This window comes from Tamandua tetradactyla, chromosome 5 (genome assembly GCF_023851605.1).
Source record: "Tamandua tetradactyla isolate mTamTet1 chromosome 5, mTamTet1.pri, whole genome shotgun sequence".
NCBI lineage: Eukaryota > Metazoa > Chordata > Mammalia > Pilosa > Myrmecophagidae > Tamandua > Tamandua tetradactyla.
Window position 1 is genome coordinate 56,525,270 of NC_135331.1, and position 144,179 is coordinate 56,669,448.

The 144,179-nt window shown below is 40.8% G+C and overlaps 2 protein-coding genes, 1 long non-coding RNA gene and 1 other non-coding gene across 4 annotated transcripts; 2 read left to right on the top strand and 2 right to left on the bottom strand.

The window, feature by feature from the left end:
- The first annotated feature begins 43,414 nt into the window (after positions 1 to 43,414).
- IL12A (interleukin 12A) lies at positions 43,415 to 57,574 on the top strand. The gene is given in 9 exon segments (XM_077159146.1): positions 43,415 to 43,500; positions 50,901 to 51,169; positions 51,171 to 51,210; positions 51,846 to 51,991; positions 54,732 to 54,845; positions 55,077 to 55,118; positions 55,190 to 55,231; positions 55,324 to 55,467; positions 57,008 to 57,574. Coding segments are annotated over 8 exon segments (843 nt in total). The 5' UTR covers positions 43,415 to 43,500; positions 50,901 to 51,010; the 3' UTR covers positions 57,164 to 57,574.
- A 4,229-nt stretch (positions 57,575 to 61,803) lies between these two features.
- LOC143684193 (NACHT, LRR and PYD domains-containing protein 1b allele 5-like) lies at positions 61,804 to 113,083 on the bottom strand. The gene is made up of 16 exons (XM_077160908.1): positions 112,952 to 113,083; positions 100,906 to 100,937; positions 97,621 to 97,665; positions 93,171 to 93,212; positions 92,817 to 92,846; positions 89,471 to 89,515; positions 88,332 to 88,378; positions 88,183 to 88,232; positions 87,668 to 87,885; positions 87,314 to 87,564; positions 83,612 to 83,746; positions 72,314 to 72,452; positions 69,540 to 69,593; positions 69,180 to 69,260; positions 66,493 to 66,765; positions 61,804 to 65,073 (listed from the first exon to the last, which is right to left on the bottom strand). Exons 1-16 carry the CDS (start codon positions 112,981 to 112,983, stop codon positions 65,054 to 65,056), a joined length of 1,494 nt encoding a protein of 497 aa, XP_077017023.1. The 5' UTR covers positions 112,984 to 113,083; the 3' UTR covers positions 61,804 to 65,053.
- Positions 88,636 to 99,324, top strand: LOC143684194 (uncharacterized). The gene is made up of 3 exons (XR_013175902.1): positions 88,636 to 88,767; positions 97,972 to 98,164; positions 99,172 to 99,324. It is a non-coding gene; the product is annotated as an uncharacterized LOC143684194 (long non-coding RNA).
- A 1,695-nt stretch (positions 113,084 to 114,778) lies between the features above and the next one.
- Positions 114,779 to 114,882, bottom strand: LOC143685306 (U6 spliceosomal RNA). The gene has a single exon (XR_013176553.1). It is a non-coding gene; the product is annotated as a U6 spliceosomal RNA (small nuclear RNA).
- Positions 114,883 to 144,179: the final 29,297 nt, after the last annotated feature.

Consider the following 144,179-nt stretch of genomic DNA (forward strand, 5'->3'; position numbering starts at 1 on the left):
ATTGCATATGTAGAATGGTATGATCTCTAAATGTTGGGTTAATTTCTTTTTTTCCATTAATTAAAAAAAAAAAAGAGAACGGGTAATTGGAGCTGAAGGGATACAGACTGTATAACGGGACTGGATATAAAAACTCAGAAATGGTCAGCACAATACTACCCAATTGTAATGCAATTATGTTAAAACACTGAATGAAGCTGCATGTGAGGTATAAGTTTTTTGTTTTTATTTTTGTTTTTTTTGTTTTTTTCTTTCTATTATTGTTTTAATTCTTATTCTGTTGTCTTTTTATTTCTTTTTCTAAATCGATGCAAATGTACTAAGAAATGATGAATATGCAACTATGTGATGTTATTAAGAATTACTGATTGTACATGTAGGTTGGAATGATTTCTAATTGTTTTGTTAATTCTTTTTTTAATTAATAAAAAATAATAATAATAATAATAAATAAATAAATAAATAAATAAATAAATAAAAGAATTCTACTACTGAATTACCCTTGCCTTTTTATACAGGGCAATGTGAACAGCAGGTGCATGATAAATGTTTATATTAAATGCTCTCCAGACTGTAGCTATTCATGCAACCTGTCTCTCCTCATTGGCCTTTTCCCCCAAATCACGCATCGCTATTGTCACATTTCAATCCCAAACCAGGCAGATCCAAGGGTCTTCTCTTGCTTAGGAGCATGTTCTTCTGGGTGGAGGACATCCCCAAGAAACTCTGAGTGAAGATATTTATGGGAAGTTTGGAGCCTAGCACCTTTGCTTACATGTCTTTGGAATAGCTGTGGAGAGTTTCTCTTCCTTGTTAGAGTAGTCCTCTCCTCTCATTCAACTGAGCAGGAGCTAAAAGGAAGTCCCAGCATGTCAAGTATCAACGGTCAGCAAAACTGAGTCTCCCAGAGCCTTAGGTAGAGACTGCTGCCCTGAGCAAGGCAGGAGAGGCCACACGTTTGGAGCAGTGCAAGATGGGAACAATGAGCCCCAGTGACCACAGCGCCCCTGTGGCCAGCCGGGCACTCAGTGAGGTCCTCTCCAGTCACACCACCATCCAATCCTCCCAACACTCCCGTGAAAGTAGGACTGTTACTACCTCCATTAAACAGATGAGGAACAGGTTCCTCCTGTTCAATGACAGGCCTGACTTCGAAGCACAAACACCAACCACCAACTCCAACTCCAGGCACTACACTGAACAAGGGAATTTTCTAACTGCTGAAGCTGAAGTCCAAGAAATGAAAATGTGCTGACCATGAGCTGAGTATCCCATATGATCATGAATTGATTCTGGAATTGATATTGGTAAAATGATTTCAAATACAATCAAAGTAATTGCCCAGTGTCTAGGTTCATCATTTTCAAGAAAACCCTAAGGATTATAGAATAAAGTTGTTACATGACAGCAAGACCGATGGCGTGCTCTGGCTAATCTTCAGGCTTAATTAACCACAAGGAGAAAAGTACATTTGCCTAAATATTAAGGTGGTACCTTAGGTGAACCCTGCTGGTTGCACTAACTGTCCTGCAGTAGCCTCTGTGCTCTACCTGCCTTTACTGTAGATGGGATGTGAAGGGCTGAGGATGTGAAGGTAACATGATTATGAGTCACCCAGATGGTGGGGGGAGGGGCTGGTTTGTAAGTTAAGATTGAGGTTCAGTGGTCTAGGACTGTATATTTTTTAACTAATTAATTATTCTTAAATCAACTTAGTGAGTCTTAACCAGCACTGAAAAAGTAAGAAAGGGAAATAGAGAGAGAAAGAAGGAAGGGAGAAGGGAAGGAGGAAAGGAGGGAAGGAATTGAGGGAGAGCGGAAAAATAGAGTAAATTTCACACAGTATTAGTAATTATTCTGTGAAACAATTTTCAGTTGAAAATAGTTTTTTAATATATATGTTTACTGGAACATGACATAAAAATGAAATTTTTACTGTAGTCATAATCTAAAAATGTGTGAGAAACACTGGCTTTGATTTTTGAAGTGAGAAGTTTCTTTAAAATATAGACTATTGAATTTCCACAATTACTAGGCGAAATGGGAAAAATTTCCAAAGTTTTCCTTTCTACCAACCTGGCTTAATTCACTTGGCGAAGTTCTAGAATAACCTTTGCTTATTGTGTCTCGAAGACTCCCTCCTGATGCTCAGAGGCAGAACATTAGTGCCCATTTACTGGGCCTTTTGCCTAATCACCCAAGAAGGTTTCAAACTGTCTTCAATTTCTGATCATTTCTTGGGCTGTGCATCTGGTTTTGGGTGCAGGCTTTCTGTGCACTCATAGGGAATGAGCAATCCCACTTTGGGTTCCCTTCGCAGCAGCCTGCCCTCCATAAGCACTGTCTATGCATTTTGTCACAACCTTTCCATTTGTCTTTCTAACTAAACTGCAAGTTTTTTACGCCTGGGACTACATTTTCCTTCTGCACCACCATTGCTCAGTGCCTTGTGTGCAGTGGGCACTTAGTAAATTTTGGTGAAAAGAATGAATGAATCTACTACCATTTAACTTCAGCTAGGTAAAGGACCGCATTTAAATTTGTTAAGGCCTGTTCATTAGTCAGGAGGCTAATGAGATTTGCTTGCAAAGTAAATGTCTAGTTTGAACTCAATTAAAATTCATCTTCTTCTGATTACAAAGGTTTAGTGAAGGTCTCAAATTACAGTAAAGAGTCAAGGAGATGCAGCAAGAATGCCAGAGGCCAATTATTTGCACAGGAAGAAAAAAGAATACCAAAGAGAGAAGCAAGGATCCTGAGTTTGGGATGGATTCAACCTGAACAAAATTGGGAGAGGACTAAGGCACGCCTCATCTCCCAGGGAGAGCCCCAGTGGAGCCCCAGTGGACTAGGAACTCATACAGAGGCCAGAGAACATGCCAGGGTGCCATATTGGAAACCAAGTAGGGGTTGTTGAGAGACATTTTGGGTGGCCAACTGCACAATGCTTCTTAGTGATCCCCCATTTTTGATCCAAGGGAATTTAGTGCCAGTCCTTGACAGAGTGGGCTGTCAAAAAGCTGGACTGCCCAGCACCCATTCTGTGCTCATTCAGGAGATGTTACACTTGAGGGGAGCAGTTGTCCCCCAACTTGGTCCACACAGTGTGAACCACTCCAATAGCAAAGCAAAGTCATCACAGAGCCCCTCCAAAGTAGAGGAGACTCTGGCAGTAGCAGCACCAGCTCTGTCCTGCCAACATGAGACAAGAGGATGGAGTCTACAAGAGCCACAGAAATATCTTAAATGACACCAAGGAGAATTATTGAGTCTCTCAGAGATTTCCAGGAAAAAAGAATCCTCAGGGATGTTCTAGTCCAGATTATAGGGTAGCAGCACAGAGCTAAAGTTAGCTTTTGCTTCCATCTCTTCTATTGGCCAACCATTTGTTTGACCTTTCTAACCCAATGTGGCCTGGCAGAAAATAGGGGTACCCCACATTGTGGAAAATCCTTCAGCATAGATCAGCCTTTTTCCAGAGAATTCAGAATCTGCCAGCCCGACCCTGGGGAACTCATTCATGTCCAGGAAATGTTTTAGTGAGTCAGGCCCTGTGAACATAATTTCATTATTAAAATGAGGTTCCCATCCTATGAGGAACTATAGATCTAGACTCTGACCCTCAGCTTATTCTAATTTAAGCACACTTCTCTGTGAAGCCACAGAAATCCCTCCTGAAATTACAGCTGGTTAATTCTCTTTTGTTTCTATTTCATTATCACATCAATTCACTGAAAACATATATCAAAACATCTAGGAAAATTTTCAAGCTTTTACAGCTGTTGAAAGAAACTTACACAAAACAATACTGCCATCGACTCATGATTTCCAATAGGAGGAGAAAAAAAAAGATGTATTTCTTAAGAATAATCTACTCATTGAACAGTCATCCATTTGTATTAAATACCTTAGATGTCATGGGATGTATAAGCTCTTAAAGGGTGGACAGAGGGTGACCTCATGTTAAAGAGAGAGAAAATATTAAGGCCCTCATATTTTTAAGATCTTAATTTCCTTTCTGTGTGTTAGAATGGAAAATTACCAAAAAGAGCTATAATAATAATAATAGCTGCCATTAATTCTGTGTTTACCATGTTGCTGAGGCATTAGATGCCACAGTTAATTTAATCCTCAAAGAATCCTGTAAGGAAAACTGTTATTCAGTCAATATGCAACAAAAGGGTGTTAAATGACTGAAGTGCTTCAATGTTTCATTCCCTTCTCCTGAGACCATTGAATGACACACACACACACACACACACACACACACACACACACACACACTCCATCCTATCCACCCACTCCTCTCCCCTGGGGACCTCCAGGACTGTTTTATCATTCAGGACTACGGTGTTAATGCTAGTGAAAGCTGAGTTGGTCAGTCTCCATGCTGTATCCACAGTTAAATGTAAATACATGGTTGGTTATCCTCATTTGTGGAAGAGGAACTAAAAGCTTTAAACAGTACATCAGACTGTGTTTTCCAAAATTGGCTGCAACAGTATTTCCAGTCCTACATACTCATCAAGAACCATGTCACTTCCCCATCAAGAGTGTGTCTGCTCTGCCCTTGAAGCTGGGTGGACCTTTGTGACTGTCTCGATGAACAGAATGTGGTGAAAGAAATGCTGTGTGACTTCTGGGGTTAGATCAGTAAAGGCAATACAGCTTCCACTTAGCTCTCTCTTGGGACACTCACCATTGGAATTCTGTGGAGGAAACCCAAGCCACATGAAGAAGCCATGTGTAGGTGCTCTTCCTGACAATCTCAGCTGAAATCCCGGCAGATCAGCCAGTATCTACAGCCAGATATGTGAGTGAATGAGCCTTCAGATAATTCCAGCTGTCAAGTCACCCCTTGACTTGAGTCCTCTAGCTAAGGCCCTAGACATCATTGCACAAAGACAAGTTGTCCCTATGGTGCCATGTGTGAATTTCTGACCCGAAAAATTTATGAGCATACAGTATGGGGGGAACTTATTACACAGCAATAGATAATCATAACAGAGGGATTAAGCAATTTGCCTAAGGTCATAGAGCTATTAAGTGGTGGAACCAGGATTTCAAACTAAAACCACCTGAAAGCTAGCATTCTTAGCCACCAGATGACACTACTACTGTAGCCACAGCACTAAGAAGCAATGTGATAAGTTGAAGATACCAGCCGGGCAATCTTTCAGTTGGATGAATGGGATGGATGGGGGTGAGGCAGGACTGTCACTGCTCTTCAAGTTTTTAACCCAGACTCCTTTTATCTTGTAGTTCTCCTGTGTGTGGTTTCTATTCCCAAGGTCACCTTATGGCTCAAAATGGCTGCTTCAATTCTAGCCATCACATCTGCATTCCAATCACTAGAAAGAAGAAAAAAAGATGAGCTCATGCACCTCTTCTTTTAAGGGAACTTCCTGGAAGTTGCAGATACTATTTCTGCTTATATACCACTGTCTAACTTAGTCACATGTTGCACCTAGCTGTGAGACTGGGTGAGGATGTAAACAGCTGAAAACTAGACATATGTTACTCCAAAAGAAGAAATCTGATATTAGGACAACTGGCAATCTCTCCCATAGAAAAGAAAGGGGATTGGGCACGAAATGAGTGATTTCAATTTGGAACCATGCTGATCCCTCACTTCCTGTGTTGCCCCAATTAATTATTAATTATCATCTATTATTAAATATCTTCTATAGGATTAAAATTGATTTTACTCCAAGAGTTTTGCATACTTTTAGACAGCAAGAATCTCCTTGCTGTATTGCAAGGGAAGATTCGCCCTGAAGATAACCTCAGCTAAATCTACAAGGTGGGTCATACTCCAGAACAGTGGAAATGATAGGCAGACCAAGATTTTTCCTAAAATGGTGTCACATTCAGGAGTCACACTATGGAAAGGCACATAGGACAGAGAAAACCTAGTTGATAAATAAAGGTTACAATGAACTTTTCAGGGACCCTTTTCCAGCGAGCAAAGTTTATTTTCTGCTCTCATAAGTGAACATCTAGAGAGCATTTCAGATGAATGCCTGCTCCAAGATGACTACACTGCTGAAACTGCTTTCACTGATTACTCCCTGAAAGGTGAATGTCTGCTCTCTTTCACATTTCCAATAACCTTTCCAACATGGCAGACATCTGGGTGGATAGGGGTGGAAATCGCGGCATCCCTTGAAATAAATATTTCATTTGAACTTCTTATCACAAGCCTCCAAGGTGTACATTTTTTACAGTCACAGAGAGTGCTTTAAAGAAAGGACATGAAATGCAATAACCAATAGCATCGAGTGTAGAAGAAGGAAAATCATAGCATTCCCAACATGCAAATCCAGCTTTACATCATTTTGATGTGCAAGCTGAAAATTTAGCACCGTGTAAGTAAATAAATCAGAAAATCATGTATGGCTTAGTATATAAAATGCTCCATTGGCACAAAAATGCAGAATCTGCTGAGTTGGGATCTATTTGCCCTTAATTAGAAATATCTTCACCTTGTTTCCACAAGAAACAGCATTATAGCCTTCATGGACTGTTTGACCCAGGCCTCCCAGGGTTATCTCTGGAAAGATTTCCAACCAGAAGGCCTGACCCACTGAATTTCTCTCTGGAATCCAAAAGCCATATACTGAAAGAAAACTGGGTTAGAGCCCTGATATCTGAACTTCATGAGAAAGGTGGGTTCTGCCCACAGGATAAGAAGGAGTACTTGTTGGAGGAAGAATTTTGCTATGGATGTTTCCCTTAACCACACATGTAACTAACCTGAATATAAAAGAAGCTAAAGTTTCCATGGCATTTTATGATATGCAAGTAGGTTTTCAAAAACATCACCTGAAAACACTGAATGAAGCTGCATGTGAGGTATAGGTTTTTTGTTTTTGTTTTTTTTGGTTTTTTTTCTTTCTATTATTGTTTTAATTCTTAAAAAAAAAAAAAAAAAAAAAATCACCTGTAGTCCTCTATAAGACTCTGAGAATGGCAGGGAAAGCATTATTGTCCATAACATTCTGATAAAAGAAACTAAGGTTCAGAGAAGTTGTGATTTGCTAGGGGCCATAGGGAGGCCAAGCCAGCATTCAAGCCAGGTCTTGTGATGCCTGATAAATTATTACTACTCCACATTTTTTTCTCTCTCCACTTAGCAAGGATCCACACTGCATAAATATATTCAGGGTACGTGGTTCTAAAATACTGTGGTTTAAAAATAAATCTGCAATTTCTTCAATACATTCCCCTAAAAAGGTGGAGATTTTTTTGTAGTCAATCCCTGACTCCTATCTGCTAGACTCTTGACAACCACTGGTCTCCTCCCTAGAATTTTATATAAATGAAATCTTACAGTAAGGAAAAATAGTGGTGGGGAATTTTTGCTCAAGAACTGAACTCAGCAGCAGGCGAACTCACTGCCCTTCCCCCTAATGGGACATGGACTTAGGGGTGTAAACTTCCCTGGCAATGTGGGACAGGACTCCCAAGATGAGCCGGGACCTGGCACCATGAGATCGAGAAAGCCTTCTTGACCAAAGGGAGGAAGAGAGAAATGAGACAAAATGAAGTTTCAGTGGCTGAGAGAATCCAAACAGAGTTGAGAGGTTATCCTGAAGGTTATTCTTATGCCTTATACATATACCCCTTTTTAGTTTATGTGTATTGGAGTGGCTAGAGGGAAGTACCTGAAACTGTTGAGCTGTGTTCCAGTAGCCTCGATTCTTGAAGACGATTGTATAAAGATATAACTTTTACAGTATGATTGTGTGATTGTGAAAACATTGTGTCTGATGCTCCTCTTGTCCGGGGCATGGACAGATGAGTAAAAAAACATGGATAAAAAATAAATAAATAACAGGGGAAATAAAGGATAAAATAAACTGTGTAGCTGGAAATACTAGTGGTCAATGAGAGGGAGGGGTAAGAGGTATGGGATATATGAGCTTATTATTTTTATTTTTGTTTCTTTTCCTGAAGTGATGCTAATGTTCTAAAAATGATCATGGTGATGAGAACATAACTATGTGATGATATTGTGAGCCATTGATTGTACACCATGTATGGACTGTATGTGTATGAAGATTTGTCAATAAAAATATATCTTATAAAAAGAACTGGATTTAGGGCCATGCTTCTAACAAAGATAATATAATAGAACTGATGGTGTATTGATTAGGTCGTAAAAGGTTTTGTGGCCTTTAGTACTGAACTGATAGCTCTGTCTCCCCTCCTTTCAATTTATGCTCTCCTATTGAAATGATAATGATAACCCTTGTCTCCTTTTTTGCTTTGAATTTACTATCTGAAATGACCTCATCTCCCCTTGTTAATATTCTTAAAAACCTTGAAACCCCTAGACTCCAGGAGACAAATCTTGGGCCCTTAGGCTGTCTGTTCTTCTGCTAAATGTGTAGTAATAAACTCTTTCTCTCTTTGAAAAAAAGGCTTGGTGGCCTCCTCCTTGCCCTCTCTTGGATCACTCATTCTCAGGGAAGCCAGCTGCCATCTGGGAGGTCACTCAAGCAGCACTGCAAAGAGATTTACATGGCAGGGAACTAAGACCTCCTTGCAACAGCCAGCAAGGAACTGAGGCCTACTACCAGCAGTCAAGTGGGTGAGCTGGCCAGGAAGGGGATTATCCACCTCCAGTTATGCATTCTGATGACTGCAGCCTTGGCTAACATCTTGACTGCAACTTCTTGAGAGACTCTGAGCCAGAACTACCCAGATAAACTGCCCCCAAATCCTTGACACATAGAAATGCTGAGAAAATAAGCATTTCTTGTTTTAAACCACTAAGTTTAGGGTAACTGGCTACGCAGTGATGACCCCTCATTCTTATCCTAGGCTCCCAAAAGTGGATCCTTTCCACTAAACCACGTTTTTCTGTCGTTCTGGGAGTACAGATTGTGTAAGTACCTAAGAATCCAAGGAACCTCTCATTATATTCCTTGGCTCCCAGAAACTCTACCTGTTGGGCATATTCCCCCAGAATCATGTTCTCTTTTACCTATTCTGTTATACATCTGATTTGAGTCAACATGTTAATGTTTAACAATTTCTAATGCTGTCCCTTCAAGATACTCTGTTTGTAGTTTAACAGAGAATTTCAACATCTTAAGCTAAAGGGCAGTCTCAACATATAGCAGAGTGGGAACGGGATTTGGGGCCCTTGGAGATCCCTAAAGTAAACTCATAGTATTCCCTGGTCTTTATCTCAGCACGGACATCCTACAGGCTCTGCAACTGTGTGATTATCCAAAATATCCAAAGACTCAAACCCCAGATTTGAAAATAGTCCAGCAAAGGAGATAGCTGAATGACAGAAATTAGGAGATTAGTCTAGGTTCATAAACTGTATGGCAGACAGAAAGACAGCAGTGGAGAAGACCGCAGTTTTTAAGGAGTACCTTAATCTAATACTAGGCCACTCGGTGTCCATGCAATGAAGAACTAAAATGGGGCAACTTATCAACAGCAATCTGTTTCTGAGCTGTCTGTTATGTGCCCAGCCTTGGACTAGATCCCGGGGACACAGAAGTTGTAGATGCCGTCAGGGGTCCATAATTACTTACAGAAACAATATAACACATGAAAAGGGGAATGAGCCTTTTCATGTGTTCTGTACAATGTAGGCTGGTATAGATTGCTAAACTTGGTGGTGTGATTGCTGTGGACTGGCTAATAAGACGGGATCATGAGACTGAATGGAGGTTAAAAGATGCAATTTCAGGTGCAGAATTGGATGGCTGAAGTAAGGCATGGGAAGAGTGGCTATGCTGGTGGAGCTTCAAGGGAAGAACAATTAGAGATGCTGATTTCTGAGTGACAGTTTGTAGGGTGTGATAGAACACAGATTTTCAGAGAAGGAACTGGACTCAATGGATTATGCAATGTAACTCCCTAAAGGCTCAGAAAATGGAGAGAACCTCCAGATGATGAAAATGGGACATTAATGTGCTTTCTATGCCTATCTATGGAGATCTGTCTGGTGTAAGTATCTGCTTTAACAAGAGAATCTGATGTTTCTACCCAACCATAGTCTCCACTTCCAGACGCAGGTACCTGTGGAACCATCACTTGACCCCAGGCAGGGATTTCAGAGACTAGCTGGGTGCTGGGGTGAGGCAGGGCTGCTTTAGGGGCTGTGAGTAAAGAGCTTGGGGTGCTCAGACAAACAGAGGTCAGATTCAACATCCAGACATACAGCGGAAATGAGGGGGCCAAAACAAAAAGGCAAATCAGAGGCAGAATCAGGAGGATGGAGTTGCTCTGAGATGGGAAACCCAAAACCTAAGACCTTGGTACAAAATGTCACGCTCAGACAGGGAGAAGGCTGCTAGCCTGTGGTCCTTGAACTGTGCCTCTGTGTTTATAGCTGTTATCTCTAAAATGGAGTTGATAACGGTACTTGTCTCAGAGGATTGGGGAGTAGGTGAATTCATATATTTATAAACACATAGAAATGTGCTTAGCTCATAGTAAGTACCTAATAAAGATGAGAGGTGATTATTGTTTTTGTTGCTGTTATTGTTTCATGATTATTACTATACCTGATCAGAAGCAGCTACAGCTCAGAAGGAAAGTTGCTGTAAGAACCCATGTACCACTAGAGTAACTTTCTAGAAACCTACAACCTCCAGATGGGTCCCTGGTCCAGATAAGTCCTAAAACCTAGTCCAGCCTCTCCAGAACATCAGATAGTTCCATCTCCCTACCCCATATTAGTGACAGACCCTTCCAATATCAAAACTTTAGAATTGCCATTGCCCAAACAACCCAAAAGAGAGGTTTGGAAAGATCAAAAATGATAGTGGAATTATACATAGAAGATAGGAATTAACAAATGAATATGAATGCTGAATCATTAAATTGCTGTCTCTTTTAGTCTCCAGTATTTTAGAACAGCTAGAAGTAAAAACCTGAAATTGTGAAATTGTAACCCATGTCAAACTCTGAAATATGTTCTACAACTAATTGTGGTGCTGTGCTTTGAAATTTATAGCTTTTTTGTGTATATTTATTGTTCACACAAAAAAAGAGAAAGTCGACTGTGATGATAAAAAAGTATTTAAGCCCTCTAGCCTCCTATATTCTGGAGCAGCTAGAAGGAAAAATATGAGCGGATCGTATGGTAACCCATGACAAACTCGGGGATCTGTTCTGTAACCACTCGTGGAAGAGTGCTTTGAAAACAATTGCTTTTTTATCTCTTTGCTTTGTATATATATGTTATACTATACTATAAAAAACTTATTAAAAAAAAAAAAGAACCCATGCACCACTTGGTGACAAATATGCAACTCGACAGCATATTAGAAACTCTTAAAAAGCATTCTGCTGATTTTAATGCCCTCTGCTTTAGGGAATGCCGCATTCTGGCCAAGGCCTTGGCATCCTGCAAGCTGTGGTTTGTTCACTCTCTGGAAAGCCAGGGATCTGCCCAGGATTGGGACCTGCTGTTCTGTCACAGCATGTCCTGTGGGACACATCCCTAGACAGACAACAGACCACTGTCCTCAGCCCTCAGCATGTGGTCAGCAAGAAAATGCTGCTTTCTTTTTGCTGAGGGAGATGCGAACTGGGAAAATCAAGTCACCATCATCTCAGGCACAGATGACCCTGAGGCCTGCATCAATTGCCTCAGTTTATTGAAGGAACAGTTCCCATGATTATCTTTAGAATTCACACCCCAAATGCTTTAGCAAGGAGAGAATTTTGCTGATTAGTAATGAGATGAAATGGCTTCACTCATGTCACTGCAGTCACAGAAGGAGAGACCTTGGCTTGTCAGTGGATGGAAAAAATATGTGTTTAAAAAAATGCAGATGGCATGGCCTGAGGACTTTCACTTCTTCCCCCCAGAAGCAGCTCTCCCCTTCACCGTCTGTGTTTTGTCAAAGAGACAGAAGTCTTGGAATCCTCTTACCTTTCATTATGGAGATTCCTCCACCCATAATTACTCATGGACCAGACTTATGTTCTGTTCTCTTATTCCCTTAAAGCCCTGCTCCTCTGGCTTCTAGACTTTGACATATCTGATAATGTTTGTCATTCATTCAGAAATATTTACTGAGGACCTGCCATGTACAAGGTACTGTGCTGGGCGCCCTGGGGGTGAAAAGATGAATAAGCTCAATTATCTGCTTTCTAGGGTACCTGCCTACCTGATGGGGTCAGAGGCACAAGGATAGGCCATGTGGTGAGTTCTACTATTATAGGACCCTTATCTTATTACAGGACTCCATGAAGTACACATGGGTGTCTACACCTGTAACCCACCACTGATGACCATCTTGGAGTTGACCCTTGTCTGGGAGAGTTGTGTCTTAATACAAGTACTGAGAGGCAGAAAAGCTTTCAAAAGTAAAAGGATTTCCCTAAAGAACACCTAGGGCAATATATAAGATTCCACAAGGGTTCCAGGCACTAGAGTAACTTTCTAGAAACCTACAACCTCCAGATGGGTCCCTGGTCCAGATAAGTCCTGAAACCTAGCCCAGCCTCTCCAGAACATCAGATAGTTCCATCTCCCTACCCCATATCAGTGACAGACCCTTCCAATATCAGAAATCTAGAATTGCCATAGCCCAAACAACCTTAAAGAGAGGCATGGAAAGATCAAAGGTGATGGTGAAATTATACATAGAAGATAGGACTTAACAAATGAATATGATTGCTGAATCATTAAATTGGTATCTCTTTTAATCTCCAGTATTTTAGAGCAGCTAGAAGTAAAAACCTGAAATTGTGAGATTATAACCCATGTCAAAGTTACATGTTTATGAAATATGTTCTACAACTAATTATGGTGCTGTATTTTGAAATTTACAGTTTTTTTGTATGTCTGTTATTGTTCACAAAAAAATAAGGAAAAAAAGGTTGATTGTGATGATAAAAAAGCATCTAAGCCCTCTAGCCTCCTATATTCTGGAGCAGCTAGAAGGAAAAATCTGAGAGGATCATATGGTAGCCCATGACAAACTCTGGGATCTGTCCTGTGACCACTTTTTTGAAGAGTGCTTTGAAAACTATTGCTTTTTTATTTCTTTGTTTTAGTATGTTATACTATACAATAAAAAAAGTTAAAAAAAAAAAAAAGCAAACAAAAGAAGTAAAGGATTTCATCTGTGGATAGAAACTCCTTACCACCAAAAGACACTTAGAGGAAAGGATTTTCCTTGTACTTTTCAATCCTCCAAATCCACCCTCCTTAGAAGACAGCTCCAGAACTATGATTGTCACTCAGATGCCTGAACTTTCATCCCAAGTGACATACAAAAGGTTCACCCCATAGTAAAATGTTTCTTCATGAAGAGAGGAAGGTTTATCTCCAATGAGAAAAGTAAGATTTTCACCATATCTTTACACTAAGGATAGATGCTATTGCTTCCTTAATGTTGAAGCCCCCTTTCAGAGGAAGAGTCTCTGCTAGTGCATCATCAGTTTTACTGGGAAAGGGATGGTAAGCTGGTTTCCCAGCCATGGAGGGGGTATAATCATGGGTGTATCCATCAGCATCAGCTAAAAGTAGGAGTTATCTTAGCTGGCAGGATCTCCCTCTTTTATGGAAAGCTATCGTGGGAGATAAAAGGATCTAGTTCTTACCTTTTTACAATCAGTTTCTGGATAAAAATGACCTCACTGGATGATCTCAACTGCAGAAAAGGGGGAAGCACCCTACATTTTGGGCACCTTGGAAAGAGCCCCTACATTTTGGGCATCTTGGAAAGAGCCCCTACATTTTGGGCATCTTGGAAAGAGCCCTAGCTGTAAATTCTTCCCTGCCACTGCCTCTGGCCACAGCCAAAGCCAAGGCCAGTCCCTCCTGGGCCCTGCAGGGAACAGAACATTATTTTTAAAATAAATGAAACTTTGAAGTGAAAGATAGATACTGGCATTGGCTCTCCTGTTCAAGAGAATAGCCATAGAGTAAATGCTGTGTGAAAGAGTCCAAGCTAGAAGCCTGGGAGACATAAAGAGGCACAGTTCCCCATGTACCCCTAGAAAGTTAACAATCTACCTACAAATTCACAGACACAGAGCAGAGTCTATCTACTAGCCACCTCCACCCAAGGTTTGATGAGTAACTGGAAAATTAAGTGTTGTGAAAGGGAGGAAGAGTTGGAAAAGAGCAATTCTGTGGGCCAGGTGGTCAAAGAAAGTTTCACAGAGAACATCAGATTTGCAGTGGGTCCATGGAGCACAGACAAAGCTAAGGCAAGGCCATCACAGGACCAATGATTGTAACTCAAAGGACATTTTCATGTGTCTTAGGAATTTCAACTGAACATAAGAGAAGTATGGCTTGACTTACAATATTAATTTTTATTGACCTATGAATTGATCTTAAGTGGGGAAGATTTGTTTTTATAAAGTGACTGAATTAATGCAAATGTAAATAAACCAACATATTTTTCTAAGGTGATCAATCGAAATTAAAATAAAATTCATTCATTCACTCATTCAACCTAAACACTTAGGAGCCAGTCAATGTTCTTGGCACTAGAGAAACAATAGAGAATGAGACCCAGAAGTTTCCTGCCTTTTGGAGTTTATAGTTTGATGGGGGAAAGATGGACAACACAATAGATTAAATAAAAAAGAAGTGATAAAATGAAAATAAACCAAGTTAAGTTCTACGGTCACCAATTTAGATTGGGTAGTCACAGAAGAATAAGAAATATGAATGACAAGAAGGAGCTGGAAAGGCATTCCAAACCAAAGGAACAATAAGTGCAAGGGGCCCGATGTAGATACAAGGTTAATTTATTCAAGGAAAAAAAAGGAAGGCTGGGCTGGAGAGCGGTGGTGCATAGAGGGGAGAGTAGTACACAATTTAAAAAGTTAAAGCAGGGCCATGTCGTGGAAGACCTCTAGCCCACATTAAAGCTCTTGGATTTCATTCTAAGTATGATGAGAAGCCAGAGGTAAGATTTAAGCTGCTGTGTGGAAAATGTGCTCTCAGGAGTCAGCAGGGAGGTGGGGAGAGTGGAGGGTGGAGCAGAGAGACAAATCAGAGGCCATTACAATAGCCTGTGAGAAAGGGCAATGACCTGAACCAGGCATCTAAACCATCTCACCCAAATATCCAATTTTTCAATTTCCACCATGGGAAACCATTACCAAACCATTCTTGATTTTCATGTGGTTGGGAAAAAAAAATTGTTCTTAATAAGGTTCCACCAAATCATTTAGAATCATCTTTTCCAATAGGTCATGGTAGAGTTTAGTTAGAGTCTAAGAAAAAGGGACAGAACGGACATCCTCTGTAAGAGCACCTTGAATCTTTAATAGCCTGAATATTTGACAAGAAGATGGGTTTGTACTAGTTGAACTGGGTCTTGGGCAACTGTGATTGAAAGGAAGGTTGGCTGTCCTTAGGAAGAGCAGTGGACACCTCTGCAAAGCCATCTCCCTAAATTGACAATAGTCTGTCCCTCTGGTGTTTACACATTCCCTAGAAACTCAGGTTTTTTCTTGAAGACATCCATTGAGTGTAAGTTTGGAGTCAGGAGATGGAATGTGAGTATGGTTCTTTTCTGATTCCCTCTGAGCTCTTCAGCAAATTATTCACCAGTCTAAAACTGTCCTTCTTGGCTGATTGGGAGAAAAAGTGATTGGATTTCATCCATTACTGTGTGCACAGATTGTTATATAATGTTCTGAAGGTACACAGAAATTTTAAAAGGCACATTATTATTATTAGCCAGATGCCAATTGTGTTTATAAAACTTTATTTTCTTGGTTAGCCATTTCTGTTTTGTAAATTAGTCCAAACCAATAAATCAAACTTCATTTCGTGCTATGAGAGGGCAGCAGACTAGACAAGCAAGCCCTGTGTGGGGCTATCTATAAAAGAATAAGAGAGTCAAGACTGTATTTTTAATGCCCATTTTATATGCATGACTTGAGTTGAGTCCCTTATGCATAATTCATATGGTCATTTACAGGCTTTTACATGACTCCTCCTTTAAGAGTTAACTAACAAAGAGGACATCATTAGCCATGGCAACCAGTATATTATGCAAATCTTTTTGTCTCTGAGCCAACAGAAAAGAGTAGGGAGTTGAATAATTTAAAAAGATAGAAGAGTTAGGGGGTGTCTACCCCCCTTGATGTCAATCATCATTTATTAATATATTTAACTGAAAAGAAACTTGAAGGGTAAATATGTGTTTGTATGTTACCTCTGGGTGTGAGAACACTTGCTTACTCCTGTGGGCAACCATTTATTCAGAATAAATGGAATTTTTTTTTAATTTCATTCATGTTGTTTCCCTTCCTTCCAAGGAACAGCATCATGAGGACAGCAACAGGGTCTTGGTCTTGGAGTCAGGTGGCAGCAGGTTCTTGTCCCTTTTTCCCATTTTACTAACCAAGTTACTTAACTTCTTGAAATTTCTGTTTCTTTTTTATGTATAATGTAAATAAAAATAGTTATCTCCATTTACCATAGTAGAGTGAGGGAGGAGGAAAAACAGCTATGGATACCAGGAGGCAGGGATCACTGGGCACCCTCTTGGAGGCCACTACAGATACTGTTGGCTGAGCCACCTGCTATCAGCCCTGGACTCGTTATCCAGATTTTTGCTTGAGAAAGAAATACATATCTATCACGTTTATGCTACTGTATTTGGGACCTTTTTTTCCCAGCTGCCTAATCTGTCTCATTCACTGCCACACAAAGTTATAAAAGTCAGCTGGTATCAGCCCCTGCTTTGGAGCCCTTTGGGGTCACCAGAAATAGGCTCATAACTGGCAATATTACTGATTTTGCATTTGGTAACAATTATTACAGGGAAGTAGTGAATTCTTATGGGGAGAAAGAGAACAGAGCTCTTGGAGCAGATAAGAGACCAAGAGAGGAGCTTTCCCAGAGTCATTGGGATGATACAGAATCAGGTCAAAGCAAAGATCTAGCAAAGACTTTCTGCAACAACTAACTCCTGGCATAAGTGCTGTTCACTGAATCGCTGGAGGGAACCAAAGTGAAACCCACAAACTTGCTAGTTTCATTTCCAAAAGCTGAACCAAAAGAAGAGATAGGATCAAACCTATGAATAGTTATAATATTTATCCTTTCCCTGAAGAACAGATCTTTCCATCAAGTGAGGCTATAAAAGAAGACTGAGTCAAGGAATGAATCTATCTATCTATCTATCTATCTATCTATCTATCTATCTATCTATCTATCTATCTATCTATCTATCTATCTATCTATCTATCTATCTGTCTATCTATCCATCCATCCATTCATCTATAGTTCCTTTCCAAGAGAACCTTTCAGAGGGAGTAAATGAAGACACCAAAGGTCTTTTTAGGTTTTTGGTTTAATGTGTGACTATTCCTAGACTAACAGAATCCCTGTGACAGAATAACAGCCACATTTTCCTGTTAGCTGATGGCTTTTGAACTTATTCCCTATACTTGAGATCTGAAGATACCTTCTTCTATATTCCTCATACTTACTCTTTAATATATTCTATTCCTAAATTAGAGTGTCATTGCATTCTAATTCCTCAGTACAGAGGTTTTATGTATTGTCTCTGATTCAGAGAGAGTAAACAAAACACCTTTATTATTTTTTGATTATACAAATAACATACGCTTATTGTATATATTTTAGAAAATAGAGAAAAGTCTGAATATATAATTCCTTCCAAAATTTGATGCTTTCATGGAGCTTTTTTTCTGTAAATATGTGAATATACATGCAATTATAGCATTCAGAAATATGTTCTATTTTCCCACAGGAGAAATGTTATAATTGGGATTGCCTTCCAATCAGGATTTCACCATTTTATATATCACAGGGGTCACAAATATATGTCAGGAAACACAGCTACAGCTGCAAAACTCCTTTTACCATTTAAAAATATAAAACCAACAGTTGGTCCTTTAAAGTGGGTAATGTTCGTAATCCCTAATATGGTTTCCAGAAATACAATGTGGAGACAGGCTTCCAAGCCACTGAGGGTCATTGTTAATTTCTACAAGAGGTGAACAAGAGGGAACTAAAGCGTTCCCTCACCAACTTTCCATAGAGACATCTCTCCAGGGTCACCAGAACAATGCCTTCCCAACGCATTTATTGTATTCACAGCAAAAATGGTGCCCAGAGTACAGTTCCCTGATTTTTCTGGGGTCTTTGCCTTTGCTTCCTGGAAGCTAAAGTCCAATTAATCCCATAATTCTTCATATCCTTAAACCACTGTACAAAAGGTTAGCCTCTCTGGGGTTCTAGTATCTCACATAGTTTTAATTCTATATTCCTTAGGGCTTCTTTGTCTCCTTCCATTATGATCCTTTTTCCTAAAAACACACCATACCATTCCCTCTGGAGTCCTCATTACATGTAAAGAAACTTCCAAACTACCTATTTCAGTTAAAATTATAGGTTATTTGAAACAACTTCCTGCTGCAAAAAAAAAAGAGCAGAATTCTTTCTTAAGTCTTAAAAGCATCAAAAAGTTGAGAAAGCAGCAAGTAATTACTAAAATGGAAGAGAACGTGGGAATCTGCTGAGATAAACAAGCAGAAAAGCTACTTTTCAAAATTTTGAACTTCAGTGTTTATAGCCCATTTTTTTTAATTTGGACTTTAATGATGAGGGAAACATTAACCAAACCCCAGTACTGCAAAAGATAGAGAGCATAACAGAAAAATCACAGTCATGTTCCACTGTAAACTATGACCTCAAAGGACTACAGTTTCAGAGTGGGGCTAGGTGGCTCATCCCAGGAATCTCAATTCTTAAGTTGGTCCTAGACTATTAGTGATACCAAACCCTAAGCAGAAGCAAAGGAAACTTTCTCTGGAAGAATGTACATTAATCTTAGGCCTTGAATTCTTATTAAAAATATATTTTTTCAAATACAATGACCAGCAAAAAATCATAGCTAACAACTCCAGAGTAATAAGCATCAGAATAAACAAAAACTCATGTGCAATACTTCATATATTGAAATTATCAAATACAGACTATAAAACCATTGTGTTATTGACATTTAAAGAAATAAAAGACAAGCTTAAAAATATATGCAGGGGACATAAACCATGTAAAAAAGTATAGCATACTTGGAAAACAACAAAATAGAACTTCTGGGAAGAGAAATATAGTAACAATTTAAAACTCACTGGAAGGGTTTAGACACAGCTGAAGAGAGAATTAATAAACAAAAATATGGGTCAGAAAAAATTATCCACAATGCTGCAAAGAGACACACAAAAAAAATAGGAAACACAGAAGAAAAAGTAAAAAAAAATAGAGGAAAAATTAGGTCTACTATACATTAATTGGTATCAGAAGAAAATAGAAAGAATGGAGCAGAGATAATATTTGAAGAGAGAATGGTTGAGAATATTCCAGAATTGATGAAGAGTACTAAGTTACAGTTTCAAGAACTACTATAATTTTCAAGCAATATAACTTAAAATGTTACATGCATTATATTCAGGGTACAGAAACTAAAGACAAAGAAAAAATCTTAAGAGTTTCCAGATATAAAAAGACAGACTAACTTTAAAGGAACATCAGTTAAACTGACAGACCATTGCTCAACAGTAATAATGAAAACCAGAATAAAATGAAATGGTGATTCCAATGTGCTGAAAGATTACCCAACAAAATATCCTATAAGAAATAAAGTAAAATAAAGACATTTTCAGACTGACTAAAACTGGGACATCAGAACCACATGTACAGAAATTCTAAAGAGTATACTCTGCATGCTAGGAGAATAACTACACATAGAAAATCCAAGCACTAAGAAGGAAAAATGGGCAAAGAAAGTAGAAAACACATATGTGAAGCTAAAATAAAATATATTTTGGTATACCATTTATACTATTGGTATAAAACAACAATAGTAATGTTTGGGGACTTTAAAAATACATAGGATTAAAATACCAGTTAACAATAGCATACAGCTCAGGAGAATAGTAAATGGAATTAAATCATTCTACATTTTTTTATTGTCTTTGAGCGAGATAGCACCAGACTTTGATATATCAACAAGCACATGTGTCATATCTAAAGTAATATATAATTTCCAAAGAAGTAGAAAGGACAAGTGGAATGAGAAAAATATTCAATAATTATAAGGAAAAGGGAGAAAGTAACTGCCCTAGGAGTCAGGACAGTGGTTAACTTTAATGGTGAAAGAGGTGGGTATGATAAGGAGGAGACAGACAGAATGCTTCTGGAAGGCTGGCAATAATCTATTTCCATTATTTGGAAGGTTACTTCCAAATTGGAAGGTTGGAGGTTACTTGGCTATTGACTTAATAATTATTATATTCCACATTTAAGTTTTGCTGTACTTTTATTTTCATGACCTAATTAAAAAAGAAATTTCTGTATACTTTTAACCTCCTCACAAAATATTCACTCAATCTCCTTGTCTTGATGGAGCTCTGGTGCTCACATTTCCCCTTCCCCTGTCAGTGACCTGTTGCTGCTGCAAAAGCATGGCTCTTTTATTTGCCACTGAAGTCCATGCTATTTGTCACCCACTCTCTTGATTTCATCTATAGCCCCTACAGCCCTGCTCATTTGTTGAAGACATTGGCACCTGACACATAGCTTTCTCTCTGACCCATCTCCCACCATCACCATGAGTGATTTCAAAACATATGGCCAAAACAGCCAACAACACGGTCTTAAATTTTTTATTCCCCACCCCAGTTTCAACACTTCACTCTCATTCAACAAGCTATTCCCATAGCCATATCCTGAAATCCTTTTAAAAATATTTTCATATTTTTAAAACACAAACAACACAGACCCACTGCAGGAGAAGCAATATAAATAACCAATTTTTTTTAAAGAAAAAGAAAATTAATTTTATGATCCCACTGTCTTGAAATAATAGGACATGGATGTTCATATCTGCCTTTTGGGTGTCTGAGTGCAGAGAACGATTGTGTCCCTCACAGGATGGGTGTGTCCTCTCAACTAAATCATATGCTTGTCTGTATCCTGGAAGAATGTCAACTTCTCACCTGTTGTAAATGAGTCATCCACAGGGTATTTTACTAGAGAAGGCACCACAGGGTACTGGTGGGTCCCAGGAGACCTGAGCTCTGCTCTGCATACTGACCATCACTTTGACCTTATCAAGTTGTCTCCTATCTCTGGGCTGTACTCCGGCCTCTGGAAAATGACAGGTTGGACTTCATTCTCTCTAAGGTCCCTTCCAACATGGAGACTGCCACAAAAGCAACATTTTAGAGAACAACCAGCCTCAAAAAAACATCTCCTATCAACATAGCCTCCACATCTGGGCTGTTTGTGCCATCAGAGCAAAAAGCCCAATCTGACAAATGCTTTTATCATCCAGAAGATGCACTACATAAATTCACGGTCCTGGCCATATTATTGTGCATTTTTAATTAGCAGCTATTATAGTAAACAGTATTTCCCCATTTCTATTTTCTATGCTCCCTTGATACCTTCATTTCCATTTCCAAAGGATATGGAAATAGCTTGCTTCACTTCAGATGTCAGTGTTTATTAACACCAGGACAGAAGAGATGTGCATCTGAACTGGAAGAGATTAAATAATTGAAATGGACATAAATGCTTTTTATATGTTGATGTACTTACATATTACTTATTGACAAGCCAGTCCTGTTTAAAGCTTTCCAATCCCATTTCAAAGGTTCATTCAAAGACATGCTGGCACATTGTCCTCATGCCATTTTTATTGATTCCTTGACAAGCAAACACAATCTCTTTTTGGAGTGGCAGGACCACAATGGCTTAAACAGGAGAATTCAGGCTGTGAATTCCCTGTGTCCACAAGGAGGGCCTGTGTTCCTCTATGTGTTTGGTTCAAACAGCTCCCAGCCTCTATGCCTCTTGCCCTTACTGAGTCTCTCTTACTCATCATTTTTCTTATTCAGAGGCTGCCTGGGTGACTGGCAAAGCTCAGGTCTGTGACTGAACTCTGCAACAAGCATGCAAGACAGACAGGCTCCCTGGTCTCAGGGAGCAGCAATTACAACCATACACCATGACAAGGGGAAGATGTAGAGACAATACAAAAATCCCAAGCAACATGAAAGCAGCATTTACATAGAACATCTAGTCCTAGAGTCAACTGCATCTATGCATAAAGGGGGAATACAGAGCTGTGAAAAATACGAGGTGGTGGGGCCTCAGCAATATGTGCCCCTACAATCAGAGAACAGTTTGTCCACATCAACACACCCACAGTGAAATATTTAATAAAGAAATCTATTCAAAATGGCCTAGTCATCATTCTTATGAATACAGGAGTTCTTAAGACCTCAAATATTTCCTGTGGGGCTTGGACATGGGGCCAGCCACCCTCTCTGCTCTCCAGGGAATAATTGCCTCGTGGCTACTAGGGTGCTGTCTTAGCTTCCTAAGGTGGCCACAAGAAAGCATCATAACCTGGGTGACTTAAAACAACAGAAATGTATTGTCTCACAGTTCTGGAAGCCAGAAACCAAAATCAAGGCATCCACAGCAACATGCTTCCTCTGAAACCTGCCAGTGAGAGACCTAGCTTGCCTCTTCCTGCTGCGGTTTTGCTGGCAATCCTTGGCATGCCTGGCTTCCAATACCTGCTTCTATCTTCGCGTGGGTCACATGGTCTTCTCCCCATCATCTGTCTCTTCCCCTCCTCTTATAAGACAGCAGATATTGAATTAAGGTCCTGCCCTACTCCCCTCTGACTTCATCTTAGTTTAACTAATTCTATCGGCAATGACTCTATTTCTAAAAAGTGTTACATTCTGAGGCGCTGGAGGTTAGGACTTCAAAATAACTTTGGAGGGGGGGACACAATTCAACTTCAACATCAAGTTTAAAGACAAAGAAGAGTCACAAACAGTAACTAGTAAGCTACTGTGAACTTCTAAGGGTGGTTATAATGCGGCATAACAGGAATATATTTTTAAAATTTTTTTTCCAAAATAATTTCATATTTAAAAGAAAAAATACTACAACAAAAAAACATTACCCCTTATCCAGATTCACAATTGCTTTCTATTCTATGTTCTCTCTCTCTCTCTCTTTCTCTCTGTGCATGTCAAAAATGCTCAGCAATCGAGAAGTGAAAGGCAAAGCGGTAACTTGCTAGGGGTGGGGACGAAACAGCTGCAATTTTAGGGCTTTGATTTTTTTTTTTTTTTCATTTTAGCAAATTAACTCATCCAGTCCTGTTTGTTTTTTGTATACTTTATGACGGGATCACATTTCATTCTTTTTCCATGTCATATTCAGTATCCCATTATTGCAGTACCATTTGTTCAGTTTGGGTGGGGTGGTGGGGGGTGGTGGTGGTGAAGTGCATAGGCTGGGCATCGAACCCGGGTCTCCCACATGGCAGGCAAGATTTCTGCCACTGAACTACCCTTGCAGCAGCCTCAGTCCTGTTTTCTTATTTTCATTTTTCAAGTTTGGGGTGAATGGGTGGTTACAGATGGGAAGGAGGTTGGTGGAGGCCTGGGAGGAAGTTCAGGCAGCTGTTCCTGGAAGCCAATAGGGCCTCAGGTCCTTCTGGAATCTCAGGTGGAAACCCCAGTCGGAGCAAGAGCTTTGCTGTCCACAAAGCACATCCTTGGACACTGTTTTCTGGGCCCACCAACCAGAAGAGCGTAGGAGTCAGCAAGGGTGGGTTCCTGGGGCCTGAGCAGGCCTCGTGGAATGGATTGTCCTATTGCCAGATGACACCAGTCCAGACGATTCCACTAGGCCTGTCTGAGTGTGAATGATGAATTGCAGTACAGTCATTCCCGTGGGCACTGTGGAGCTCAGCCTTCGATTCCAGGCTTTCCCATTCATTCCTTCTTTCCTTCTCACATCTACCCCTGAGCTGGAATTGCAGACCCTCAGCTCACAGGTGAGGACACTGAGCACCTTGGAAGGGGACAACCCCCATAGGGCTTTATTTCAAGGATAAATTCTTGAAAATGAACAGTAGTTGACTTAACTCTAGAAGCACAAACTGTAACAATTTATTGTTAATTTTTGCTTATGTGGAGAATTGCTGGCAAAATAAAGAATATTGTCACTTCTTGATCTAGAAATAGAAAATTTAACATGTCTAATCAGCCTAGAGGGACAAGATGTGAAGTAGTCAGTGAAGGGTCACCTCAGGCTTTAAGAGAAGTCAGTCACCTAGTTTTTCATTTTGTTAAATTTTGATCTTAAAAAGATGTTATATACACCCATAATTTTAAGAGCCAAATAGCTCTTTTGAGTTAGTTAAGCAAAACAATGAACTGATCTTGGCTAGCTGCTATTTGGGGATCTTTATTTAATACCCCCTGGATGCTTTCTTGCCCTGTGTTTCTTTCCCCTTTTTTCACTCAGTTTATGTGGCACTCACCCTCCAAATAGCCTTCCTAAGAAGAATGAATTGGAGATAAATTTACAAGATCTTAGAAATGTCTTTATTCTACCCTCATTTGATTGACAGCTTCATGTGTATAAAATTACATGTCGTTTCACTTCAGATACTTCTGAAGACATGCCTCCTTGAGCTTCCACTGAAAAACCCAGAGCCATTCTCATTCATGTACCTTTTTGACATGAGTGATTTTCCTTATCTTTGTCCCCCATATTATGAAATTTCATGAGGATATGCATAGGTGAATCTATTTCCATCTATGTTTGATGGCCATTCAGTGAGTTCTTTTAACCACTTGCAATTCTCAAATATTTTTGTTAAACAATTTCGTTGAAGATTTCACTTCCATTTTTTCGATTCCACATTATAAATCTTTTTCTAAAAATTGCCATTCTAACGAGAAAACTAAGTAAATTACAAAATGTTCAGGTTTCATTTCTTAGGTTATTAGTGACATTCAGCAACTTTTCACACATTTGCCATTTTTAGTTCTTTTGTTGTTTGTATCCTTTTCCCATTCCCTTCCAATAGCCAACTGAGGAAAAGCTAGCCTGTTTTTAAAGAAAGGACTTTCCATCCATTATAAAAGTAAAACAATCAGAAACAAAGGAAGAGAAAGGACCCTGTCATCTACCTCCCAATGACAACCTGAGCAGTCATTTTGGTGTTTCCTTCCATCCTCCTTTTTACCCCCTGTGATACGCTTATGGATGGTGGTATCAATTCAATAGAGATGTGAGCATCCTATTTGTACAATGACATGTCTTACAATTCTCTCTTTATTTTTAAACCTCTAAAAGAAGCACCTCTGGATGTCTGAGTCACTCAATTCTTTTTAAAAATTTTTATCGAAGAGTTCTCACCTACAAAAATCCTAATTCTCAGCCCACATAACACTTGCTCTGAAATCAAGGCAGGGGAAGGGCTACACTTCTAAAAACATGTGTAATTGGAAACTTTAAAAATAGTTCTGTGAGGGAAAGGAAGGAGTTTAAATTAAGAGCAGTGAATCTTGAAGATTCCAAGCTCAGGAATTTCCCACCGTGGTGACAGCTGATTTCCCTGTCTCTCTTTCCCTCAGGAGCTATACCCCAACCTCCTTACTGTCTCCACCTAAGACCTTGTCCTTGCCTCATCTTCCTTTCCTCATTGCTCATTCTAGAACGTGATGGTCCAGATGCCCTCATCACCTGACCTCCTTCCCACAGATATCTATGTGGCTCACTCACTCACCCCCTGCAAATCTTGGGTGCCCACCGTCCTCATCCCTGTCCACCCTTCCAATCCCCTATACCTGCATCAGAACAGTTTCTTTTGTTCCTAAGCACACACATGTATTTTTTAATTATTTTTTATCTGTCTCCACCCCACCTCCTATGAGTTTCAGTCTCAGCTATATTCACCGATGTATCCCAAGAATGACTACGGCACTGCCTGGCATACAGTTTGTGTTAATACCTCTTCAATTAACAAATTGTTATTCAAGCAAGTACACAGATGCCTTCACTGCCCCGGCCTTCTCCCATCTGCATTGTATCAGTCTCCAACCATGAATTTGCCCAACATCTTCTCTCAGCTTCCGTGGATGCAACTACTGCTATTTTCAGATTGGTGAGTGTTGGAGGAAATCACAGACGTCTGCCAAGTGGATCCACCACAAAATCACATTGCCAAACTTCATGTGAACCTTCACTTGTGCCTGGCAATCCTTTTATTTATCTCATGTTGTGTCCCCAACAACTTCTACACTGGGATGTTCTAAAACACCTTTGTTTTTGCATTTGCATAAAGTCGTATTTATGGCCCTTTCATGGTAAGTGTTCAGACTCCAGAAACAGTTTTCATTTTTACAACAGGTCCTTTCCAGCTCTTATTTTGTCCCTGTTCTTGTTGTTTCATCTTTTCCTCTGTTACCAGAAAAAGGCCATGGATTCTTTTGCCCAACACACTCAATAACCAATTCTGGGGACACGGGGGTTTCAAAGAGAGAAAGACTTTATTACTAGGCACGTAGTAGGAGAGCAGATGGCCTAGTGGCCCAAAATCTGTCTCCCTGAACTGCACTAATTCTGATAGTTTTATTAGAGAAAAAGATGGGCAGGTTTAGGATAATGAGCACAGTGGCCCCAGATGATGAAATTAGAGGTAATCTAATTATTGAGTATGTGCAGATTGATTCCATGCTTATTCACAGAACCTATGCAAGAAAATGGTGGAATGAGGTGTAGGTTAAAGTCTAAACTACTGTGCATGTCAGGGGCCCACGTTGATTAGACCCAGTTGTCAAGATGACTTTGGACTTGGGATGGGTTAGTTCTGGGCTGACCCAGACCCTTCATTAATAAGCCTTAGGGGCTGTCTTTAGTGATCACAAGACTAAAGTTGTAAAACTGGACAACTAGGTACAAATGAAAGTTAGTCACAAGGTTTTCACAATCACAGGGGCAGAAGATAAAGGCTATACAATCAGTATCAGAGATCAAGGCAGCTGGATTACAATTTAGAGATTTCAGGTATTTTCCTATGTCTTCTTCAACATACCAGAAGGCAAAAAGAAATGTCTATATAACGATCCCTAAATCCTAATTTCTTGGTTACACCTCACTTCTAATTTAGGCAATCTTGCTGAATTTTAAATCTATTCACAAGCTGCCCTAAATCTTTTTTCTTTCTTTCTTTTTTTTTGTACAGAGAACTATACTTCTTAGGAAGTTTAATATTCTTAGTTTAATATTCTTAGGAATATTAAGGAATAGTTTAATATTCTTAGGAAACTTTAAAAAGCTCTTTGTAAACAATAATATTGTAAACATAATAATATTGTAAACAGTATTATGTAATGGCTAGATAATATTCCATTATGCAATAATGTACTTAACCTTTACTCCTGTTGGATGTTTATTTTTCTATTTATTGGGTAATTATAAAAATCTTGGGACATAACTATTTTACATTTCTGCAAATTCCTTAGGGTAGATTCCTGGATTTACTGAAGTCAAAGGTATAAGCATTTTAAAAGTCTTGATAAATTTTCTCAAATTTCCTTCCAGAAAAGTTGTGCTGATTTATGTTCCTACCAGCTGTCATAAGACCATTAATTACACCTTCATCACAGCTGGCTATTCTCATTTCATAAGTTTTCCAACTAGAAAAGAATGGTATTTCTTTTTAATGGTCTCTCTTTGATCATTAGTGTGTATGACATTTTTCACATACTTATTAGCTATTTGTGACTTTGTTTTTGTGAATTGCCTATTTATGCTCTTTACCCATCCATCTTTTGGGGTGTTCTTTTTCTTCATCATTTTGTCTGTATTATATATGACATTTACTGGAAATAGTTTTCCAGTTTGATAATTGCCTTTTCACTCTGTGTTTACTTTTTACATGAACATGGTATTTTAAAATATGTTTAGGTCTATGCATCTTTGTCATTGAGATCATATTTTCTTTTAATCGTAGAGTCTTCTCTGATCCAAAAATTTGATTTTTTTCCAGTTTTCGTTTTAATAGTTCAACACTCATAAAAATTATTCTTCGTATATGACATTTGTTGTGATATAAAATTTCCCCCAACTAGCCAACCAATTGCTCCAGTTTAGGGGTTACAGTTGGGCCAACAAATAACATTCCTTTGCCCTCATGAGTTAGAAACCTATTACGAAATAAATCCACCATGTAGGCAAATGTTTCTTCCTTTCTTTACTTCTGATAAAGCTATATAGCCAAAATAGTCTGCTCCTACACCTCACCCCTGGATTAAGCTGCTTCTCCCACCCAATCCCAAGCTATGCTGGACACCCCAAGGTCAAGGACGGGGCAACCTCACGAAGTGACCACAGAGCCGAGGTCAGACCAGCACCCAATCTCTCTGCTGGAAAATCTAAAAGTGAGAGGTAGGGGCTGGCCATAGGAGCTCTGGTTCTTCTAAAGTCATTCTCCTAAACCCTTATCACCCTGGAGAAGAGAGAGTGAAAGCTTGGGAGAGAAGACAGAGGTATGCCTCTGGTTGAAGACTCTGTACATAGAAGCACAGACTCAGAAAAACAGTTTCTCCTCATTCCCCCCTCCACCTTCACCCCAACTCCGCCAATATCTAGCACCATTAATTGAAGAATCTCTCCCCTTCTTCCTGCTTTGTAATGCCTTCTTTATAATCATCATATTATATGTCCTATGGGCTATTTCTGACCTATCTATTATGTTCTACTAGTCTAGTCTAGTAGTACAAATAAAATCAATAGCATTACTGTTATTTTCTGTTGTGTTTTACTCTCTGGAAAAGTTAATACCTCAACCCCACCCATTTTCCCCTCAAAATGTATTAGTCATTATTGCCTGTTTGTCCTCAGATGCACTTTAGAATGATTTTGTCATATTCCAAAAATAACCCTATTGGAATTTTCATTGGAGTTATATTATAACTATAAATTAATTTGGTAGGAATTGATATCTTTATAATATTCAGTTCCTCCATCCAGGAACATGGATGGCTCTATTTATTGAAGTCTTCTTTTATATATTGTAGTAATTTGTTCATTTGTTCATAAAAATCTTTCATATTTCTTGTTAAGATATTCTTAGGTATTTCATTTCTTTTGTTGCTATTGGGAATGTAATTTTTTCTTCAGTAATGTTTTCTCACTGGTGATAATCAGTATATAGAAAATCCAGTAATTTATAGATATTTATCCTTATGTGTGTGTGTGTGTATTTTTCATATACTGTCATTTTTTTCTCTCTTTTATTACTGCCAATACTTTCTCACATGATCCCCATGGATTTCTAGACCGGAGTTTTCTAAGGGCTGTGCTGGGGTCACAGGTCTGCTCTGACCAGGTATTCCAGATACTCTGAATGATACTGTCGGCCTCAGTGGTCAAAGGAGGTCTTGTGTGGCTATTTGCACCTGGTCACCTGCACTCATGAGGTTCCCTGGAAGCTCTGCCTCAGCTAAGTAGTTCTCACTATGTGGTTACCATTCGCAAGGAGCACAATTCACCATTAGTGATGTGTACAACCAGCCACATCCAGCACTCTCAGCTCCAAGGCAACACATTAACCAATGGCTAAAGCGGCATCTACAGCCAGAACAGCTCCTTTAGTGCCAGCCACAGGCTACATCTCTATGCACTGTGGTCATTTGGTACATGGAGCTGCTGGAGTATTTGGGGCTCCAGAGGCCCATGGTTTCTAGCTCACAACCAAGGTGCGATCGGTTAGCACTTGGGGAAGGCACATGATCAAGTGGCAGTTTTGGTCCTGACACTTATCAGTTATTGCCACTTATTTGTGGCTGATGGATTATTTTAATGTCATTCAAGCTACCTTCCAGGTAACTGCTCCAAAAATACATGCCCTTTCTTCACATTACAGCTTCATCTCTATTTTGAAGTACATGATATGAAAAAGTTTTATTGCTTGCAAAAATCTATTTGCATTATCACAACAAATTTTAATATTTACATTTGTCTAAGAAAGAATGCTAGAGCTGTTAGATTCTCTTGTCAATTGTAAAGATTGTATATTTTAAAGATTAAAAAAGTTAAATATTTTCACAACAAGCAAACTCACTGCCCTCTCCCTGTCTGCATGGGACATGACTCCCAGGGGTGTAGACCTTCCTGGCAACGTGGGACAGAAATCCTAGAATGAGCTGAGACTCAGCATCAAGGAATTGAGAAAACCTTCTCAGTCAAAAGGGGGAAGAGTGAAATGAGGCAAAATAAAGTGTCAATGGCTGAGAGATTTCAAACAGAGTAAAGAGATTATCCTGGAGGTTATTATTACACACTAAATAGATATCACTTTGTTAGTCAAGATGTAATGGAGAGGCTGGAGGGAAGTGCCTGAAAATGTAGAGCTGTGTTCCAGCAGCCATGTTTCTTGAAGATGATTGTATAATGATATAGCTTTCACAATGTGACTGTGTGATTGTGAAAACCTTGTGTCTGATGTTCTTTTTATCTACCTTATCAACAGACAAGTAAAACATATGGATTAAAAATAAATAATAAATTTATATTAACAAATGTTAAAATAAATTTAGATTGAAATGCTAGTGATCAATGAAAGGGAGGGGTAAGCGGTATGGTATGTATGATTTTTTTTCCGTTGTCTTTTTATTTCTTTTACTGAATTGATGCAAATGTTCTAAGAAATGATCATTATGATGAATATGCAATATTGTGAATTACTGATTATATATGTAGAACAGAATGATCATTAAAAAGGGGGGAAAATGATCATGGTGATGAATACACAACTATGTGATGATATTGTGAGCCATTAATTGTATACCATGTATGGAATGTTTGTATGCTAAGAATGCTTTTGTGTTCATATGTTGCTGTATTAATAAAAATATAAAAAAGAAAATAATATTTTTTAAAAAGTTAAATATTTTAGATCACTAGTTTATATGCACAAAGTTTCTCATTCATGTTGACTAGCAAGAGATGGTCATTAAAGAATCGATATCAAGAATGCCCTATTGCTCTTTCAGACTTAAGATTTTATAATACAGTTATGTCCACATAAGCTCAAATTTCTAGTTAAATAAATTGAGAATATTTTACTTGAACGTTCTACACAACTTGAATATATAAATCTTAAATAATACTTAGCTTTAATTTTCTTTATCACAATTTTTATAATATAAAAACAAGGAATTTTTCCACTCAGCCAAAGAAAATTGATTACAAATCTCCCATGGTTTACTCCAATATGCTTTATAAATATTACCATTTTCTTCACATGCCATAAAATGAAAAAGCTTGGGAACCCACTGCTCTAGAAAAGCAATCATAGTATATGCAAATCAGCATAATCTTATGTACTTTTTTATAATAGACTTTTATTCTGTTTTAAGCCACTGCATTAACAAGAACTTCCCTCACACACACCCACACCCACACACACCAAAAAAAATCCCTGTGTGTATGATCCAATCCCTCTAGTACTCTCCAAGTCATGTGCCCTCAGCTATCCCATTTCTCTCCTGCATCAATCTTTTCCTCTCCACTGGCTCTTACCCTTCCACTTATAAAACAGGTCAAATTCTCCATTTTATAAAAGAAAAGGGTATTCCATCAGCCTTGCCAACTCAAGTAAGTATTTTATCTCTTATCTTCCTTTCACCAACAATCTCTGTCAAAAAAAAAAATGTTTACACTGGCTTCCTTCCCTTTTTGTGCTCTCATTTACTCCTCAATTCAATAGAGTCTGGCTCCTTTTCTGACCATGCTACCAAAATGATCTCGGATGATCATGTCTACCTTGCCAAATTCTGTGCTCTCCTTTCATCCTCATCAACCTCTGACATCTTTCTGATTACCTTTCTTCCCTTTTTAAAAATTATTTATTGAGAACTTACTGTATTTTAGGAATTTTGCTGAGTCCCTTAGAGTAAGTATCTCATTCAATTCTCATGATAGCCTTATTTTCAGTAGGTACTTTCCAGAAGCTCAGAATTTTCCAAACCATCAGTGTCTAGTTTCTGTGTGGCCAGGAGTCCAGTTCTCAGCTTATCCCTTTCCTCTCATATTTTGCTATAATCTTCACGGAGTAAGCAGGTTGCACTTTCCACATTTAGCTTGAAATTCTGCTCAGCTACATATCCAAGCACATCACTTTCAAATTCTCCCTCCGTCTGACATCAGAACACAATTTTGCCAAGTTCACTGCCATTTTAAAACTAGAATTGACTTTCTTCCAGTTTCCAATGACACATTCATGATTTCTGTCCAAGGCCTCTGATTTCCTTGCCCCCAGTTCTATCTTCTATACCACTCTTCTTACTGCTCCATATTTAGCTTCTAAAAGCACAGATCAGCTGGTCATCAAACTCCCTGTTGCCAACAAAATGAAACCCTTCGCATTATAACCAAGGCGTCCCAACATCAATCCCCTGCCTTTTCAGAATTATCTACGGTTCATACCCATTGAGCCACAAAAGGCCACCCACCCCTCTCCTCACCAGCCACATTTGACCAAAAGTCAGTCCTTGAACACATGCTCCATTTTCTGCCTTTTGTTCCAACTCTGTCCTCTTAAAAGACGCTTATATTCCCTAAGCCTGATTCAAGATCTAGTTAACCATGCCATGTTCTCCCTGAATATTCTGAGATCTCACCACATTAGAATTCATCTCCTTATGCCCCCAGTTTTTGTGACATCTCTATTGCAGCTCTTCATCACAAATTCCCTGAATTATACTGTTGTGTTGTTATCTCCCTCACTAGAGAATAAGCTACTTAACATGAAGGACCATCTCTTAGTCTTTTTGCAGCCCCTGCAATGTCTAGACCAATATCTCATCAGTGTCATGCAAGATGTAATAATTAAATTGGATTCAAATAGGTTTTGAAAATATGACCTCCAGTATAACATTCTTGGGATCAGTGCAACCCAGAAAAATGTCTCCTAATCAGCTTCTATGGGGATCTTATTCAGAAAAGAATCTAATAAAAGTAGTTATTCTCTCTCCTCAGCATACTGTGAATGCAACTCTATTCTGCCCTAGCTCGCTGCACTCCTTATTTCATATCATCAATCATTTCGGTAGTTATTTGGTCAGTGTCTGTTTGCCATCCCACCCCCAGCCCCCCTAGCTATCATTCCATGAAGGCAGGGACTGATCTGTTTTCTTTCCCACTACAGGTCTGATATCTAGCATAGTTTCAGGACTGCAGAAAGCACTCACAAATATTTATTAAACGAATGAAGTTCTTTAATTAAGATCTACTTAAAAGAGATGAACAGAGATTTAAATTAGTCATATAGCATTGCAAATGACAGTAATGAGAATCAATTCTAGAATCAACTGAAGAACAGAAAATGAGCAAAGGGTATAACATTCAAATACAGTTTATCTTTATCAAGGCAATTTTTTACATCTCCGTCTCCCATTCTCTTTCTCCTTTTTTCTTAATTACCTAAATTCTTTTATTCTCCTTTCTTTTCCCTTCTTGTTTATGTATGAGGATGGGGTTTACATTGTCCCTTCCTTTCCATTCTCTTCTTCTTTCATAGTGATCTTAGCTCATCACATGGCCACCCAAGTAAAGTTTCTATATCTCAGCCCACTTTTGCAGCATGGCAGAACCATGTGACTATGCACTGGCCAGTGGGATATAACTAGAATGATGTGTGCAACTTTGGGGTTATACCCTTGAGGGAAAGGAGTATGCCCTCTCCTACTCTCTAAACCCTTCTCAAGGGCTGAAATGCAGATGTGATGGCTGGAGCTGAAGCAGTCATCTTGGACCACAAGGTGGAAGCCATATGGATGATGGAGCAACAAGATGATAAAAGCTTGGATCCCTTCATGGTGATGAAAATACTACTATGTGATGATATTTTGAGCCAATGATTGTACATCATGTGCAGAATGTTTGCATGTTAAGAATGTTCATGTTTGTATGTTGTTTTGGTGTGATAATAAAAATTAAATTTAAAAAAATCTCAGATCCTTAATGAAATTCACCCTGGGCTGCTTCCACTCACAGTATTATAAAAGTGAGCAAGAGAAATAAATGCCTATCTTGTTTAATTACTATCACCTTAGTCTTTAAAATAGCAGCAGCATTCATGTCCTTAGTACTATAATACATGATCATCTTTTGGGTCATTTTCTTCAATTGAAAAAGAAGAATGATGTACCTTTTGAAAAATCCTGCATCTGCAGGTCAAAATTCTTGACCATTTGCTGGAACCTACTTACCAGAGGACCAGGGGCTATGAGTACAAGATGTTCCATTCCCAGAGGATAATTTATATGCTACCACAAAGGAAAGAATTCAAGCACAAGACAGTCTGCAAAATTTCTATGACTTGTTCTCTGTCTTAAGAACTCATGGGAAGAAAAAAAAGAAATTGTGGGAAAAAATAAATTTTGGATGCTTGCTACTTTATATTATTTCTACTAAAAAACAGAATAATGTGACATTTTGGTATCTAAATGAGGAAGGAAAAGTTGCAACTGGATGCCTACTGATAGTCATGTTGGTTATAAAAAGGGGTTAGAGATTGTCCCCATTTGACCTGTTGAAACAAAAAGAAAAAATCGGCAATAACATGACATATTATTACTTAATGTTAACTTGAGTAAATAGCAAAAGGGATTCTACTGAAAAAAACTTTCGAATTACATTTGTCTCTTAGATAACTGAATCTTTCGCTTGTTCCTCAAGAAAAAGAATCAGATACTTAACTTATGGCCTGCACAGTAGGGGAATTATTGGCCAAGAATGTCCTGAAAGAAATAGGTCGAGTGCTGAGATAGTGTATATTTCATTGGTTCCCCTTGTGAGAACTCTGATTACTTACATAATATTTTATGTAACTTTTCAAAGGTTACCTATTGATAATGATATCACATTTTGTATTGTAAAGCAAAATGGTAGACTTTTGGCATTCTTTAGATTTAGCCTCCTAGTTTCTAATATCTGTGAATAACTTGAGAAGTGCATGATATGACACAATATTAAATATTACTGCACTTCATGGAGGAAATTATATCCTAGAAAGATATGCATTCAACAGGTTCACAAAGGTCTGGGGATGTTAATGATCTTCCTTCTTACTTCTTGGTATTATGATTTATTCTCTCTCTTCAGCAGACAGCATGCCTAGTTCAAGAGACTTTGTTCATGTTAAGAAACCAGTAAGACTAGAATGATCATTATTAAAAAAATGGAAAATGGCAAGGGCTGGAGAGGATGTGGAAAAACAGACACACTTACCCATTGTTGGCAAGAATGTAAAATGGTACAACTGCTCTGGAAGGCAGTTTGGCACTCCTCAGGAAACTAAATATAGACTTGCCATATGATCCAGCAATCCCATTGCCTGGTATCTATTCAGAGGACATGAAGGCAAGGACACAAGTGGACATTTGCACACCTATTTTTGTAGCAGCATTATTTACAATTGCCCAGAGATGGAAACAGCCCAAATGTCCATCAACGGACAAGTGGCTAAACAAACTGTGGTATATACATTCGATGGAATATTATGCAAGTGTGACAGAATAAAGTCATGAAGCCTGTGACAGTGTGGATGAACCTTGAGGACCTTATGTTGAGTGAAATTAGCCAAACACAAAAGGATAAATGCTATATGGTCTCACTAATATGAACTAACATTAATGAGAGACCTTTGAGAGTTGAAGTTAAGAACACAGGTTATCAGGACATAAAAATAAGGTAAGGATTTAGGCATTTAGTGCTGAAGGAATACAGATTGTGCAACGGGGCTGATTATAGAAATTCAGAAATGGATAGCACACTATTACCTGATGGTAGCACAATAATATAAGTACACTGAATGAAGCTGGATGTGAGTATGGTTGAGGAAGAAGGGCTGGGGACACGTATGAAACCAAAGGAAAGATAGAGGATAGACTGAGATGGTATAACTTAGGACTCCCTAGAGTGGGCAATGATGGTGATTAAATGTACAAACAAAAAAAGGAATGGTGAGTTTTCCTTATATCGACCTAAGGTTTGCAGAGCCTGAAGGACCAAGTGAAGAGAACATTTCCTTTCCAAGCCTCTTCTGTAGTCTTCAGTAGTGTCTATTACTGATCCCTCTTCCTTGAAAATCGTTCCTTTGTTTAAGAGACAGGAAAAATATGACTGCACACCTGAGTTTGGAAGGAAGACTATCAATCACAGATCTCAAATGCAGGTGAAGGTCTTCACAGGGCCTCCCCGGAGTAGAAACTCCACTGAATTTTTTGCTCTACCCAAGGACCTGGCACAGACTCAGGTACACAGTAGGTGCTCAAGAAATGTTTGTTGAATGAATAAATGAATAGTTTCTGAGGATAATGCAAGGAAGCACAAGAAATAGGTACTGCCCCCAAAGAATTTACCCATCATAGATACACAACACATCAATAAAAAGGAGCTACTTTTCTAAGAAGCAGGTAGAGATGGTAAGCACTGTAACTCTTACGGAATGAAAGGCTTGGGGTCTGGTGAAAGAGTAAAGCATGAAATGGACCTTAAAGAAATGGAGGGGCAGAGAGGAAGGAATTTCAGAGAAGGAGACAAACAGGTGTTACCATGTAAGGTATATTCACAAACTCTGCAGATGAAATGGCAGGTGAAGAAGGCAGTGGTTGAGGATGAGGTTAGAAAGAGAAGCTGGGACTGTGTGTGGAGGACCTGAGATGGCCAGCTGAGAGCCTGGATTCCCCTCCGGCTCTTCGGGTGCTACTGTAGTCTGCTCCATTGGAGGAGAGAGGCCGGAGGGGGCGGGAAGATCAAATAGGAGGCAACGGCTGGTCCAGCGTGACCACATAAGGGCGTAAATTAGGGCAGTGGCATATGGACAATCGAAAAAAGGAAGCAAGGAGCACCGTGAACCTACTCTTTGGGGACTGTGAGATCAGCCTGCAATATCTTTTGCTGGAATCACAGGAAAAAAGATCAGATAAGTGTGGGCTATGTTAATACAAAGTGAACTAGAATAAATTTTAAAGTAGGAAAAAAACTTTTTCATTTATCAAATAGCTTTATTGGTCTAACTTTAAAAGTTTCAGAAGGATAAAAACTTATTTATTTTAAAAAATACACAAAAGTATGCAAGAACAAGTAAAAATTGCACCCAAATCCCATCCTGTCCACCCAAATTACTGTTATTATTTGGTGAATACCTTTTCACACATTCTTGAATGCACAAACATATATACAAAGTTATAGAATTTTGTAAAAAAAAAAAAAAAAAGCAATCATTTCCACATATACTATTCTAGAACCAATTTTCTGCACCCCCTAATATGTTGTAAACATTTTTCCGTGCCAATATTGAGCTACATTTCATAATGTCCATTTGTCTATAATATGATAATCTATTAAAGAATATTTAGATTCTCTCTCTGTTATCATAAACAATCCTGTGATTAACCATATTATGCATATTATTTCTCACTTGAGTAATTATCTCCTTAGTACAAGTTCTAAGAAGTCAAACAGTTAGGTCAAAGGCATGCATCTTTTTCTACTTCGACAAGTTTTCCCCAGCTGGCCTCCAGAAAAACACAGCCACTCATTTATTTCCTCGATAACTATTTCTTGAACACCTACTATGTGCCAAGAACTATTTTTAGATGCCGAGAATACAGAGATGAACAAAATGAGCAAAGTCCCTGCCCTCGTGGAGTGTACATTCTAGTGCAGGAAAATGGGCAAAAAACTAACTTAATATATAATATATGGTAAGAAAAATAAAACCTAGGAATAGCTGGAGAGTTGGGGGGGGGGTCATATTTTAATCAGTGTGGTCACGAGAGAACTCTGAGTTGGAGATGTGATCAGAGGCCTGAGAGAACTGAAGGAGCGAGACGTGAGCATCTAGAGAAACAGTGGTACAGACAGAAGGAGCAGAAAGTTTAAAAACTCTGATTTGGGAACACGCCTGGCAGGTCTGAAGAAAAGCCAGGAAGTCAGTGTCACTGGAGAGAAGAGAAGAGAGAGCAGCAGGAAATGCAGGTGGCAAGGTAGCCAGATCAGACCAGAAAATGCACATTAGGGGCAGGCTCGCAGCCATTGGAAAGGTGTTTGGGTTCACTATGACATTAGCCAAAACTATGAATTTCCAGTCTGAGAAAATTAAAAAGCGGAGAAAGATGGAGTCAGACTTGTATTTTTTGTTTTGGGTCGTGTTTTGGTTTCGTTTCATTATCATTTCTCATTCTTCTATTCATTAGCCACTGCTTAACGGATGTGTTTTCCATCCCGCCTTTTCCTACTATACTTGAGGTCTGGTAAGGATGGAGAAGAGGTAATGCTACCAGGGACTGGATGTGAACTTTCCCTTCACTCCTTATGCACCAGTTTTAATAGATAAACCTACTAATCGCAATCAGATTTCAAAGCTCCTCTTGCTAGTTTCTTAACTAAATTCAGAGATTCTCTGTTCTCTCTTGTCATCCTAATAAAAAACTCAGGTAGCAAGGTGCTCTCATTGTGACTGATACTAGTTTTCATCGAGGCACCTAGCACCAAATATTCAATAAGGAAGGTCTGTAAACATCTGTTGACTAAATGGAAGTACGTATTCACGAATCTTCTCTAAAGGTGCCTTGCTTTCTAGGTGCTCTCTTCTAGTAATTCAATTAGCATCAATTTCAGAGACCATGCTTTCCAAGTCTCAGACTCCATGACAGCTCCCCAAGCCCTGCTGTTGGGCGTCTTCTTACTAAAGCCCAGGGAATTCAAACGTGCCGAAGGAGAAGCACACGCTAAGATCAACACTCACAGAATTTAGGGCCAAGTCTGAATAGATGCAGGACTTCCCTCTACCCTCAAGATATCTGTCTGACACTGTGATTTAAGTCAAGGTTGGGGTAAAACAATAAAGAAAAAATATTAGCCTCAGGATAAAAGATGATTTTCTTGCAGTACAAATTGCCACATTGGTTACTTCACTATTCTTTAATTTAAGCAAATTTAGTAACGTTTTCTTCTGATTATTACATAAATTCATACACACTGGAGAAAATTTTGAAAATATAGAAAAGCATAAAGCCTAAAATAAAAATTACCCATAATCCCTTTACTAAAGAGAGCCACTGTTAACATTTTGCTGTGCATCTATATTGTTTTAAACATAATTAGCATCATATCATATATGCGGTGTCAATCCTTCTTTTTCCCTTAACAACAAGTTCTGTTTCCATATTATATATATATTTTTTGAAAATATGATTATTAATAGATGCACAATATCCCAAATTTGCCTTTGCCATGATTTATAGTTTTGTGCCTATTGTGGACAATTAGCTGTGTTCAACCTATATTACAAATTCTTGTAAGTAATTTTGCAGCGGGCATCCTTACGCAATTGTTGCCCAAATGGAGCTAGCCATAGTACCCAGCTCATGATTCTGTTACAAGGATTAAATGAAATGACAATGTAAAATTGCCTAGCACAGCCCCTGGCACATGCATGCCATTGAAAAAGGTTAGCATCTGTTACTAGTAACAAGTAACACCACTCTTTCCCAAATCATTCCTGGTCAGAATAAAAATTGGGTGCAAAATCCCCTGAACACCGTTGGAAAAAGTACCACGTTTCCCTAAGACTGTTTAATAGCTGAAGTCACTCAACTATTGAATCCACACGAGAAGCCTCAGTATTCTAAAAACACCATCTGGTTGGTTACCACCTGGAAGTAAAAAGGATCTTCTGAAAGGTGTTTTCTGTCCTCACTACATTAGTTTATCAATGGTACATTCTCCTTTGCTATTCCAAGAGAAAATGATTTATTTAACGGGAAAAGGCTCCAATCTAGAAAATACTTTTTTTTCCCAGAAAGAGAAGAAATCAACATAAACAGCTTTGTAATGCATCATCATAAACAGGCCTTACAGGCAACAATCTGCTTTATTATGGTCCTCCACTCCCAAAAGGGATCTGTTATGAGCCTTTAACATAAAATAAAATAACATAAAATGTCCCCGAGCAACTTAACAGAGAAAAGCCATTCCAATTAATTTGAAAGGCTTACTGGAACTAGAATTTGGTGAATTTTTGTTTGACTGTCCCCAGAATTTTCAGTTGATATGATTCCAAGATAAACAAGATTACTTGTAGAAAGCTGTTTGTCAGATGGATGCCCTGAAACTATTCCATAAAATTGTTTTAGCTCTATTTAAAAACAAAATATAACATTTTCAATTGCTTATGAGAAAATATTGCTAAATCCTTTCACACAGCTACAAATTTATTGGGTGTGGAAACATTAGCATTCAGCTGCCCTGTGTCCATTTGTCTAAAATGATATAACTACCAGTAGGATAAACACAGAAGTTGTTCTAAAGTCTTTGGAGTTCCCTGACCTTGGTACATCTATGCCATTTTTTTACAGATAGAAACACTGGGACATTTCAGGCTGTAAATCAACAGAGGAAATAAAAATGAGGTTGTAGAATATCAGAAAAGGCCCTGGGGAGCCACTTTCACCTGGAGTTTCTTCTCTGGGAATCTACTACATAAAAAGATTTGATCTGACACCAAAAGAAGCATTTACGAACGGAAAACCAATCCAATTCATTTCTTTCCGAAGAACAGATATGCCCAGTGTTTTTCTGTCCTAATTTCCTTCCCCTTACTCTAAGATCAATATTTCCATCACTGCATGATTCACCAAGTAAACAGAGGTACATGACAGAAGACAGGTTCAGACTCTCTCACTGTCCAACTGTTTTGACTAAAGAAGATGGGTGACTACTCCTATGAGATGAATTAGGGAAAGACTTTTATTTACTCAGAACCTGAATAAGAAAAAGGCATCTTGCCCAAGGAATCACAGCTTGATAAGCAGAGTATGGGTTAGATTTTACCTCAACCTGCCTCCTTGGCTTGCACAACTGTACTTAGCAGCCCTGAATTTCATTTTCACAAATGCCATATGTGCAATTGAATACCTGCAATAACACAAGAAAAGCAGCAGGAGCAAGTGGTAAAATATAACTTCAGACCACAGCTCTGATCTAGAGATCAACACTTTTTATTGTAAGTCTACAAATGTCCAGCTCTGTGCAAGCCCTGCAGGGGATATGAATGGAAAAGAAGGATTCTATGAGTTCCTGAAGTTGAGTATGATATGAAGGTCCGTTTGCATATTTCTCACTGCTGATTATAGCTTTGGGGAAGTGGAGAAGAGAAAGTTTGCCATATTGCCTTCTCAACAATAAGAAGTTGTTTGAAGGTCTACTTTTCTGCTAAGAAAGTGACCTCAAGAGGATTCACATAGATTCAAGTCCCAGCCCTGCTGCTTACCAGCCATATGACTTTGGTAACTGAGTTGGACTCCCTTTTCCTCATATGTAAAATACACATAGGTAAAAGTCTTCATATGCAAAAATAGACATGATAGCAATATCTACCTCAAAGGTTATTATTTTGTACTCCACTGTCTATCACAGCTCTTCTAGTATATTATTGACAATGACAGTACATTATTGAAAAAATAAGAAGATATAATGAGATTTTGTTTTCAATCAGTTTTTGTAATCACTCTGAGTTGAAGACTTAACTTTGAAACTTTGGCCAGGATCTGCATTTAAAATGACTGGTTTCTACTTCCATCTATGACAGACTAGGTGGCAGCAGAAAGTTCTCCTATGAGAACAACTAGAAGAGCCAAATAAAATCCTATCCCCCACCCCTACCCCCCCAAAAGTCTGAGGACTGAAGAGCTACAAGACAAACAAGGCTTGAAGGGTCAACAACTCTGGAAGAAAATCCACTGAGATAAGTCTGACAATCTACAGTATCCATTGGGGCACTTGCTGATTCATAAGCATAATGGATAATATAGGTGGAGAGATTGAGAAGCTGAGCAGAAAGCAGATGCTAAAAAGGAGAAAAGGTGAGCACAGCTTTTGGCAGAATCACTGGAGAAACAAAAATTTGTATTCTGGGCCACCAAAGCAACCAGGACATGAGAAGCCAAGATTCTGTAGAAAAAGAAAATTCAAAGAAATGATTCAAATAGAATGAGTTGGGTTTTGCCTCTGCATATTTGCCAATTAGTAAGCAGAGCAGGTCAAGAGTTAGAGAGGCAGAACAAAAAGTGGCTGCTAAGAAACAAAACAGAGCTAATGACAGTCACACAGTATTGGGAAATAAAAATTGAAGCTCAGAGTCCATCAAGGTAGAGAGCCCTGTTTTTTAACCTTACAGTTGGAATTCATGGTAATACAACCTAGAAATAAGGGTAAATAGGATTTATTTTTTATAAGGTTGAAACTGAGCCTCAAATCAATTTATTCCCTGATTGGATCAACACATTCTGCTTGTATTCTTACTGCCTGCCAAAAGGTAGCATCATTGAGAGCCTCTACAAATTTTCATATGAAATTTCTAGCATTCAGTAAAAAAAAAAAAAATGCCAGGCATAAGAAAAGATAGAGTCAAGGAGAAAATAGAATAAAACCAAACTCACAGGCGATCCAGATATTCAAGAAAACATATGACAAGATAGAGCATCTCACTAGAGAACTTAAATTTGTGTGTGTTTTTTTTGAGTCAAGTGGAAATTCTAAAACTATCAGTATAATATTCAAAATTTAAAATTCAACAGATAAATTTAATATCAGTTTAGAAATGGGTCAAGAAAGCATTAGTGACCTGGAAGATTGGTTGGTAGAAAATATCTAGACTGAAATACCCAGATAAAAAAAAAAAAAGACAGAAAATACCTGGGTTGGGGGGGGTGGGGAAGCATATTTAGGACACAGTGAAAAAGTCTAATATATGTATAATTATAGTCTCAGAAGAATAGAAGAGTGAGATTGAGCAATATTTTAAGAGATAACGGCTGAGAATTTCCAAAAACTGATTAGAAACAGCATGCTACAGATTCAAGAAGTGCTACAAACTTCAAGGAGAATGAACATAAAGAAAAGCACACCTAGGAATGTCGTCATCAAACCTCCAGGAAAAAAAGGACAAAGAAAATCCTAAAAGCCCCCTGACTATCCTCCCAAAATAGACACAACAATAAAGACAATGGCCAACTTCTGAACCGAAACAAGAAAACTTTGGAAAAGACATCAAGTGCTGAAACAAACAGCTACTAAGTAAAAATGTTTTCCAAAAATTAAAGTGACATGAAGAGATTTTCAGATGAACTCAAGGTGAGAGACTGTGTTGTCAGCAGGCCTGCCCTAAAAACAATCTGAAAGGTGTTCTCCCGACAAAAGGACCATCAGCCCCAGCGGAAAAGCAGGTAAATCTGGAAGGAATAAAAAACACTGGAAAGTAAACACAAATAAATAATAACTGCACAAAACAATAAAATGGCTGTTGGGGGACTCTAAAAAGCTATTGCCACCCAGACTGTTTTTTTGAGAAATTTTCATTTTTTCTTAAAAATTTTAAAAGAAAATAACATTTTTGAGGAATATTCTGTTTTCTTCCACACTGGGTGGGGGGTGGGGGGCAAATAACATCAGAAAACTAACTATAACCAGTGTACTCACCCAAGGTTCCATCAGTCATGTCACAATGTTAAGAGTTCAGTGTCACAAAAAGGAACCCAGTAGACTGCTGAGGACAATGCGGCTTGCTGTACGACTCTACCCTCTAACTTTCCCCAAACCCAACCTGGTAGGTATTTTTCCTTGCTATTATTACAGAAGTTCAGGAAAGTTAAGGAAGTTACCTAAGATTGCAGTTGGAAAGTAACGGAAACTGGAATTTAACCCAAGATTGCAAAGCCCATGATCTTTCCACTGTACCATACCATGTGCCAGAAAGGTTCTAATCAATGAAATTATGTTATTACACATAATGGAGTTAAAAGGGCAGGTTTAAATTTAAATGTGCATAGCAAACATGCAGAACTTGTCAGATTTGAGGGAAGATACAGAGTGAGAAGACGGATGGATGGATGGGTGGTTGGGTGGATGGATGGATGGATGGGGGGGTGGTTTGATGGATGGATGGATGGATGGATGGATGGATGGATGGATGGATGGATGGAGTGAGTGAGTGAGTGAACAAGTGTGTGAATAAGTCAGACAAAAAAAAAAAACCCTGTCTTGGCAGTGGAGGGTTAATCCACTTACAGATTCTGTATTTGTATAGTAAATGCAACAAGAAAACTGCAATCTAAAGGAAATGCCCTGTTCAAAACCCATCAGAATGGCCTAAGCAGCTGTCATAACAGTTCACATCACCTGCCATGAGGTGACCTTTTAAAATGCAAATAATACAAAGCAAACATAAATGACACCGTAATATATTTGCATGTTAAATCATTTAAACAGTGCAGAGGGTTTCAATAAAAACAGCCTTTCTTCCCACTTTAAAATCCAATCTCTTTCTCCATAGGCAAAAGTTATTAGTTTTCTATGTCTTATGAGTATAGATCTATATCTATACTATATGCCTTTATTTATGTGTACATATACATGTATATACTTCTTTCCCTACAAAAATGGAAGCATATTATACACTGATCTGAACCTTGATTTTTCACATAATTGTGTGTTATGAAGATTGTCCCTATTATACATATACATACATACATATATATATATATAATATATACAGACAAAAATATAGCTCAATCTTTTTAATAGTGGCATGGTAGTTCATTAAAAAAGATGAATCATATTTTATTTAAACAGTCCCTACTGATGGATATTTAGAGTGTTTCAAGACTTTTACTATTAAAAACTACACTTTTAATGAAAATGTTTTCATACATATGTATAGACACTTTTATAGGATAAATTCTTAGAAGTGGAATTACTGAGAAAAAGGATGCAGGCATTTTAAATTTTTATAACTATTGCCTACTAACTCCCCAAATAGATTGCACTAGATTACACTCCCACCAACAGAGTCTGGCAACCTATTTCCACATACCCCCACATACCCTAAAACCATCAAATTTTTAGCTTTGCAAATTACAGTTTAAAAAATAATATCTTAGCCATTTTAATTTGTATTTTTTTAAGAATGAGTGCAGCTGACAATGTTTCATTTGTTTATAAGCAGTTTTACATCTCCCTCTTTGAACCATCAGTTCATATCCACACTCCATGAAATGCATCCCTCACATTTTTCCCTCACACTCCCCAGAAGTGAACAGCTAGACTGCCTCCAGTTTCCTACCACTACAAACACTGCTTTAATGCACATCTTCCCGCATGTCCCCTCACAGGCCTGTGTGAGAATCTCTTTGGGACATGCACCAGGGATAGAATGGTTGGGTCATGGGGTGCCAGACTGCCCTCCCAGAGAGCTTTACCAGTCTACTTGCATCACACGAGAGGTCCTGAAGTCCCACATTTCCCTCAACACTTGGCAGTAGCCAATGTTCTAATTTTTGCCAATCTAATAGGTATAAAATAATATCTCCTTGTTTCCATTTGCACTTTTCTGATTATAATATATCTGAGCATCTCAGGATGCTTGTTAACCTTTGGGGTTTCCTTTCCACAAATTTCCGAATCATATGTTTCACCCGATCATCGGGATTTCTGCTTTTTTTTTTCCTGCTGATTTGCTAATTTGATTATTTCCTTGTATACCCTCTGTTTCGGTTTGCTAAAGCTGCCAGAATGCAATATTCTAGAAATGGATTGGCTTTTACAAAGGAGATTCATTAAATTACAAGCTACAATTCTAAGGCCATGAAAACGTCCAAATTAAGGCACCAAAAAGAGGATATCTTCTCGGAGGAAAGGCTGCTGGCATTCAGGGTTCACCTGTCACATGGAAGATGCATGGTGACGTCTGCTGGTCCTTTGTTTCAAAATGTCTCCGCAGATGTTTTCTTTCTCTCTTAGCCTCTTTCAGCTCTGAGCTCTCTCCAAAGTGTCTCTCCCTTAAAGGACTCCAGCAAGCAGGTTTAAGACCCACCTTAAATGGGCAGCATCACATCTCCTTGGAAACAATCTGTTTTAGTTTCCTAAGGCTGCTGGAAAGCAAAACACCTGAGATGGATTGGCTTTTGTAAAGGGGATTTATTTAGTTACAAACTTACAGTTCTTTGGAGGAAAGACAGCTGGCTTTCCCTTTGCTTTCTCTGTCATGGGGAAAGACCCATCTGTGGGGCTTCTCCCCCAGCTTCTGGGCTCAAACATCTTTTCCTGGGGCTGTTCCTTTCTTTATCTCCAAATGTATGGGTCTGAGCAGGCTCTGAGCTCTGAGCTGCATTGCGCTGGACTGTGCTGAGTTCTCTTTCTTCTGACCACTCCTCTTTTTTTTTTTTTAACCAAGAACATTATATTTTGAAAAAGCATACAAAAGATATGCAAATAACTCCATCAATTACCTCTTTGATAACATGGCACCTTTGTTCAAAAACTACAGTTACAGCAACTCCTCACTTCTTTGTTTTTGTTTTTATCACAGTCTCCTTTTTTCTCCTTTTTTTGTGAAAAATAAGATACATAGAAAAAAACAATACATTTCAAAGCACATCACAACAACTAGTTGTAGAACAGATTTCAGAGTTTGGTATGGGTTACAGTTTCACAATTATAGTTTTTTACTTCTAGCTGCTCTAAGATACTGGAGACTAAAAGAAATATCAGTATACTGATTCAGCAATCATACTCATTTGTTAAACCCTACCTTCTCTACATAATTCCATCATCACCTTTGATCTTTATCCCACTTTTTAGGGGTATTTGGGCTATGGCCATTCTAACTTTTTCATGTTGGAAGGGGCTGTCAATAATATAGGATGGGAGATGTAATTAGTTGATATTCTGGAAAAGCTGGCCTCTCTGTATTTTAGGACTTACTGGTTCAGGGACCCATTTGGAAGTTGTAGGTTTCTGGAAAGTTATCCTAGTATATGGAACCTTTGTAAAATCTTATCTAATGCCCTAGCTGTTCTTTAGGATTGGCAGGAATGGTTTTGGCTGGGATTTGGCAAGCTCTGATAGGTAGCAATGTCTAACTGAAGCTTGCATAAGAGTGACCTCCAGAGTAGCCTCTCCACTCTATTTGAACTCTCAGCCACTGATACCATATTTGTTGCACTTCTTTTTCTCCTTTTGGTCATGATGGCATTGTCGATTCCATGCTGCCAGGGCCAGGCTCGCCCCTGAGAATCATCTCCTACACTGCCAGGGAGTCTTTCACCCCTGGATCTGACCTCTCCTTTTAAGCCTCACTCATTACAGAAGGCATCCCCCTTATTTGATTGCAAATATAATCAGCCATATGTGCATATCATGTGCTGATTATTTAAGTCCACGGCAACAGAACGACTGGGCACCATCACGTGGCCAAGTTGGCACCTGAACCTATCACACAACCTAATCAAAAGGTCCCACCCAACAGTAGGTCTGCCCCACAAGATTGGATTAAAAGAACATAGGCTTTTCTGGGGGTACAGAACAGATTCAAACCAGCACATCTTCCTATTGGTTTTAAGCGTTGCAAAATATTTTCCCCCGAACTATCAATTGCTCTTAACTTTTTCCATAGTTAAAAGGAATTCATAAACAGAAATCCTTAATTTTATGTAATAAAATTTATCAGTATTTTGCTATGACCTGATGTTTTAAGAAGTCCTTCTACTTTTGAGTGACAAAAATAGTCTCCTACATTTTCTTTTGTGACTGTAATAGTTTGACTTTTCACATTTAGTCTTTAGCCCTCTTCCAAGTAGATTCACCTTTATCTGTTGTTTAGAATAGGAGTTCATTTTTATTTTTTACTAAATAGTGATCATTTTCTAAAAACAGTCCATGCTTTCCTCACAATCTGGGTGTCATCCCTGTCTTATACTAAGTACCCATATAGGAGTCTGTCTCTTCCTTCTTCATTTTGTTTCAGTGGTCTATTGTCTGTTCATTTACTGGCACCACTATTTTATTTATAATTCTTTCAACTATGTCCTTATGTGGTTGGGCCAGTGTCTTCTGCACTATTCTTTACAAGTTTAGCTAAGCTAATCATAGACTTTTATTTTTCCATATACTTAAGAGGAGGTTTATATTGTTACTCAAAAAAAATTGAAATCTTTATTGTGATTGCATTGACTATATGAATTTATAAGAAGAGAGCTGAGTTCTTTATATTAAGAACTTCTACCCAAGGGCATGGAATATGTCTCCATTTGATTAAATCATATTCTATGTCCTTGATTAGACTATAATATTTTTCTCCAAATTCTATTCTATAGTTATACAAACTCATACAGTAATTACAACAAACCTATGATGTAGATACTTTTATTACCATTATTTTCCAGATGAGGAAACTGAAGCCCAGAGGGATAAGCTATTTGCTCTAGAGCGTATAGCAAGTAAGCAGTAAAGCCAAGAGTTGAGAGTCTACACTCTTAACTATTGTACTGCCTCTCTACCTATAGTCAGTTATTTTATAGTTTGGCTGCTAGTGTGAATGGTTCCCTATTTTTATTACATTTTCTAATTGGTTCTAGCAGATGTAGGGAAATGTGGTTGATTTTCGTGAGTCAGTAATTTGTATTTGGTAAAATCACTGGATTCTCCTATTAATTCTAATGGTTGGTCTGTTGAATCTGTTGCATTTCTGGGTATCAACTCTAAAAAATGGCAGTTTTACCTTTTCCTTTCCAATTTTTTAAATCTCTCATTTCTTTTTCTTATAGCATTGGCTAAGACTTCCCGTATTATTCTAGACAATGTAGTAGTGATCTGGGCAAAGGAGGTCTCTTAGAGAAAAGTAACATTAACTCAGAAGAAGATTTTCATTTCATGTTGGCTGCAATAGGCGCCATACATTGGGGAACTGTTTCACAAAAGTATAGGTTAAGAACTGTATTTGGTGGCCAAGAATCCATTTTGAGCAGAAGCCCTGAGATCATCTATGCAGCAGCAACTACTTTTCCACGGGAGGTAACCCTTTCAGGGGAGAGACAACTCAGTTATGATATACTTGACTTCATTTTGATTTCAAGTACATTTAATTCTCCCCCAAAGTCCTGTGGCAGCAACATAGCTCTGCATATCATTTGTGTCACACAATCTATAGACATGATTTTTTCAGACAATGGATTGATAAATCTGCTAGGAGGGAGTCACAGACAGCAACACTAGAAGGGGACTTAGAAATCAAATGTCCCTCTCATTTTGCACACATTTAAAAACCTCTCTGATGGGTGCCTTATCACTCAAAGGCAGATGAGCCTCTGGGGCAAGGGAAGCAGAAGGTGTTGGGAACAACCAAGTAAAGCCTGAATCAGACCAAGAGCCAACAAGGCTTTCTTCTCATTGGCCTGGTCAGCTTATCTTCCCCAGAGGTTGGCCCTGTTGACTATTCATGGGTGACATCTCAAGGCTTACTGTCACCTCATCCATCCAGACTTTAACGGGAACTCAAAGGAGAGAAGGAGGAAGTACCCACTCTTCTCTCCTGTATCCCAAAGGTTTTCCATGTCTAAGATCAGTGCATCTGTCCAGAGCTGGGCCCTGGTGGCTCCAGTTGTGAGGTCCTGGGACCTGAGTTCGGTGAGGCCCACTGCAAGCTCCAAGTCAGTGACCAAGCACAACCCTCCCCCTACACACACACACGCATACACACACACACGCAGGGTGATTAACACTTGGGTAGAAATGAGTGAACTGAAAAGTCCCACAGGAACCTCAAACCCAGCACATCCAAAACGGAACTTCTCAATGTCTCCTCCAATCTCACTCCACTCTTACAGGAACCCCTGCTGCAGGGACTGCAACAACACAATGCCCCACTGCTGCCCCTGCTCCACTCCTAACCCCTGAGATCCGTCCCCAGCGCTGCTGCAGGAGGGATCCTCCCACCATGCAGACCTGTCTCCCAGCCTGAAAACCTGCTGGGTCCCCACCACCCTCAGAAGGGGTCTACACACCTTGATGTGGCATCCACGACATTACAGCACAATTCCATCATGCTCTCCAACCCCACACCCTGCCAGCCTCCCTCCACCCTTACCCACTGCTTCCAAACCTGCCTGCCCCCTAGCTAGAGCTTGCGTGGGATCCCACCCCCAAGTGGTCTAAAATCTCTTTGATGGGTGCCTTATCACTCAAAGGCAGATGAGCCTCTGGGGCAAGGGAACAGAAGGGCCCAGCTCTGGACAGATGCACTGATCTTAGACATGGAAAACCTTTGGGATACAGGAGAGAAGAGTGGGTGCTTCCTCCTTCTCTCCTTTGAGTTCCTGTTAAAGTCTGGATGGATGAGGTGACAGTAAGCCTTGAGATGTCACCCATGAATAGTCAACAGGGCCAACCTCTGCTGAAGATAAGCTGACCAGGCCAATGAGAAGAAAGCCTTGTTGGCTCTTGGTCTGATTCAGGCTTTACTTGGTTGTTTACTTGGTTGTTCAAGTAAATAGAAGGACGAGTGCATACTCATCCTTCACCACTGAGGTCAGGGGCCGCCTGCTCCTGAGAGCCTTTTGAGACTCCTCATCCCCATTGCTCCTGCTAAGGTACCTGTCTCTGGGCCTCTCCTCCTAAGAGCCTGTGCATCCTTCACACGAAATTGTAACTTTTCTCTCCATAGGGCTGTAAAATACTGGATTATATAGTCATTGCATCTCCAGCCAGGCTTCATCTCTTTCTGTTTTTAAGATAGGACACATGAACAAAACATATTGAGTCAAGAGTTGGTATGCAAGCGCCCCAAAGAGCCCCACTGTTGTTCACTTCTGGGTGCCCCTCCCCCCCCAGGCACATGTCTGCCTGGCACACAGTGAGCCATCTGAATGAATGGGTGGATGGATGGATGGATGGATGGATGGATGGATGGATGGATGGATGAATAAATGGTTTGCCCACGCCTCCAGAACTAGGAGGAAGGTCCCGATCATATCCTAGCGCACCAGGAGCAAGGCTGGTGACACCCCTGCGCTCCCTCGGAAGAGGGCGCTGTATTGAGACCCTGCGGGCGCCCCGGCAATGGGTGACCCGGGGCGTGCGGGCGAGGCCGGGGACTGGAGTTTGGGGGCGGGGAGGGTCGGGTCTGCCAGGGGACCCTGTTCTGGGTGTCCGCGAATTTCGCTTTCGCTTTGGGCAGGGCCGGAGGCGGCGGGGCCGTCCCGAAATGACTGCGGCGGGGCACCGGGGATTTAATCGGAAAGCGCTGCACGCCCCGCGGGCCGTACTCCGCGAGTCACCGAGAAGCTGATGCAGAGAGAGACAGAAAGAAAGAAAGCAAGACACCAGAGTCCTGGGAAAGTCCTGCCGCGGCCTTTGGGCAATTATAAAAATGTGACCCCCTGGGTCGGCCTCCCAGCCACCACCTTCACCTGCTGCGTCCACCCGGCCGCGTTCAGCTGCCTGCTCGGCTCCCGCGCAGAGTCCCGTCACCATGTGCCCGACGCGCAGTGAGTATCCACCCCGCTCCGGAGGGGAGGGGCAGCAGCCCGGGAAGAGGAGGCAGAAATTTTGGAACAGCGTTAAGGAGAGGATGGAAGACAATGAGCAATCTCGTGCAATGAACACAGGAAGGGAGAAGAGAAAAACAAGATTGGTGCGCCTCACATACGCTAACTAGGACATTGCTTCCTTTCATCTTGAAATAGCCCCACGAGCCGTGTCATTATCCCCACTTCACAGATGAGAAACTGAGGCCCAGCACAGTGGTTCCTTGTCCAGGGTCCCTCAGTTTCAGTACAGCTGCCTCTAAAGCAAGGCTCTGTCACCCCACCATTTCCAAGACCCTGGGTGAGTCACTCCCCACCTGGCCTCAGTGTCCTGTGCACGAAATGGGGGCTTTCTCCAGGCCAGCTCTGAGCCCAGTACCCCTGCTTGAGCCCATCTGGGGGCCCTCACATGAGCGGGCTTCTAGCCCTGCCGTCCAAAAATCTGACTCATCTTTAAGTGTTGGAGAAAGGTTGGTTGTGGGTGAAGCAGGACTGTGCAGAGAAGACATGGATGGGTGAAAGGGGCCAAATGGGTGGAAGGTGGTGGCAGGCCAGACCTGGGGACACGCTCAGCCTGTCCTTCATTCTCCCTCTAGTCCTCCTCCTGGTCTTCAGCCTTGTCCTCCTGGACCACCTCGGCTTGGCCAGGAATCTCCCTACAGTCACACCAGGCTCTGGAACGTTCCAGTGCCTCAGCCACTCCCAAAACCTGCTGAAGGCCATCAGCCACGCACTTCAGAAGGTAAGCTTTACCTTCCCATTTTGCAACCTTTCTGCGGAAGGGACTTCTTAGAACCTCTGGTCACCTGGAGGAACTGCAGAAGTGAATCCATAGCTGTCAAGAGGGGGAGAGGGAACTTTTACAAATGGCCCAACTATTAGCCTAAAGAGTCTCTATGAAATTGTATCTCCAGAGAAAGCAAGAGTGGTTGTAAATTATCATGGCATTCATTTTGGCCGTGTCTACACGGAGGGATGTGGATATTTACGGTGCTCCTTGTAGCCTGCCAACAGAGATGGAATCGTGTCAGGTCTGCACTGTTTCTCTGACACCACTTATCAATCCAGGAAACAGTTATTAGGTGTGTACTCTGCTCTCAGGGCTACAGAGATAAATACGACCCTTCCCCTCATGTGGCTCACCAGTTTCCAGGCTGATGGTGCAGTATGTTGTTGGAGCAACTACATTTCAGGGTGACCTGTGATACTGTATGTCCAGTCTTCTAGGAGAAGAGTTATCTGATTTTGTTTCATCCATATTTTTTATTTCATGTTTTAATGCAAAAAATAAATACACGTTGCTTTCATTTTTAACCATGTTCGAATAGCTGTTGCTTTTGCTGCAAAGACCAAAGCCTGATGTTTTAAAAAGAACCTTTTGCCTTTTTGGGTATACACTCAATTTTTCCTGAGTATTTTCTAGCTTTGTTGCTTTGTAAATAACTTAGTCAGCTTAATGCCCAAGACCTCCTTAAAGAACTCTTTCCTTCCTTCTAATCTTTCTTAATGTGCTGCCAATTACTCCCCACAGTTCAATCAATCTTAATTAAGAAGGCAGCTCCCCAAGTGAAAAAGGCAGAGATGGGTGCTTTGATTCCCGAAGAAAAGTTCAATATGGATAAAATGCAGGGGCACCAATTTAAATGGATACTTTATGCGAAAAAAAAGCTGACTCTTCTACTCCTTAGATGCAGCACTGAAGGTCAAAAAATTGCCGAGTTCAATTTTATACTTTTTATACAATTCCTTTTTCAAATTTGTCAGAACAAATCGAGAGGCTGCTGCAGGTAACACAGGTAGCCAATGTGCAATTCACAGGCCATACCCATTCCACGGATTTGTAGAATTTGGCCCATATATATATATTTAATGTTGATTTTTTAATTTGATACTACTGGAAAAATTTGATCATTTTATACAAGAATCTAAATTTCTAGCTTCTGTTGAAAAAAACCAGATTTCCAAATTTGACTCTTTACAACCTACCCAGAACAGTGGTTTCCCAGTCCTGCTTAAACATTTCCGGGGACAGTGTTTTTGTTTCCTTTTGCTGTTGTAACAAATTGACATAAACTCAGAGGCTTAGAACAACGCATATTTATTAGCTTACAGCTCTGGAGGTCAGAACTCTGGAATGGGTCTCACGGGGCTAAAATTGGGTGTGGTGAGGTGTGTTCTCTCTAGAGGCTCTAGGGGAGACACCATCGTCTGAGTTTTTCCAGCTGTAGAGGCTGCTCTCATCCTGGGCTCATAGCCTCCCTCCATTGTCAAAACCAGTATGGACAGTCTCATCTTTCTCAGTGCATCTCTCTGACACTGACTCTCCTGCCTGCCTCTTCGGCTTTTAAATACCTGTGATTACAGCCACATAATCCAGGATAATCTCTCCATCCCAAGGTCAGCTGCTTAGCCACCTTCCTTCTATCCACCACCTTAATTCCCCCTTGCCATGTGATAAAACATATTTGCAGGTTCTAGGGATTAGGAAAAGGACATTTTCGGGGGGGGGGGGCTATTATTCTGCCTAGCATAGAAAGTGATTTTACTATGGTTCCAGACACTCCCTGCACTTTCAGTCCTTGTATCACAGTTTCTACAAGTCTTTCTGCCTGAACTTACCCGTCCTTCCCTTCTGGTCATTGGAATCCTCTTGACATCGATGTCCCACTTCTAGTGAAGGCGTTGCTTCTCTTTCCACTCCCTCCTCAAGCCTTCCGACCTCTCTTAGCAGTTCCCACCTGCTGATATGTCTTCTAGTCATTTGGGGACTTGCCTGTCACCATTGCTTAACTTGGAATTCCAAGAGGACATGACACAGTCTTCTTTGTCTCACCCCTTAGTGCCGGGCACACATCAGGCTTGTTGAATGGGAAAACGAATGCAAGCTTCAATCAGAAAGTTGTTGGCTTCTTAAGATAAATTTCATAATTATCTTAAGAAAATTATAATACAGCATTTATTCTATAATGCTGTCCAGCATGCTTGCAAAATGATATCTGTGTGTGCGCGCAAATTAAATTTCCACTTGTCTTTGGGGTTTGCACATTTGTTATCGCCATCAAGCTGTGATCTTAACAGTTCCTCCTTTAGAAGTTATACTTGAAAAAAAGATATTCATAAAACACAGGCCCTTTGACAAAAGAAAAACAACAACAACTATTTTCACCAGAAGCAACTGTCACAACGTGGTGTAGATGCTGATTAGCACAGACTGTTGAAATGATTTATAGTGTTTACATAATGGAAAAACATGTCATCCAGACAAACCTGTCCTAAGCAAAGGGAGTGGAGGGAGGGAAAAAGGGTGTAAATGACCTCTTTCCTCTTGTGTTATGAAAAGCCAGAATTTCCTACAGGTCAGAAAGATGGTAGTCAAGGGCATCCAGCAGGTGCCTACTGGTCTCCTGGGGTGCCAGTGTCATAGAAGCCAGGTGTCTTGTTAATTTTACAAATGGAATTCTTGCTTCTTTTTTTTTTTACAGACCAAGCAAACCCTAGAATTTTACTCTTGCACTTCTGAAGAGATTGATCATGAAGATATCACAAAAGATAAAACCAGCACACTGAAGGCCTGTTTACCACTGGAATTAACCACGGTACATCCCCCCTCCCCCAAAGAATGTAATACAACTAAGAGCCGTGTATCACGCCTCACCGTCTTCCGAGGCTTGGCATATTTCTGGTGTCTAACATCTTGGGACTTTAACAGTTCCCACCTCAGAAGTCGGACGTAAAATGATGTCGATGAAAACAGATATGTTTGAGAAGAAAACTCAGAAAAGTTCATATTATGAATTTATAATCGATGTCTGATGTTTTCTCTGTAGAATGAAAATTGCCTGGCTTCCAGAGAGATTTCTTTCATAACTGTAAGTCAAAAAATAAAAGGTTTCAGCCAATATTAAGAATTCATGTCATTGATGCTTATTTTTTCTTCTAGAATGGAAGTTGCCTGGCCTCCGGGAAAACCTCTTTTATGATGGTAAGACAAAAACTCTTTTCTCAGATGCAACGGGGCAAAAAAGGTTTTAGCCCATTTCAGTGGTTCCATTCCCATTTCACCATGTCCCCCAGACCCTGTGCCTCAGTAGTATCTACGAAGACCTGAAGATGTACCAGGTGGAGTTCAAGACCATGAATGCAAAACTTCTGATGGACCCTAAGAGGCAGATAGTTATGGATCAAAACATGCTGGTGGCGATTGATGACCTAATGCAGGTGAGGTCTCCATCCTATCAGTGAGAATGCCTTCTTAATGCTGAAGAGAGCAGACCAGGGTCTCCAATGAAGAGGTAGAAAATTAGCCCTTCTGGAATTGGGATAAGTCTGATATCCCTCCTTCTAAAACTTGTGCATTTGCGGGAGACAGTCTAGAGAGCGCCCCCTACTTGTTGAACATGTGGTATGCACCAGGCTCTCTTCATGTGCTCTGCACACATTTTCTTATTCTGGCCCCAAAGTAACTATATAGAGTCTGTTCTATTATGCCCTCATCTTAAAAAAGAGAAACATCAGAGCTGAGAGCTTAAACCACCTGTCTGAGGTCACACAGTTTGTAAAGGGCAGAGTCAGGATTTGAACCCCCATTAAAGGGATTCCACTACCTTAATCTTTTCACTCACCCCTAAAAGCTCCAGAATGTATATCCCAGGGGCCGATATCCTTATCTGAAAATCTTAGCAGAGAAAACAAGTGGGGCTGGCTCCTGATTATGATCCATTTTGAATCAAAGTGTAATGAATTGAAGTAACGATCTATCATCTGGAAACATCTGAATGCTGCTTCTAGGGAATAACTTGCTTTGTAATTTTCGGAATCACCATAGCACGTGGGACTAAAATAAAACATAGAAATAGTCGCAGGTTAGCCTTGATGAATAGGGCATAGGATAAAAACATGGTGGCAGAAATCATTGCCTGGAAAGGAATTTATTCATTTCTTTATTTCCAAATTACTTGTTTGGAAGGCAGTGAACTTTATGCAAGTTTCAGATACTGCTGCTACCCTCCAAAGAGGCTGTAGTTGATACTTTCATTTTTAAAAGCCCTCTCAGAACCAAGAGTCTGAGTTTGGGTGAGTTGGACTCTGGAATCAATTCATCCAGGAACCACAACTATGGCCAAACCATTTAAACCCTCGATTTTTCCCTCTGTAAAATGGGATGATTTTATCTACTCTGAATTCCTTCTAGAGCGCGTGCGTGCGTGTGTGTGTGTGTGTGTGTGAGAGAGAGAGAAACTGTGAGAGTACAGATCATTGTGCAAGTATAAAGTCTTATACTGTGTCATCAAATCAAAGGGTTAAAATTGGGAAATCCATTGTTGGGTTTATTTATCTGACAGAAATGAAGTGTATTTAGTTAATAGGTCTGTAACTGATAAGAGTTCTGATCAATAGCAATCAATCACCTCCCCATTCTAAAAGAAACCTGGCTTCTTAATATAACATACATAAAAATTAATTAGATATTACAGCAGCTGTCCTCTTAAACAGAATTGTTCTTTTCTAAAATGTAACTCCCTCTGATGATATTCTGAATAGCTATAAGGGTCTTTTCAGAACTCACTGAAGATATCTGTGCTTGGATAATGACTGTTTCTTCTCCCAGGGTCTGCCTGGCCATCTGGCTGGGTTTAGGAAATGTAATAGGGGAGTGGATTGCAGGCTTGGAGACACGTATTGGCGTCACCCGTTTTTACAGATGGATGCTTTAATTTTGGAATATCATATATGCCATGCTCAATATTTATTCTCCTAGGCTCTGAATTTCAACAGTGAGACTGTGCCACCAAAACCCTCCCTTGAAGAGCCGGATTTTTATAAAACTAAAATGAAGCTCTGCATACTTCTCCATGCTTTCAGAATTCGTGCGGTGACTATTGATAGAATGATGAGCTATCTGAATTCTTCCTAAAGAGTTAAAGTTTCCCCACCTCTTAAAGTCATTTTTTTAAAAAATTGAGCAAAAAAAATTTTAACAGGATGTGGGTTAGGAACTGGGGGTCGGGGGATGGCTTAATCTGGTCTTACTTAAGACAACACAGTAATTCTCATGCTTATGTTTATATAAGTCACCACCCAAAATTTGAAGGATGTGAAAATCATCTGCACGAGATTCCTTTGATCAGGAATATTTCACATCTACTATGGATGTTGTTTTTAAGTTTTCATGAGAAAATGGCTCTTACTGAGCATGTTTTTCTTTCCCTTTAATAGAAAAGAGCAAGAATGTATAAGCTATTTCCATACCAAAGAGTTTATAGAAACAAATTGTTAAGCATAATTTATTTTAAAATATTTATTTATGTAATTTTGTATTTGTGAGAGCCTGTGGGCTAACATATTTATTTATGCTATATTTATTTAAATATTTATCAAATGACTTTGAAAAATATCTTATATATATTCTAAAAATAAAATATTGAATTAAAACATTTCTCCTATTTTTATAATGTAATTGGAATTTTTTAAGTGAAAATATATATTGGGGGAAAACTAAACTTTGGTGAAATTTGAACAAGATCACCTTAAAAAGGACACTGCAGTGTTTTCATCTGTTTCCTCGATCCTTTAATCTCATTATAGGCATCTAGTAAGCTCAAATATGCTTTAATATTGAGGCAATCAAATGAGTTACGTTTTTGAGAGCACACTTTATTATTTTTGTTCAACATCTAAGTCTAAAAATAAAATACATGGAACTATTTTCCCTAGTAATCACAGCCCCATAACACTGTACATTAGACAAATACATAAAAATATTCTCAGCTGGGAAAAATATCATAAAGAAGCCTTCTAGTTAAATTATTCTAATGTCTGCGAATCTTCAGGCACTCAGGGGTAAGGTATTTCTTAATCACAACCAGAAAAACTCCATTTGCTTAAAATTATACACAGCTTTAGACTGAACTCACAGATAATTGTCTTGCTTTGGCTTTAGAGATGTGCTCTTAATCACCTACATATTAAGCTCCACTTCTTTTCCTCTGTAAACCACAGGAATTTTGTAAGTCATTTGACAGAATACCGAAAAATTTCAGTACTTGGATAATTATATTCCTCCCTATTAAGAAACAGGTATAAAAAAAATATTTAGGGTAACCCCCTTTTTCCATGTTAATCCTTTCCCCCCTATCGCGATCCCCGTTCCTGTGAAGTGTGAGGTCATGTTTCCAAGAAGGAAGGGCTGGGACCAGCCCACACCCATGTTAGTGGCTCATCCGCCAGCAAGCGATTGACAGGAGATCCTTGCCTTTCAAGGCTCAGGTTTGGGGGTTCCAGCAGCTTGGATTGTGGGAATATCCTGATGGATGGATGGAATTGCGGCTGCAAAGTGGCTGCCTCCTCTCGTCAAATGGGGTGGCGACCACTGGTTCCATAGAAAAAAAGAAACAAGCAGTTTGCCTGCTCTACGGACCAGGCACACACAGAGAAGCACAGGTGTTACTGTAATCCTAGAAATCACTGATACACTGCAGCAACATGACTGGCCCAAGAAACGGAATGCAATATATCAGAACTGGAATGCTTTTAAAAAGGGGAATTTAATAAGTTACAAGTTTACCGTTCTAAGGCCATGAAAATAACCCAGTTAAAGCATGTCTATAAAAATGTTCAAATTAAGGCACCGACAAGAGGTTACCCTCACTCAAGAAAGGCCAATAAAGTTCAGGGTTTCTCTCTCAACTGGAAAGGCACATGGCGAACATGGCATCATCTGCTAGCTTTCTCTCCGGGTTTCTTGTTTCATGAAGCTCTCCCAGGGCGTTTTCCTTCTTCATCTCCGAAGGTCTCTGGCCTCGTGGCTCTGTCTCTCTTTCCAAAATGCTTCCTCTTTTAAAGGATCCCAGTAAACTAATCAAGACGCACCTGGAATGGGTGGAGTCACATCTCTGTGGAGATAATCTAATCCAGCCTCCAACCTATAGTGCTGACATTAGTTTTTTAAACTTCTCAGATTGCTTGCTTCAAGACCTTAGTCCACAACCTATCCCACCAGAGCGCTCAGCATAATATGGGTGCTCAGCAGAGAAGGAGCCCCCAGTGCAAGACACAAGGGTGAAAAAGTCCGAGTCCCCACATCACAAGAACAAAGGGTGGGGAACTAAGTAACTGAGATGGACCAAACCCCACCCCCACCCCACTACCTCCAGATTATAGCCTATGAGAGATTCATTTGATTGACAAACTATTTTATTACAATGGAAATATACTATCAAAGTGTTTATCACACCTAAAAATGACATAATCATCAAAAACATTTTGCTGACAGCTGCCCCACTGAGGGCCCAGAGCTTTGGGGAAAGGCCAGACATGCAAAAGTAGATGTTGGACAATTCAAGAGATGCAAAAGCATCTTAGATACTGTTTTAGTCTGCCAGAATCCAATACAACAGAAATGAAACAGATTTTAAAAGGGAATTTATTCCATGCCAGAGACCCGGGTTTGATTCCTGGTGCCAGCCCATGCAAAAAAAAAAAAAAAAAGGGAGGGGGAGGGAATTTATTAAGTTGCACGTTTATAGTCTTAAGATCGTGAAAATGACCAAACTATTTCATCCAGGGAGGTACCCTGATTTAAGAAAGGTAAATGGGTCCAGAGCACCTCTGTCAGCTGGAAGGGTACATGGTGATGTCTGCTGGATTTCTCTCCTGGCATCTTATTTCATAAGGACTCACTGGGGCGTTCTCCTTCTGCTTCTCCAAAGGTCGCTGGCTGTGTGGGCTCTCTTGGTTCTAAAGCTTTTTCCAAAATGGTTCTCTCTTAAAGGGCCCCAGTAAGCATTCCCACCTTGAATAAGTGGAGACACATCCATGGAAACCACAGTTGGGTGGGTCACATCTCCATGGAAATGATCTAAAAGATACCACCCAGCAATACTGAATGAGGATTAAAGGACATGACTTTTGTGGGTACATAAGAACTTCAAAATGGCACAGACACCCTAAGGAGGAAAGAAAACAAAGGAACTAAAAGGGAAGACAACCAGCCCTGTCCTGACCCAGACAGCTGGCCTTGTTTTAAAGACTAAACATTTGGTTCCAGGTAGCATGATTTTGACTTCCGAATTTAAGGTGAAGCACATTATAACTTCTTAATTGAGAAAAAATCAACCACACTTAAAAAAAATTAAATTGTGTCCCTGAAAGAGTTTATAATACAAAATTTTAATTTAATTAGATGTTTATCAACTTTCGGGTTGAAGGGTATCTGATGTGTTCAAGTACAAAATTTTCAGTTACATATATGTATCTTTGAGTATGATTTAAAAATATATATTATCAGAGACAACATATCCATGTAATGGTTTTTAGAAATAATAGTAGTTAATGCTTCTGTGTCCTGACCAATGTCTTTATCACAAACTCATATAATTCCCCCCACCCCAAAACCCTATAAGAAGGGACCATTACTTTCCCCTTTTTTGGATGAGGGAACTGAGACACAAGAAGATCCAGTTCCCACCATAAATAGCAGCTGCCACGATTTGAATCCAGGAGGCCTGGTTCCAGCTTGCATCCACATCCCCTGCATCCATTTGCCCCCAGTAGTAATGTCACAGCAAGCCAAAGAAACACCTTCACCATAACCATGTGTTCTGGTCTGCTAACTGCTGAAATGTGATACACCAGAAGCAGAACAGCTTTTAAAAGGAGGAATTTGTTAAGTTGCAAGTCCACAGTTCTAAGGCTGTGAAAATGTCCCCATTAAAGCAAAGCTATAAAAATGTGCAATCTAAGGTATCCAGGGAAAGATACCTTGGTTCAAGAAGACCAACGACGTTCAGGATTTCTCTCTCAACTGGAAAGGCACATGGCGAACATGGTAACATCTGCTAGCTTTCTCTCCAGGCTCCTTTTTCTTGAAGCTCCCCTGGGGGCGTCTTCCTGCTTCATCTCCAAAGGTCGCTGGCTGGTGGACCCTGCAGTTCTTGTGGCTCTGTCATGGCTCTATAATGGGACTCTCTCCAAAATGTCTCTTTTAAAGGATTCCAGTCAAGGCCCACCTGGAATGGGTGGAGTCACATCTCCCTCTAATCAGATGTTAATACCCACAACAGGGTAACATTTCCATGGGAAGTACGAAAAAGCTCCCAGCCAGAAATACTGAACGAGGATTAAAGGACATGGTTTTTCTGGGGTCTACAAATTCAAATCAGCACACCATGCAAGCATTGTCACCAATTATTTGCCTCCCATTTCCTTCACTACACATGACAAACTCAAGCCTAGGGAGTGTCATATTGTTATGTATTTATGTTCCCAGCCCCTGGCATTCAAAATAATGGTAGAAAGAGAAAGGGAAATCTTTAGAGGCTTCCATGTGTTTCTCATGTCTTCCTTTTCTAATCTAGATATACACACGAAAGTCTTTCTTTTTTTTTTTTTTTAAATTTCCTATTATAAGAAAAAGTTAAAAAATTTTAAATGCATAAATACGTTTGGTTCAAAATAATTATACATGCTTGTAATGGGGGAAAAACCCAGAATTCATAAGCTTATGATTTAGTTAACATAAAATAAATTAAATACCTATGGTTTGGGATTATGCAGCTTTTACCGCTAAGAACAACATGCCCCCAAAACTTAGAGAACTGCGTATTTTTCTGTTATTTAGATAGCTTAGACATAATCTCCTGGATAACAGAGTTTCAAGAGCAATCATGTTATCTGCTGGTTTTCTCGCTGTCAGTACTGGGTCCGGCATTCAGCAGAGCTCTGGGCTCCCTGCTGTCCCCTCAACATTCTCTCCTCCCAAGCAGCTTGGCTCTTCACTACTTCACCTACACGGGCTCCAGGAAAGAGTTCCTTTGACAAATGGCTTCCATAGCTAAGGGCAAGTTCAAAACCCATGGATCTAGTTCAAGTCCCTTCTTACAGTTAACTTTTTATAGGGAACAAAATCCATCTTTTAGATTTCCAAACTTGAATATAAAAGTTATACAAATATAGAGCATACCCCCCCACGTCAGAGGTTGCAGCAAACAGCAAGAATGGACTTCTGCAGACTAAAGATGGCTTACTGACTCAAGGCTTCCTAACTAGAGATTTACATGATTGTGATGGTCAAGTTCATGCGTCAACTTGGCCAGGCAATGGTGCCCAGTTGTCTGGTCAAGCAAACACTGACCTAACTATTGCTGTGAGGACAGCTCACGGATTCAAATCATGAGCACGTTGGTTGCATCCATGGCTGATTACATCTGCAGTCAGCTGAGGGGCGTGTCTTCTACAGTGAGTGACTTAATCTAATCACCTGAAGGCTTTCAAGGATAATTCAAAAGAGACCATCTCTCTTTCCACTTTAGCCAGCCAGCTTCTCCTGGGGAGTTCATTGAGTACCTTCATTAGAGCTGCCAGATTTTGGACTCTTACATCCTCACAGTTGTGTGAGACACTTTTATAAATCTCATATTTACAGATCTCTCCTGTTGGTTCTGTTTCCCTAGAGAAGCCTAATACAATGATGATCGGAATAAATTAGATTTACATCCACTGGAGGGCTCCAGGGTGGAGCTGGAGGTCCCCGAACTGAAGGAGGAGGAACCCCAGACCTTCCTGTCCAGAATCCAACCCCAAGGTCTCTGGTCTCAGCAGCTACAGAGCCATCAGAACTTCCGAAGCCATGGTGTGCGGGCCGGGAGACCGCAAACTCCTGTCACTGTAAACACGGGTCCCCGTGGTAATCCGGGCACTGGGCTGGGATCAAGCCATTTCAGCAAGCAGTGTGCTGCTTCACCCCAAGAAGCATTTCCAACAACAGGGAACGGGCTAGGCTAACTGCTGGAAACCACCACCACCACCAGAATAACACATTTAACAATCAGTGGTCTCTTGGAGAAGGGAGTAAAGAAACTGCTCCCCCCAAAAAGGCAGGGGAGGAAGCTTTTATCCTAAAGCAATACAACAAAATAACACAGAGTCCTGATAATCAGAAAAATCCCTGTTAGAGAGAGGCACAGTTAAGGAACTAATATGAATCTGCTTGGCTTTAAATAAGAACATATCCTTCCAGGTGGTTCAGCAGGAGAAGGCTCACCTGCCATGCGGGAGAACTGAGATTGGATTCCCTGCCCATACACTTCCAAAAAGAAAAAGAAAACACATCCTCCTGTCACTATAGGGGAAAGGACAAAATCGATCTTGCAGTGAAAGAGTTAGGGCTAGGGCTTCTGTATCTCTGCAAAACTCCTCAGGGAGCAAGTCCACCCTGGTCTCCACTCACCCCACCTCCATCCAATAATCACAGAGCTGGGGTCACACCAACTAATGCCCCAAAAAAGTTAAGAATACTCAAGGAACATAAGGTTTTAAACAGATCTATGTAAGTATTAATACAAAGAAAACATCAGCACCGTACAAATGCAGATTTATTTCTCTTCCCTTCATAGATAGTTTGAAAAAGGTTGCAATTTGTTATGAAATCAGCTTACATAGAAAGTACTTCTGAAATTATACTTTTCTTTTAATAACAACTTACCAAAAAAAATAATAAAAATTAAAAATTCAAGTTCTTTAAGTATTTTATGTTTCTGGATGTTAAAATTGCATGTGTTCCTTAAAATATTGTACAGTTAAAAAAAAACCAAACTCATAAAGTGACATTGATTTGAATTCCACAGGATCCCTGGCGATTAAAAATATGTTCTTCCCTAAAAAATGTGAATTTGCTCTTCACAGACAAAACTATACCTAAAATGTGTTTCTCTGATTAATTCATTGAGATTTATTTTCTCCTCTAGCCAAAGTCTCCATACGACAGATGGCAGTTATGGTTTCTTCAAATAAGTTAACAAAACATATTCAAAATGGTAATCACCACATGCATGATTCTGGGATAGTGACAGTATCTATACATACAAAAAAAAATGTGTGACCAATTAACAAGAGCCAATGTGGCCCATTATTCCCTGGGACAAGTCTTCTTCAAGAAGAGATGACAGTTTGCTCTTGGTCCTGACAATTTGCCCTTGGTCCTGCTATAAAGCTGTTTCTGAGAAGCACTGTTCCCACAGAAAGTAAATGATCCCAGGGTAAAATTCCAGAAATACAGTGTTTGACCCATTGATTTCAGATGGTTGGTGAAACCTGAAGGAACTCTCTAAAACATCCAACTGATCTTCCCCAGTGAGATAAGGCGATCTCTTTAAGAGCAGAAACCACCATCCATTCCTTTTGAATCACTCTTGGGCCAGATGACATGATCTGGTGCCAGGTAACAGTTTAACAGACTGTATACCAGACAGGTTAGTAATGTAAGATATGGAAATCATATACAAATCAATATTCAAAAAATGTATCATGTGGGAGCTAAAAGAACAGAAACCTCTTTCCATCATTAATGCCAATATGGAAGAAGCTACATTAATTGGTAGAAATTTAAATATACCACCTCTTAACTGCTAAAAATGTTTCAAACACTTTGATATGAATTTCATAGTTCACAGACCTGAAAAGGAAAAATCACTATAGTTCTCACCTGACTGGGTTGAGTCATTTTAAGCACCCGCTGTGAGCATACTTGATTTGGTGGGGAAGCAGAAAGGGATATGTGAGCTGGAGGTGCAAATGGAAAAAATCTCTATATTATAGAGTGTTTTCCCTCCCAAAGTTTTGCAAATATTTTACATTCCCCTTGTCCCTGAATAATGTAAGTTATGGAATGGTTGACTGTAAAAGAAGCAACTTCCCCAGGCTGGTGAAGTTCCAAGGTCTCTTCAAGATGTTAACAAATTACTGGTTGAAATGGTCTTTTGCAGATGCAAGTTCCTGAGGCTTTCTTTTTCAGTTCATCTTCCAAACCTCAAGTTTCCTGTAAAAAACCTAATAAAAGAGAAAAACAAATTCAGGGCTTCATCACTGGGGAAAAAAAGGGGGGGGGGGGGTGCATAAAAAAAATCACTTGTCCATCCATTTCAAAAAAGAACATTCGGAATTGGCTGGTTTTCCTTGAGCTGGAGATAAGCCACAGCAATTTAAAAGTTTAACAAAGATGTTAAAACATCCTGATAAAAATACAAAATTCAGCCAATTAACTAGACATTGGGGTTAAATCATTACAAGGGCATACAATAATGGTAGTCTTGGCTTTTATTTTTTTCCCCTTTAGTAGAGGGATTGTACTTAAAAAAACTTTTATGATTGCTTCCAGTGCTTAAAGCTGTCACAAACTCATTTATGGTTCTAATGTTTCTCCAAGTGTCTAGTGAAGTCAGGAGCAGGGGGAAAAAGAAAAAAACTACCGGTTATAAAAGACTGGTGGGAAAGCTGGGTTTTCAGAATCTTCCTTTGTTTGAAGAAGCTGTTTATTGGGATATCACAGAACAATGGCCATTGTTATGAACAGGCAGAAATGCCGTATGCAAATAAGTAGATTTCTACATGCGGGCCTCCGCATGTGGTAATTTGCATAATTTCATCATATCCAAGAATCAGAATGAAAAATTTGTTATTGCAACTATTTGCAGGAGGCTGCTGCATCCCAACACGGCAGGGTGGCAAACACCAATGATCCTGCCCCAAAGTGGGGCTGGGGAGTTTTAAAAATTTGCCTACCATATGTGAAAAACTCCAGAGAGATGGTCTACCTGTCTGACTTGTTGTGCTCTCTGGAGACGTGACAATATATTTGTTAACCACTACGACAGTACATAATGATTAAAGCTCTGAGTTGGTTTGAACTCAGGCATAACAATGTGCAATATCAAATCACCAGGGGAGTACAAAAAACTTTGAAGCAAAGGAAGGAACTGTGTGGCTTTGCAGACTGAAACCAGAAGTGACTCCTTTTTCTGTCCCTTCTTTTCTGCTGTCGGCTCACTAGCGCCACCCAGTGGCCTCCCTCAGCACTGTTTCAACATCACTGAAGACCACGAAGGTTCCCAGTTGTCTTAAGCAGGGTGCATCTCACTACCTGCCCTACAGCTTTATATGCATATCTCCCTCATTCTCACAACAAACCCAGGACATCACGGTTTTTGCAGCCATTTGACAGATGAGAAAAGAGAAGCCTAGAATTCGATTAAGAATTTGCCTATTTAGCTGGGATATGAACTCATTCTGACTTCACTGCATCAATCACCTTTACATCTAGCATCACATGCTAGATGCTGCCTCGGCTTAAAGTCTCTGAACCCAAGTTTATGACTAACCAAGTGATACATCCTATGGTGGAGATATGCTGCTCCCAGACACACAGCTCAAGGCCAAGTAAACGACCAATTAAGGTAAGTTCCTGCTCACCTTCCAGCACATCTTGAATTTCAATGGAGACCACATTTTTCAGACAGTTATATAAATTCTGGGCGGTGGCGTTACCCTGCTCCTTTTCCTGCCACTTCTTCAGCATCCTGAACTTACAGATCGTAACATCTTCTTTTTTCTCCCGGATATCATCAATATCGCCGATCTCCAACTCCAGGTTGGCAAGAGCGATTTTGATCCACTCCTTCCCCAGTTTCCCAGCAAGGGTGATCAACTGAGTATCTGTTAATGGTGTTCTACTCTTTGTTCCATCTAAAAGCAGATGAAGAAATTAGCAATTCAACACTTCCCCCACTTTAAGCAATTTTCAATGAGAATATATATATACTCCTTATTAGAAAAGTAAAAGTGTACTGTGATTTGAAGACTTGAAACTGCTTTTAAAATATATTTAAATGCTTCAAATCCCTGCTTTCCAAACTATGTTAAGGATTAAAGGGAACTATTTCATATAAAATAGCATTATACTGGAGTGTTTCGTTCACAATGATAGTTCAGGGAAATGAGACTATTTCACACAAATCAGTTCAGAATAAATAAAACAGACACCAAAAATAATGTGGCTAACAAAGGATAAATACACATTCTTACCCTTGGCCACCTCCGTGTCTTTATCTAAATGTTAGCACCACGCATGTGGTGACCTTAGGGCCACTAAGTGGCGCAGCCAAAGGTCTGAATTCTAGTCTCCATTATGCCATTTTCTGGTATTTTGGGGGAAAGCAGCTCATCCCACAGAAAAAAAGAGTCATGGAATGGTTTTTGCAAATCTGTCCTCTTAGAAACAGTGTCGTAAACTTAAAGGGCGTGCATTTGCCAATGCAAACCACCGACCCAATGAGAAAAGATCAGTCCTCTCATAAGGTTAGTTTTTCTGCCTTCCCTTTTTTCAGCTGGTTGTGATATAATGCGGCAGAGCTCACGGGTTGCAAAGTATATGTGAAGGATCCTTGAGGCATTGCAAATATGGAGGCGACACTGGAAGGGAAAAGTGAGAGGAAAACCTCTGGTGCCTTCACCTAGATTCCCCCATGGGTAGCCAACGATTTAATAACATGAATTGAACACCTGTACTTGGCCCCTTCATAGGTGTTTTCCTCTGTCAACTATCAAGCTTGGAGAATGGGCTACAAAAGCTGGCTCACACCCTCTAGTGGGTTCCTAATACATGGCCGAATGCTCCTTGCTCTCAAGCCTATACTGGAATGAAAACTGCGTGGAGGGCAGTGGCTCAGCAGGCACTGAGGCTCAGCAGGCAGAGCTTTCTCCGGGTTCGATTCCTGGTGCCTGCCCTTGAAAAAAAGAATTCTAAAGAAAACTGCATGGAGAATCTATTTAACCCCAAACCCACTGTATCAGACTCTAAATCTAAATGTTTAACATGCTTTCAAAGTGAATCTGTTAGGGTTGAACCCTGACCATACTTTAGGAAACACCACAGTGATATCCTGACTTGTTTTTATGCTACCAGAATAGTGACTTGATGGCTGAGAGAATGTTATGAAAATACCAAGCAAAAGTTAGTCTTTATTAATTTGTTTATTTAGATAACTCCATTGCCAAAATAACAATGCCAAAAATTTGGAAACACTTAATCCTTCTAGGCAGAATTTGAATGAGAATTCTATTTCTGGCTACTCAATGTGGGAGCTAATTTTAAATCACCTGATAATTATATGGAATAAGAAAAGCTTTTCCTATATATCAATTCAACATAGAGTTATGTCTGAATTTAGCTGGATTTTAAAAATAATTGTAGAACCTCACATTTTTTATGTTCATACATAATTAACATTTCTATAATGGTATACAGTTAAATCATACAAGCTCATCCTTCCAACCTCCTGCTCTAGAAAGTAGAAAATATCTCATTTCACCTTTTAGAGAAAGAGCTTATTTGCTTTTAGAGATTCACACACCCTTTCAATAATACTAAAAGACAAGTTAATTTTGATGAAAGGGTTAATCTGAGGAATTACATACGGCCCGTAGCATCTATAGATCTTGTCTCATATAATTTGAGTCTGGGATTGTTAAACTTAGATATGTGGATTCTTGATGGAACTGAATTTTGAGCTACATGGCCCCATCTTCCAGCTCCTTAAGAGTGCTGTTACTAACTGTTTTCACAACTCTAGGCTCAAATAGTATGGAGCCTAGGTCTCTGCCACTTAATGAGAAAGCTATTTAAGTGGAGACTCGTCTCCTACACTTGAGCTGGAGGCTCTTAACCCAGGACAGGGCTGATAACTGGGCAGCCAATGAATGCTCACACAGGCATTCACAATCTTACTCATTTAATCGACACTCAATATCTTCCTGTAAGGCCCAGGTGCTCCACAATATGGAAGAGGAAAAGATGGACAGGCCGTGGACCCAAACCTTAGGGCTTATAAGGGAACTTCCCATCCTGTCTGGGCTGCGTGAAGGAAGGAGTGGGAAGCCAAACTAAACAGGAGTCCAGTCAGACTGAGGAGGGCACCCTATGTCCAAGCCTGAGGAGCTGGAGCACAGGGCAAAGGGTCTGCGTGGAGGCAGGGAGGGAGGACACACGCAGCAGGGCGGCGGCTCAAGGAAGATGGACCCTGCTGCATGGGGGGTGGGTGACCGTCAATGAGGGAGACCAAGGAAAATCACTTATGGCCACGGGAGACACCTGTACTAACCTGAGGTGCCGACCTGCTTCATTCTTTTATCATAAGCCTCCTCATCAGGTAAGCTGCTGCTCATTTTCCGCCGTCTGTTACCTTAAAACAAAGAAAACGTTCAACTGGTTGGCTTACCCTTATGTTTCTTATTTTCTACCCGCCTTTATCTGGAATGAAAAAAAATAAAAAACATCAACATTCAGGTAGAAACAAATTGAAAAAAGGACTCAAAGGTTTTTAGATGATTAGGAAATTTACAGAATATTTAGCAGATCTTCGGTATTGGTACGCCTCTGAGGCAAAATAAAAATTCCGGTGGATGGAAGGAAGAGAAGAATGCGTTAAAGATCATTTAATGTCCCAACTACTGGCACTTACCACTCAGGCTGGTTTTTGGAATGTTCTGATTCTGGTCATGCTGGACCCAGTCGCCTGTCAAAATACAATAAACATCAACTGGAAACAAGGGCGTGAAATCTGAATTAGAGACCTTCAATTTGCAGAATGGGTGAGGCTGCAGGGCCTTGGGAATCTGCCTCTAAACTTCAAACCTGGGTGGGGGGTTTTCACTTGATGCATCCACAAATGCACTGGGCTGGTAGTTCGGGGGATAATTAATGAGTCCTCCTTCCAACCCGTCTTCTGGGGCAAAGGTTTCCCAACCCTGTCATTTCAGTGCCACCAGTGGAAATAGCCTTTACCATTTCTTTAAATCTATAATATTACCATTATAAGTGCAACACACCAGCATCACTTGACATACGAAGGAAGCCACAGAAATAAACATTTGCTAATTATAACTACACATACCTATATTTATATTTATAAATATCAGCAAACAATGTATTTATCTATATGAATACCACCTAAAATAATCTTGTCAATAATCATTCTACGCTGTGGAAAACGCTGGACTTGGGGATTTTTCCGCTGGTACTTCACTTGATTCAGTACCCCCTTCTCTGTTTGGCCTCAGCTCTAACAGGTGTCTTCAACTTGTGCAGGGCTTGTACAGGTTCCTTTAACAAAGATCCCTTAATAATGATGAATCATCTCAATTAACCATCGGCTTAGGTCTAAAAAAAATAATGGAGAACCAAAATATCTCACAATGCAGAAAGAGTATTATTAAAGACTTTCTCTAAAATTTAGCATAACAAGAGGCCCTACAAGATAGTATTTAAACTATCAAGTGTATGATTCTTAGCCTAGAAGGACATTTGGTTGCTACCTGTTAAATACCTCCATTATTTAAAAGTAACGTCTTTCAGATTCATTTATTTGAGCAAATCCAAGAATAGCAAGAGAAACAAAGCAATCCCTACCACACAAAGTTCCAACTAGGACTCTTTACGCGTAGGTAATTTTATCTTGAATAAAGCCCTGTTTTGAACTGGCTTTAAGGGTCTAATGTTGAGAATACGAATCAATCACCTGAATAGAAGGGGCTCAACCTTAAACTAGGACGACTGAGAATTCCAAAACTGTCAGATCAGTTTCATTTCTAGAGTGCAAAGATACGACAGGAAATACAGACTCTGGGGAACACGAATCTGTGTCTTAAAAAGAAAGACATAAATGTCTGGCTGTCTCACACAGGGCTCGTTCCCTCATCATCAGGATTTACCAAATTCACTCGTCCAGAGAACAACTGGACAGATTGCACGATTGTTCAGATAATTAAGAGATTTAAAGAGTACTTAACAGAGTCTTGATGTTAGTACATTTTTGTAGCAAAATAAAAATCCTAGTGGACAGAAGAAATGGAAGCGTGGGTTAAAATCTCTTTAATGTTCAACTATGGCCAGTTACCACTTGTGCTGCTGCTGGTATGATACTAATAGTCCACAACAGATTATGTGTGATATGAGGTAAGAGTGAAAGGATCATAATCCAAAATGTAAATGATGCAAAAACCACTCCTACTAGGAATCTTTGGCACTGGGAGGATGGACCTAGTGCCGTCTGCAGCACCAAGCACGCTGCAAGACCCAGCCACAATCCCACACACAGCTGGCTGACTTGGGAAAGAGAACCCATGTGGCCTTACTTTCAACCCACTGTCACTGCCTCCATTTGGACTGTTATTCTCATAACTTCCTTCAAGTAGAATCTAGAGGTCAAGCTCAGACCTGCCTTAGGAAGCTGGAGCAGCCGTCTGTCTCCCCACCAAGTCTCCCCCTGTCCCAGAAGGGGCCAGCCTTCTCCGACTCCTCCCAGAGGTGGGGAGGATGATAAAGGTAGGGTGACCAGAGAGCTTGCTGGCACCAGAATATTAAGTAGGGGAAATGCAGTCATACACCAAAGCTTTAATCGTACAGGGCAGGTGCTAACAGTTGAAAACCAGGCAGGTAGAGTCAGACAAATCGGAAACGTAATTAGTCAAAATGCAGATCTACTCGCAAGTCATGGGAGACACCCTGTCACAATATCACCAAGTCATGGTTATGGGTTGGATTGTGTCCCCAGAGAGATAGGCTGGAAGCTCTAACCCCTGGTACCTCAGAATAGGACCTATAGGTAACTGCAGATGGGATTAGTTCAGATGAGGTCAAACTGGATTAGGATGGGACCTACTCCAACGTCGGCTGCCCTGATAAGAAGAGGGAAACGTGGAGACACACTGCACAGGGGAGAATGCCATTTGGTGACAGAAGCAGAGCCTGAGGTGTCAAGGACTGCTGGCCAGCCAGCGGAAGCCAGGGAGAAGCAACCAAGGGTTGTCCCCTCAGAGGGCTCGTGGCCCTTCTAACACTTGATTTTGGACTTGCAGCCTCCTGAGCTACGAGACAATATATTTTTGTTGTTTTAAGCCATCTGGTTGTTACGGCAGCCCTAGGAACTGACACACTCACATTAAAGTATCTAAGATTCCAAAGTTGGGAAAATGACCATTCCATTCCAATGGTGGCTGAGCTTACCCCATTGTCTGAGGCCCTTTCCCCACTCACTGCCCCACCCCCACTGACCTCTGCGGCCTGGAGAGCCAGAGCCAGCATTTCTGCTCTAGAAGCTGGGACTTTTGACTTTTCATAATCAAAAATTTAAGTATAGTGGTAAGGCAGACAATCACTATACATATGTATATATTTGCTTTCCCACTCCTCTCCCTCCCAAGTCAGAGTTTTTATTCAAGAAACACAAACACTTACATTCTCTCAGTTTTGCTTTCCATACGATTTCCTCGGAATCCATTTCAACTAAAAGTAATTTGAACTCCACTGGTTGCTCCAAATACACTTCAATGTAACTTTTCAGTTTTAAGAGTGAACCATCCACAAATTCAATTTCCTTTAAAAGAAAGGATATTTTTTAATTAAAAAGTTGTATTAGTTAACAACATAAAATGCCAAGACAAAGAATAATAACAATTAAAAGTGGTTACTGCTTCCTTGCGTGCTAACTGAAATTTCCATCTTAGAATCCCACTCTTTCCTTTTCTTTTGCTTTTAGCCCTCCTTACTCCAGGCTCATTACAGCTTCCAGGCCCTTGTCTATTTTTCTAAAGCCTAATTTTGCAGCCTTCTCCTGATATCAATGTCTCACATTCCCAAACTGGAACATCAACTGCCCCTTCTGAAATACTTTTCAACTTCCGTGCCCTCTTTTTCCTTAGATCATTGTCCAACCTGGAATTGAGCCAACATTTATAAAACTAGGCTGAGCAGTTCAGCTCAGTGAGCATTCCCTCACTGAGTACCACCTTCTCCCAACAAATCGTTTTTGGATAACGAATCTCAGAGGAGCTTCTTAACTTGCCCAAGTCAACAAATGGGAAGAGGCAGACCAGGGATCGAATCCACACCTTCTGTCTACAAAGTGTGTGCCCCGACCCCCAGATAGCCCCCTGCCTTCTGCCTCCTCTGCTCCCCTCCAGACTAGCTACCAACTCTGAGGGAAAAATACATTCAAAAAACAAAACTCACTTAACTGCACTGAGCATCAGTCATAAACTGATGGCCTTGGCCTGTCCCTGCTGGCTCTCTTTCCCTTTCTGGCCCAACGCTCTGCCTTTGTCCTCACAACCTTCATAAGACCACCAGAGGTGGCCAACTCAACACCCGACTGCAGCCTCGCTCTTTCCACACTCCTCCATGTGCCCGCTCCCCCTGGGCCATCGGAGAGCTGAGCCTCAGCTCCACACTCCCTTGGCTGCATGTATGCATTTGAGCTTCCCTCCTCCAGGACAGCCCTGCCCTTCTCAGTGAGTTCCTCCACCCTTCAAGCCCGAAGGAAATGTCACCCCCAGAAACCCACTGCACTTTGTGTTTGCGGATTGTTTTTCCCACTAATTTGGAACCTTTCGAGGAAAGAGCGTGACCTACTAGTTTTTAAACTCTTAGCTTTTACCCTGGGGCTGACTTGTAATTGGGTACTTTTAATAAATGCCTGTTAATAATCAGATCATTAACAGTATAAAACTAATAAGAATGTCCAATATTTGCACAGTTTTACAACTTTCAAAGTGCCCCCAAGACCATTACTGCATCTGGTCCTTCAACAATCCTGCGAAACCATCCCCTTTTCTTGGAGGTCAGAAACATGGTTAAGAGATTTGCCCGAGAGCACACAACTAAGGGCAGGACTGGGCTACTGAAAATCCTCCAGCCATCTTTATAAGAAAGAACTCTTTGGGGGACCATGTCAATCCCCTCCCTGGATGAATTCACCCACTCAACATGTATTATCCCTTCTCCTCGTGGTTCTGAAGGATGGCAGTATATTACAATCACTTTGGGAGCTTTAAACGGCCCCAACACCCAGGACACTCCCAGACCAATCAAATCAGTGTTTTTTTAAAGCTCCCCAGGCCATTCCATCGTGCAGCAAATGCTGAGAACCCCTGCTCCAAGCAAACCCTTTAATTTTGACCCCACATTGCAGGCAGGCCTGCAGTCCGCCTTTTCTGAGTCTTTCAGAACTGCCAGCACTGGATTACTGGGTGGGGCAGAGACTCAACCGCTCAGATCCCAACAGCTGCCTGCCCCTTACAAAGACAGCATTCCCCTTGCCACATTTCCGCATCTGAGGTTTCCTCCTCCAGGATGGCCGCCTGTGGCATCGGGACTGGACGCTGGGGTCAGACTCGAAGTCGGAAAAGCTGTGTGACTTGGGCAAATCATCCACCTTCTTTGGATATTAGTTTCTTGAGCCCATTGCTGTGAGGTTCTAATGACAAAATGGCAGCTGGCATGAAGAGACTCTAAAACCTAAAGGCCTGTCTGCATTCTAAGATCAGAGAAGACAGTCTTAGCAGCCTGACTGCTTCTACAGGGGACTCTGCCACGGTGCAACACAGACCATTACAATTAGCTCTCACTTGCTTCACATTTCAATTTAATGGAGTCAAAACGTGGTTTCAACTTCTCATAAACTAGAAAACCATCAACCAAGCAAAAAGAGTTGTACAAAAGGAATTTCCACAGAGAATTCTAGATAGGCTATGACACACACCAGAGTGCACACTAAAAGTAAGTTTTAAAAATAACTGGGTCGAGGACTTCCTGGAAGATGGCGGCTTAGTAAGACGCGCAGATCTTAGTTTCTTCTCCAGGACACCTACTAGGGGAGTAGAAACGATACAGAAAGCGCCCAAAGCCACAACAGAGATAAAAAAGACAGCGTACCCCATCCTGGAACGGCTGGCTGGCTGAGAGAAGCAGCTCGGGTGAGATCGCCGAGGCGCGCGGGCCTTACCGGGCGGGGTGGCAAGCGGCCGGAGTTACTCCCTTCCCCCTTCCCGGGCCGGCTGGGAGAATTGGAGAGGCGGTCCCCTGAAACCAAGGCGACTGGCGCCCACACCACGCGCAGCCCCCGGACCAACTGAGAGAATTGGATCGGAAATCCCCAGCCCGCGGAGAACGGTGACGGGTGGGGGAGGCCCCCTCCAAACCTGTGACTCCCGGGGAACGTGCACTCTCTCGGGCGGGCCGCTGCCGCTGGCGCCCTCCCGCCACGCTTGTTGCCCAGGGCCGACTAGGAAATTCGGACGGGCTCTTTCCCTGGCTGCGGTGACCAGCAACCCTCCCTGCGTTCGGACCGAGGGCCGACTCAAGCCGCTTCGGCTAGCGAACCCCCAGGACGGCGAGAGTTTTCCAAAGTTTAAGGTCCCACAGCACCTTTTACTGGTGGGACCCGCAGACAAACGTGTGCCACGAGCGCCACCTACTGGGCAGGATAAGAAAAACAGAACCCAGAGATTTCACAGAAAAATATTACAACCTTGCTGGGTCCAACACCAAGAGAAATCTGAATAAATGCCCAGACGCCAGCAGCAGAAGATAACTGTCCACGCTCAAAAGATTGAGAATATGGCTCAGTCAAAGGAACAAACCAATAGCTCAAATGAGACACAAGAGCTGAGACAACTAATGCTGAATATACGAACAGAAATGGAAAACCTCTTCAAAAATGAAATCGATAAATTGAGGGAGGACATGAAGAGGACATGGGCTGAACATAAAGAAGAAATAGAAAAACTGAAAAAACAAATCACAGAACTTATGGAAGTGAAGGATAAAGTAGCAAACATAGAAAAAATAATGGATAGCTACAATGATAGATTTAAAGAGACAGAAGATAGAATTAGTGATTTGGAGGATGGAACATCTGAATTCCAAAAAGAAAAAGAAACTATAGGGAAAAGAATGGAAAAGTTTGAACAGGGTATCAGGGAACTCAAGGACAATATGAACCGCACAAATATACGTGTTGTGGGTGTCCCAGAAGGAGAAGAGAAGGGAAAAGGAGGAGAAAAACTAATGGAAGAAATTATCACTGAAAATTTCCCAACTCTTATGAAAGACCTAAAATTACATATCCAAGAAGTGCAGCGCACCCCAAAGAGATTAGACCCAAATAGGCGTTCTCCAAGACACTTACTAGTTAGAATGTCAGAGGTCAAAGAGAAAGAGAAGGTCTTGAAAGCAGCAAGAGAAAAACAATCCATTACATACAAGGGAAACCCAATAAGACTTTGTGTAGATTTCTCAACAGAAACCATGGAAGCTAGAAGACAGTGGGATGATATATTTAAAATACTAAAAGAGAAAAACTGCCAACCAAGACTCCTATATCCAGCAAAATTATCCTTCAAAAATGAGGGAGAAATTAAAACATTCTCAGACAAAAAGTCACTGAAAGAATTTGTGACCAAGAGACCAGCTCTGCAAGAAATACTAAAGGGAGCACTAGAGTCAGATACAAAAAGACAGAAGAGAGAGATATGGAAAAGAGTGTAGAAAGAAGGAAAATCAGATATGATATATATAATACAAAAGGCAAAATGTTAGAGGAAAATATTATCCAAACAGTAATAACACTAAATGTCAATGGACTGAATTCCCCAATCAAAAGACATAGATTGGCAGAATGGATTAAAAAACAGGATCCTTCGATATGCTGTCTACAGGAAACACATCTTAGACCCAAAGATAAACATAGGTTGAAAGTGAAAGGTTGGGAAAAGATATTTCATGCAAATAACAACCAGAAAAGAGCAGGAGTGGCTATACTAATATCCAACAAATTAGACTTCAAATGTAAAACAGTTAAAAGAGACAAAGAAGGACACTATATACTAATAAAAGGAACAATTAAACAAGAAGACATAACAATCATAAATATTTACGCACCGAATCAGAATGCCCCAAAATACGTGAGGAATATACTGCAAACACTGAAAAGGGAAATAGACTCATATACCATAATAGTTGGAGACTTCAACTCACCACTCTCATCAAGGGACAGAACATCTAGACAGAGGATCAACAAAGAAATAGAGAATCTGAATATTACTATAAATGAACTAGACTTAACAGACATTTATAGGACATTACATCCCACAACAGCAGGATACACCTTTTTCTCAAGTGCTCATGGATCATTCTCAAAGATAGACCATATGCTGGGTCACAAAGCAAGTCTTAACAAATTTAAAAAGATTGAAATCTTACACAACACTTTCTCGGACCATAAAGGAATGATGTTGGAAATCAATAATAGGCAGAGTGCCAGAAAATTCACAAATACGTGGAGGCTCAACAACACACTCCTAAACAACGACTGGGTCAAAGAAGAAATTGCAAGAGAAATTAGCAAATACCTCGAAGCGAATGAAAATGAAAACACAACATATCAAAACTTATGGGACGCAGCAAAGGCAGTGCTAAGAGGGAAATTTATTGCTCTAAATGCCTATATCAGAAAAGAAGAAAAGGCAAAAATTCAGGAATTAACTATCCATTTGGAAGAACTGGAGAAAGAACAGCAAGCTAACCCCAAAGCAAGCAAAAGGAAAGAAATAACAAAGATTAGAGCACAAATAAATGAAATTGAAAACATGAAAACAATAGAGAAAATCAATAAGGCCAGAAGTTGGTTCTATGAGAAAATCAATAAGATTGATGGGCCCTTAGCAAGATTGACAAAAAGAAGAAGAGAGAGGATGCAAATAAATAAGATCAGAAATGGAAGAGGAGACATAACTACTGACCTCACAGAAATAAAGGAGGTAATAACAGGATACTATGAACAACTTTACGCTAATAAATACAACAATTTAGAGGAAATGGACGGGTTCCTGGAAAGACATGAACAACCAACTTTGACTCAAGAAGACATAGATGACCTCAACAAACCAATCACAAGTAAAGAAATTGAATTAGTCATTCAAAAGCTACCTAAAAAGAAAAGTCCAGGACCAGATGGCTTCACATGTGAATTCTACCAAACGTTCCAGAAAGAATTAGTACCAATTCTCTTCAAACTCTTCAAAAAAATCGAAGTGGAGGGAAAACTACCTAATTCATTCTATGAAGCCAACATCACCCTCATACCAAAACCAGGCAAAGATATTACAAAAAAAGAAAACTACAGACCAATCTCTCTAATGAATACAGATGCAAAAATCCTCAATAAAATTCTAGCAAATCGTATCCAACAACACATTAAAAGAATTATACATCATGACCAAGTAGGATTCATCCCAGGTATGCAAGGATGGTTCAACATAAGAAAATCAATTAATGTAATACACCATATCAACAAATCAAACCAGAAAAATCACATGATCATCTCAATTGATGCAGAGAAGGCATTCGACAAGATTCAACATCCTTTCCTGTTGAAAACACTTCAAAAGATAGGAATACAAGGGAACTTCCTTAAAATGATAGAGGGAATATATGAAAAACCCACAGCTAATATCATCCTTAATGGGGAAAAATTGAAAACTTTCCCCCTAAGATCAGGAACAAGACAAGGATGTCCACTATCACCACTATTATTCAACATTGTGTTGGAGGTTCTAGCCAGAGCAATTAGACAAGAAAAAGAAATACAAGGCATCAAAATTGGAAAGGAAGAAGTAAAACTATCACTGTTTGCAGACGATATGATACTATACATCGAAAACCCGGAAAAATCCACAACAAAACTACTAGAGCTAATAAATGAGTACAGCAAAGTAGCAGGTTACAAGATCAACATTCAAAAATCTGTAGCATTTCTATACACTAGTAATGAACAAGCTGAGGGGGAAATCAAGAAACGAATCCCATTTACAATTGCAACTAAAAGAATAAAATACCTAGGAATAAATTTAACTAAAGAGACAAAAAACCTATATAAAGAAAACTACAAAAAACTGCTAAAAGAAATCACAGAAGACCTAAATAGATGGAAGGGCATACCGTGTTCATGGATTGGAAGACTAAATATAGTTAAGATGTCAATCCTACCTAAATTGATTTACAGATTCAATGCAATACCAATCAAAATCCCAACAACTTATTTTTCAGAAATAGAAAAACCAATAAGCAAATTTATCTGGAAGGGCAGGGTGCCCCGAATTGCTAAAAACATCTTGAGGAAAAAGAACGAAGCTGGAGGTCTCGCGCTGCCTGACTTTAAGGCATATTATGAAGCCACAGTGGTCAAAACAGCATGGTATTGGCATAAAGATAGATATATCGACCAATGGAATCGAATAGAGTGCTCAGATATAGACCCTCTCATCTATGGACATTTGATCTTTGATAAGGCAGTCAAGCCAACTCACCTGGGACAGAGCAGTCTCTTCAATAAATGGTGCCTAGAGAACTGGATATCCATATGCAAAAGAATGAAAGAAGACCCATCTCTCACACCCTATACAAAAGTTAACTCAAAATGGATCAAAGATCTAAACATTAGGTCTAAGACCATAAAACAGTTAGAGGAAAATGTTGGGAGATATCTTATGGATCTTACAACTGGAGGCGGTTTTATGGACCTTAAACCTAAAGCAAGAGCACTGAAGAAGGAAATAAATAAATGGGAACTCCTCAAAATTAAACACTTTTGTGCATCAAAGAACTTCATCAAGAAAGTAGAAAGACAGCCTTCACAATGGGAGACAATATTTGGAAATGATATATCAGATAAAGGTCTAGTATCCAGAATTTATAAAGAGATTGTTCATCTCAACAACAAAAAGACAGCCAACCCAATTACAAAATGGGAAAAAGACTTGAACAGACACCTCTCAGAAGAGGAAATACGGATGGCCAAGAGGCACATGAAGAGATGCTCAATGTCCCTGGCCATTAGAGAAATGCAAATCAAAACCACAATGAGATATCATCTCACACCCACCAGAATGGCCATTATCAACAAAACAGAAAATGACAAGTGCTGGAGAGGATGCGGAGAAAGAGGCACACTTATCCACTGTTGGTGGGAATGTCAAAGGGTGCAACCACTGTGGAAGGCAGTTTGGCGGTTCCTCAAAAAGCTGAATATAGAATTGCCATACGACCCAGCAATACCATTGCTAGGTATCTACTCAAAGGACTTAAGGGCAAAGACACAAACGGACATTTGCACACCAATGTTTATAGCAGCATTATTTACAATTGCAAAGAGATGGAAACAGCCAAAATCTCCATCAACAGAAGAGTGGCTAAACAAACTGTGGTATATACATACGATGGAATATTATGCAGCTTTAAGACAAGATAAACTTATGAACCATGTAATAACATGGATGGACCTAGAGAATATTATGCTGAGTGAATCCAGCCAAAAACTAAAGGACAAATACTGTATGGTCCCACTGATGTGAACGGACATTCGAGAATAAACTTGAAATATGTCATTGGTAACAGAGTTCAGCAGGAGTTAGAAACAGGGTAAGACAATGGGTAATTGAAGCTGAAGGGATACAGACTGTGCAACAGGACTAGATACAAAAACTCAAAAATGGACAGCACAATAATACCTAATTGTAAAGTAATCATGTTAAAACACTGAATGAAGCTGCATCTGAGCTATAGGTTTTTGTTTTGTTTTGTTTTGTTTTGATTTTACTATTATTACTTTTATTTTTTTCTCTATATTAACATTCTATATCTTTTTCGGTTATGTTGCTAGTTCTTCTAAACCAATGCAAATGTACTAAGAAATGATGATCATGCATCTATGTGATGATGTTAAGAATTAATGATTGCATGTGTAGAATGGTATGATCTCTAAATGTTGGGTTAATTTCTTTTTTTCCGTTAATTAAAAAAAAAAGAGAGAAGGGATAATTGGAGATGAAGGGATACAGACTGTACAACGGGACTGGATATAAAAACTCAGAAATGGACAGCACAATACTACCCAATTGTAATGCAATTATGTTAAAACACTGAATGAAGCTGCATGTGAGGTATAGGTTTTTTGTTTTTGTTTTTTTTGTTTTTTTTTCTTTCTATTATTGTTTTAATTCTTATTCTGTTGTCTTTTTATTTCTTTTTCTAAATCGATGCAAATGTACTAAGAAATGATGAATATGCAACTATGTGATGTTATTAAGAATTACTGATTGTACATGTAGATTGGAATGATTTCTAATTGTTTTGTTAATTCTTTTTTTAATTAATAAAAAAAAAAATGACAAAAAAAAAAAAAAAAAAAGAATAAAATACCTAGGAATAAATTTAACTAAAGAGACAAAAAACCTATATAAAGAAAACTACAAAAAACTGCTAAAAGAAATCACAGAAGACCTAAATAGATGGAAGGGCATACCGTGTTCATGGATTGGAAGACTAAATATAGTTAAGATGTCAATCCTACCTAAATTGATTTACAGATTCAATGCAATACCAATCAAAATCCCAACAACTTATTTTTCAGAAATAGAAAAACCAATAAGCAAATTTATCTGGAAGGGCAGGGTGCCCCGAATTGCTAAAAACATCTTGAGGAAAAAAAACGAAGCTGGAGGTCTCGCGCTGCCTGACTTTAAGGCATATTATGAAGCCACAGTGGTCAAAACAGCATGGTATTGGCATAAAGATAGATATATCGACCAATGGAATCGAATAGAGTGCTCAGATATAGACCCTCTCATCTATGGACATTTGATCTTTGATAAGGCAGTCAAGCCAACTCACCTGGGACAGAGCAGTCTCTTCAATAAATGGTGCCTAGAGAACTGGATATCCATATGCAAAAGAATGAAAGAAGACCCATCTCTCACACCCTATACAAAAGTTAACTCAAAATGGATCAAAGATCTAAACATTAGGTCTAAGACCATAAAACAGTTAGAGGAAAATGTTGGGAGATATCTTATGGATCTTACAACTGGAGGCGGTTTTATGGACCTTAAACCTAAAGCAAGAGCACTGAAGAAGGAAATAAATAAATGGGAACTCCTCAAAATTAAACACTTTTGTGCATCAAAGAACTTCATCAAGAAAGTAGAAAGACAGCCTTCACAATGGGAGACAATATTTGGAAATGATATATCAGATAAAGGTCTAGTATCCAGAATTTATAAAGAGATTGTTCATCTCAACAACAAAAAGACAGCCAACCCAATTACAAAATGGGAAAAAGACTTGAACAGACACCTCTCAGAAGAGGAAATACGGATGGCCAAGAGGCACATGAAGAGATGCTCAATGTCCCTGGCCATTAGAGAAATGCAAATCAAAACCACAATGAGATATCATCTCACACCCACCAGAATGGCCATTATCAACAAAACAGAAAATGACAAATGCTGGAGAGGATGCGGAGAAAGAGGCACACTTATCCACTGTTGGTGGGAATGTCAAAGGGTGCAACCACTGTGGAAGGCAGTTTGGCGGTTCCTCAAAAAGCTGAATATAGAACTGCCATACGACCCAGCAATACCATTGCTAGGTATCTACTCAAAGGACTTAAGGGCAAAGACACAAACGGACATTTGCACACCAATGTTTATAGCAGCATTATTTACAATTGCAAAGAGATGGAAACAGCCAAAATCTCCATCAACAGAAGAGTGGCTAAACAAACTGTGGTATATACATACGATGGAATATTATGCAGCTTTAAGACAAGATAAACTTATGAACCATGTAATAACATGGATGGACCTAGAGAATATTATGCTGAGTGAATCCAGCCAAAAACTAAAGGACAAATACTGTATGGTCCCACTGATGTGAACGGACATTCGAGAATAAACTTGAAATATGTCATTGGTAACAGAGTTCAGCAGGAGTTAGAAACAGGGTAAGACAATGGGTAATTGAAGCTGAAGGGATACAGACTGTGCAACAGGACTAGATACAAAAACTCAAAAATGGACAGCACAATAATACCTAATTGTAAAGTAATCATGTTAAAACACTGAATGAAGCTGCATCTGAGCTATAGGTTTTTGTTTTGTTTTGTTTTGTTTTGTTTTGATTTTACTATTATTACTTTTATTTTTTTCTCTATATTAACATTCTATATCTTTTTCGGTTATGTTGCTAGTTCTTCTAAACCAATGCAAATGTACTAAGAAATGATGATCATGCATCTATGTGATGATGTTAAGAATTAATGATTGCATGTGTAGAATGGTATGATCTCTAAATGTTGGGTTAATTTCTTTTTTTCCGTTAATTAAAAAAAAAAAAAAAAGAGAAGGGATAATTGGAAAAAAAAAAAAAATAATAACTGGGTCATTGTAAGAAATCAAAATCACTTAAAAATGTCATGGTGTGTACCATGAACAAGAATAAATCTAAAGGCAATTTGTTACCATAAACTATCTTTCAAACGCCTTCTGGTAAGAAAAGCCCAATATTCCTCAATAGTAACTCAACTGTCAACCTTTAATGCTCTGTGTGATTTAAAATTAAACGTAAGTTTTTCATTCCTTTGAAGCTAACATTGTTTGGGAAATTAAATTCAAGAAAATTTAAACCATATTGTAAAGGGAAAAAGACTGACTAGTCTACTTTTCCAATGGTTGTAGATTTATTTTTAAACTTAACACTAACTTTGGAATAAACTACAAATTTAACAAAACAATTGCCCTCTTTTAAAGAGGGAAATGGAAAATGAGAATTAAATGCATTATTTGAAAACCTAACAATAATACTGCATCTAAGAAATATACATCCCGGCCGCAAATCCAAGTTGGCTTTTAAAATCCGTACCTCTGGGGTAATTTCAGCATCTGGTTCGCTGATCAGTCTGTATTTCTTCCCGTTCTGCAGTAACTTCTGGCAAACAGGAGGCTTGTCGATTTTCATGAATTTCTTAGAGGAGTGCTTTACAGACTTGGAAATATCCTAAAGGTGGAATGAAGTCAGGCTGGGGTTTTTTAATTCATCAGCAACAACTGTAAAAATTGTAAGAATCCAAGCAGCATGCATGCCAGTTTGCATCACCTCCACTCCCTCCTACAAAATGACAGCACTGGAAGAAACTGCACAGCAAAGTGCCACAGAGGCCAAGGAGCCTTTCCCCTGCACTGCAGGTTCCTGGATCTCTGAATGTCCTTCTGCAAAAAACCCACAGCCAAAAGCAAAACATGTACCCTGTGTGGCAACAACAATTCTCTTGTAAGGGTGTGAGAAAATTAAACTGGCAAGAGCAACAGCTAGTTCCATCTCCCTACTCGGTATTATCGACAGCCCCTTCCAACATGAAAAAGCTAGAATGGCCATAAAGAGTGAGAGAAAGATCAAAGGTGATGGTGGAGAGTTACACTGAGAAGGTCGGGTTTAACAAACAAATATGATTGCTGATTCATTAAATTGATATTTCTTTTAGTCTCCAGTATCTTAGAGCAGTTAGAAGTGAAAACCTAAAATTGTAGAATTGTAACCCATACCAAGCTCTGAAATCTGTTCTACAACGAGTTGTGATGTGCTTTGAAATTTGTTGCTTTTTTGTGTGTATATTGTTTTTCACAGAAAAGAAAAAAAAAAGCCGACTGTGATGATAAAACAATATTTATTCCTTCTAACCTCCTATGTTCGGGAGCAGTTAGAAGGAAAACTATGAGAGAGGATCGTATGGTAGCCCATGACACACTCTGGGATCTGTCTTGTGATACTTGTTGAAGAGGGCTTTGAAAACTGGTGCTTTTTCCTTTCTTTGCTTTGTATATCTGTCATAATATACAATAAAAAATTTTAAAAAAAAATCAAAGTGGCACTAGCATTTTACATTGGTGTAATTACGTGCCTTTCACGTGAGCAGGGCAGACCAGGCTTGCAGGGCACAGCTCAGGGTTTCTCTACCCAGCACTTTACATCATCTTCACTCTGGTTCTCACCACTGCCCTCTGACCTGGCCCTAGAGGGGGACAGCGGCACCTCGTGGACTGCTCAAACGCCTCCGCGTGGTTAAAGTACGTGCTGGCCTGAGCTCGCTCGGTAAAGCAGCTGTGGAGCTGAATTTGGAATTTAGGTTTCCTGGAAGCAAAGTTCAAGGAGATCTTTCCCTATACAGGAAACACAGGCCCAAGGATGGTGTAAAAATAAAGCCTCAGCCGGGAAGGACATCCTGCCTCCACCGTGCTGTTCTCCCGGCTGTTGCCGTCGTCGCCTCCCCCGTGTTTGCTGGGATAATCAGCTCTTTCCCCCAGCTTACCAAGAAGTATGGGTACGGTCCTACTGATCAATTTATTTCTTAAAACACCAACCTCGTGAAAGAATAGTACCTATTCCAAATCTGTGCTCATCATACAGCAGAAGGGATTATTCTGATACGATCTGTAGTAGATTGAATCATGTCCCCCACATAGACATGACCATGTCCCGTAAATGGTCATTTGTAAAAAGGACCTTTGAAGAGTCTCTTCCGATAAGGCCAAACACAGTCAGCCTGGACCTTAACTCCTGTGGCTGAGGTTCCGATAAGCATATAGGAACTCCAGGCACAGGCAGAGAGCAGGACTGAGAGGAGGGGGTGGGAAGAGACGGATCTCCCCATCCGGGAAGGGCCTCTGAGAAGCCATCATGACACGGCTGCAGGCTCCAGGAGAAAGCATGGCCTGGCCGTGCCTTTCAGACTTCTAGCCTCCAAAACTGTGGGACAGTACATTTCTACTGCTCTGAGCAACCAGCGTGTGGAATCTGTCATTGCAGCCCTGGCTGACCAAGACCTCCCCTATGAAAACAGGGTTTCCCAGCTCAAAAGTATTCTCTTTAATGAGATTGCAGGAAGCATATTTTACTTTCTTAGGAAGAACCTCAAAACCTATTATTCAAGAATTTTTTTAAACTTAAATACATATCGCTAATGATAACCAGTATAACTTATTTTTAAAGCAATGCAAATACTATAGCCTAAAAACACTGGGAGTGGAGAGCTTAATATAAATTCTATAATTCACACTACAACTTATCAACAAGTACAGATTCTTATAGGTCAAATGCTTATTTTTTAAACTCATATCAAGCCCTCATTTCAAATCTGAAATATAGCCACTTGTTGTGTTCTGTACACTTTGCCTATTTCCATTCTTCATCCACCTCTATCCCCATTACAAATGTATTGAGAGCTGGCAAAGGTAATGATATGAAAGGAGCTTCAAAGACCACTATTCTAATTCATACAGAAGTTTTAAAAATGGACTAAACATTACATCTTTGTTCTATAGTCTAGAAAACCAGTTCTAAAAACCACTGTGAATATCTAAACCACCCTCTCTGAAGTCACATTGCCTTGCATACAATAGGTGCTTAATAAACACCAGCTGCTGTGGAACCCAGCCTATTAAACCAATGAACCATAGGCCAATTTTTACCAAAAAAGAAAAAAAAATTGTCCTAAAATAAGTTAACCAGTGATATCCATCTTTTTGGAAGAGCTTTAAGCTAAGGAGAAACTTCAAGCCATCCTCCACTTAACCCATTGTGCTGGTTTGAAAGGATGTATGTCCCCTAGAAAAGCCATGTTTTAATCTAAATCCCATTTCATAAAGGCAGAATAATCCCTATTCAATACTGTATGTTTGACTCTGTAGTTGGATCATCTCCCTAGAGATGTGATTTAATTAAGAGTGGTTGTAAGATGGATTAGGTGACGACATGTCTCCACCCATTTGGGTGGGTCTTGATAAATTTCCGGAGAATGAGAGCTATTCAGAGAGAGCAGAGCAGAACGACATAGCCACAAGAAGTAGAATCCACCAGCCAACGACCTTTGGAGATGAAGAAGAAAAATGCCTCCCAGGGAGCTTCATGAAACAAGAAGCCAGGAGAAGAAGGTAGCAGATGAGGCCATGTTTGCCATGTGCCCTTCCAGATGAGAGAGGAACCCTGACCGTGTTCACCATGTGCCTTTCCAGATGAGAAACTCAGTGTTCACCATGTGCCCTTCCACTTGAGAGAGACCCTGAAGTCCATCAGCCTTCTTGAATCAAGGTATCTTTCCCTGAATGCCTTAGATTGGACATTCCTATAGACTTGCTTTAACTGGGACATTTTCTCAGCCTTAGAACTATAAACTAGTAACTTATTAAATTCCCCTTTTTAAAAGCCACTCTGTTTCTGGTATATTGCATTCCAGCAGCTAGCAAACTAGAAAACCCATATATGTGGAAAACAGATGGTCTGAGCTGGATGATTAGGCAATGCTCTTCAAGGCCAGGTCTGCTATACTAACTAGCCCATCTGGAAAGTAATCCCATTTGCTCTCTTCTTGACACTGTTTACATGATTAAGCAACCACACTTCCTGGGTCTGGGGACTCTGCAAATACCCAGGCAATGATTGTACAACCTCAGGGGACGAGTTCCAACTTAGACCCAGAGTGGGGGGAACTGATATCAGTAGGGACAGCAGCTACCTAAATGTTTGAACACAAAATCTTTGACATCGATTATCTGTTTGCATCAGCCTTACCTTGATGAAAGACTCGTTATTGGTTGCTATGTAAACGCGAAAAGACAAAGATGGGTTGTGGTCGATGACTTTGTACAGTACCACGGCCCCGTGGTGGTACACTGCTTCTTCACTTTGAATGACAGGTCCCACAGGAGAGAGGGAGCTCACGTGCCATTTGACGTGGGTGGCAGAGTGATCCACCGTATATTCCAACGCGGCTCCGGAACTTTTAACATGGAACACTTTGAACGTCATATTGGCATCATGGTCTATTAAAATATGAAGGTGAATTAGTGTGCCGCGCTTCGCATGGGTTGCACACATACTCACGCACACACGCGCTCATTAAACTGCTAGCGAATGAGTACTTACGACCCAAGCAGAGGGAATGTGGAAACTGAATGGAGGTGAGAGAGGCTGGGTCACACTTAACATCAAACAAGGGCCCACCGACAACCCAGGGCTTAACGACAAGGTCCGCGTATTTGCTCCAGGAGAGAACGCAATACTTGATGTCCACTTTCCTGTTGACCTCAAATATCAGGCCAGTTTCTGTGCACTGGTAAACGCCCTCCGTGTCCACCTTCAGTCTGCATTGGACAGTAAAGGACACCTGTTTACTTGTGAATGGGTCTCTGTTGTTTGGCTGGAAGAGGGCACCTTAAAATCATTTAGGTTTTCAATTTAACTCAAAAGCATTCAGGAGACCCCGTAACATTTTGTAAGAGAATCACAGTCAATTGAAAAAAAAGCAAAGAACCTATCCAAGTAATTACATAAGATGTGTGACAAAGCTAGGCTGTTTTTGTGTTTTTCCTGCTTGGGGTTATTTTTATATAGAAAGTTAAACTACCGATATTAAGTCTTCTGTAGTCACAATTACTTACAAAAACTGTCCCCGGGAAAGGAGCCTGGGAGTCACTTGTTCATTGTGCTTCTGAGGGGGTAAAAAAATACATATATAAGATATAAGTACAGTTGTTTTCTTAAATAAAGCAAATGAGAGAATCATATTTTATAAATAAAAGCTACTTACATTTTCAGCATTACAGTGTTCACAGTGAGACTGGATTTTATGAAATTCTAAATGACAGAGAAAAAGTTTTATTTGTACAAATGCTGTGGTAGTTTGGAGCTGTTACGTAGCCCAGAAAAGCCCATGTTCTTTTACTCCATTCCTGTGGGTGCAGACCTATTGCAGGCGGGACCTTTCACATAGGTTGTTTCAATTGGGATGTGACCCACCCAATTCAAGGTGGGTCTTATTCCTTTACTGGAGCCCTTTATGAGATAATAAAAGGCAGAAACACAGACAGAGAAATGTCCAGAGATGCCAGCAAGGAGCCAAAGAAACTAAAAGAGCCAAAACTTGAAAGCAACAAAGCCAGGGGGAGAAGGACCAGCAGATGTCGCCATGTGCCTTCCCAAGGGACAGAGGAACCCCGGATGCCATCAGCCTTTCTTCAGAGAAGGTACTGTCTGCTGATGCCTTAACTGGGACATTTTCATGGCCTTAGAACTGTAAATTTGTGAGCTAATAAATCCCCATTGTAAAAGCCAACCCATTTCTGGTGTGTTGCATCCCAGCTGCTTTAGCAAATCAAAACACATGCGACTGGCATTTTCAATTAAAATTACTTGAGTAAATATGTATGATAAACCCAGTAAATATGTATGATAAAACATTTAAGACATAAATGTCCTCAACAATATTGGCATTTCAAAGAACATTTTGTAAAGTGTAAGTTTAGACTGAATCAAAATGGTGTGTGGGCAATTCTTTACTGTCACACGTGCACTAGCACAAATCCATCAATGGGTCACTCACACACTCCTAAAATACCCACCTTGGCTACACAATCATCAGGAAGTTTAGATATGTATTTAAACATCTCAGTGCTTTCAATGACATGGTATCATGTTTGTGGACCCCAGTGCATGGCTGATCGAGGAAAGGAGGTCTGAGTGGGATTCTTCAACGTTTCAATGTTCTCTGCTACAGCATGTAAGGTGTCACCTGATCGTCTTACGAAGCAGCAAAACAACTATGATTCCGCCCTCTGCTCTCTCGTCATCCTTTGACCTAATCCTCTCGTCCTCCTTTCACACCACCAGCATGAAGACAGAGGAATGAAGTAAAGAAAGAGTAAACAAGAGGTGCATTGTCTCTCTTACCCTGAGCGTAAGAGTCGTCGGTGGAAGGCTCTCCCAGCTCCCCATCTGTGGAGACAAGGAAGGTTGAGGGCATGGGGTGGGGGTCGTGGGGGTCCCTCAGCACCTTGGACCGCCTCTTGCCTGGGGAGCTGCAGCCCCCACTCAAGAGGCACTTACGGTGACAAAAAGTCCCCAAACCAAACCAGAGTCTTGTTTCCCCCACATCCACCACAGGGCTGGAACAGGGGCTCCGAGCTATCATCCAGCTACAAGAAACTATTATCCGAGCTATTATCCAGCTTGAAACGAAGAAAGGAATTCACATCCGATTTCAGGCATATTTAAACTGCAACTACTATAAGTGTCTCTCATCCAGGAAAGTCCTTCCAATGTCACTCAAGGCCCTACATGACAGGGCTTCCTATCACTTCGTCTCCTGACAACCTCCCCTCCCTCGCTGCCCTGCTGCCACCCCTTCCCATTCGTCCCCACAGAAAGCACAGCCCTAACTCAGGGCCTTTGCACCTCCTGCCTCCTCCCACAAATGCTCACACTGCTTTCCCTCACTTCACTCTGGGCTCTGCTCAAATGTTACATTCCAGAGGCTTTCTAGCCGAACCCACTCTCACCCCTGCTTCATCTCCCTGCAGAGCACTGACTCCCACCTGGGACTCTGCGTTTTACCATCTCTCTCCCTACTGGAATGTAAGCTTCAGGAACACTGTATTCCAAGGCCTCGTAAGTGCTACATGACTATTTTTAAATGATCTGATCTCTATAATACAAAGATGTAACATGAAAGGGAAGTAGCAATGAAATTTTCCTATTCTCTGCACTGGCCACAAGTTGTGGGAGTTTTTGGGCTCTCTGGCTCTATTACTAAGCCTCTCTGTACCTCACCTTGCTCATCTGTTAAATGGGGATTAGAATAATAGCATACCCACGGAGTTGTTGAGAAGTTTAAATGAGTTAATACATGACATGTAAGGACTGTGTGCCCAGTGAAACCAAGAAAGGAATTAACATCTGATTTCAGCCATATTTAAACTGCAACTACTCTCCGTGTCTCTCATCCAGCAGAGTCCTTCCAATGTCACTTAAGGCCCTACATGACAGGGCTCCCTATCACTTCGTCTCCTGACAACCAGTGAGTGTGAGCTGGCTGTCGGTTATTGTTTTGCCACGGCAATGGACAGGACTGAAAAAACAAAAAACAAAAACCTCAAGAGCTCTAAAATAGATAGAACCCTTTCTACCTAGAGTAAGACCTAATGTGTCCAATGTTTGGTTTTATATCGTAAAGATGTGAAGCTACAGGGGGGGCATCACCCATGAGTAACATATCTTACAAGCCCCCCCACACCCCCATCATCACCACTGCCCTGGAGGTGTGGACACCCCACTAGGAAGTGCTCCAGCCCATGCCATACAAGCCACTTGACAGCTCAGCCTATGCGGGTGGTGGCCAGGAAATAAGGGCTGTAAGAGTCAGCCAGTTTTAAGAGATGAAATGATGAATAAAAACTGGAAGTATTCAAAATCCCAGACTCAGACCACCACGGACCTGAAGGTCCTAATATACTGGCACAAGTTCTCACAAGACAATCCCTCCACCTCTATTTCTTCAGCCACTGTCCTATAAGGGACGATAAAATTCTACATTATTTAATGGTTGTACATCCACGTTAGATCTCATCCACAATTCATGCTTTTCTTTCTTGCCATTTGTCTTGAGAGCAGAGCCAAGGAAAGAGGTTAAAACATCTTAACTGGCTGGCAAATGCATGTCCTTTGACCAGCTCTTTCCAGCCAAGGCAGATAAATTAAGGCCATTATCCTCAACACTTGAAGCATAGCTTCTCCCCAACTCAAATGACTCTGGAGACCTGAGAGCCCATGCCTGACCTAGGAGACAGAAAGCTTCCAGAGGAAGGAACATCTAATCCCAAGGAGGATGGGCAGACCTGCATCCGCTGCCAGCCTACCAAAGGAGCAAGCACCCCGGGTCTGCCAGTCCGGGGTATGTGGAAGGGTGACTCTCAGATCTCATGCCCCCGTGTGGACGATGAAAGTCCTTTTCACAAGGAGAGTCACTCTGGGGAAAGGCAGACCCTCCCCTAGTTCTGCAGACAAACATCGTCAAGCTCCCCAAAGACGACACTGTAGCACTCTCATTGCCAACCCGGTGTCTCATTCGGCAAAGGACCGGAGCCAGCTGCTCCCTGCCCCCTGCATGTTCTGTCTGACCACAACGACCTGAGCCTCCAGCCTTATCTCGGGGCCTCACTGAGTCCAAGGCACCTCTGGACCGTGATGGTTCTGCCTCTGGACGTTGCATCTCAAGGACAATCTACCCATTACTAGCCAAGGACTACATCAAAAAAACCTGATTCCAATACACAGCTTTCTAATTTCATTTCTATCTTAATCCAATCTATGGAGGCTAGAGCTCTGACCCCATTTTTGAGGGATGGAATAATCCATAATGCATAAAGAGGGAGGTGGGGAGGAAGCCTGGCACACATTTCTTTTTTTTATGGGTATCAGAATGTGGTGTCTATCCATGCAGGTGATACAGAGATAATTACAGGTTCTTATCAGCACATAAAATGATTACAAGGAGCTTACAATTACCTCCACAGGCTCCCCGTGAGGAAACTGCAGAGAGAATTAAATTAAATACAGAAGGGCTTCCAAGTGGAGAAACTTAACTTATTTCAAAGTATTACAAAGAAGTCTGACTGTGTTGCTACAGTATTTATGTTCATGGGCAGAACAGGTTAGAAGAACTGGAAAAAAAAAAATCACGCAGTCAAATGAAATCAGTTAAAATCTAAACATTAGTCACTCACAAAACTACACACAGAAGGTGTATTTTATATTTAGAATCTGTGTCTTTAAACTGGTGTCATACTCAAGTTGTTCTGAACACGTTACAAACAACCAAAACAGAAGGTCAGAAACTTGAAACTACAAATGGTGCAACATTTTCAGCAGCAAAAAGAAATTACTCTGCAATAATCTGTGAGCAGTGACCAACACGGAAGGAAGCTCAAACTGCTTGTGGTAACTGTGCAGATTATGGCTGGTGGGTCAATCTTTTCTCCTTAGGGAAGCTCTCAAAGGAGAATTGCCATATGTCGACTATCAGGATCAACACAGACCAAGAACATGTTTCTCATATACCAAGGGCAATGAGCTCAAATTTCCAAAATGCTTAGCAGTCTTAGAATGTTTAGCTAAATTTTGTACAGGAAAATAAAATGCACAAGCTACCTGCAATTTAAAAATCCCAAAGGCTAACCTTCTCTTTTCTCCTTTCAACAACCAAAAAAAAAAAAAAAAATCAGAGGAAGGATATACTCACTTGCTTTTTCTATTTTTGGCTCCTCATTATCTGCAAAAAGAAAACAACCTAAATCAGACTGACAACTAAGGGAAAACACAGTCTACATGGGAGAATAGGTAAAATATTTGCCTTTCACCATTAGCGACCATTTCCTGTTTTTCTTCTTCAGTTCATCCTGTTTTGACACTTCGCTTGCCAACTGGAAATTACTTACCAATAAGCTCTCTTTCAGAACTCTTCAAAACCATGCTAATGACTCCTATGTGCTCGAGCAATTCATAATGATGTGTGCATTGTTTTAGAATAAAAATAAAGGCCCATGTGTTTGATTATACTTTTATAATTAAAGAAATGCATATGTATATTACTTACCCGATTCACTTTCAGAACTGCTCTCTGAACTGCTTTCTTCTCCTAAATAAAAACATATGCCAGAAGATGCACAATGAATAAAAAGAATTCTAAAAAAAATCATGCATATTATAAAGAAGATCCAAAGAAAACTCAACGAATTTCTCCTTTCATCAATTCTCACTGAGTCTAAAATTAGTCTGACTTACATAAAAGGAGCATATTCTTCTTTGAAAATGGTCAAAATATACTTTATCTGCTTATGAACTCAAGTGGCAACTTTGGCTGCAATAATAATTTATTTGGGTATCACTTAAGTTCCCCCCGGACTTGACCTATCCCTGCTTCTCCCATCCTGCCCCCTGCACTTGCACATCCAGAAGTTTCACATGCTCAGGTCCAGGGTTACAACAGTGCAGGTGAATTCTGCAGTGCAAACTCCATTTCACAGGACAAGCAGTACCGATAATGCAACTGCTTCTTTATACAGTGGTCCCCAGGACTGCTCTCTGTACCTCCTCAGCCCTGACTCAGTGCCTCAGCCCACTGCATCAGACTTCTGTCCCCCAAACTCATTCAAAATGGCTCTCTCTGGTCTCTCCAAAGGACTGCTAATCCCTAAATCCCACAGCCCCCAAAGGAAATGGCACTGATGGCTCCCTCCTGCCCAAATGACCCTCCAAGGTGTCCCTCCTGGTTCTCCTACCTGAGTACCCCTCACCTGTCTTTCTGCTCCCTTCTGCCACGTCACCCCAATTACCATCTCCCCGGGCCCCATTCCCAGCCTCGTTCCACACCTCCAAAGCCTCTGAGAGCGGTTCACCTGCTTCCCTGCGCCACTTCCTCTGTCCACTGCTGCCCCTCAGGCCTCCTCCTCCTCCTGTGTTCCCTGACACAGCCTCAGCCTCCACTCGGGCTCAGGCCTAACCGAGTAAACGCATGGAGACCTATCAGAATTATTCTCCCTTCCTCCGTATTTTATGATTGCCCACCTGAACCAAGGATGCACAATAGTTACACGGAGGAAGGAAAGATTTGATAAGGATGACAGTAATAGCTCCTTTTTCATTATTATTATTAATTATTATTATTATTATTATTATTATAGGCACTGCTCTAACTGCTTAGTTAAAAAGCTTAGTTAAAGCACTGCTTTAGTCCTTGTGTCAGCAATGACGGAGGCTGAGGGGAGTTCATTTACCCATGCAAGTTGAAGCCTGCGCCCACCTCTAGAAAGTGGAGAACTGTGATTTGAACCCCCTCCTTGGTGCTGGACCCTTACAACTGGCTCATTACTACTTGGGTGGTCCGGTCAGCAGGAGGTGATGACTGAACAAGTGCTCCCCTTGATCAGGCGTTTAGTGAGCACCTGTGTAGGGATAGAGCAAGGGGGAATCACAGTGATCGGGAGGGGTCTCAGTCCTCAGGGGCTGGCAGCACCAAGCAGTGGTGAGCTTACAAAAAACTCTCATGCCTAGAATCTTGCTCCCTTAGAGGTGCTGGTTTAACTGGCCTGGGAAGTGGCACCTGGACATCAGTATTCTTTTAAAAGTTCCCAGATGATGCTAATGTGCAGCCAGGGCTGAGAACCACTGGCCTAAAATCAGCCTGTCATGACCAGCCTATCTTAATTCCCCAAAGCTGCACCCCAGGATTGCTGTCCCTCCACTTCCCTCCCTACCTTTCCAGATGTCCTGACCCCAGGGGGCGAGATCCTAGAATGGTCTAAGACCCAGCCCAAATGTCACTTCTGAACGCCTCACTGTACCCCACTGAGCTAGCCCTGCTCCTCTGGTGATCCATCCCATGGCAGCTATCCCACTGCTAAAAAGTAGCTACTTCTTCAGCCGCTCAGTTCCCTAAGGCTCTGGGAGCCCAGGAGGACTGAGGCCCCATCTTGTCACCGTGATTCTTCTGCGCCTGACCCTACACAGAGGCTCAATAAATGAATGGACGGGTGAGTAAATGAGTGAACCTGGATGCTTTGCACAGCTTTAGAGACCCAGTCCTCAGCTCCAGCAGTCCCTCCTCACTCTGTGGGGCTCCTCCAGCAGGCTGGGACTTCTACAGGACAACAATTTGGCCTGGACTGGCCTCAAGCTGAACTCACCCTCTGCCTCTGATCTCTGGTCCTTCCAGTGCGAGCCCAGGGGCTGGAAAGCAACTCCCCTGGCTTCTAGAGAGATCTCACCAGCTTCAGGGCCACTCCGCCACATTACCTTCCTGCTGGCTCTGGTGCAAGGGCTCCTAGATGCTTCTCTTTCTAGCCCCTGCACCGTGAACCCCCTGAAGCCCCCGGGACCATTTTCTCCCCCATAGGAGGAGTCTTGGGCATAAATAAGGTATCTGAGCAGAGGGAGCAGCTAGGGCCTGGCACACAGTCAGCCCTTGGTGAGTGGTGGTTATTACTGCTATTGGGTGGGAACACACTTAAGGCTCCCCCTCCCAGACTCCTGCGATAGGGACTGGCCATTTGAGAGCTGCGGCTGCAGAATAGTTTGGGGGGGGGGGCATGGTTTATGCCGAAGGGCTAACAATCTCCAACTCTTCGCTTCTCGTTTTGACTGGTGCCACCTTCACCACACTGGAAGTCCTTTAAACTCTCAGCCTAAATATGGACAAAATCCACAGTCTTCCTTTGTTTCCTTTAGTTTAACTTTTCAAAGGCTGAACATTTCAAAACAAACCTTTCTTTTCAGAACATAAGGCAAGAAAGGGAACAGAGGGACTCTGAAAGCAGACAAACTGAAAAGGAAGGTCCTACTTCCCCAAGTGCCTCCTGAAACCTGTTCCTTTTCTCCCCTCTGCAGAGAAGCCTGGCTGAAGTTCCTCTTCTAAATGTTCCAGAAACATTTTCATTGCCCCAAAAAGAAACCCAGTGCCCTTTACCTATCACTCACCCTCTCAATTCCCTTCCCTCATAGCACTAGACAACCACTAATCTACTTTCTGCCTCAACAGATTTGCCTATTCTGGACATTTCATACAAATGGAATCATATGGCATGCAGCCTTCCATGGCTGGCCTCATTCACTCAGCATAATGCTCTCAAGTTCCATTCATGTTGTACCATCTACCAGAACTTCATTCTTTTCTATGGTTTATTCCATTCTATGGATATTCACCCATTCGCTGTCACCTGATGGACATCTGGGTCGCTTCTACCTTTTGGCTATTGTGAATGATGCCACTATGAACATTCGTGTACAAGTTTTCACCCGGACAAATGTTTTCATTTCTCTCGGGTAGAACTGCTGAGTCAAATGGTAACTCTTTTAACCACGCGAGGAACTGCCAAATGGTTTTCTAAAGTGGTTGTCCTGCTTCACATTTCCACCAGCAGTGTGGAAGGGTTCCAGTTTCCCCACAGTCCCACAGACCTTTAATATCTATTTTTATCATAACCATCCAAGTGTATGGGAAGTGCTACCTCATTGTGGTTTTGTTGTGCATGTCCTGAAAATGGGGTTGAGCATCTATTCATGTGCTTATTGGCCATGTGTGTATCTTTTTTTGGAGAACGGATTTTTAAGCCAAAGGCCCTATGTAGTATGGGCCCCTGCCTATCTCTGCAAATTATGACTCTGCCAACTGCTAACCCAGGCCAAACTCTGAAACAGGCTCTACAACTAATTGTGGTGCTGTGCTTTGAAATTTATTGCTTTTTTGTATGTATGTTATTTTTCACAAAAACAAAAAAAAAGTCGATTGTGATGATAAAAAAGTATTTAAGTCCTCTAGCCACCTATATTCTGGAGCAGCTAGAAGGAAAAATCTGAGAGGATCATATGGTAGCCCATGACAAACTCTGGGATCTGTCCTGTAACTACTTGTTAAAGAGTACTTTGAAAACTATTGCTTTTTTTCTTTCTTTGCTTTGTATATATGTTATATTGTACAATAAAAAACTTAAAAAAAAATGACTCTGCCACCCTTTCCTATTTGCTCTGATTTCAATCACCCAAGCTTCACATAAAGCGAGAACTACGTATTTTGTCACATCTGGGCCTTTACACCTGCAAGTCCCTTGACCTGAGACAACTCTCCTCCCCTTTTGTGTTGTCAACCCAAACTCATGCTTCAGGGTTCAACTCAACCATCAGCTCCTCAAGAAGCCTCCCCTGACTGACTCAGCCAAAACCTCCATCGCCAACCTGACTTGCAGAGAACCCCATCTTAGGTCAATGTGGGTCAGTCTAGAAAATGGCCTAATCACCCTTCCAGACAAATTCTCAGTTTCACTAGGTACAGCTTTATCACCAAACTTTAAAGCCATTTATTTCTCTAGGGTAGGTCATCATAAACTTGAGAATTTATTCAACACTTTCAAGTAGAAAGATAAAAGTCCTTGCCAATAACTCTGGTTTTCTCAAGTAACACAAAAAAATAAATTTATAATTTATCTTACTATCAATTGGTTCTTTTGTAATACTTTATTCAGGCATTTACCAACACTAATCATAACCCTTACCTGATTTAGAGTCCTTTGAAGTATCCAGGTTGGGGCTAGGGCAATCTAAATTTTGAGAAAGAAACAAAGTTTAATAGTACAGACACAAGAATTAAGACATTATTTTTTCAAGTTGCTAAACTAATAATAACAGAAGTATCATCTGCTGATGAAACAAATCACCTCCTAGACTCAAAGCAGCCATGCATGTCAAATGGCCCGACTAACAATAGCAAATGATGCCATATCTTCAGGGGTAAAAAGTTAGGCCAAGAAAACTCACAGCTTTCCCACTAGAGGGAGAACAGAAAGCCAACCTTATGATTATATTGGGTTTGGCTCCCTGGTTAACCCTCAATTTTGTGCCAACAGGGCTGTATTGTTTCCTTGTTTGACCAGCACCCTAAAAACATCCATGGCAATTAAGTAATTTGATACCAGGAGCTCAGTAAAGAAAAGGAAAAGAGCACCTGGTTATAGATTCATTTTGAAACTGAAGAGCAGCAGACAATGGTGCTACTATATGGAGGACTCATTGGGCTTCGCCAGTTAGCAGTCGATTCAGGTAAACAATCCTCAGTTGGTTTACTTAGTGAAATGAGTCCAACGGGTTGGCTAGATAAGGTGGGACTAGACCAGGGAAGGCGCTGAATGCAAGCGGGAAGGGCTGATTTCAGGCAGTGTTTCTCCCAGAGGGAAAGAGAGAAGAACCCCTAGCACTTTCCCAGGATGTTGGTGGACAGTGGAAGTTGTTGATGTTCAGATGGATTAGACTCCAAAGAGCCTGACACAAAATGTCTGCTGCAGAGATCCAGAAATGAAATGCTGGGAGTGCTGGCTACTGAGGGCCATGGGAATGAGGAAAGGAAGGCAGACTGGAAAAATATGAGGAAGGCTCAGACTGCAACTAAGAAAGCAGTATTTAAGAGATGATTTTACTTACTGAATCATTATATGGATATTTCTTTTTGCTTTCTGGTATATTGGAGGAGACAGAGAGAAATTCCTGAAATCCCTAAATTGCAATCCAGTTGGCTTAATCTCTGATAATGATTGTATAGCCTTTATCTGCTGCCCCCGTGACTGTAAAAACCTTGTGACTAACCTTCACTTGTACGCATTTATTCTGCTTTTTCAACTTTAATCTTATAATCACTAAAGACAGCCCCTAATGTTTACTAATGAAGGGTCCTGGGTCAGCCCAGAACTAACCCACCCCAAGTCCAACATTATCTTGATAACTGAGACTGGATCTAACCAAAGTGGGCCTGCCTGACATGTGCAGTAGCTTAGACTTTAATTTACAAGTCCCCTACACCTCATCCCACCTTATACATGCTCTGTGACTGAGCATGGAATCAATGTGATCAATGTGTGCACGCTCAATAATTACATCACCTCTAATTACAATGTCTAGGGCCACTGTGCTCATTATCCTAACCCTGCCCATCTTTTTCTCTAATAAAACTATCTGAATTACTGCAGTTCAGAGAGACAGATTTGGGGCTGCTAGGCCATCTGCTCTCCTCCTACATGCCTAGTAATAAACTCTTTCTCTCTTTGAAATCCCAGGGTCTCAGAAATTGGTCACTGGGGGCATCAGGCAAAAGAATCCATGGCCTTCATCCAATAACAGGACAAAGTTGGTTATTATTGATAAAAGAGAAGACATGGGTTTTAGAAGCTGCCAACAATGGTAAATAAAGCAAAGACAAGCAGAGAGAATGCTCCTTAGTTTGTCAAGTCCCTTTGTTTTATTTATATTTCTATAGATGGTTCTTTACCACCTCAGTTAGACTGACCCAAAGGGCAAAGTGAGCTGCCCTCCACTGCATCTGGGCAGTATATGGAACGGCTACCCATTAGGCTGGGGGAACAACAGGGGCTCAACTGCTGGTTGAACAGCTCCCCTCAGCTTCGGCTGAGTCCACTGTCCCTTCAGTTTAATATCATTTAGTGTCCACTGTGAGATGACGCGCCCTCTGCAGGTACTAGGAAAAAGCCATTGGGGCTAATGCAATCATAAGGGTGAGAACAGACAGCTGATTGATCAGCTGTCAATCAGACAAAGAAATCATTACAATACAAAATTAAATCAAATTAGAGCTTTGCCGGTCCAGGAGAGAAACTGAGACCAGTGAAAGTAACGGATTCAGCATGAGTTCATGAATTTGGATGAGCTGAAACATATCTTGGAGATGAAATGTAGAGGGAAGGGGAAGCACGTCAGGAAAGAAGAAACTAAAATAAATGCAAAAAAAAAAGGGCGATCTTTCCTGCTGTGGAAGGTTCAGCTGAGAAGTGTGAAGCAGAAACGCCTACCAGACAGAGCCACATCCTTATCTCTATCTCCAAATACTGCACCTTCCAGCCAAATGTCAAGGAAAGTTTTATCAGATTTTAATCATGACATTTCTACTAGGCAGTTTACTGCTGTTAAAATTATTCTGTGCTGGAAAAATGGCATACAAAAGGGGTGAAGAACTTTCCAAGGTAGGACAGGGGCCCAACCATGAGCTAAGGATTTTCTAGGCCATTCTACAGTACGGCAACAGAGGTTAATGTCTAGTAGCCTCAGAACTATTCTCAAGAAGGACAGCTATGGGCGGTGGGATACAGAGCAAATGGCTGAAGCAAAAAAATACATATATACACACTTAAAATACTTTAATAAGAAGCAAAACAAGTCAAAAAGGGGACTCTGCTGTCAGCATTGGCCAGATGAACCAGGCTAAGACTTAGTCTATTTCCTTAAAAAAAAAAAAAGCTTTAATTTCATTTGACCCAGTTTCAGGGATAGAATTATGTATTGCTATTTTTACTGAATATATAAAATAGACTACAATATTTAAGTATTAAAGAAAATACCTAGGTATCGTGCACAAGAAATTCATAGAATTTGTGAACAATGTCTTTTTTCCTTTTTTCACTTTAGTGAATATAAAGTAAGACTTTAAAAAGCACATTAGACTTCAAATTTAAAAGGAGTGAGACATAAGAGCAATTTATTTTCTATTCTCAAGTTGTAAAAACCTACGAAGGCCAGAAATTCTATTTCACTTTTCTTAGTATCTGTGGAAAAAATAATCTCAAAGAAAATTCTGAAAAAATAAAAAAAGATCACTTTCCCATCTTCCTAACATAATGACTATTTTACTACATCCTATTTTATAATTCCATGAATGCATGAATATAAAAAGCAATTGTATCCAATTAAGTAAAATTCAGTTAATGAAATCATCTTCTAAAAAGGCAAACATAATGGTTTACATTTGTGATAATCAACATTTACTTAAATTATCATACCTTTTTCTTCTGAAGAGGCATTGTGATCATCACTAGAATAGGAAAAGAAAAACTGTTTTATAAACTGATACCTTTTTTGTACCAAATCATTACAGAAATCTTTAAAATGATCACTATATTATGTTTTTATTTTTCAGATTAAAGAACCCTCTCCCTCCTCAATGCGCTCCCTGCCCTTCTTACTTTCTACATAAATGGGCTTTATTGAGCTGTCTATTGAACTTGAACTCTCTCTTGTCCTGACCCGCTAGCATACACAGGCTCCCAGCACTATCCTCTCCAAGGCCAGCCGTCCAGGCTTCCTCCCTCCTGTGTCTCCCGCCACCCAGACCTAACCCCCCTCCCGTGCTGGTCTCCAGCCCCTGGACCTGGTTCTCTGAGAGGTGCTGTGTGAATCACCCGCCTTCTCCCAGGTCTTCTTAATGCATCTCTGGCCTCTTCCCTCAGATACAACATGCCTTAGGAATGAATGGCTCTGAAGGCCCCCATTTAATTAGAAGGTCCCTCCTTTGACTTCATAGTCCATCTTTGCTCCTGTTTGAACTCTTCACCCCTTCTCCTGCAAATCTCGCAGAAGAACTCGGGATCTCCACTTTCCCACCCAAACACCTCATTCTCTCCTAAACTGAAAGGGATCCTGCTTTTGACCTCCCTGTGCTGGTTCAAGTGTACTCCAGACAAACAAGCTCAGAAACTTAATCCATCCCTGTGGCTGTGACCCATTGCAAGTAGGACCTTCTGATGAGGCTACTTCAGTTAAGGTGTGGCCCACCTCTGTCAGAATGGATCTTAGTCCTATTACTGGAGGCCTTGATAAGTGGAATAAAATTCAGACAAAGAGTGAAAGCCACAGAGGGGACAGCCAGAAGCTGAACATCAAAAGAATCCAGAAGAGAAGGAAGACCAGGAGATGCCAGCACTATGTGCCTTGCATTGTGACAGAAAAGCTAAGAACAAAGAATTGTCAATAGCCAGCCCCAGAAGACCAGTCTTAGGGGAGAAAGCATCACCTGGACGATGCCGTGTGTGCTGGTTTGAAGCTATTATGCATGTACCCCAGAAAAGCCACGTTTTAATACTGATCCCATCTTACGGGGGAAGCCCTTTCTTTTAATCCTGATTCACTATTATAAGTGGAAATTTTTTATTAGAATATCTCCAGGGAGATGTGGCACACCCGATTGATTGTGGGTGTGACTTTTTGATTAGATGGAAATTTGACCCCACCCATTCCAGGTGGGTCTTGTTTAATCTACTCCAGTTCTTTAAAAGAGGAAATATTTTAGAGAGAGCAGAACTGACAACGCTTGGAGAAAAGAGCCACATATGTTTCAAGATGCTTGAAGCCCTGCAGATGTGGCCAAGTGGCTTCCCATGAGATGTTAAGCAAGCCAGAAACGGGAGAGAGCCAAGGGGAGCCAAGAGGTGAGAGTCAGCCCCAGAGAAGCAAAGTGAGGGACCCCCACAGGAACAGAGGCTGAAAGCAATGGAGCCCAGGAGTTAGGGACCAACAGATGCCAGCCACCTGACTTCCCAGCTGACAGAGGTGTTCAGAAAAGCCATCAGTCTTTCTTGAGTGAAGGTAACGTCTGTTGGTGCCTTCATCTGGACACTTTCACTTCCTTAGAACTGTAAGCTTATAACATTAAATTCCCTTTTTAAAAGCTGCTTCATTTCTGATATATTGCATTCCCACAGCTTAACAAACTAATACACCTTGATTTGGACTTTTCCTAAACTCAAAACCATGAGCAAATAAATTCTCATTGTTTAACCCTACCCATTTCATGGTATGTTTGGGAAGCCTAGGAAACTAAAACACTCCCCATCCTAATAAAACCAATCTCGGTGAACCCAACACACCCAATATACTCTTTTCAATCCTCAGTGCCCTGATGGCTTCTCCCTTTCTGGGCAGTAGGTGACAGGCTTTTCCGTGTCCTCTCACCTGACCTTCTCCTACTGCCAAATCTTTACTCTCTCAGTAACCTTCCTTTCTCTCTCCACATGCTCCATCTCCTGCTTCCATCTGACTCCAGCCTCCAGGAGGTGGATGATACTTTGAATCACATCAAGGCACCCATCTCTTCCTGTCCCTCACAATGGCTCAGTGGGCACCCTCATACCAAACCTCAGATCCTAACGCTTCACCTCCTTCCCAGCCTCTTCCCTGAGTTCCAGATGGGAAACTTGGTGTGAAATTAAATTAAATATGGTCAGCACTTAACTACTCACTTAACCTTCCCTTTCCACGAAAACCTGCTCCTCATGACCTGCTTTGCAGGGAATCATGTCACTGCATCACCTAACTGGAGCCAGGGGGTCATCCCTAGCTCCTCCTCCCATCTTCCTCATGGAGCATCCAATACAAGACCTCTTCAGCCTCCTCCCACACGGCACTCAAACCCACCTCCCCCTCAACATACACTCCCGTGTCTGCCTCCATTCACGTTCCCTCTGGCTCTCACCTGGTTAGGTTCTTATAACTCCCTCATGATTACCACCCCTGCCCACAGCCCAGGGACGATCATTATGATCACTTCTTTGCTCATCCCCTTCTGTGGCTTCTCACTGCTTCCAGAACGAGGCCTCCATTCCCCGGCATGGCACACAAGGGCTCCAGCCCTGCTCCCCCGTCTCCTACACTGCGTGCTCCCACTGAGGTCATTTCTTCCAGAGTAACGATCCAGAGCGTCCAAGCATGCCCTATGCACACCATTCACTGCCACAAAGACCCCTTCCCTCTGCATTCTTCCCCAGTGCCTGCGGCCTTGTAGATCATGCACTGCCAAACTCTGGGGTACAACACAGACATGCACTGTGGTGTGGGGGCACCCTCTGAATTTGTGTGTGCAGACCTGGCAAACTCTATGTGCCTATGTATGCCCGCCGCTTTATTTACCCAGACTCCTATTCATCCTCCAAGAACAGCATTTCTATGATGATGAATATACAACTATGTGATGATATTGTGAATTACTGATTATATATGTAAAATGGAATGATCATATGGTAAGAATGTTTGTGTTTGTATGTTGGTATGTTTAATAAATAAAATAAAAAAAAAAGAACAGCATTTCTTAAGGTGTGATCTGAGAACCATAGGCATTAGAACTATCTAGGAAGCCTTCTAAAAGTATAGGTTTTCTGGGCCCATTGAATCAGATTCTTAGATGAATGAATGAAGAAAAGGCAGGAAGAGAACAATAGTGATGTTTGCACTTATAGGTGCTTAAAATCCTTATTTTCTTATAATTATCCCATCTATGAAGATGTTTTACAAATAGAGAGATTCAGAAAGGTTAGTTAACTTACTGAAGGTCACAGAGGAAGCAAGTAGGAAAGGGGGAATCTGACCCCAGGTCACTAAGACTTCAAAGTCTCAGTGACTTCACACCTCCCTCCCCAACTCTACCCCCAAACCCTGACCCTGGTGGGAAACCAAGGGAGAAAACAGCAAAAACGTGGGCATCCATTGCTTGCCCTTTCCCTTCTCCTCTTCTTCCAGGTTAGTCAGGGACCCCTAGATTCTGTAAACCTCCATAATTTAAGATATAATTGTGATCTCTCCAAAATACTTGGTATTTTCCAGGCTCCATAGCTCTGGGGAAAAAAGTGTATTCCCATTTTCATACCTAAATCATCTTGTCTTTTTTTCAATTATTTATTTTTTATTGATAGATAGTATATATTCACATACCATGTCATCATCCGAAGTGTACAATCAATGGCTCACAATATCATATAGAGCTGTGCGTTTATCATCACAATCAACTTTTTTTTTCTTTTTTGTGAAAAATAACATATATACAAAAAAGCAATATATTTCAAAGCACATCGCCAACAATTAGATGTGGAACAGAATAAATCCTCTTGTCTTTTAATCCTAAATCCTGCTCAAAATTTTCATGAAGGGGTGGGCCACAGTGGGTCAGCAGGCAGAGTTCTCTCCTGCCATGCCAGACACCCAGGTTCAATTCCCGGTGCCTGCCCATGCGAAAAAAAAAAAAAAAAGATCATAAAGGAGAGGTGAACCCGAAACGGGGGCAATGCCTCAAGAAAATAAGAAAGGTCAAAACACGGCTCTCAAAGATACACACAAAAAACATCCAATCACCACCTCTTTTCTCTAGAACTCATACCTCTTACAATAAATATAACTATCCTGTCTTTTAATTTTAAAATAATTATAAGAACACATGTTGAATTAGCCATCTACATTTTTCTGAATTAGAGAAGGCGTAGCTTTATAGAAAATAGAGTTCCCATATACTATCCTTCACCCACAGTTTTCCCTTTGTTACAATTGATAAAACAACAATATTATATTAATACTATAAACTGTAGTCCATAGTTTGCATTCGGATTCACTGTTTGAGTTCGACAGTCCCGTGGTTTGAAATCTTTATTCTAGCAACATATATGCAACTAAAATTTCCCCTTTTAACTACATTTAAATATACAACTCAGCACTGTTACTAACATTTGCAATACGATGCTACCATCACTATCATCCATTACAAAAGCTTTTCGATCACCCCAACCAGAAATTCTGTAACAATTACACTTTAACTCTCCTTTCCCTATTCCCACTCCAGCCCCTAGTAATCTATATTCTAGTTTCTGACTCTATGAATTTGCTTATTTTAATTATTTCACATCAGAGAGATCATACTAGCATCTGTCCTTTCGCGTCTGGCTTATTTCACGTAACATCATGCCTCCCAGGTTCATCAGAACTTCATTCCTTTGGTCAAAGTTAGCCATGTGTACTGTGCAAATCATGTTTAAAACCTACTTCTGCATCCTCAATAACAAAATCACATTTCTTTTTCTAACAGCATTTCCATGTTCCCCTTTCTACAGTTGTTTATCTCTATTTCCAGACGTGTGAACGTCTGCCTCGATATTAGAACTTCTGATAAAACCCTGAAGACCTTTGCATGAAATCTTTATTTGCTCCATGGAAGAGACAAGAGTGAGTGGTGGCAAAAGAAGATATTAAGAGGCCACGGGGCCAGACGGACGGCCCTCTGCACAGAAACACCACCTCCAGTAAAGGGGGGAGGCGGGGTTAGACCTAAGAGGTAGGACCCCACCCACAAACCAGTTCCACATTTAGAGCCCAGGGGGAGAAAACAGAGTCTCGCAGACCCATCCCTGGTGGATGCTAGTTCCCCACATTTTCTTCATTTCTGCTTTTTCCATGGGGATTGTTATTATGTAAAACCATAGCAACCATAGAGTGAAATACCTATTACAAATGGTATCAGCACAATTTAGTGTGATTTAGGGACTTAGAGGGCAAGGGCTTGAATATTTAGGCAGTATCACTTATAGCTCCTTCAATTTTGATATGGAGTCAATCACCATGACTAGATATAACCCAGTGCAGTTCTAAGATTCACATCAAACATAAATGCCACCTCATACCTATTAACTTTCAGTAACACTTTATTACAGCTTGAGTGGAAGGGAAGGAAAAAACAAAAACAAAAACAAAACCCCTGCATTTTTGGCCCAGTAAAACCTTTGAGCTACTACAGAACTGAAAGAACAAGTCTAAGATGTCAAAGGGGTAATACTGTTTTTAATCTTTTTATTGAAATAGCATCATGTTCATCCAAAGTAAACAACTCAATGGCTCACAATATCATCACATAGCTGTGGATTCATCACCATGATCATTTTTAGAACATTTGCATCACTCCAGAAAAAGAAATTAAAAGAAAAAAGAAAACCCCAAGCATCCCATACCCCTTACCCCTCTCAATGACCGCTAATATTGCAATCCCCCAATTTTATTTTTTTTTACCCCTTTTCCTTTCCTATTATTTATTTACTTATTTTGTCCTAATTTTTGTTTTAACTCATTTATCCATACCCTAGATAAAGGAAGTGTCAGCCACCAAGTTTTCACAATCACACGGTTGCACTGTAGAAGTTACATAGTTATACAATCATCTTCAAGAATCAAGGCTAATGGAATACAGTTCAATAGTTTCAGGTGTTTCCTCCTGGCTATTCTCATACACTAAAAACTGAAAAGGGCTAACTACATAATGCATAAAAATAACCTCTAGGATAACTGCTCGACTCTGTTTGAAATCTCTCAGCCACTGAAACTAAACTAAAAACTCTTTATATTAGCTCATTTAATCTTCACAACAACCCTATAAGTGCCTAACTTATTATCCCCATTTTACATATGAGGAAATAAATAAGGCTTAGAAATATTGAGCAACTTATCTAAGAACCCAGGTTCATCTGCTCACAAAGCCCAAACAGCTCATTTTAACTACAAAAAAAAGCCTAACCTTCTGGCAAGCAGATAATGACAAAATGTTTATTTACCAGTCTTTCTTACTAAAGTTCCTATCGCTTGCCAAGATAATTCTTAACTTCAGGTAAACAACTTATCAGGCATAACTAAATCCATGAGCATCAAACTCTTCTTTAACTTTTTGCCAGAATTTAACCAAGTAGTGTTTTGCTTCTTTTAGCCCCTACCCACCTTCTAAGAAATATGCCATAAGAAGTTAAATGGGTTAAAGAACATGATGAAAGAGCTTGTTTTAGTCATCTACTTTTGAGATAACCTGCATAATCAAGAAACAGCTTCTCAGAGTACAAACCAAACAGAAATAATGTTCTCCAGAAAACCATTCTCCTCTTCATCAACTCAAATTAACAAACATACGAGTATTTATGATACAACAGGTGCTGTGCTAGACAGAAGGGAGATAGAAGTAAATTGCATGTGAACCTTGTCCCCAAGGAATAAGCTAATAGAGCCTGCAAACAGACAAGAAACAACCAAATACAGAGACGGGGGAAGAACAACATAAAAACAAATATAAGCTATAGTGTAAACCCAGAGGGGGCCGTGATTAACTGGGAAGCACTGAGCTCTTATGCTAAGAACACAGGCATGTTATCTGCAAGGCCAGTTAAACCACGATGCTAACGCCATCTTGCACTTTCAAAGAATCTTCTATAAAATTCCAAACAAGATCCACTATTAAACTCAGAAAAAGTTAAAACCAAAAGGAACCTCCATGATCTTCCAGTCAGATGCATTATTTTACAGAGCTTAAAATTGCATAGCAAGTCAGCACAGAGGCAATCTCACAACCAGGGTCTCCGCGCTCTTGGTTTATTCATCAATTAATGGATTCCGTGCTAAGCACTAGTGAACAAAGCAGCTGCATCCTGCCTTCATGAAACCATCAGCCTGAAGGGGAAGGCTGTCTTCCTGTATGTGAGACAGGAAGTGCTTCGAAAGGCTGACAAGGGAGCCTGTGTAAGATTGAAACACTGGGGAGGGCTCCACTCAGCCACAGAGGATGAGACGGAATGAGCCTGGCGAAGCGATCAGGAGATGGCTTCAGGCAGGAAGAAGCTGATCCTGGTCCAGGAAGTAGAAGAAAGTAAGTGTGGCCAGATACAGAAAGGGGCAGGAGATAAGGAGGGACAGGGAAGTTGAGACATCCTAGCTCCGTAACCCAAAATGATAATAACCACCAGGACACTGAGTGGAGATCATTCTGCCTGCTGAGAAATATCTGTTTCTACCCTGGGAAGATTTGAAACTTAAGAGCAAAGGAGCAACAGGGCAGCATCTAAGAATCTGCTGTCCTCTAACATCTCATTTGCCGCCTGCCTGACTCTGTCTGCAGACAGGTTCACACGCTGCCTACATCAAGTCCAAGAGGCCCAAGCATTCCTCCAAAGGAAATCTTGTCTGCCAGACCACAAAATCCAGTTTACCCTGCCCCAGAAGGTCTAGTACCATATGAGAAATACAAAGCAGGCTTGAAAGCATACCCCCCCCAAGAAAACTGCCTTCATTCACACAGGGAGCTCTGGAAGCCAACAGCCTAGCAACAGACAGGACTCTGTGACCAGAAACTGGAGAAGCAGGAGTGGTGACAGCAGAGAATCAGGCACTCCGGAGGGTGGAAGGTGGAGTAGGAGAGATGTAACCAAGAAATTAGAATTTAAGGGATGATTCTGATTAATACCTGAAATCTCTAAATTGTAATCCAGCTGGCTTGATCTCTGAAAATGATTTATTTTCTGCCCCTGTGACCGTAAAAACCTTGTGACTAACCTCCACCTATATCCAGTTGTCCAGTTTTTCAACTTTAGAGTCTTGTAATCACTAAATTTAATGTTTATTAATATAGGGTCTTGGGTCAGCCCAGAACTAACCCACCCCAAACTGAAAGTTATCTTGATAACCGAGACTGGATCTAACCCAAATGGGCCTACCTGACATGTGCAGTAGCTTAAACTTTACTCTACAACTCACCTATAACTCATTCCACCATTTTCTTGCATAGGTTCTGTGGCTAAGCATGGAATCAATCTGCGCATGCTCCATAATTAGATCACCTCTAATTACATCATCTGGGGCCACTGTGCTCATTATCCTAAACCCTGCCCATCTTTTCTCTAATAAAACTATCAGAATTACTACATTTCGGGGAGGTAGATTTTGGGCCCCTAGCCCATTTGCTCTCCTACTATGCGCCCAGTAATAAACTCTTTCTCTCTTTGAAACCCCCGTGTCTCAGGAATTGGTCATTGAAGGCATCAGGCTAAAGAATCCACGGCTTCTGTCCAGTAACAGGGAGGTGGGCACCCTTAACCAAACAGCTGTAGACCCCCGCAGGGGGCACTTCTCAAGTCAGGCTGTTTACCCACCATCATTCAGCTTCTTTTCTTCTAAGGTCCCCAAGGATCACCACTTCCGATCATTTCAGCCATGACAGAAGCTGTCTCAGGACTCTTTTCTACCATTTCCCTGAAGTGAGAGCAGTCTTCAATGTTTCCTAAGGATTTAGTGCTGGCAAAGGCAGGAAACCCACAGGGCCAATTCACCAGGCTAGCTCCTTCTCCCATGTTCTCTCCCATTCTTTTTTTCAGTTACACTGGTAGGGCAAATAGTATGACTTTAGGTATCAAAAGGCTAGAAGATTCATTGCAGCCTTATTTGTAACAGGCAAAAACTGTGATACAGCAATACAAGAGAACTAAGCAAGCAATAAAAATGAAAGAACTGCTTACACACAACCACACGGATGAATCTCACAAATGTTGCACAAAAGAAGCAGCCCACAAAAGGGTATACTCTACAGGGTTCCATTTTTATAACGTTTAAAAACAACAAAACTGACCCCTTTCTTTGGGGAGGAGCGGGGCGGGGCGGATGACGAAGTCTGGGGTGTGTTTTCTGTATCCTGACCTGGGTGGTGGCTACATACACAGGTTCGCCTTGTGATAACTCACCAACTGTGCCCTTGGGGTGCTTATACTTTCTACATGATTGTGCACACATACTCACAAAGCAAGGGCTTGCAGCATTTCAGGAAAGAAAAAGGAAATTATCAGAGGCTTTATTTTGCAGGCCAGGGTTGAGAATCAGGCACAACCCTGGTGGCCGGGAAGCAAGGTGAAAAGGCTGGGTTGGATTAGGGATGTGGCCTAAGGGGCAGGTGTGTGGCGACAGCAATCAGGCAGGGCACCTTCAGGGGCTACTCCCTTCTTCCTTCTGCCAGGGAGATCCCTGCATAGGTCAGGAGGGGAAAGGGCTGGAACTGGGCTAGCAGGCAGGCGGCAGGCAGCAGGAACATTCCCAGCAAGGAAGCGCTGGGGGAGGAAAACAAAACTTGTAAGTGGCCCGGGTTGGGCAAGGGGCGCTCCCCAGGGCTAGAGATGTATGGGAGTGAGAGTGGCTCCAAGCCCAAACCCAGCAGAAGGAATCCCCTGCCTCCTCTGAGACAACCTGGGCGTGGCGCTCACCTGAATGTACTGCACTGCTTGGCTGTGCTTTGTTTACAAATCTGTCTCCCCTGGGAACCAAAGGAGAAGGTGTACGTGAATGCGTGGGGGGGGGGGGGGAGTGCAGTGATCTCATGTGCAAGGCTTCCCACATCCCCAGCATCCAGCACGATTGTTGGCACGTAGTTTACACTGAAAAAAATGTTCATTGGCCAGGCAAATACAGATTATAGTAGTCAGACATAAAACAGAAACTCTATACCTAAATATTTTTTTTTAATCAGATAAAACAGATTAAATGGCCAAAAATAGGGAAACAGCTAACATCAGAGCAGAACACTGCAGCTATTAGAAATAAAGGCAGGGCAACCCTCAAGACAGGTGCATCAAGCACCTGGAACCAAAAGGTCTCACGGGTGGGATCGGCTTTAGAATAAAGCCTTAAAGGTCTCTGCTAAAAGCAAACATCTACTTGAGAGAGTTGGCTGTAAACCATCACCTGTCATTAATACATTAACAACAACCTCCCTTAAGAGACCATAAAGTCCAGAGACACCAGACTAACAAATGTTGATGGGGAGTGGGTGGAGGAACACACATCTGGCAGTAATACCGGGAAGGGCTGGTAATTTGGGGCAGCCAGGGGAGAAGTTTAGTTAGCTTTGCTTGTGTATATTAACTGTGCTGATTTCACTTAATATATTTGAATCCATTTCCTCTCTTTGTTTTAGAAAAAAAAACTTGACTTTCAGCCATAATTTGATGCAAAATTCTCTTTAACAATCGCTAAGTCTTGCAATTGCATGAATGTTGAATTATTAAACGTTACTGCGCGCAGATTTTTCTACGCTTTCTTGAATGCAATAGTTACTTTAAAACGAACAAAACAAAGCTCCTAAACAGAAGCAATGCCTAATGTATAGCGAGCCACAAACAACTGAATGCGTGGACATTTCAAACTTCGGCATTCTCTTCTTCCTCTACTTTTTGTACCACTAACTGTTGTTCTGCAGCAATGACTATCTCAGAAGTCAACTAGCATAGTCTGAATCTTTGCTGAGCATTTCTGCTCCGAGATGACTACCTAAAGGATACATTTCGCAAACCACTCATCACGTGCCTGGTGCTGAAACACTACACCCCGCTGGTAAAACCTTCCCTTGGCAGAACACAGCAGCAACCTCTAGAGGAGACTGCATCGCGTTAGAGCCTTCCAAACTCAGCTAATGAACGTTCCCGTGTAAAACGCTGCAGTTTTTAAAGGTCTGTGCGACGCTGATGCCAGAGGGCCCGTAGATACCTTTACCTGAAGCTGCAATCCTTTAAGCAACGTTGATTTCGCTCCTCCTGTGCGCAAGATACCGTACTGATGCCACAAGGGGGATGCGGGACTGGCAGGGCCGGTCCACCCGTGGGCAAGGGGAATGTTAGGGGGTTCCCGACCTCTGCTAGCAAATTTGGAAACCAGGTGGCCAAAGAGCAGACCGCGTGTAGAAAGTCCCAGGTACCCTCCTAGCGCGACCCGCCAGGATCCTCCTAGATCCTGCCCAGGCATGGAAGTGGTGCGGGAGCTCGGGAGAGCTGGAGATCGAGCTGGGGTCAGAGGAGGATAGCAGAAGCAGGGCCTTGGGGGCGGGGAGGCGTCCGCAAAGGCGGGAAAGACGCGTGCCCACTAGGGGAGAGCAGGGTGCCGGCGGAGCCTCCCCTCCTCCGCACCCACAGCCTCCGCCATCCGGATGATTTGAACAAATCGGGACCACCTGCAGCCCGCCGCGGCCTGGAGGATTGCAAAGCCAGAGAAAGCGCGCGGCCGCAGGGGGCCGCACCACCGCCTGCAGGCTCCGCCTCCCGGGCGAGCGCGCGGGGCCCCGCAATCTGCGCGCCGCCGCCGCCACCGCCTCTCGCGCGGGCACCTGTGCGCGGTCCTGAAGCCGCCAGCCCTATCCAGGTGCGGCCGCTGGTAACCCCGGCCCGGAGAAATTGGGGGAGAGCGAGTCGCCGCCCCACCTCACTGGCCCGACGCGGAGCGGGAACCACCTCCCGGAGGGTGCTTTGTTTGCGCCGCTGGAGCGGAGGTGCCGGGGCGGGAGTGGAACCCCGACCCACGGCCGGGAGAGGGCACGGGCAGGGCCGGGGCTGGGGCTACCGAATGGGGCAAAGCCTCTTCACGCGGCTAGGGTAGGCCCGCCCGCCCCTACCTACGTGCCCCCCTTTTTTTCCTCCGGGTCCCCCCACCCCCATCCGGGGGAGCTGCACCCACCTGCTCTCCGCGACCCCCGCGCCGCGGTTCATCGTCGTTTGGCTGCTGGGAGGGGCCGCCACGCGCGCTCTGGGATCCGCGCTCGTGCTGAGGGCGGCCGCTGGAGGGGATCGGGCGCCGAGCGTTGCGCTGCACACCCGCGGGGCGGCCGAAGCTGCCGGGGGAGGGGATTGAGTGAGCGCAAGCCACCGGAGGAGGGGACTGGAACGGGAGGGGGCGCCGGGCGCGCTTCTGCAGCCTCTGGCGGAGGCTACCCAGGCTCCAGTAACGGAAACGCACGCTCGCCGGCGGCCCCGTGCGTGCACTCTGCACACTTTCCCACGTGCACACATCGGCCGCGCTAGAGCTGCACCTTGGCGCCCTACGGAAACCCAGCTTAGTGACACTAACTCCTGGGGCATTCATGGGGGAAGTAGAGAGCTCACCTAAAAGAGAGAGTTTGGTACTTAACAGATCAGAGACTTTTTCCGTAAGGACCACGAAACGCCGTTCTCCCCTCCCTCCCCCAGGCCTGATTCGCTTCTTGAGTTCTCGCAACCCCCTGAAATTACATGCCAGTTTTGATCTAAATGCATGTATCTGAATAGAGAGACCGCAGCTTTCAACCAATTAAATAGCTTTGTGACCCCCAAATTGTCAGAATCAATGAATTAGACCAGTGGTTCCCAAATTTTGCTGCATATTTAAATCCCCCATGGAGTTTTTTAAGGCTCTATTCTCTGGTCTTAGATCAATTAGATCAGTGCTGTAACAGCCTGACATCGGTATTTTTAAAGACCCCCAGATGATTCCGATTTGCAGCAAAATGTAGGAACCACTGCCTTAGACTGTTGGTGACACTCAGCCCACAGTTTTCTTTTACCCGTTTTTTCAGCATGTTCATTTGCTTGTCTGTCTTGTCTGTGAGGTAGTGTATGTCACAGCTCCTAATCCATGCCTCGGGCACAGTAGGTGGTCACATTTATTGCATTTTATATAAATGCAGCAAAGGCGGGATCTAGGTAGGGGCCTCTAACTTGCAGCATTCCCACCTGCTTTGCTGTCTGTGCAATTCCCCACGGGCTGAAATATCCCCAACTTCAGGGAAATTGCTTCAGGTCAGTCCTGAAGCTGGGGAAGAAGATGGGTCATTGAAGACTGGAGGGACTTGATTCCTTCTCATTAAATACTTCCTCCACTGCCCCAGCATATGATTTGGACCCAGAATTCCCAAAATCTCCCAAGTTCCCCCTCCTGTCTCACTGTGACTTGAAGGTCCAACACTGGCAGTGTGGGGGAGTACAGTAAAAGTCGCAACCACTGTGGAATTCCACACCCATGAACCCAGCACTGTGCTAGATATTTTATATTCTGAGAAAGAAAAAACAGGCCCTAGCATTGTCAGCTGGGTCTTGTTTTCCTGTTGGACATAGACAGTTTCACAGAATATCAACATCAGTCAAGGCCACTGTGACCTTGACGGATAAAGACAAAAAACCAGACCACTCCATGTTCATGTCTGAACACAAACGTGACCATTGACCGAGCCACAAAATGCCAAACACACAGCTATCCTGGCAAATATGAGTGAATGCTGCAGCTTTACCTGTTACAGCTTTAGCCTCACCCTAGTCTGTTCTCCCTATGGGTACAATTTATTAAAATCCAGCCTTCAAATCACCCTTCTTCCTGACTGCATCCAATCCAGAGGAAAACCCTGCTTCCTTAAACCCTCGCCCAAATCACCTAACCATAGCCCAAATCCTTACTGTGTCTTTTTTTTTAAAAAGCCATTTATTTTTAAAAATTGGTTTGTCAAATCACATACACGAGCAGATACACAACTACAAAAATATGGAACGCTTCACGAATTTGTGTGTCATCCTTGCACAGGGGCCATGCTAATCTCTGTATCGTTCCAATTTTAGTATGTGTGCTGCCGAAGCAAGCACCTTATTGTGTCTTTTATGACACCCTCTCACAGAGATGCCCCACGGTTCCCCCAGGTTGGATAATAAACTCAACTTGTTTAACTATAGGTATGTCCCTGGTGATCTTTGGCTAAGAGGGTGTTGCCAATCTATTACATTATCTTATTTAATCATCACAATAGCAGCACAAAGCAAACATCATTACCTGCTCTTCATACGTGAGCAGACTGGGGTTCTCTTAGACCTTATAGCTCACACAGGGCCACAGACTTCATGTTAACATCAGTTTGGGGTGGGTACCCTGGCTGGCATGTTGTTCACTTACACAAACGTTGACTTAAGGTCTTGAGTTCTCACCCCAACTCTGCCCTTTTCTAGCTATGGCAGCTTGAGCAAGCCACTTAAGGTTTGCTAACTTAAATTTCCCTGGCAAATAAAAGGGGTGCAGGTTGTGGAATAATCATTCTAATCTCAATAATCTCAGTATGGCGATTATAAGGGGGAAAAAAACAACAACCCTGGTACTCAACACAAAGCCTGTTAAGCTATAGCGCTGCGCTCACACTCCTTCCCCCTGTGTAAATGTAAAACGTCAGCATCTGAACCACAAAGTTTTGCCCCAAGCCTGTTCTACAGTACTTCACTCCAGCCGGACCTTGCTCATCTGTATTTAGCTGAGTGGTTTTGCTTCTCTGCCCACCGCAGATGCCAGAGAAGTGAAAGAACCTGAAACAGTAAGAAACCAGTACAAAGAGGTACCAACCTGCATTACCACATTAGTCAAAGCTGTTAAATTATGTTCTTCATCTTCTGATTGAACAAATAAAATGTTTATATCCAAATAGTTAAAACTTTCAGATTCCAGAAGTCTCTTATACGGGCAACAGCCTAGATTGCCTTGTTTGTGTGGATCCGCTTAGTTCTTGACTTTCCTGTGAAACAGGGCTTTATTGGCTAGAGATATTATAAACTATACTTCCCAGAGAAGCCAGGAAAATGTCAATTTTCTGAGCAATACAAACTTCATTATGCATTAAACTAGCATTTATTAGGTACCATTCACAAGAAATTTCCCATGTGAATGGTCTTATTTAATCTTCCCGTTCCCTTTACTTACACCCCCTTCACCTATTTCCCCATGTTAGCGAAGGCCACCCCACAGACACCCTCAATACCCTGCCTGCTCCCCAGGTCCCCCAACCCACCACCTGCTTCATGCCATCTTCACGTTCTTTCTCCCATTTCAGAGGAACAAGAGTGCCGTCTCCATTTCCTGTTGCTAAAGACTCTCCTAGGCTCCAAACACCATTTGCTCCTAACTCCTCAAGGCCCTTTCTCCGCCTTTCTCAAGTTGTCCACCTTCCCCTTGGGTCTTCCACCTCTCTCTTCCCACTGGCAGCACATAAAATAAGCCCAGGTCTCTCCCGTCTGCGAATAAATAAAAGATTCCCAGGCACTCTGTTTCCTTCTGTTATAAGTCAGGCTTATTGAAATGCCCTATGCCTCTTTTCCTAAACTTGTCCATGCATCTGAATAGTAAAAATATTAATAAAAATAAAATCTAACATTTATTGAGGGCTATCTGTATGCCAGGCAGTGTGATACCTTTATCTGGATTAATCTTTTCAAGAATTCTATAAGTGGTATGACCTAAAGCTAATATTTAATTAAGTTATAAGAAATTTGTCCTAGTTCCTATAGCTAGTAAGGGGCAGCACTAAGGACTCAAACCCAGCTATGCTGGTCCTGGAGCTCAGGAATCTTTATTTTGGGCAAGCCCCAGGTGGATCAGCATCATAGTTGTTGGCAGACCCTGGTTTGGGACCTCCTGCCTCTGTCTCCCTTTCCCTCCCTCCCATGAGCTTCTGAACCGTTTATAACAATGGTTCCCCAACCCACCACCTACTCTTAATAAAGTCACCAGTTACCTCCCAACTGCTGGATCTGATGGACCCAATTCCATGTGCCACTGACTCACTTGACTCTTCTCTGCTTCCTGAAATTGTCCTCCTTTTCCAGAAGTCCACTCTCTCTGGGCTCTTTTTTAAAAACCTGTAATTGCCACTCCTCCATGCATACCTCTTCCTGTGCCTTTCTTCACTCGACACTTTCTCTTGAGCTGGTGCCCCCAGTTCTGGGCCTTTACCATCTGTTCCTAAGCTGGACCTCCTTCCCGAGCTCCACATTCCTCACACATTGCAGCCTACACCTGGATACCCTCCCCACCACCCCAGGATGCTCAAACTCAACCTCCACAAGGCTGAAGTCATTATCTCCCACCCTATACCCACCCTTCTTCCTAACAGAACCATCACCTACCCACCTCCTGAACTGGAACCTTTAAGTCAGCCTGGACACCTCCCTTCCTGAACACAAAATCCTGTTGCCAAGTCCTAGTAACTCTTCCTACTGAATGGCTCCCTGCCCAGAATAGACCACACTCTCCAAGGGAGGGCAGAGACCATTTTTGTATTATTCACTATCATACACAGTGCCTAGCAATTGCCTGGCATTCAGGAAGTGCCCAATAATATTAACTCAGAGCCTCATTCTATCTTAATTTGGATCAATGCAATCACTCCCTAATTAGTCTCCAATCCTAAAATAGAAATCTATTTCCTTGAGCAAATAACTTCCTTATCCCAGTCATCTGTAAAGGAAGCCTAAACTTCTTAGAATGTCAGTGAGGTCCCTTATCATCTGCTTCTTGATGAGTCTACAACCTCATCTGCCACATCCTAAATCGACTCTTCCCTTCAGCCATCAAGGAATGGCAAGAACTGTTTGCAGAACCCAGATGCACCACAGCTCCTCAGGTGTCTGGGCCTTTGCAGGTACTGTCCTATCTACCCGGAATTCTCTTCTCCACTTTCCCAACTGACAGCTTAAGCATCACTTCCTTCAAGAAGTTTCTTCTAAGGTCCCACCGCTGTGGCCACCCCACACCTGGTGCTTACTTCTACCATTGTCCTTGCACTCAGTGTTGGGATTGTTGGTTTCCCAGAGGCTCTCCCACTGGAGCTTGACTCCTAAGGGTAGGGCCTGCATCATTCCACTGTGAGTATGAATCAGTGACTGAATGAAAGAATAAATGCATCAGCCAATCCATACTATAAAAAATGGGCATTAGATATGCTAATGCTAATTGTTGTGAATAGTGTGGTAGGTGGTCTCTAAGAGGCACCTGATGATCCCCATCTCTTGGTACTCACCCCCTTGTGTATTCCCCTCCTCTTCAGTATAAGCTGGACCTACTGACTCCCTACCAATGGACAGAATACAACAAAAGGTTGTATTAGCCAGTGTTCTCTAGAGAAACAGAATCAGCAGGAGATACCTGTAAATATAAGATTTATGAAAGTGTCTCATGCAACCATGGGGATGTAAGAATCTAAGATCTGTAGGGGAGGCTGTGAGCTAGCAGCTCTAATGAAGGTCCTCAATGAACTTAGGAGAGGCTGGCTGGCTAGAGCAGGAAGAGTGTTGTCTCTTCTGAATCCTCCTTAAAAAGCTGGTTATTAGATTAAGCATCACTCATTGCAGAAAATATTCCCCTCAGCTGATACAAATACAGTCAGCTGTGGATGCAGCCAATGTGGTCATGATTTAAGTCCATGAAGTGTCCTCATAGCAATACACAGGGCAGCGCTTGCCTAACCAGACAACTGGGCACCACCACCTGGCCAACCAGGTGGTGAACCTGACCATCACAAAGGGACAGGATTTAACTTCCAAGGTTAGGTTATTTAAAAAATAAAAATAAAAAGGATTGCGGCTTCCAGATTGCTCGCTCTCTCTCCCCTTGAAGAACTGCAGCTCTCCATCCAACAACTGGTGAGGAACTAAAGCCTGATAATGACCATATGAGTGACCTTGGGAGTAAGTCCTTCTGCCCCAGTCAAGCCTGCAATGATGGCAGCCCCGGTGGCCGCCTTGACTGCAACATCATGACTAACCTTGAATCGGAGCCGTTCCAAATTCCTGACCCACGGAAAATACTAAATATCGTATGTTTAGATTTTAAGCTGCTGATTGTGTGGTGATTTGATTGCAGCAACAGATAACTCATACAAGAAACAGTGTCCTAGAGCTGGTGAGTGGAATCATATCATTTGAACTTTTAACTTATGAAAATTCAACCATACTTGTCCTGCAAAAGAGGGAGAGAGAACATTCTGCTCCATATTGGTACCACTGCCTGCTGTTCCAGTGAAATGAGATGAGGAGATCAAAGAGGTGGGTCTGGTGTCATCAGTCTGTCTGTGTCCCACCTGTGGGCACCTCACATAAAGGAGAAAGTCTAAGTGCTCTCTGTACTTCTTGTATTTAAAAATATCCATGTTTTGTACAATGTAGGAAGAAAGAAGGTAATGTTGACTTATTCTCTAACTTGTGTTCTATATAAAATATAGTCAAAATAACCCTGAAATCACCCTTTAACCACCAGGACCTGGCCCAGGTCTCCCCAAAACCAAGAATAGTACTGATTTTAGATCAGTATATGAGGGACCCCAGCCCTGGAGCCCACACTTCAGAGGGCCCCACTGTGACCCTCTTCCAGTCCCACCTCCCACAGGGTGAGGTGTCAGCGAGGCCCAAGGGCTGTACCCATCTGTAGCCTGTGCCCCAGGCTCTAACCCAAGCTCCCGGGATGTGAGACTCCAAATTCCCTGTCCATGTGGCCCTGAGCCCACTTCCATGGCCTTGTAGGCCTCTTTCCCAAGTCCAGCTTTTCAAGGTGGACTTTATTACTAGAGTGCCTGCCCCAAGTGGTGACTGGTGGTTTGAAGCTGTATGTACCCCAGAAAAATACGTCCTTAAATTTAATCCATTTCTGTGGGTTTGGACCCACTGTAAATAGGACCTTTTGATGAGGCTTCTTAAGTTATGATGTGATCCACTTCAATCAAAATGGGTCTTAATCCTCTTACTGGAATCCTTTATAAGGGAATGAAATTCAGACAGAGAGAAAGCCACAGAAACAAAAAGCTGAAATCAACAAAACCAGAAGAGAGGGGAGGGGCCAGCAGAAGCTGATATGAACCTTGCCTTGTAGCAGAGAAGCCAAGGATCGCCAACAGCCTGCCTTCAGGAAGAAAGCATTACCTTGATGATGCCCTGATTTGGACTTTTCCAAGACTCCAACCATAAGTGAATAAATTCCCACTGCTTAACCCAAACCATCTCATGATATTTGCTTTGTGCAGCCTGGGAAACCAAAATAGTGACCAAGGGGCAGCTGCTTAAAGAGGTGTGGACGAAGCCTGGATAGGTGAGCTGGGTGCCCACAAATGAGCACATAAGCCCCTCGCTGTGCAGACAGAGCTAGCCTAGCAGTGGAAAACTTGCAGAGCAGCCTATGGACTCTGAAGTAGCTCTCTTGATGCCTCTTCACACAGGTGTAGGTCCATCAGAAGAGTCTGAAAATTCTAACTTTGACCTTACCTCCCAGGTCATTTTGTCAAGGCAGGAAGACACAGTATATTTCATTTAACAATGAGTTAGCTAGATTTATAATTTTTAAATATTTAGGCCTATGATGCACAGGCCTCCTTTTGTACTCTAGCCCAGGGTCCTGCAAATGCAGGGCCTGGCTAAGCACGAACTTCTTTAGCTTTCTTCTGTTGTACTTTTCCATTTTTGCCTCTCTGCCTGAGGCAGCGGAGGCCAGAGTAGAAATAGAATGGAAGCAGATGACAATGGGATAAAGTGGATTTTTTTCGTCCCCTTCTCTTTTTATTTAAGTATGTCTATTTATTATTTTGCCCACCATGTTTGCTTAAATCCATGAAAGTAAAGCATAGCAGATGGTGTGTTTTCTTTCTCTGAAGCCCAACCCCAACTCTGAGAGGCTTGCACTTGAAAATCTCTAGGTGTAAAGCCCAAGCTGTGATTTTTGAGTTTTGTTGTTGTTTTTCGCTCCTTTACACAGGGGTAATACTGAGTGTGCCCCTTCCAGGCCACATTTTCTGCATCTTCATGTATATATAATAGAAAACATCATTTTGTGTTTTTGCTCATATGGACTGTTCTGCAATTTTGTTTTACTCTACAATATATCTCAAAGCTCTATGCGTATTAATAATAAATTTGCTATTTGTCATCATTCTATTTATAAAGCCCTTTACTTAAATTATCTCATTTTGATGCTAAACATACTATATGAAATAAGTGAGTCATGCATGTTTCCAGATTAAAAATGTGAGTTTATATATCTCGATCTGGGAGAATATTTGAGAATATTAGTTGAGAGAAATTTGAAGAGAAAAAGTTTCCCTAAGACATCTTGCCACATTTGGAGAATTCCTGAAATGCTGTAATGCTATATGTGTTGGTTTAAAACTGTTATGTACCCCAGAAAAGGCCATGTTCTTTTAATCTCTTCTTGGGTGGGACCTTTTGGTAAGATTATTTCAATTTGAGATGTGACCCATCCCATCCAAGGTGGGTCTCAGTCCTTTTACTGGAGTCCTTTGTGAGAGAACAAAGGATAGAAAAAGCCAAAAGGCATAGAAAAAAGCCCCAGAGAAGTTAAGAGAGGACTTGCAGAGGAAACCACTGGAACCAGAAGCTGAAAGCAGTAAAACACAGGAGCAAAGGACCAGCAGATGCTGGCACCTTACAATGTGACCAAGGTGTCCCAGATGGCAGCAGCCTTCTCCAGAGTCCAGGCATCATCCTGTTGATACCTTAATTGGAACATTTTCATAGCCTAAGAACTGTGAATTGTAAGTTAATAAATCCCCATTGTAAAAGCCAACTCATTTCTGGTATATGGCTTTCCAGCATCTTTAGCAAATGGAAATACTACAATATGAGCATGATAATTGCTTATTTAAACTGTGAGCAAGAGAAGATCAGCTACATCCTGATCCTAGTACGGCAAAGCCTTCTAAGTTTTCTCTCACAACTGTTTTCTCTGTTTTATGGTTTCTCATCTTCTGTATCCCAGGCTGGGAAAGACAAGTGCAGCCAAGAAATCAACACTATGTTCTATGGATGCTAACATTTAGCCAAACAACATCTTTGTGTTCAAACAACTCTTGGTTTTCTTTCTAAAGGCCATTTGATGTATTCTCATGGATTCTGAGCTACCTTGGAGATTGTAGTGCTTGTTTTCTAGAGAGGGCATCCAAGTTTTCTGTTTTGGTAATTTTCTTGGCACTTGAAGCTTACTGTGCATTTGCTTCTCTACCTGACAAAACACACAATTCTTCAGGTTTCACAGAGAAATGGGTAGTGTCAACCATTGGCATTTACCAGGTGAGCATTACATAGCCAGATTCATTGCCAACTGGCAATGGCAAACTGGGCCAGAACTAGCAGACTCCCAGCCTTGGAGCCAAATAATTTATCTAGAAGAATCTTTAGCCTATTTGCCAGTTTGAATCCATTGAGTATCCATGAATCCAGAGAAGCTATGTCCTTTAATCCTTATTCAATATTGCTGAGTGGGAGCTTTTTATTGTTTCCATGGAGGTATGATCCACCCAAATGTGGGTGGTAAGTTTTGATTAGATGGTTTCTGTGGAGATGTGTCTCCACCCATTCAAGGTGTGGGGGTTGCTTTCTAGAGCCTTGTAAGAGGGAACAATTTTGAAAAAAGCTTTAAAGCTACCAAAATTGACAGAGCCAATAGAACAGACAGAGCCCCGGGGAAGCCATTGAAGGAGCCTAGAGAGAAACATACTGGAGGTCGCCATGTGCCTTTCCAGCTGAGAGAGAAACCCTGAGCATCATCGGCCTTCTTGAACCAAGGCAGCTTTCTCTGGATGCTTTAGATTGGACATTTCTATAGCCTTACATTAATTTGGACATTTTCACAGCCTTAGAACTGTAAACTTGCAACTTAATAAATCCCCTTTTTAGAAAGCCATTCAATTTCTGGTATATTGCATCCCAGAAGCTTGCAAGCTAAAACAGACTAGTCTTCAGGTTTCTGTTGTTAACAAATTTTATCAATTTTTCTTTGGCAGAGCTGGGGAGGGGCGTGGGGGGGGGAAGGGGGGGTTACTACCCAGCTTCTGTCTTCAAATAAGATTCGAGAGGCTACTCTGGAGGTCACTCTTGCAAGCTTCAGTTAGACATTGCTACCTATCACAACCTGCCAAACCCCAACCAAAACCATTCCAGCCAATACTAAAGAACACCTAAGGCATTATATAAGATTCTACAAAGGTTCCATGCATTAGGGTAACTTTCCAGAAACCTACAACCTTTAGATGGGTCCCTGGGCCAGATAAGTCCTAAAACCTAGAGGGGCCAGCTTCTCCAGAACATCAGATAGTTCCATCTCCCTATTCCATATGAGTGACAGACCCTTCCAACATGAAAAAGTTGGAATGGGCATAGCCCAAACACCCCTAAAGATAGGGAGAAAGATTAAGGTGATGGTGGAGGAGTTATACAGAGAAGGTGGGGTTTAACAAACAAGTATGATCGCTGAGTCATTATATTGATATTTCTTTTAGTCTCCAGTTTCTTAGAGCAGCTAGAAGTAAAAATCTAAAATTGTGGAATTGTAACCCATACCAAGTTCTGAAAAAAACAACTAATTGTTGTGCTGTGCTTTGAAATTTATTGCTTTTTTTGTATATATGTTATTTTTCACAAAGAAGAAAAAAAAAGTCGATTGTGATGATAAAAAACATATTTATTCCTGATTTCTTAACATAGCTTTATGATCTATCACTGTCTCCGATTAACTCTGGGACTATTACAGAACATATAAGACATCTTTCAACACAATCTTAATTCACTTTAATTTTAAAACGTGAAATGTCTTATCTGGATTTTTTTTTTCCGGAGGACAACAGCACATTATAATTCCAGAAAACTTCAAAAAATTCCTTTTAGTGAAATTTTGGTATATTTTCTTATATAATTCCTGCCTCCCCAGACTTTTAATATGATGATTTCTGTTTACACAGAGCTTTCCAGTTTACAAAGCATTCCCAGTCACATGGTCTCACCTGAGCCACAGGACAAACCCGTGTGATAAAGTAGATTTGAAAAGAGATACTGGGAGTGACCCGCACCAGGAACTGCATGTCAAGCCTTCAGGCTCCTCATCTTGTAACCACAGTGAAATGAGCTAATATATGTGAAAGTAAATTGAAAACTATACCATTTTATGCCACTGAACATTCTTACATATTACTCTAGTAACACCACAAACGCCTACCAACCTGAACTAAATCACCAACCAAGATGTTGGTCACTGAATCAGGAGACCCTTTTCTCTCCTTGAGGTCTGGTAAAACTATTACCAGAAGTGAAAAATTAATGTCAGTTAGGAGGTACATATTAATGAGCAATAAAGGAATAATGAGAAACCCAGATGGAAAGAACCCATTAAACCGAAATTACTTCCTTATTTGGAATCTTCTGCAGAAGGCACCTGAGAAAATCATAAATGTTTCTTTTGCTCTATTTTGAAGAATGAAAATGACTATCATTTCAATTACTGTTGTAAATTTTTCTACAAGGTCCTACTTCTAGCACTAGGAGGTAAAATGAACCAGGACACTAACAAGAGCAGAACTGAAGTCTTCTGTTCTCAAAATCAATGTTTATTTTTGGGTTTCTCAAATAATGAGTCTCTTTCATTTTTTCCCCCCACTAGACAGGCGCAGTCATTTGCTTTTATCTCCTTTTCAACAGTAGGTCACACCCTAGTTTCTTTTATTATATGTTATGAATTCCACTCACTCTGGTTCTTTCTTTGTTATTGATGTTCCATGAAGTGAAAGGTTTTTCAACATGGTGTTAAATTGTGTGATTTGGGGCCAAATGTCTTTTGCAAAAGCCTGTCTGAGGAAATAAGTTTTCAGCTGAAGCAGTAGATAAAGGATTATGACGTTTTTCCATTGTTGTGAAGTCCCTGCTCTGCAAATATATGGTGACAATTATTACCACCAACCCATGTAACCTGCAATATCTTTACTCTCATTCATCCGCCTAACTTTTTTTGGAGAGAAGTTTCTTTTCTATTGTAAAAGTATATATCCATTATAGTTGCCATTTATTGAGTGCTTACTATATGCAAAGATGAAGCATTTTAAATATGTTGTTGCAAAATCCCCTTTGGTATTATTAACATATGGCAAGTAATGAATAATCATAATAATAGGCATTAATTTTTACTGCTCTTTACAATGTGATGGGCAACAGTGCTAAATATTTAATCCTCACCTCGGCCCCCTGAAATAGATACTATTATCATTCCCATTTACAGACAAGGAAAATTGCCCTGCTCACTCAATTAATAAGTATTGGAGCTGATATGCAACCCCTTTATGTCCATTGCCAAAGCCTGTTTGCTTCCCTAGAGCGGGTTGCCTTGAGATTTGCTAGATTCCTCAAATGAACACTGTTGCCTGTGAAAGAGAAGAAAAGCATGGGCTCCAGCCTCTGACAGACCTGGCTTCAAATCCCAGTGAATTAGTCAGGCAATAAGAATCAAGACAATTTTCCCTCTTTTACCATCAAATCTACTTTCCACTCAGTAGGAAGAAGAGAAAAAGAAAGAAAAAATATGCTTTTTCCTCTTTAGAGCATGAATCTTCTGCCTCCCATAGGTTGTTACTTAGTCACATGGCTAGATTATAAGGCAGTCTGAAGAATATAGACTGAACACTGGACAACCATGTGCTCAGCTAAAATCCATAGATTTTTACTAGTGAAGAAAGAAGGGGAGGAGTGCAAGGGTGGTTCAGTGTTAGAAGACTTGCCTTACATGCAGGAGACCCAGGTTGGATTCACAGGCCATGCAACACCCCCACCCCACCCCCAAGAAAAAGAAGGAAGGGGGAGTAGATATTAGGACAACTTGGAGTCTTTTTCTCCTTGAACATCACCATCGTGTATATAAACTAGGGCAAGTTATTTACCCATCTCTGAACCTCAGTTTTGTCCTTTGCAAAATGAGGATAAAAGTATCCTAGTTGTATTGCTAGAATTTAGGCAGTGCATGTAAAGTAACTAGCTCAGTACCTGGCAATAGCGAGTACTCAGTAAATGTTAACTATTGTTAATCTTGAAAAAGGATCATGTAACTGAGGTAGTAAATTGGAAGTATAATAAAGTGAATGGTATGATAAATGTAAAACTGGAATTATTTTAGTAGTATATAACAGGGTTGTTTTGCTAGGCATTGTATGATTGATGAGCTTCCTCCTATCTCTATTTCAAGGAATTCCAAAGCCAAACAGGATATTCATATGAGATACTTTCAGATTCTTGGACAACTGAGGTTTAATTAATTTCCCCAGGCAGAAATGGTAATCACTGTTAAAGCAAACTGTGGAAGTTTATTAGGAAAATTAAACAAAACAAAAATATGCATATAGTATGGCTCTGAAAGCAGCCTTAGTTTTGCAAAACTTCAAGGTGTCTCCAGTTAGTTCTAAGAATATAACAAATTCTTTAAAATAGGAAGCTAAACCAAGATTTTATGAATGTAGCATATGTGATATTGTTACATTATTTTATGCAAAAAATATTTATTGAGCTCTGACCATGTGCCAAGCACAGGCACTGAGGATACAGTGACAAGTGAACGTGGACATGACCCTGCCTTCATGGAGTGGACAGTCTCTAAGGGGAGATAGACTTTAATCACATAAGTACGCAAGTCAGTGTCAAATCTGCAACACTGGAATTCTGAATAAGAGGTACATCGTGCTATGAAAATGTACAGTGTGAAAATATGGCTAAAAAGAGGAAAACCATGCTTATTTGGCATCTAAAGCCAAAGGAGGAATTGACTAGGAGCAGGTATGTCATAGAGTTATACTTTTATGCAATCTGGAGTTCTTCCAGGTTTTGAGGAGCCTGAACCATATGTAATTTGGGAAACCTTCTTGCAGAAGAAAAATGCAAAAATATCCTACTTTTGCAAATTTCACAAAAGCTCTTGACCATGGAGCACAGTAAGGAGCACATGCAAATGAGGAGCTCTTGAGGCTCAAGTTTCATCTCACCTGAGTGGGATATACTCATTCCATGATGTAGAATTGGTACAGCAGAGTATTTGAGTCAAGACTTAAGAAACAGTCCTAGACTGGAACTCTCTCGGCTACTTCCTACTCTGTGAACTTGGGAAGTCACCATCACTCTAACACCCCCTAGTCTGGTTTCCCTCAGTTGTCATAGTGGAATTAGATCAGCTTTAAATAAAATAACAAACGCGGACATCTGTAACAATGTGCAATAACTAGCAGGCATGGTTATTAAAGCATTTGGAAGGACCACTTTGTCCTTTAGTGAGGCTGGTTTACTCCAAGGCAAGAGGCTGTCCGTTTGGGCAATAACACAAGAACCCCTATCCAGCATTGTGACCTCGCCTATTTTGAGGTGACTGTTCCTGGAGTGAAAGACAGGCTCTCACCAAGTGAAGCATCAGGCAAGTGGTAAAGGTCAAAACTGGGATGGCTTCTGAATAAACAGGAGAGGTTTCTAAGCCTTGCCAGGGGAGACAAATACTGTATTCAAGCTCAGAATTGAGGCCAACAGAGAATTCTTTATGTGATCTCTATGGCAACTTCAATTTAAAATCAAAAGTCCCAGAAGACTTTGGGGCAGATTTACTGACAGATGTATTGGTGGGCAAAGTGAGCCCTCCCATCTTTCATCCATGAGACATACAATCCAAGGCAGAACCCAACCAAGAAGACCAATCATTTCAATTTTCCTGGAGCTCTATCAGTTTTAGCAATAAAAGTCCCACTTCCTGGAGAAACCCCTTAGTGCCAGGCAGACTGGATTGATTAGTCATCCCAACTCAGCTGAGGGCAGATTGTGGGTCCTTTCCACTCTAGGATCTCTTCTGGTGAAAGTGGAAGAAACAGGCTTTATTAGTGTTGTTTTAGTCTGCCAAAGCTGCCAGAATGCAACACACCAGAGATGGATCAGTTTTTAATAAAAGGGGATTTATTAAATTAAGAACTTATAATTCTGGGCTGGGGGTTTGCAAGGGTAGTTCAGTGGTAGAATTCTCACCTGCTATGCAGGAGACCCAGGTTTGATTCCTGGCCCATGCACTTTCCCCCTAAAAAATTCAACAAATGGTGCTGTCATAATAGGATAGCCACATGGAAAAAGAATGAAATGTGACCCCCCACCACCACCATACAGCATACATTAAAAAAAACAAAAAGCAAACTTATAGTTCTTCATAGGAAAGGCAGCTAGCTTTCATTTGAGGTTCTCTGTTACACAGGAATGCACAGGGCAATGTCTGCTGGCCTTCTCTCCCAGCTTCTGGTTCCAACAGCTTTCCCCAGGGCAATTCGTTTCTGCATCCCCAGACATCTGGGCTGAGATGAGGTATGCTGAGTTGCTTACTGTTTGGGCTGTGCTGTGCTGAGCTCTCTTCTGACTTCTCTCTTTTAAACCTCCAGCTAATTAAATTAAACATCACTCATTGCAGAAGGCACTGTGCCAGTCTGAAAGGATTTATGTACTCTAGAAAAGCCATGTTTTAATCCTAATTCCATTTTGTAAAGGCAGCTGTTTCTTCTAATCCCTATTCAGCACTAAATGTTTGAAACTTTAATTAGATTATCTCCCTGGTGATGTGACTCAATCAAGAGTGGTTGTTAAACTGGATTGGGTGGAGACATGTCTCCACCCATTCTAGGTGGGTCTTGATTAATTTACTGGCACCCTGTAAAAGTGGAAACATTTTGGAGAAAGCATTTTGGAGGAGACTCAGAGAAAGCAGAAGAGAACGACAGCCACAAGAAGCAGAGAGTCCACCAGCCAGCAACCTTGGGAGATAAAGAAGGAAAATGCCTACCAGGGAGCTTCATGAAACAGAAAGCCAAGAGAGAAAGCTAGCAGATGAAGCCGTGTTCACCATGTGCCTTCTCACTTGAGAGAGAAACCCTGGACTTCATCGGTCTTCTTGAACCAAGGTATCTTTCCCTAGATGCCTTAGATTGGACGTTTTCTATAGACTTGCTTTAATTGGGACATTTCCACAGCCTAAAAACTGTTAACTTACAACTTATTAAATTCCCCCTTTTTAAAAGCTGTTCCATGTTTGGTATATTGCATTCTGGCAGCTAGCAAACTAGAACAGGAACTCCCTTTAGCCAGCTTCAGATGTAATCTGCCATAGGTGAGTTTCACATGCTAATAATTCAAGTCCACAGCAACAGAACTAGGCACCATCATCAGTCCAAATTGACACCTGAACCTAACTACCACGTGTCTCCCCTTTGTTAACTTGGCAACGATACACATCACCTTAAACCATACTTAATAAAATACATTCACTTCATCATAACATCACAAAAGCCCCAATCGCTTCAGTAACAATACAAATACAATGCCAGCTCAAAGATAGTACAAAATGTCATCAATATCAGCTATAGGCATGACCTGTTCTAAGGCAAAAATTCTCTTCTGGCTCTGGATCTGAGAAATTCAAAGCAAGTTATCTGCTGCCAATATGCAAACGAGGGACAGCCATAGGACACATGTTTTCATTTCCAAGGGAGAAAGTGGAAGGAACAGAGAGGTCACCAGACCCAAACAGTTCTGAAAACCTGCAGGGCAAATTCCATTGGATTTCCAAATCTGAGAGTCATTTATCCTCAGGGCTTTAGAAAGCAGCAGCCTCACCCTTTCCAAGGGCCTATGCAGCAGCCTTGCTCTCTCTAAACACTGGGGTGGTTGTGATCTTGGGAACATTAGGGAGACCACCTTTTTATCAGCTCCACCTTCAAGCTTCAGGGCAGCACCTGGGATCTCTACCATCTCCAGGGCACATGCTCAACCCCTCCAGAACAATGGGGTGGCAGCCAGGCTCCCCCCAATCCCCACCCTCACCAATGCCTGGGGTGGCACAACAACCTCCTGAGCAATGAAGCAGAAGGCCCATCCTCTGCTCCTGGGGCAAACTCACCCTCTCCACATATATGGGTGGGTCCCCTCTACTGGCCTGAGGTTTCTTGGCTTCAGACCCTAGCTTCCAAGGTTCTCACTATACAAACTCCAATTTGTCCCTTTTCTATCTCTCTTTGTCCAGACTGGCAATAATTCTACTTACACCAACAGCCTCTTCAAAGCACTCTAGGACTTCTCCATCAAGCTCCTCATAGTTCCTCCAAATCTTCCCCTTATCCATCAAAAAAAAAAAAAAAAAAGTTCCAACATGTCTGGTATTTGCAAAACTGCAGCAGTACCCACTTCTCCAGTACCAAACTGTTTTACTCTGCCAAAGCTGCCAGAATAAAACACATTAGAGATGGATCAGCTTTTAATAAAAGGGAATTTATTTAGTTAAAAACTTATAGTTCTTCAGAGGAAAGGCAACTAACTTTCATCTGAGGTTCTGCCACACGGGAAGACACAGGGCAATGTCTGCTGGCCTTTTCTCCTGGCTTCTGGGTTCCAACAGCTTTCCCTGGGTGATTCCATCCTGCATCTCCAAATGTCTGGACTGAGCTTCAAGTGCTGAGATGAGGTATGCTGACCTGCTTGGGCTGTACTGGGTGAACGCTCTTCTGACCTCTCTCTTTTCAACCTCCAGCTAATTAAATTAAACATCACTCATTGCAGAAGGCACTCCCCTTAGCCAACTGCAGATGTAATCCACCATAGATGGGTGTCACATGCTAATGATTCAAGTCTATAGCTACAGGGCTAGGCACCATCACCTGTCCTCGTCGACACCTGAACCCAGCTACCACAGGTGTCCACCCAATCTCTATTCTCCTCTACTACTCCACATAAGGAAGAATTATACTTCTCTGCCCCTTTAAAGTTAGATGTCATGTGACTTACTCTGTCCAATATAGCATAAGTGTAAAGACATATGTGACTTCTGAATAGAGGCATGTAAGACCAACATGTTTATATCAAAAGCATGAGCAGGGTGCAAGGGTGGTTCAGTGGTAGAATGCTCACCTTCCATGCAGGAGACACAGGTTCAATTCCCGGACCATGCACCCCACCCCCCAAAAATAGCAACAAAAGAATAGATAAATGGGACTTTATTAAAATTAAAATATTTTGTGCATTAAACAGGCAGAGTTATCGCCTGCCATGTCAGGGACCTGGGTTCAATTCCCAGTGCCTGCCCATGGGAAAAAAAAAATATATATATATACACACACACACACACACACATATATATATATATTGTGTGCATTGAAGGACATTATCAAGAAAGTAAATAGATAACTAACAGAATGGGAGAAAATATTAGGGAACCATATATCTGATAAGTGCTTAACATCCAGACTATACAGAGAACTCCTACAACTCAAAAAAAAAAAAAAAAAAAACAGTAAACACTGGGCAAGCAACTTGAATAGATGTTTCTCCAAAGCAGATAAGCAAATGGCCAATAAACACATGAAAATATGCTCAAGACCATTAGCTATTAGGGAAATGCAAGTCAAAACCACAATTGAATACTATTTCACGCATACTATAAGGGCTACTATTTTTAAAATGTAAAATAAAAAGTGTTAGCAAGGACGTGGAGAGATGGGAGTCCTCATACATTATTGGTGGGAATGCAAAATGGTACACCTGCTGTGGAAAACAGTTTGAGGTATTCAAGTTTTCTAGGGTGCTGAAACAAATATCATGATATGGGTCCGGTTAAACAATGGTAATTTATTTGCTCACAGTTTGGATGCTGAAAGAAAGTCCAAATAAGGAATCATCAGGATGGTGCTTTCTTCCTAAAGGCTGGAGTTCTGGGGATGGCTGCCAGTGATCCTTGGCTTCTCTGTCATACGGTGTTCAGTTTGCTAGCTGCCAGAATGCAATATACCATGAATGGAATGGACTTCTAAAAAGGGAAATTAATAAGTTGTTACTTTACAGTTCTAAGGTTGTGAAATTGTCCAAATTAAAACAAGTCTATAGAAATGTCCCATCTAAGGCATCTAGGGAAAGATACTTGGTTCAAGAAGGCCAATAATGTTCAGCATTTCTCTTTCAGCTGGAGAGGCGCATGGTGAACATGGCAGTGTCTGCTAGCTTTCTCTCCAGGCCTCTTCCTTCCTGAAGCTCCTCCAGGAGGCGTTTTCCTTCTTCATCTCCAAAGGTTGCTGGTGGTGGACTCGGTGGTTCTCTGTTCCTTCTGCTGTGGTTCTGCACCTCTCTCCTCATTCTCAGAAGGGGACTCTCTCCAAAATGTCTCCTCTTTCATAGGATTCCAGTAACCTAATCGAGACCCACATAGAATGGGTGGAGACATGTCTCCATCTAATCAAATTTCATAACCACAATTGATTGAGTCACATCTCCTTGGAGATAACCTAACCAAGTTTCCAAACTATAGTACTGAATAGGGATTAGAAGAAACAGTTGCTCTCACAAGATTGATTAAGATTAAAACATGGCTCTTCTAGGGTACATAATCCTTTCAAACCAGTACACATGGAAAGGCACATGGCAGCATTTCCTGGTCTCTCCCTTCTTTTCTGGGTTCTGTTGATGTCCACCCTCTTGCTTCCCAGATTTATAAAGGAATCTGGTATTAGGATTAAGACTATTCCTAATTGAGGCAGGCTGCACCTTAATTGAAGTAACCTTGTCTAAAGATCATACTTACAGTGGGTTCACACCCACAGGAATGGATTTAACATGTTTTTCTGGGGTACATACAGCTTTAAACCACTATAAATAGTTCCTCAGAAAATTAAGTACAGAGTTACCACATAATCCAGCCTCCCACTTCTTGGCATATACCCGAAACACTCAAAAGCAAGGACTGGAAAAGGTATTTGCATAATGATGTTTATAGCAACATTATTCAAAATTGTGTAATGGTGGAAGCAAGCCAAGTGTTCATCAATGAATGAATAGATAAACAAAATAAGGTATATGCATACAATGCAATATTATTCAGCCATAAAAAAGGAATGAGGTTCTGATACATGCAGCAATGTGGATGAATCTTGAAGACTCTTATTGAGTGAAATACGCCAGAAACAAAAGGACAAATATTTATGGTCTCACTGTTCTGAATTAGTTAAAATAAACAAATTCATAGAGTCAGAAACTAGAATACAGATTACCAGAGGCGCCGGTGGGGAGACGGAATGGGGAGTTAATTCTTAATTGGTATAGAGTTTCTGTTTGGGGTAACACAGTAGTTTTGGTGATAGATGGTGGTGATGGTAGCACAATAATGTGTACGTAATTAACATTACTGAATTGTATACTTGAAAGTGGTTAAAATGCGAAATTTTAGGTTGTATAAATGTTACCAGAATACAATTTAAACGAAAAATCATAGAACTGTACGACACACAGCATGAACTCTAATGTAAACTATGAACTATAGTTAATAGCATAATTATTAGAATATTGTTTTATCAATTGTAGCCAAGTTTCTACAGTAATGTAAAATATTAATAATAGGGAAAAATGGAATACTGCATGACTATAAAAAGGAATGACCTCTGAGACACACAACAAACTGAATGAACCTTGGGGACAATGTGTTGTATGTACAAAATAAGCCAGAAACAAAAGAACAAATGCAAAGTTCTCTTTAAGAAAATTGGAGCCAAGATTGTAAGCCCTTATAGCAGCTGTATTTAATCCAAAATTATAACTGTATTTCTAGATTCTGAGACACTGAGCTCTATGTGTATAAGCTGGTATTTTCCTGGAACTTTTAGAACCTCCGTTACACCTAAAATTCAGAGCCAGAGTTCTGCAGCTCTGAAAGTCAGCATTGCTACATACAATAACAGTTAGAGTAATTGAAAAAGAGATCAGCCTTCAATTAGAGATAAAAATCGAGCTGATCTGGTTGGGACTAAGGTAAATCAGTATGCAGGACAAAAGATGATAGTGTATGTACTCTAAAGTTTCACATACTGAATGGACCAAAGGCAGAGAGATTTATTGTGTCTAGAACCTGAATTTTCTGTAACACACAATCTAATGAACCTATCTGGATAGCTTATTTAGACAACCCAAACACATGGAGTCCAGAACGGGAACGAGGCCTTTAATTCTGTACAGCTTAATGTAATACCCGGATATATCCCAGACTATAGTGGGCTGATAATTTAAAAAGTATTAGTACAGTCCCATGAGAAACTGGATGGAAAATATCAAAATATTAAATTTTCCCATCTGGGAAACTCCTGGTACTCTCTCAAACATTAGGGACCCCCAAGTAAATAGGGTAAGCCCTTGATTTTGAGACTTGCCCTTACGAAACTTGTTTCTGTAGCAGAGAAGCTAAAATTGCCTATAATTATGCCTATGAGCTGCATCCAGGATACCTCTTCTGTTGCTCAGATGTGGCCTCTCTCTTTTTCTAAAGCCAACTCTGCAAGGAAAATTATTACCCTCCCCTTACATGGGACATGACATCCAGGGGTGAAAGTCTCTCTGACAATGGACAGGACTCCCAGAGATGAGTCTGGCCCTGGCATCAGGGGATTGGTAATACCTTTTGGACTAAAAGGGGGAAAAGAAATGGAACAAAATAAGGTATCAATGGCTAAGAGAGTTCAAATGAAGTAGAGAGGCTATTCTGGATGTTACTCTTATGCAAGCTTCAGTTAGATAGTGCTAATTGCCAGTTTGCTAACCCCCAACCAACATCACTTCTGTTAATCTTAGAGAACACATAGGGCTCTAATGAAACTCTGCAAAAGTTTCATGTACTAAGTTTGTTTTCCTAAGACCTATAGCCTCCAGAGGGTTTCTAGGCCAGATAAATACTGAAACCCAGAGGGACCAGCCTCTCCAAGAATATCAACTAGTTCCATCCCCCTAGTCTTTATTATTGACACCCCTTTTCAACAGGAAAAAGTTAGAATGGGCATACTCAAAGACCCGTATAGATTGGGAGTAGGATCAAAGGAGAAGAAGGAGTTATAACAGAGAAGATAGGATTTAACAAATATGTATGACTGCTGAATCACTATAATGACATTTATTTTAGCTCCCAGTGTTTTGGAGCAGCTAAACCTGAAAATGTGGCATGGTAACCCATTCAAACTTTGAAATCTGTTCTGTAATTGTTAATAAGTACTTTAAAAATTATCGATTTTTTTGTATATATGTTATATTTCACAATAAAATACATTTTAAAAAAGTAATGTATATGAAGCTTATTTCAGATATTCTTGAAATAAAGTATTTCCTTTTTCCCCTTGTATGGTTCTCCTACTCAGTTCTCTGGAATTCAAGAGTAATAAATTAAAATTACTATCTAAGTGTTCTAGTTTGCTAGCTGCAGGAATGCAACACACCAAGAGACGGATTGGCTTTTTTTTTTTTTTTTTAAAGGAAAGACAGAGAGAAGGAAGGAAGGAAAACATCTTTTAAACATTTTCTTGTTTTATTGTATTCTGTTTCTCCGTTTTTTGTTACATGGGCTGGGGCCGGGAATCGAACCGAGGTCCTCCGGCATAGCAGGCAAGCACTTTGCCCGCTGAGCCACCGCGGCCCGCCCCAGGATTGGCTTTTAATAAAAGGGGATTTATTTTGTTGGTTCTTCAGAGGAAAGGCAGCTAACTTTCCACTGAGGTTCTTTCTTACATGGAAGGCACAAGATGGTCTCTGCTGGTCTTCTCTCCAGGCCCCTGGGTTCCAACAACTTTCCCCGGGGTGACTTCTTTCTGCATCTCCAAAGGCCTGGGCTGAGCTGCAAGTGCTGAGATGAGGAATGTCGAGCTGCTTAGGCTGTGCTACATTGCGCTCTCTCATTTAAGTCAAACGTCACTCATTGCAGCAGACACACCTCCTAGCCGACTGCAGATGTAATTAGCAACAGATGAGGTTCACGTACCATTGGCTTATGTCCACAGCAACAAGACTAGGTATGCTCACCTGGCCAAGTTGACAACTGAATCTAACTATCACACTAAGTAAACTGCTGGATCCCTAAATACATGTCCCCATAGCATGGATTCATCAAAAGCAGTCAAAGTCAATGATTGAGATGTCATATACCTTGAATTAGTTTAGTGCTAGGTAGCAATTGGACTTGGTACTTCATGCCACTCAATGTTAGATGGAGATTAAAGGCTCCATGTTTGATTCTCCACTATTTTGGATGGAGCTACAGATAACTTAAACACATGTATGAAATGTAGCCCTAAGAGGGACTTTGCACTGATTTGATATTGAAGCACAGAAAGTTATGGTCCAAACCAGACTTAGTCCAGTATCATATTATGCACAGTTTGAGCATTCATCTCTATGTTCGTGGTTAAATAGAAAAGTTAAGGCTGTCTATATAATTTGTAATAGAATCCCTGCTTTATCCAATAAATATTAAGTACTTAATATTTCCAAGAGCAATGGAACAGAAAAAAATTCAAATTTATTAAACACAGTCCAGTATAGCTGATCCCTTAGCAAGTATATATACTATCCTAAAATTAGTCCATTTTAGTGATTTTCACTTTTTTTTTGCTTCAGTATTTTTATGCTCTTTATCCTGTCATACTTTCTGATATACATTCTAGCAATCTTATAAGTAAGAAAGAGACTATTTTCCACTCATTTAAACATGTACAACATTGTTCTCATTTTTACACTAAAATAATTGAATCCATATGATATGAACTCTTACTCATTAAGAACTTTCATATTTAAATTTTGAATGGAAATGAGTGATCAGGAAGTCTTAAAGTTATAGAAAGCCTTGTGTCAAAGAAACACAAACTTGCATGCGTAACATTTCTTTCGTTTATTTGATTTAAGAATTTTTGTCATATTTTCTGAGAAACTGTTGCTTAACAAAGTAGATAATTACAATGTTGACTTAAAACTTAGAACTATTAAAGAATCTTATTTTCCTTAGCTAAAACCCTTAGGTATCTTCTAAATTTTCTTGAAATTTGTACAAGCTGTCATTCTAACAATAGAATATGACTACACAAGACACTTCACAATGTAATGAAGAGAGTATAGAATCCTAAATATCAGTTCTAAAATATAACCATTGACCATGTTCACCAATATGTGCAATTTCTCTAGTAAAGGGACTTCTATGTTTATGCATTAAATAAAAAGATGTTCCATTAAAAAAAAGGGCATTGTTGGGACATATGTAAATATTGGAATATAGACTGTAAGCTCTATATCAATGTTAAATTTCTCGCACTCTGCTGGTTTGAAACTATTATGTACCTCAGAAAAGCCATGTTTTTAATCCTCATTCAATATTGCTGGGTAGGATCCTTTTGATTAAGTTGTTTCCATGGAGATGTGACTCACCCAATTGTGGTTGGGGCCTGTCGATTAGGTGGTTTCCATGGAGATGTATCTTCACCCATTCAAGGTGGGGTCACTTTCTGAAGTTCTTTAAGAGGGAAGCATTTTGGAAAAAGCCTTAGAGCCCACATAGCTGGAGACCTTTGGAGGTGCAGAAAACAAATGTCCCCCAGGGAAGCCACTTGAAGAAGCTAGTAGAGAAAGCTAGCAGATGTCACCATGTACCTTCCCAGCTGACAGAGGTGTCCAGAAGCCAAAGACACCAGCAGATGACAGCCATGTACCTTCCTAACTGACAGAGGTGTTCCGGACAGCATCAGCCATTCCTGAGTGAAGGTAACCTTTTATTGTTGCTTGTTCTAGTCTGCTAGCTGCCAGAATGCAATATACCAGAAACAGAATGGCTTTTAAAAAGGGGAATTTAATGAGTTGCTAGTTTACAGTTCTAAGGCTGAGAAAATGTTCAATTAAAACAAGTCTATAGAAATGTCCAATCAAAGGTATCCAGGGAAAGATACCCTGGTTCAAGAAAGTCAGTGAAGTTCAGGGTCTCTCTCTCATCCAAGAAGGCACTTGGTGAACACAGTCATGGTTTCTCCCTCAGCTGGAAGGGCACATGGCGAGCACAGGGTCATCTGTTAGCTTTCTCCCCTGTCTTCCTGCTTCATGAATCTCCCCAGGAGGCGTTTTCCTTCTTCATCTCCAAAGCACTGGCTGATGGACTCTCTGTTTCATGGTGCTGCAGCATTCTCTGCTCTCTCTGAATCTCCTTCATTCTCCAAAATGTTTCCTCTTTTATAGGACTCGAGAAACTTATCAAGACCCACCCAAATGGGCGGAGACATGTTGTCACCTAATCCAGCTTAACAACCACTCTTGACTAAATCACTTCTCCAGGGAGATGATCTGATTACAGTTTCAAACATACAGTATTGAATAGCGATTATTCTACCTTTATGAAATGGGATTTTGATTAAAACATGGCTTTTCTAGGCTACATACATCCTTTCAAACCAGCACATTGCCTTAATTTGGACATTTTCACAGCCTTAGAATTGAAAACTTGCAACTTATTAAATTCCTTTTATAAAAGCCAAAAATTTTTTTCCTTGCACTCTAACTGAACTTAGTGTGATTATATAAGTGAATATCGTTGTTCTTAGAAGTGTAAATGGCAGTATTAAGTGATCTACAGTCAAGTGTTCAGAAAATGGATTAATAAATAGATATATAGACAGACAATGAGATAGATAGGTGGATGGTTAGATAGAATGATATGAGGCAGGTTGCTAAATTTGGTGGACCTGGCATCTAAGGAGTAAAGGGTATGTTGGACTTCTCTGTACAGGGTTTGTATTATTTTTGTAACTATTCTACAAAGCTTGAAAATATTTCAAAATAAAATGTTTTTTTCAAATACAAAAAAATAAAACAATAGGGAAAACTGGGGAAGGGAAGTATATGGGAACTCTGTACTTCCTATTCGGTATTTCTATAAACCTACAACTGCTCCAATATTGAATGAATTAATTAATGAATAAATAAAAGCAAAATAAAAGAGCCTATCTGTGATTCTTCATCTTTCCTTCCCCCAGCCGTAGCACTAGCAATGTCTCAGATGGGGAAGCTGTTGTCAGTCTAAGCCCTGGAGTAAGGATGACACAAAGCAGAGCCCCCCACCAACTCTGGAGGTCATACAGTGTATTTTATAAACTTTTGGTGGGTTAAGCCAAATATATAAAGCTCATTTGTTACTGCAGCATAACCTACTGTGTTCTAACTAATACAGGAAATGGAACAGAAAGCCTACTTGGAGTCTATAGTAGAGATACGGTTTTTATGATATCCTATGGCTGATCATAATAAAACTGACATACCTATCCCTATACAGTGCTGACTGGAGAGAAAACCAGTGTCATTTTTTAAATCTATCTTGTAGGAGAAAGGCCCTGGACTAACCTGCAGACTAGAGAGACAAGCTCCCTAAGCCTCAGTTTACTCAACAAATGTTGCCCTCTTGATGTCCCAAGATTAGATAGATGCAAAGGTGTCCCAACCACCTCAGAGGAAACGAGGCGCTGCAAGATGTGTTAAATTAAAATTGTTTTTAATTAACACATAGTGTGGTAGTTAGATTCAGTTGTCAACTTGGCCAGGTGAAGGCACCTAGTTCTGTTGCTGCGGACTTGAGCCAATGGTACGTGAACCTCATCTGTTGCTGATTACATCTGCAGTCAGCTAGGAGGCGTGCCTGCTGCAATGAATGATGTTTGACTTAATCGGCTGGTGCTTAAATGAGGGACTCAACGTAGCACAGCCCAAGCAGCTCAGCATACCTCATCTCAGCACTCGCAGCTCAGCCCGGCTCTTTGGAGATGCAGAAAGGAATCACCCCGGGGAAAGTTGTTGGAACCCAGAGGCCTGGAGAGAAGGCCAACAGAGATCACCCTGTGCCTTCCCACATAAGAAAGAACTTCAGTTGAAAGTTAGCTGCCTTTCCTCTAAAGAACTAATGAGATAAATCCCCTTTTATTAAAAGTCAATCTGTCTCTGGTGTGTTGCATTGTGGCAGCTAGCAAACTAGAACACAGAGTCTGAGAGTATAAGTTAAATTAGGTGATATTATACAGTTTTTTGGGGGGTGCATGGTCTGGTAATCAAACCCAGGTCTCCCGCAAGGAAAGCAAACATTCTACCACTGAACCACACATGTACTCCATTTTAATAACTTTATTGATGTATAATTTACATACCATGTCACCTGTTTTAAATGTAGAATTCTATGATTTTTAATAAATTTACTTAGCTATGCAACCATCACATTTTCATCCATTAGAATATTTTCATCACCCAAATAAGATACCTTCTGCCTACTCACAGTCAATCCCATGCCCACCTTCATCCCCAGGTAACAACTAATCTACTCTCTATCACTAGAGATACCTTTTCTGGACACTTTATCCAAATGGAATCATAAAATATGTGGTTTTTTGTGTGTGGCTTCTTTCACTTAGCATAATGTTTTTAAGTCATCCATATATCAGTATATTATATATTTTTACTTTTAAAGATTGTATTTGTATATATACATATATATTTATATATATTTGTGTGTTTTTTTAAAAAGGCAGAGTATAATAGGAAAAGCAGATGCTTCAGAGACAATCAGAAGCATTAAGTTGAATTCCAGCCCCCTGGAACTCTCAGTAAATGGCAGTTCAGTTGCTCCCCACTGCCTTAAAAGAAAGAGTTACAAAATCGATACCTAGAGTACAGATACCGGCTAAACATTCTTCAACATCTTCTTCCCCGCATGTTATATTTTTTTTTCTTTTTTTTTATTAATTAAAAAAAGAATTAACAAAACAATTAGAAATCATTCCAATCTACATGTACAATCAGTAATTCTTAATAACATCACATAGTTGCATATTCATCATTTCTTAGTACATTTGCATCGATTTAGAAAAAGAAATAAAAAGACAACAGAATAAGAATTAAAACAATAATAGAAAGAAAAAAAACAAAAAAAACAACAACAAAAAACCTATACCTCACATGCAGCTTCATTCAGTGTTTTAACATAATTGCATTACAATTGGGTAGTATTGTGCTGTCCATTTCTGAGTTTTTATATCCAGTCCCGTTGTACAGTCTGTATCCCTTCAGCTCCAATTATCCCTTCTCTTTTTTTTTTTTTTTTTAATTAACGGAAAAAAAGAAATTAACCCAACATTTAGAGATCATACCATTCTACATATGCAATCATTAATTCTTAACATCATCACATAGATGCATGATCATCATTTCTTAGTACATTTGCATTGGTTTAGAAGAACTAGCAACATAACCGAAAAAGATATAGAATGTTAATATAGAGAAAAAAATAAAAGTAATAATAGTAAAATCAAAACAAAACAAAACAAAAAAAAACAAAAACCTATAGCTCAGATGCAGCTTCATTCAGTGTTTTAACATGATTACTTTACAATTAGGTATTATTGTGCTGTCCATTTTTGAGTTTTTGTATCTAGTCCTGTTGCACAGTCTGTATCCCTTCAGCTTCAATTACCCATTGTCTTACCCTGTTTCTAACTCCTGCTGAACTCTGTTACCAATGACATATTTCAAGTTTATTCTCGAATGTCCGTTCACATCAGTGGGACCATACAGTATTTGTCCTTTAGTTTTTGGCTGGATTCACTCAGCATAATATTCTCTAGGTCCATCCATGTTATTACATGGTTCATAAGTTTATCTTGTCTTAAAGCTGCATAATATTCCATCGTATGTATATACCACAGTTTGTTTAGCCACTCTTCTGTTGATGGAGATTTTGGCTGTTTCCATCTCTTTGCAATTGTAAATAATGCTGCTATAAACATTGGTGTGCAAATGTCCGTTTGTGTCTTTGCCCTTAAGTCCTTTGAGTAGATACCTAGCAATGGTATTGCTGGGTCGTATGGCAATTCTATATTCAGCTTTTTGAGGAACCACCAAACTGCCTTCCACAGTGGTTGCACCCTTTGACATTCCCACCAACAGTGGATAAGTGTGCCTCTTTCTCCGCATCCTCTCCAGCACTTGTCATTTTCTGTTTTGTTGATAATGGACATTCTGGTGGGTGTGAGATGATATCTCATTGTGGTTTTGATTTGCATTTCTCTAATGGCCAGGGACATTGAGCATCTCTTCATGTGCCTCTTGGCCATTTGTATTTCCTCTTCTGAGAGATGTCTGTTCAAGTCTTTTTCCCATTTTGTAATTGGGTTGGCTGTCTTTTTGTTGTTGAGATGAACAATCTCTTTATAAATTCTGGATACTAGACCTTTATCTGATATATCATTTCCAAATATTGTCTCCCATTGTGAAGGCTTTCTACTTTCTTGATGAAGTTCTTTGATGCACAAAAGTGTTTAATTTTGAGGAGTTCCCATTTATTTATTTCCTTCTTCAGTGCTCTTGCTTTAGGTTTAAGGTCCATAAAACCGCCTCCAGTTGTAAGATCCATAAGATATCTCCCAACATTTTCCTCTAACTGTTTTATGGTCTTAGACCTAATGTTTAGATCTTTGATCCATTTTGAGTTAACTTTTGTATAGGGTGTGAGAGATGGGTCTTCTTTCATTCTTTTGCATATGGATATCCAGTTCTCTAGGCACCATTTATTGAAGAGACTGCTCTGTCCCAGGTGAGTTGGCTTGACTGCCTTATCAAAGATCAAATGTCCATAGATGAGAGGGTCTATATCTGAGCACTCTATTCGATTCCATTGGTCGATATATCTATCTTTATGCCAATACCATGCTGTTTTGACCACTGTGGCTTCATAATATGCCTTAAAGTCAGGCAGCGCGAGACCTCCAGCTTCGTTTTTTTTCCTCAAGATGTTTTTAGCAATTCGGGGCACCCTGCCCTTCCAGATAAATTTGCTTATTGGTTTTTCTATTTCTGAAAAATAAGTTGTTGGGATTTTGATTGGTATTGCATTGAATCTGTAAATCAATTTAGGTAGGATTGACATCTTAACTATATTTAGTCTTCCAATCCATGAACACGGTATGCCCTTCCATCTATTTAGGTCTTCTGTGATTTCTTTTAGCAGTTTTTTGTAGTTTTATTTATATAGGTTTTTTGTCTCTTTAGTTAAATTTATTCCTAGGTATTTTATTCTTTTAGTTGCAATTGTAAATGGGATTCGTTTCTTGATTTCCCCCTCAACTTGTTCATTACTAGTGTATAGAAATGCTACAGATTTTTGAATGTTGATCTTGTAACCTGCTACTTTGCTGTACTCATTTATTAGCTCTAGTAGTTTTGTTGTGGATTTTTCTGGGTTTTCGACGTATAGTATCATATCGTCTGCAAACAGTGATAGTTTTACTTCTTCCTTTCCAATTTTGATGCCTTGTATTTCTTTTTCTTGTCTAATTGCTCTGGCTAGAACCTCCAACACAATGTTGAATAATAGTGGTGATAGTGGACATCCTTGTCTTGTTCCTGATCTTAGGGGGAAAGTTTTCAATTTTTCCCCATTGAGGATGATATTAGCTGTGGGTTTTTCATATATTCCCTCTATCATTTTAAGGAAGTTCCCTTGTATTCCTATCTTTTGAAGTGTTTTCAACAGGAAAGGATGTTGAATCTTGTCGAATGCCTTCTCTGCATCAATTGAGATGATCATGTGATTTTTCTGCTTTGATTTGTTGATATGGTGTATTACATTAATTGATTTTCTTATGTTGAACCATCCTTGCATACCTGGGATGAATCCTACTTGGTCATGATGTATAATTCTTTTAATGTGTTGTTGGATACGATTTGCTAGAATTTTATTGAGGATTTTTGCATCTGTATTCATTAGAGAGATTGGTCTGTAGTTTTCTTTTTTTGTAATATCTTTGCCTGGTTTTGGTATGAGGGTGATGTTGGCTTCATAGAATGAATTAGGTAGTTTTCCCTCCACTTCGATTTTTTTGAAGAGTTTGAAGAGAATTGGTACTAATTCTTTCTGGAACGTTTGGTAGAATTCACATGTGAAGCCATCTGGTCCTGGACTTTTCTTTTTAGGAAGCTTTTGAATGACTAATTCAATTTCTTTACTTGTGATTGGTTTGTTGAGGTCATCTATGTCTTCTTGAGTCAAAGTTGGTTGTTCATGTCTTTCCAGGAACCCGTCCATTTCCTCTAAATTGTTGTATTTATTAGCGTAAAGTTGTTCATAGTATCCTGTTATTACCTCCTTTATTTCTGTGAGGTCAGTAGTTATGTCTCCTCTTCCATTTCTGATCTTATTTATTTGCATCCTCTCTCTTCTTCTTTTTGTCAATCTTGATAGGGGCCCATCAATCTTATTGATTTTCTCATAGAACCAACTTCTGGTCTTATTGATTTTCTCTACTGTTTTCATATTTTCAATTTCATTTATTTCTGCTCTGATCTTTGTTATTTCTTTCCTTTTGCTTGCTTTGGGATTAGTTTGCTGTTCTCTCTCCAGTTCTTCCTATTGAACAGTTAATTCCTGCATTTTTGCCTTTTCTTCTTTTCTGATAAAGGCATTTAGGGCAATAAATTTCCCTCTTAGCACTGCCTTTGCT

Bases quoted from the DNA above. Each gene is read 5' to 3' on its own strand.
- LOC143684193 (XM_077160908.1), bottom strand. From the start codon at position 112,983: ATGAACCGCGGCGCGGGGGTCGCGGAGAGCAG. The intron at 100,938-112,951 runs GTGGGTGCAGCT...TTCCTATTCTAG, and splicing joins GCGGGGGTCGCGGAGAGCAG to TGATGATCACAATGCCTCTT. The intron at 88,379-89,470 runs GTAAGAGAGACA...TCTGTCATTTAG, and splicing joins CGACGACTCTTACGCTCAGG to AATTTCATAAAATCCAGTCT.